At 43.0% G+C, this 116,663-nt stretch overlaps 2 protein-coding genes, 1 long non-coding RNA gene and 2 pseudogenes across 3 annotated transcripts in view; 3 read left to right on the top strand and 2 right to left on the bottom strand.

The window, feature by feature from the left end:
* Positions 1-21,354: 21,354 nt before the first annotated feature.
* Positions 21,355-26,068, bottom strand: Ppp1r3g (protein phosphatase 1 regulatory subunit 3G). Its single transcript, XM_076857880.1, has one exon. It carries the CDS (start codon positions 25,234-25,236, stop codon positions 24,220-24,222), a length of 1,017 nt encoding a protein of 338 aa, XP_076713995.1. The 5' UTR covers positions 25,237-26,068; the 3' UTR covers positions 21,355-24,219.
* A 22,799-nt stretch (positions 26,069-48,867) lies between these two features.
* Positions 48,868-65,096, top strand: LOC143401559 (uncharacterized). The gene is made up of 3 exons (XR_013091676.1): positions 48,868-48,946; positions 61,504-61,688; positions 64,984-65,096. It is a non-coding gene; the product is annotated as an uncharacterized LOC143401559 (long non-coding RNA).
* An 8,924-nt stretch (positions 65,097-74,020) lies between these two features.
* LOC143402206 (protein FAM210A pseudogene) lies at positions 74,021-98,046 on the top strand (annotated as a pseudogene).
* A 7,356-nt stretch (positions 98,047-105,402) lies between these two features.
* On the bottom strand, positions 105,403-105,977 carry LOC143402205 (killer cell lectin-like receptor 2; annotated as a pseudogene).
* A 7,703-nt stretch (positions 105,978-113,680) lies between these two features.
* Positions 113,681-116,663, top strand: part of Rpp40 (ribonuclease P/MRP subunit p40) — a 9,515-nt gene continuing 6,532 nt past the window's right edge. Inside the window, exons 1-3 of the mRNA XM_076857879.1 lie at positions 113,681-113,858; positions 115,071-115,215; positions 116,600-116,663. The exon at positions 116,600-116,663 is cut by the window's right edge and continues 5 nt beyond it. Coding sequence (XP_076713994.1) covers positions 113,736-113,858; positions 115,071-115,215; positions 116,600-116,663 — 332 coding nt within the window. The 5' untranslated portion in view covers positions 113,681-113,735. The remainder of the gene's footprint in view (positions 113,859-115,070; positions 115,216-116,599) is intronic.

The following is a 116,663-nucleotide window of genomic DNA, read 5'->3' as shown; positions in this document are numbered from 1 at the left end:
TCACACACACACACACACACACACACACTGGTGCAGAGCCCCTGCAGCCCTTAGACTCCACAGGATAGGCCACTGTCTTTCAAACCCCACCCATCATTCGCTGAAGCTCCTTGAGTTGGTTTTGTAACTTGCAGTTTGGAATACTCACTGGTGCGTGTTGTTTCAAAAATGTGAGCAAGAAATAAGCTCACATTTTTAGTAGGTAAGTTCCCCTTTGAGAATGGGACTTGATCCTGGTGTCAGTCCCCCAGAAGAGGTGGATAATCATGACTTAGATGACAGGCCCCAGTGGGACAGACAGGGAGGTTGACCTCCCGTGTGCATATTAAAAGGCTAAATGTCTTAGGGATGCACCCTCTGGGGAGACCACGGAGATGTGGAGTCCAGTGGATGGACTCTGGATGTGTAGTCGTCTCTGTGATTGTACTCGATGTGGCACTACAGGATTAGTGCCTGGGTCAGACTGATCTGGGTCAGATCCAGCCCCAGTTTCCTATTGGAGGGGCAAATTACTTAATCTCTCTGAGACTCAGCTTCTTCAGCTATAGATTTGGAGTAATACTTGCGTCATAGAGTTCCTCTTGAGTCTCCAAAGGATGGGCAATAAATATTACCCCTCTTCCTCACCCAACTTTTATACCCTTTAGGAAATAAAAATCCATGACAAAATGGAATGTCATTTTGGCAACTGGCACAGGCCACAGGGAACAATATTGCTGAGTGCGAGAGTCAAAATAGGCTGCCAGTTAAAATTGCCAACCACTCACAATACCACAGACTGGGTAGGTTATAAAAAAAGATTTATTTTGGTCATGGTTCTGGTCCAAAGTCCATGTGCTGCACCTGGTGATGGCTTTCTTACTGGCAGAGTCTCAAGGCAGAACAGGGAATGGCAGGCTGACGGAGGAAGGAACAAGAGAACTACCAAACTGGCTTTGCTAACAGACCCACTGCCAAGATAACCCATGAACTTATTAACACATTAATTGCATGAATACATTAATCCAGTCAGGATGGCAGAAGCCTTGTCACCTTTTAAATGCCTCACCTGGTTCCCACCTTTTAAAGTCTTATAAAAGGGATTAAATTTCAACTTGAGTTTCAGAGGGCAAAAGCCATACTCAAACCATATCAGCATCCACAGGAAATGAGTCCAGGAGGCAGGTACCGTGCCCAGGGTGCGACCTCCCACTGGTCCAAAACCAGAGGGAAGAAAGCCATGATGCTTAGAACCCACGACAGATGAACTCATGCCACCAATCACTGTGGACATTGCCGCCCACCCAGTCACTGGGCCGCGGGGAGGAGTGGGACAAGGACAGGTATGCCAAAACCCTCCCAGAAACCACGAATGGAGAAGACAGGTTTCCCTGACCCACCCAACGGCCAGTAGTTAGGAAGGAGTGAAGTCACCCAGGTACGGGCATCACACCCTAGGGGGTCTAACTGTTAAACCTCATTCCCTTCAGAGGGAGGGACGGGACTGACACATGGGGACACGGGGGCTTCTGCCTGCTGTGGCTCTGCTAGCTGCACATCTCGGGGCTGCAACACAGGATGCATGGATCTGCACCGCCCTCACGCTGTTCCATCTGGGGATGTTTCTCACAGTGTCAACCCTGGGGCACTAATTTATTTTATTTTTGTAGTTGTAGATGGACAGAATGCCTTTATTTTATCTGTTTATTTTTATGTGGTGCTGAGGATCAAACCCAGTGCTTCACACATGCTAGGCAAGTGCTCTGCCACTGAGCTGCAGCCCCAGCCTCTGAGTGTCAGTTTTATTGAGGAATTTGGCATTTCCTCAGTGTGTGGAGCTGAACATGGAAGCAGAAATGGAGATGCAGTTATCCACAGAATGGTCCCACTTCCCCACATGCTGGCTCCCCTCCATCTTAAATCATCCCAGTGCCCCCCTGAGCCTGCCCGTGTTGAGGACCCCTCTACACTTAGGAAAGAATGATGAGATTTCCAACAGGTGGACTGAGGCATCGGTGGCCCCTGGAAAGTCCAAAAGCATCACAGCCTTCCTCATGGAATTTGCAGCATCTTTATGAGAACAGAGAATTAGAAAAGGATTTCTGGAGGATGACATGCAGATAGGTGGAGAATCCACCCCAAAAGCAACAGAATACAGCTTGCATGGGGAGAGGGTGGACCAAGAGAGGGCAGCCACAGACACTAAAACAGGGTCACCAAGAGTGGAGGTTCAAAATGGTGTCAAAGAGCACTTACCAAACAGGAGGCCCCCAGAGTGGCTGCTTAAGAAAGGGCAGGAATAAGAAAAAAAATTTTTTGAGACAACACCTATGTTACCCAGGCTAACTTTGAACTTGTGATCCTCCTGCCTCGGCCTCCTGAGTAGCTGGGGTTTTCTGCCAGCTAAGGCAAAAAAGTCTTTGAAGGAGCCCTTTTGAAGAAACACGATGACTAGGAGGCACGTGTGTACTATATATGTATCTATATGTCATCTGTCAGAGCAACTCATGCCCAGTATGCCTCCCATCCTGTGAACAAGGAAGAGCAAACAGCCTCCTTTCTGTCTAGGTAACCAAAACGGTTTGCCTTGTTAGCACAGGGGGTCTACTGTCATTTGTTCCCCAAGTTGAAAGATTCGTTTATGCTTCCTACGTTCAGATGAAGTCAGAGAATGTTTATTCTCAGAAAGAACTCGGGGAAAAGCAACATGCAACGCCAGAGGGAAAGAGAAAGGCGCGGAGACCAACTGTGAACTTGGCACTTCACAGCCCCTTTCCCTCATGGCTCACAACAATCCAAGTCAGGCAGGAATTTCTGTCCCCATTTTGCAAGCGTGAAAACTCACGCTCACTAGGTTCAAGGGATTTGCTCAAAAGCACGCAGCCAGATGGGGCAGAACTGGCGTCGACTGCAGGCCAGGCTGCCCTGGAACCCACACATCGTCCCCACACGGGCCACCTCCCCAGCCATGTTTGTTCACCAGTATAATGACAGGCAAGGCCTTAGACACTTCTCCACTGTCTAGTGGTAGGGTGTGTTGCTTTGTTTATTTTTAAGGTTTAATTTTATTTTTGTCGTTATTATAACTGTTTTGGGTTTTTTGTTTTTGTTTTTGTTTTTTGGTACGAGGGATTGAACCCAGGGGCACTCAGCCACTGAGCCACATCCCCAGCCATTTTTTGTTTTTGATTTTTGCATGTTTACTTTTAATTTATTTTTAATCAACTTCATTTGAATCGGAAAATTATATCTAGAAAAACTCATTGAACGATATCTAGAAAAACTGACACAAACATTTACTATTATATTGACATTTTTAAATGTAACCTTTCAGCATGGATTTATGCTAGACCCCATGAGATGAGATGTTTTAAAGGAAAAGATGAGATTTAAGGTACAAATAAATAAGGAACTTCCTAACGCACATAATGCAAAGAATTAGCCTCAGGACTTATATTTCTGTAACCTTCTTCTTAGACTTTTTGATCTCATTTTCTTATACAAACAATGCACATCAACTGCAAACACAAAGAATTTTAAAATTGTGAGACCATAACACATTTTTCAGGCATGACTTCAAGTGACTTTTTTAAAAATTCTAACTTGTTACATATAATAGCAGAATGCGTTTCAATTCAGATTACACATATAGACCACAATTTTTCATGTCTCTGGTTGTACACAAAGTAGAGTCACACTATTCATGTCTTCATACATGTATTTAGGGTAATGATGCCCAACTCATTCCTCCGTCTTTCCTAACGCCATACCCTCACATCTCTTTGCCCTATCTAAAGTTCCTCTATTCCTCCCATGCACCCTCCCCCAATCCCCATTATGGATCAACATTCTCATATCAGAGATATGAAACTTTTATATGTCCTGTGCATTGCAAGATGGTTAACAGCACTCATGAGCTCTGCCCACTCTGCGTGGGTTGACTATCCCTCATCCAAAATGCTTGGAACTTCTGGATTTCAGATTTTGGAATATTTGCATATAAGTAATGAGACATCTTGGGAATGGGACTCAACTCTAATTCAATCCAAATTCACTGATGTTTCATAAACAGCTTATACAACAGAACCGAAGTCCTGCTCCAGGGTCTGGGGATTGAACCCAGGGTCTCACACATACTAGGCAAGCCCTCTGCCACTTAGTTACATCCCCAGCCCCATTTTATTTTATTTTGATAAAAAGTCTTGCTAAGTTACTTTGGCTGGGTTTGAATTTACAATTCTCCTGCCTCTGACTTCCCAGTAGCTGGGATTCACTGAACCCAGCTTTTGAAGATCATTTCATACAGTATCTTAGTGCACCTGAGTATTGACAGTGGCCCATCATCAGAAGGTCAGGGTGGAATTTCCCACTTGCAGCATCCCATCAATGCTCAAAAAGTTTCAGATGCTGGAGCATTTCAGATTTTCAGATTTTCGATGCTCAACTTGTATGTCACACCCTCTTCCCAGTCATGACCACTAAAACTATTTCTAGACGCCATTGCTTTTAACGTACCACATTGCTTTACATTCTTTGTCAAATCAGGACTTTGGTGCAACAGTTTTTAGGTCTGACACATACCAAAAAGCAGCCATAGAGTTGTGCTACAAACAGAAAGCACAAATTTTTTAAAATCTCAGAATTGAAAAGACGCTTTCAAACCACAAGGGTATTAACCACTCTGTTGAAAATCAAGGAGAAACAGGAGGGCTGGGTTTTGACGACAGCAGTTCTCAGTTTAAATAAACACTGTCAAAACTACACTCCCAGAAATCTGTTACTCATGCCTAGTGTTCTACTGGGCACATTTCTCAAGCAAATCCTAAAAGGGAGGTTCATGAGTTTTTTTCTCTCACCTTATTAGAAGGCAGTGTATGATATTTCCATGTAATGATAAAAAGAGACCACTCAAGGGCTGAGGTTGTGGCTCAGTGGCAGAGCATTTGCTGGGCATGTGTGAGGCACTGGGTTTGATTCTCAGCACCACATAAAAATAAATTAATAAAATAAAGGTCCATCAACATCTAAAAATTTATTTTTTAAAAATAAATCACTCAAAATAGCCACCACTGCTGAATAGCTGTCAAGGGAGCCCCCAGCCCCCCACCCTGAGGGCAGATGCAGACACAACAAAAGGAATGGTCACCTTTGCCCTGGTTCTGAGGCCACCCCTCATCCCTGACCCCAGGATGGGGCTTCCAACCTCACCAAGTCCTTTGACAAGTCCGAGCCCTGGCTCCACAGGCAGAATCCCCAGAAAGCTCAGGAGTTCTAGCCACACAGCTGAAGCAATGACCTGAACATGTTAGTGGTATTACAGTGGTGGTCAGCTTTAAGGACATCAGCTTAGTTTCAAGTTAACATTTCAAAATTAAAATTTGTCATCAAAATCTAAAAAGAAAATTAAATTTAAAAAAAAAAAAAAAAAAAAAGACTTCACAGTGCCCATCGAGATACTGTGACCCAAGCCAGAGCCTATGGGACAGAGAGGCCAGGCCACAGCCCAGCTGGAGCCCCAGGCAGGCCTCCCAGCCCCCTCGCGGCTCTAGATAATGGCAGACTGTGCCAGGCAAGGGCACGGGGTCCTCAGAGCTCAATGCCTTTACAATCCATCTTTAATGTCTTGTTTCCTCTGCCACAGAAACGGGCCTTTCAGGGCACATAGCACCAATATGTAAATTCATCTCCAGTGACTCTCTGTAAACAGCAAAGTGCAAATTAACTCAGTATTCTGGAAACAGAGGCAACGTCTCATTCAGATTTTGTTGTTGTGAATGAAGTGAGGGAGACTCACAGACCTCTCTGTGTGCTCTTGTTGGTTCCCCGCCCCCCCCAAAGAACATACTGTGTATTTCGTTGTTGAACATTTACCTGAAATTTAAGATCCAAATATATTCATAGATCTCCCAGGAGAACCTTCAAACGCAGTTGGACCTACACATTTACATTGCTAATAGAGAAAATACAAACTCACTAACTTTGGATTCTGCATCCAAAGTGATCTACACATCATACAGACGTCTGGATTTGCTGGCTGAGAGATGCAACAGAAAACAGAAAAATCTGAAATTGGAGTACATAAACACAACTGCTCCTTACCCAAACGAAAAGGAAGACAAATGGAATGTTCCGGACTATTTAAAGGGGTTGTTAAAGTCACTACATTTATTTTTAAATAATGTGAAACTCAGGGAAAAGTTAACTCTCATATTGTCTTTCTCTGGGAAATAATGGCCTCTTCTACCTGCTAAGGGCATGAATATATACCAACTGTACTGGGTCAGCCTCCTGATAGAAGTCACTGCTCTAATTTGGATCTGGAATGTCCCCAAAGACCCATGCATCATGGCCTCCCCCAGCATGGCACTATTGGAAAGTTCTGGAAACGTTACAAGGTGGGGCCTAGTGGGAGGTCTTTGGTCATTTTCGGTGTGTCACCAAAGAGGATTCTGGGGCACTGGCCCTCTTCTTCTCTTGCTCCACCACGTACCCCTCGCCATGATGTGTCATCTCACCATAATCCCCAAAGCAATAGGATCAAATGACCATGGACTGACACCTCCAAAACTGTGAGCCAAAAGAAACCTTTTGTCTTCATAAGTTGATTATCTTGGGTATTTGTTACAGTGATGGATAGCTGACTAACAGTCAGCAAGGAGGAGGTGAAATGACATATCCTCAGAGAGCACAGCAAGGTGGCCCTTAGAGATACTGCTTCCCATGAACACACACTCCTTATCTGGTTTTAGAGGATGCTTCTGTTACTAGTTCTGTGCGTTCTTGTGCTTTCCATCAGAACATTCAGATAAAGGCACCACTGTGACTAAATAAATGACTAAGTATTGGGACTTCTTGCTCTAGCAGAAGGAAGACACAGCACTGACCAAGAGAGTGTCCCACTAGTTCCCCAAACAAAGAAGGAAGCTAGTTTTATTCGTGTGTAAGGGCAGTAGGGGTGGATGAGAATTTAAGAATTTCAATTGGCTTTAACTGCATTTCAAAAGTGTTTTTCCTTTTCTGGGTGAGCTGGTCACCCAGCATTAGTCAGCTGGTCACCCTAGCACCAAATGTTACACGTCTTCCTGTTAAGAGACCCAGGTGGGAGTGGAAGGAAGCACATCATGCAAGGAACAAGTTAAGGGTCCCGGGAATTGGCTGTTTGGGGGACCCCTCAACAGTTTTATCCTTGATGTTGACCTTGGACAGTCACGGTGAGGGCATCCTGGCTTTCGAGGTGCACCTGGCTTCTGATAATGTCGGGTAGGTTATTTAGATGGGGAAAAGGTCGGTGAAGGACGGGCATGCGCAGGTAGGCAGATGCATTAGGAAAAGTCCAGGAGTCATAAAACCAAAGCAGCAGGGAGCCTCAGCAGGACAGGAAGCCTGTGAGCATGCGGCCAAACGCCCATCCTTCCCACACTGTAGGGAATATAGTCCCTTGGGGGAAACTTCCAGGCAAGCTTCAGGAGAGTGGGGCCTGGTCTGTCAGAACCTCCCCCAGCAATGGTGAGTTGAAACCCCAAAGGGAGACAATCTCCAAACCCTGCCACCACTCTCGCTGGGAACGAGATCACCAGGACACTCTCTCCCTCATCACTGAACGAATGTCACAGCTGTCCTCCCACTGAGAGGCGATTCATGCAGGTCCTGTGCAGGACGTCACCCTCTTTTCTCACTTTTGCTCACTGTGCTGTGTCCCACTCAAAGTCCTTCCAGTGGTGTCACAGGACCAGGGAACTGAGGTTACAAGTTCCTGAATGCCAATGCCTATTAGGGTAAAAGGACTTCTTTCTTTTCTTCTGACCCTCTCATTTTTATCTCTAGACCAGCAGAACATCATGGGGCTTCACTCAAGGTTCAAATGGGTGAGAACTCTAATTCACATCTAAGGTCAAGAGCACTCTCCATCCGTTTGGGTCGAGGCGCCCCATGTAAACTTTGTCTCATGCTCTGATTCAGCCTTCTTTGCTTCTCTCTGTTATTTTCAGTCTGGCCTAGATGGGTTCCTCTCTCCCTGTGCATGTTCCTTCCACGGTCCCTGAACTGTACTAGGGACTGTGCTCCAGAGCGGGGAGGGGAGACTGCAGGACAGGGACCTGGACAGGCCAGCTACACCAGGTCTCAGGTCTCATTATATTCTGCTCCAGAGACCACACAAGTGGAACCCCCTACCACAGGGACTCAGCTTCATAAGAGGAAGTTGTCATGACAAGGCCCAGAACATCAGGGGACACCCACGTCTCATGGATTTTCTCTTCTCTCCACAAATGGGAAACCAGAAGTTGATTCTAGCGAACGCTCCTCCTAGATGCATTTTTGGAAACCTGGGACAAATTCAATCTGAGGCTTTAAAAATGCAGAATGCTGGTTTTGCTATGTAATCGTGCCTGGCCTAATATAGGCCAAGTGATGGAGACAGTTGTCCACTAGATGGCAGTCTAAACTACAAACCTTTTTCAGTTAGACCTCGTCTACAGGAGACAAGGGAAATGGGGAGAACTTCCAAACATACAGCTTTCTTTCTCCTGAAGGACCACTCAGACCTTCATAAATGAGGCTGGGTGGAATCCTTCCATGGTTCCCAAGCTTTAAAAACCCCTCACTCAAAGGGTTAGAGGAGTTAGGAGAGGACTCTTGCTCAACTCCCCCAGAGTCAAAATTATAAAAACCCAATAGCTTCTCTGTACCCAGCCCTTCCTAACATAGAGCCTAGCCCACCACACCCTGGCCCCACACCTATGCCCCTTACAAAAGGCAGCTGGAGAATGGCATTACATGGATACATGTCCCATTTTCAATGAAGGATCTAACACAGATCAGGCAAGATCTAGGCAAATTTGCAGGAGACGCAGAACAACATATTGAAAGCTTGTGATATTTAAGCTTTTGAATTAATTTGGAAAGACCTATTGTGATGTTTGGGCAGACTTTAGCCACTACAGAAAGAGAAAATGATTTAAAAAAAAAACAGTTCAAACATTCAGAGATCAGATCCATCTTGTGTATTAGAAATATCCTGTAGGAATTATCACAGACCCTCCTGTACCCCCTGACTGGAATTAGGGAGAGGAAGAAGATGGACAAAGGCTAAATCATTACCTGATCTGCTTAAGTGGAGGACTAAGAGAGAGCTGAATGAAGCCTTTAAACTATGCCAAACTGGCAGGACAGAATAGAGAGATAAAGAGAGTCCTATTTCCTTTCTTGAGCTTACTAAGAAGCCACTCATAAAATATACTTCTACAAGTCCAGACCCTTCAGAAGGACAATTAATTTTAAAAGATAAATTTAGCATTTTGTCAGCCCCAGACATCAGGAAAAAAACTGCAGCAATTAGCTTTGGGTCCCAGGATTCCCATTGGTGAACTTGTAAAAATAGTGACCTCCACGTATTTTAACCAAGATCAGGAGAAGGAATTAGAAGCCTAGAGAAGAAGAGCCCAAGAAAGAGAGGGGCAAGCCCCCCACACACACATTATAAGGCAAATCCAGTTCTGTTGCCCTCAAAAAACCTCCCACCCCAGATGTGCCACCTCTGCCAAGGGCCCAGCCCCTGGAAACATGATCACCCTTACAAAGACGTTCCTTCAAGCCCTGCTGGGGACAGGGACACGGAAACCTGATTGTCCTGAGGGCTGAAGGGGCTTCAGGACAACTGATTCTGCCCGTACCTTTCCTGGTTACAGAACGAGGAGGTCTCCAAACCCCAGGAGCCCAGGGCCACCCCGTGGCCATTCACAGGGTGGAAGCCAGGGTAATGATGGATAGTGCGGGTAACTGCTGTCGTTCCCACTTGACACAGAAGCCCCTCGCTTTGTTCTCATTTCCTTTTATTTTTTAAAGAAGTGCTAAATATTCTTTATTTAATATAACACATAAAGCCCACTGAAATGCCTTTCCATAAGGAAAACATAGCATTCTAAATACAAGGAATTTTAATTAAATTGACCTGGTCAACAAAACTATAAATATCTCCAGCTATTGCCTTTCACAGGCTGATGAACACAAATTGAAACACCTTGCTTGGTTCTGAGACAGTGGAGGGAGTTCCCTCATATTTAAACATGTTCAGATGACCAGTTATAGAAACCTAAAAATAAAACCAGTTTTGAGATAGCATTCACCATTTTTGTGAAACATTACCAATTAGGTCTAGCCATAACTTTAAAAAGGAAAAACGGGTAGAATTTGCTGAACTGGGATTGTAATCAAAATATTAAATGTAACTACAAGTCAATTTTACTTCAATCAGAAAGGTCCAACAAAATACTCTGTCAGACATTCATGATCAGAATTCTGGTGTTATCACACCAAGTCAATGATGGTGCACCTACAAAAGCCACGAGATATTTCTGTTTGGTAATAAACAAGTCCGTGTCTATTATTCATTAGTAGCTATTTTTAAAAAAAAATACTTGTTTTTCAGGTGTAGATGGACACAACACAATGCCTTTATTTTTATGTGGTGCTGAGGATCAAACCCGGGTCCTGCCTGTATTAGGGGAGTGCTCTACCACTGAGCCACAATCCCAGCCCACATTAGTAGCTTTTTTTGAGACAAGCTATTAAGTCTGCCTTCTCTCCCTTCTTCTTCTTCTTCTTCTTTGAATTTTTTTTTTAGTTATCAATGGATCTTATATTTTATTTACTTATTTATTTACATGTGGTGCTGAGGATCGAACCCGGGGCCTCACAGGCCAGGCAAGCGCTCTACCACTGAGCCACAACCCCAGCCCCTTCTCCCTTCTCCTTAATGCCAGTGAAGACCATTTCTGTCCCAGGATGTAATTTCTGGGATTCTCTAAATACTCCATCAGTGCAAACTCTCCCCAGGGGCCACCTTGGTTCTTGCTGGTGAGAGAAGCCAGCAGCCGGACCTGCCTTCTGCCCAAACAGTCTGTGGAGATTCTGCCTTGTGCTTCTCTCCCCTTTCCACGATGTGGCACTGGGCACACTTGGGAGCAAAATCTTCTTGCCTTTCTCAACATCACCCACTTTGAATTTATTCTTTCATCCCTAGCGCGGTGAAAGTTCCTGTTCAGATGCTGATGTCCCGCTCTCCTCTGTTCTCATTTCTTTCTCTGATAAAATAAGTATCTATTGGCCCTTGGTGGGTCGCAGGAACTGATGGAAAGGCCCAGACCCGGTGCTCCACTGAACTGGTGTTGGCACATGGGGCAGCTGGACATTCCTTCGTAGTAATGCCAGACAGCCCAGCCCCTCTGTTAAGATGACATCCATTTCAGAAGAAGGGAGTCCAAATTGCTTTTGAACCACCAATTGTATTTCAGACTTTTGTACCAACTCCACAGAGGTTATCTTTGCAATGCCAATAGAAGTAAAAGCAAACCCTGAGGTATGGGACATTAGGATACCAGGGAGAGCCAAATGGGCCTCACAGGTCAAGATTAAACTTAAAGACCCTACTAATTGCCCTCACAAGAGACAACCCAAGGCTAAAACCCAAGGCTCTTGCCAGTATTCAGCCTTTGATTACTAAGATTTAAAACACAGATTCCTGGTGCCTTGTAACTCTGATTGCAACACCCCAATTCTAGCAGTTAAAGAGTAATGGGGCTGGAGATATAGCTCAATTAGTAGACTGCTTGCCTCACATGTCAAGGCCCTGGGTTCAATCCCCAGCACACACACACACACACACACACACACACACACACACACACGTGCGCGCACACGAAGACTAATGGAGATTTTGTCTAGATCAAGACCTAAGAATGATTACTGAGGCAGGAGGCAGTCATTCCCATCCCTGTATACATTTAAATAGGATGCCTCCAAATACAAATAGGTTCTCAGTACTACATTTAAAAGGTATAGCAAAACCCTTTTAGGAGCCATTAAAAAGAGAGAAAAAGACTAAATGATGAGCAGAAACTCAGACAACTACCTTTTTAAAAAATTTTTTTAAGTTGTTGATGAACCTTTATTTTATTTATATGCAGTGCTGAGAATTGAACCCAGTGCCTCACACATGCTAGGCAAGTGCTTTACCATGGAACCACAACCCCAGCCCAGACAAAAACTTTTAAACAACTCAAAAAGGCCCTCTCCTCTGCCTCTGCCCCTGCTCCAGGACTGCCCAGGGCAGACAAACCTTTTCAACTCTATGTAACTAAAAGCAGGGCAACGGCCTTACACATTCTCACCCGAAAGATAAGACCTGTTTCTCAGCCTGTGGGTTACCCATCCAAAAATCTGATCCTACCACTGAAAGATGCCCAAGCTGCCTACACACAGTTGCAACAACCTTTGTGCTAGTAGAGGAGGCTTCCAAAATAACTCTGCCACCCCCAACTGTTTACACCCAGCAAATAGCTTTCTTCCTAGAGACCAAAGAAGCTCTTTGGTTCACCGATAGCTGATTGCTCAAATATCAACTGCTATTTTTTAACAACAGGAATTTTTTACAAAGATGTAATGCTATTTCCCCAAGTACATGTATAAGACATGAATGGTGTGAAAATACTCTGTGTACAATCAGTGTCTTGAAAAATTGTGCTCTATATGTGTAATATGAAATGATGTCATTGTATATGACAATTAGAATTTAAAAATTTTTAAAAACTAAAAATAATATGTAATGCTACTAACTTAAGGACCCAAACATCCTCAGATTCATCCCCACATGATTGCAGAGGTATTGTAAATCTCTTTTATGCTAGAAGAACAGATTTAGAGGATACCCCGTCTCTCTAATGCAGATCACATCTGGTTCACAGATGGAAGTTCCTTTGTTCGGCAGGAAATCCGCAAAGAAAGCTACTACATAGTATGCTTAATGGAGGTCACGGAGACAAGAATCTCTGCCAGCAGGAATGTCAGATCAATTGACGGCTAATAGCGCTGACACAACCACTAATTCTTAGCTAAAAGACAAGCTACAAATATATATTGACTCCAAATATACATTCTTAGTTCTAAACACACATGCCACTGTTTAGAGAGAAAGGGGAAATCTAAATCCTAAAAAACAATACTGTAAAATATGGACCACTGATTTTAGAACAATTGGAAGCATCCACTTTCCCAAAGAGGTAGCTGTTTTTCATGGTAAGGGACATCAGAAGGGAGATACATAGGTTGCCCAAGGTAATAACCTAGGTGATAAAGCGGCTAAAACAGCTGCTTCAAACTCAGAGACAGTAGCTGCTCCAATTTCTACCTCACCAATAGGATCTGATGTTCCCATTTGTACCCCAGAAGAGAAAGAATTGTCGGTGAGTAACCGCTACACTCAAGACTCAGTTGGATGGCTACATATAAATAAGATAATACAACTTCCCCAAAATATTCAATGGAAAGTTCTTCAAAGATTGCATGAGTCTTGCACGTCATTTTGGCAGAGACAAGATGATGATTCTGTACAATTATTTACCAGACAGGGACCATCCAAGGCCACAGAAGAGATAATTCAGGCCTGTGAGACATGTGCCCTATGTGATCCACAGGGCAAAAGACCCCCTTTTTCAGTCTCACGAGTTCAAAGACGTGGTCACTCCCTAGGAGAAGACTGGAAATGAGATTTTATCCAAATGGTTCCCTTCCAGGGATTTAAGTATTTATTAGTCATGGTAGATAACCTAACTGGATGGGTTGAAGCTTTTCCTGCCAAGACGGAGAGGGCCGCCAAAGTAATCAAGACTCTTCTCAAGGAAATAATTCCCAGGTTTAGACTCCCCAGAGTGACAATGGCCCATCTTTGGGGTCTGAGATAATGCAAAGGGAGTCAAAAAGCTTAGGCATTAAGTATTACTTACATTCTTCTTGGACGTCACAATCTTTAGGCAAAGTAAAAAAGGACAAATCAAATGCTTACAAACCAACTCAAAAAGCTCTGACCCAGGGCACAGCACACCTTGGAAAGGTGTTGCCAATGGCGCTGCTTAGACTCAAAATTATGATAAAGGATAAACTTAAACTCAGACCACAGGAGACCCTAAAAGGCTTTTTCTTCACAATGATTTTGTCAGAGAGGAGAAACGAACTTAGTTGATAAACCTGTGACAGAGCTAGGAGGATTCCAACCTACAAGAAAGGAATTTAGGAACAAGCTCTCTCCGCTAACGTGACCTCTTAACCCTTACTCCCTCCTGGGTCCCGGGATGCAAGTTCTAATTAAGTCCTACAGAGATCACAACCCAAGTCCAAACTATGCCCCATCTGGACGGGGCCTCTCCCTGTGGTATTATCTATCCTTATAGCTGTCAAGACTCCAGCTGGACCCACCATTCTTTAGTCAAGCTACTAATTAAAAAGAATGATCCCAGAAAGACACCTGAGGAGTCCCCTACCTACTACACCTGCACCCCCCTAAAGATCTATAGTACCTCTACACTGAGTTCCACCCAGGACTCGCAAACTACCTTCTACCCCCTTCCTCAATATCTGTGGTTGAGCTGTTATAATTCCTATAATATAAACATAATTTATAAATACAATATCCTCCTTCCTCGAAATCTCCTGTTCTTGGAATTTTGCTCTTATTAGGATTTACTGTAGGCATTATCCTGCGGCTCACTGAGCTAAAACACGACTAATTTGGCCTTTTTCCTCCTTCTGTTAAGCTTTGGTTATACTAAAGGTGCTAAATGTTTTGTGAGTTGGCAGTATGCCCAAGAAATAAATAAGACTGATGGCTGGGTCTGTGGCTAATGCCTCTTTCTGGCACCTCAGGATTGCCCTGGTGGGTTTTCCCTTTACAAAATTGACTAGCCCTGCAAAGATATATCCTGGAGGGGTGCTGGGCTACAGATGGGCACTATAAATTCCGACTCAAAGGGATACATCTCAATGGCCTCAGAAGACCTTTCCTCTCCAGGCCATGGCCAGTGCCTGACTGCGGTCACCACTCTCAAACAGACACCTGGGATACTTACAGGAGCCGGAATATCTCTAGACCTGGAGTACATTCCACACATGTGTCCCACGAATCTTAGGTACACTAATGGGTATTGTCTACTACGTGGCTCACTCCTCCAACTGGGCAGTTACTTCAAAAGGCTCCCCCATGTTGGGAGCAAGGAATCATAGGTTAGATGATTGGGCAAATTCCACTCATCATAAGTCCCCTATCTTGACTGTCATCACACTGTAATTTTAAACACTGCTAATAGATATTCTCCTGAATAGACTCTTCCTGAGAGATATTCTCCATGGTCTGACCCAAAAGGAAACTATTGGATCCGTGGTCATAATAATTGTTGGTTATGGCTGTTCCCTGATTGGATAGATTATTGCACAACTGGATTCCCTTGGATACAGGGACAACGGACAACCTCTCTAATCGATTCCACTTAACATGGCAAATTTGAAACACTGGTGAACTAAAGCAGTACTTCACTGGTATGATGACCTAGGCTTTTACTTATTAATTCCATCATGAGGGGATGTAATTTGGCATGTAGAGCCCTTAATGAAATACACAAAGGGATCTCAATGACATGGCCCAAGGAATAGACCGATTAAAGTCAGAAGTCACAGTGATCTGACAGGTTGTATTTCAAAATCATATGGCTCTTGATGTTTTAAACACAGCACAAGCGTTTAAACATGTGCTCTTATTAAAACTGAATTTTGAATATACATTTCTGACAACTCTGCCAAAATTTCTGACATGGTCCGGGATATTAAAACTCAAGTATCACAGACGGAGCACTGAACCCCATCTTTGTGAAACTCGGGGAGTTTTCTCTGCTTAGCATCTTCACCCTTTGTTGGTGGAAGGGTTCCTTGTGACTCTATTTTAATCACCCTAGGTGGTATTTTCATGTATCGCCTTGCCTGTTTCCCTCCAATCCTAATTGGTAATTGGTATTCCCGAGCTCCTGCAAGACAAATGGCATTGTGATCAACAGACCACGACCCCTTCTACCATGACCCCGTGGACTGACCTCACCCACCTAGGAGAGAGAAAAGGCTTCCTTCCCTTAGCTAAACGTGGCCCCATCTCAGCAGAAGTCACCAGAAGGAGTCAGCTCCCACTTATCCTTAAATAATTTAGGAACCTGGTCTTGAGGGAGAAATGTCAGGTAGGTTATTTAGGCACGAACAGTGGGTAGGGGAAAGGTCGGTGAAGGACGGGCATGCGCAGGTAGGCAGATGCATTAGGAAAAGTCCATGAGTCATAAAACCAAAGCAGCAGGGAGCCTCAGCAGGACAGGAAGCCTGTGAGCATGCGAGCCGAATGCCCAGCCTTCCCACGCTGTATTCCTGACGCAGGCAAGCTTCAGGAGAGTGGGGCCTGGTCTGTCAGAACCTCCCCCAGCAATGGTGAGTTGAAACCCCAAAGGGAGACTATCTCCAACACACATCCCCACCACTCTCTCTGGGAACCAGGTGGCCAGGACCCTCTCTCCCTCATCATTGAAAGGGTGTCACACCTGTCCTCCCACTGAGGCGATTCAAGCGGTTCCTATGCAGGACGTCACCCTCTTTTCTCTATCTATTAAACCTTTGCTCACAGATGCTGAGAGCCACAGCCGAGTCGGAATGGCCCCTGGCATTTTGCCAATAGTACTGGTTGAGAGCCGAGCCATCAAGATGATGCTGGATTGATTCAATTGTATATTAGACCTTTACTGTCCGCCTGGGGGCGGGGGCTGCTACTTTGGAGTTCTCGTGAGGATTGCCTGGGGAGTTCGTGTTGGTTGGGGAAGTTCCTGGAGAGGGAGTTCCGGTTGGTGTGTGGTGTTCCTGGAGGAGCCGCGAGCGTGGGTGGCGTTCGGGAGAGTTCCCGAGGAGTGTGTGTGGAGTGTGCTGGTGGAGTTCAGAAATAAAGTTTGTTCCTGCTCATGATTTGTGCCCAGCCAGACTGCGGCACACTGCCATGTGTCTCACTCAAATTCCTTTCAGTGGCATCACAGGGTTGGGGAACTGAGGTCCTCCACGGCTGGCTCAGCTCTGTGGTGGGCCCTTGATCAGTAACAATGAGATGGCTTGCGAGGGAGCCAGTGAGAGGGTAGGAAAGGCACATATCACAGTTTTAAGAGCTAAAAAGCTCTGGGGTAAGGTCCCTGGAGTGCATTTGCACTTTGAGGGTTGGGGGTTGACTGCCCCGCTTTCTCAGTGTGACACTCACGTATCTGCTCATAGAAAGTCAGGAAGGTTTTGATTTGGAGATTCACTACTGCAGCCTTAGTTTCTGAAATCCTCCTGTCCTCACTGCTTATTCAATGCCAAATTTTTAGGCTGAACTTCCTGTCTCAGCATTTGTTAGGATATTGCTTCTGCTTGGGAAATGACTTTGGATAACAAGTTTCAAAGGATGGGACCAACAATATGAACAGGATGAATGACTATCTCAGGGAGATATGCCCCAATTTCCTTAAATGTCTTATAAGTTTCTCTAAAGTGGCTTTGCTTTACCAGAAATTAGATATGAATGTATGGTCTATATCTGCAGATTTTCTGGTTGAGCTGGCTCTGGGCTCATGACTTAAACAGACTTTTCCTCTATGAGATTCACTGAGCAAATCTCACTGGCACATTTTAAAAGGAAGCCCTTACCTACCAGATGGCCAGCACCACTCTGCAGGAAGGGAAATCCAGATCACAGGGATGAGCCCCAGTTGTCAGCTCCCTGCTCCCACCCCTTTTCCCTAATGATTTCAAATAGCATACCCCAGATCCTGAGAGCCCAACAGGTCCCAGAAGTTCAGGGACTACCTGTGCCAGGGCTGGACTGCAAACAGCTCAACTTTTGTCAGCGTTGTTAACTTCCCACGGAACTCTCCTCTAACCTACAATCATGGGTCCCATGGTGCAAACCAGTTACGCACATTCCATTCACCCCAAAAAATAGAACATTGCACTTCCTCCCTTGGGCTGGTCCTTTCCTCATACTCGTGACAAAGAATGTTGCAGATCAGGCCACACAGGGTCCCAAGGCACAATGTTCCAAAGAGATACACAACTTCAGGAATGAAAAATCTTAGCTAAGATATATAAGAACTATTGAGTTATTTGACAAAATTCAGCACCTATTCATGATATTAAAAAAAATAACACTGAAGAAGCTAGGGATAGAAGGAACTTACCTCAACATCATAAAGGCTACATGCAAAAAAAACCTAAAGCCAAGCTCATAGTGAATGTGGGAAAACAGAAAGCATTTCCTTTAAAGTCTGGAACAAGACAAGGATGTCCACTCTCACCATTCCTATTTAATATAGTGCTAGAAATTCTAGCCAGAGCAATTAGACTGGAGAAGGAAATAAAAGGGATAAAAATAGGAAAGAAAGAAGTCAAATTATCCCTGTTTGCTGACAATGTGATCCTATACTTAGGAATCCAAAATGCTCCACCAAAAGACTGCTAGAGCTAATTTAAAAATTCAGCAAAGTTAACAGTTACAAAATCAACATATAAAAATCAGTAACTTTCCTATATACCAATAATGAATCTTTCATTTATTTATTTATTTATTTATTATTTTTTATTTAATTGATTTTATTTTTTAAATACATGACAGCAGAATGCATTACAATTCTCATTACACATATAGAGCACAAATTTTCATTTTGAATATAAAGTATGTTATATTTTTCAATTTGAATATAAAGTATGTTCACACCAATTCATGTCTTTATACATGTACTTTGTTTTGGGTTTTTTTGCATTACAATCCTTATTACACATATATTACAATTTTTCATATCTCTGTTTGTATATAAAGTAGGTTGACACCCAATTCTTGTCTTCATACATGTACTTTGGATAATGATGTCCATCACATTCCACCATCCTTGCTAATCCCCTGCCTCCTCCCTTTCCCTCCCTCCCATCTTCCTTATCTAGAATTCATCTATTCCTCCCATGATCCCCCTCCCTACCCCACTATAAGTCAGCCTCCTTATATCAGAGAAAACATTCGGCATTTGTTTTTTTGGGATTGGCTAACTTCACTTAGTATTATTTTCACCAACGCCATCCATTTACCTGAAAATGCCATGATTTTATTCTCTTTTATTGTTGAGTAAAATTCCATTGTGTATATATGCCACATTTTTTTATCCATTCATCCACTGAAGGGCATCTAGGTTGGCTCTGCAGTTTTTAAAGGCATTCCCTCTAAAAACTGGAACAAGATAAGGATGCCCTCTTTCATCACTTCTATTCAACATAGTTCTTGAAACACAGGTCAGAGCAATTAGACAGAGGAAAGAAATCAAAGGGACATGTATAGGAAAAGAAGAACTTAAATTAGCACTATTTGCTGACAATATGATTCTATATCTAGAAGACCCAAAAAACTCTACCAGAAGACTTCTAAAACTAGTAAATGAATTCAGCAAAGTAGCAGGATATAAAATCAACACCCATAAATCAAAGACATTTCTGTATAGCAGTGACCAGCCTCTGAGAAGGAAATGAGGAAAACTACCCCATACACAATATCCTCAAAAAAAAAAAAAATAATAATAAGATACTTGGGAATCAACTTAACGAAAGAGGTGAAAGATCTATACAATGAAAACTATAGAACCCTAATGAGAAAAACCAAAGAAGACCTTAGAAGATGGAAAGATCTACCTTGCTCTTGGATAGGTAGAATTAATATTATCAAAATGACCATACTACCAAAAGCACTATACAGATTTCATGCAATTCTGATCAAAATCCTCATGGCATTCCTCATAGAAATAGAAAAAGCAATCGTGAAATTCAACTGGAAAAATAAGAGACCCAGAATAGCTAAAGCAATCGTTAGCAGGAAGAGCGAAGCAGGTGGCAATGCTATACCAGAACTTAAACTATACTACAGATGATGCCTGAATGATCCAACACTAAGGATCCAAAGATGACATGAACAAGAAGGCTCTGCTTCATTGTGACTGGGCACCTGGTAGACGGGCTCCAGAGCCACAGCATTCCAGGGAAGCTCTTGGTTGCGGGTCAGAGAAGGAGGAAGGTCAGAGCAAGTGGAGGATCCTCAAAATAGAAAGACCTTTGCTTGGTGAGTTACAATGACTACCCCCCACCCCCACCCCAGTTGCCTTGGGAAGGCTGCCAGTGTCGCAATCCTTACTCCTGTTGGACAAAGATGTCTGGTGTCTGGTGTCCCTAGAGCTCAGCGGGCTCCCAAAGTCCACTGCTGATTCCCTCAACAGAATCCCTGCCTCCCTAGTTAGGTCTGAAGACAGGCTGCCCACCTTGCTTAATAAACCTCGGGCTCTCCAGGGGGAATTTCAGTCCACACAAACTGCAAGATTTCCAGCCACGGATCCAGATATTCCTTAGATACACATTATGTTCAATATTCCCCAATCCAGTGATCCACAGGCACATTTGCCTGAAAGGAAGCAACTAGGATCTCTTTAGGGGAAGACAGGGCCATTAAGTTGCTAAGAACTCCCTTTTTCATCACCTGAGCCAGAAAGAGTTTAAAGTTGATTGCATTTTCAAGCAGAATGACCCTCACAACTCAAGTTGAGATAAATATTGCTACACAAAAGCACCAGCTGCATTGTGGAACTTGGGTTTTCTGGGTGTTTTTTCATTCTTCTCAAAAAGTACGCTCTTGAATACTAACCAGTCCTGACTGGTTAGTATTACCCTTTCGGAAGGAAGAAAGAGAGAGAGAGAGAAGAAAAAGAAAGAAAGCGGGCAGGCAGACTAAGAATAAAACCTATTTTCACTTCTTTTACAAATATTTATTACAAAACATTTGCTGTGGACTAGAATATGGCTCAGTGATTGAAAGATCATTTGTCCAGCATAGCACTGGGGGGGTGGGGGGAAGCTTGCTATTAGTCTACCAAAAAAAAAAAAAAAAAAAAAAGGTTGGCACTTTATAAAGTAAAAAAACATTTAAAAGCGTGGTCACTGCTAGAACTTTGAAAGTTACAAACTTCTGCAGAAAGATCGGGGTGTTCAAAATATTTCACAAAATTCTGAACTTTTGAAAAGCTGTTCTCCAAGATTTGGGGGAGAGCACAGCTGTATTTCTTTTCCTAACAAGCATGTTGGATGTTCATTAGGAATGAAATGCATCCTTTAAAAATTGATGGTTGGGGGCTGGGGTTTGACTCCGTGGCAGAGCGCTTGCCTAGCATGTGTGAGGCACTGGGTTTGATTCTCAGAACCACATATCAATAAATAAAATAAAGATCCATTGACAACTAAAAAAAATTTTTTTTAATTGATGGTTGCTTGGGCTGGGGTTGTGGCTCAGTGATAGAGCGCTCGCCTAGCATGACGAGGCACTGGGTTCGATCCACAGCAACACATAAATATAAAATAAAAATATTGTGTCTACCTAAAACTAAAAAATAAATATTTTTTTAAAATTGATGGTTGGAATTCAAAATCATATATTTTTAAATCAATAAGAATATAAAATGTGTTGTACATACTTATTAAAAATATATCTCTTGGGCTAGCAATTAGGCCCAGTTATAAAGTGCTTACCTAGCATATACCAGGCCCTGGATTCAATCTCTAGTACCAAAATAATAACAACAATAATAATTAATAAATTAAAATCATGACTTAAATGTATCTTACTCTAGATTTGACAGGTACTATTTTAAAGAGTCCTAGATAAGAAGACTTCTATTTTGATCATTATATTGAGCTCCTATTTTTAATTTAATTTATTTATATAGTCTGGGAATTAAGCTCAGGGCTTTGCACATACAAGGCATGCTCCCTACCACTGAGACACCCCCAATCCTCTAACTTAATTTTAAGTAATAAAACAACTTAAATAGTGTATTATGAACATATAAGTCAGCATTTTCAAACTGTTATAGGCTGTATGTGCTATCAATACTTTCCAACTAAAATATACTTACAAATGCATAAAAATATAATGTATTTAGGCATTGATATTAATATAATAATGCACTTTTAAGAAATTTTGTGTCAGACCTGAGACTATCTGGACATTGCATGAAAGATGTTGATTGCTTTTGCATTTGATAACAGAAAAATGATATCACTGTAATCACTGGGTTATTTTTATTATTATCAATATTCTACAAAGTATACATGGATTTAGCATTCACTATTTCATTAATGTGACCATTTTTAAAAGTGTACTTCAACTATAAATTATAACTCATTAACAACTCCTGGTGGCTTTCTGTCAATAAATTATTTAAAAATTCCCCCCTGATTACTTAATCTTGGGAAACACTGCCATAGTCAAAGGGAATTCTCCAATCCAAAGTTCAAACTAAATATTTTTATACCTGAAGACATTCCACTTAAAGGCAAAAAAGGCTAAGTGTGTAGCTCTGTGGTAGAGCATGTGCTTACCATGTGCCAGACTCTGGGTTTAAAGCACCAAAAATAAAATAGATAATAAAGGCAAAGAATATCTGGCAGATTTTGTAGTTTGATGCTAATGCAGATTGGTATTGTATTTCAGCGATCATTTTTTAGGTGACAGAATGCAGCAGGTAGATTTCCTCTCTTCAGTAGGTAATTGCCTTACCTTGTGTCTTAATGTTTATTTTAACCAAGATTACTGAAAGTGACAGTCTTACCTTTGCCCAAAGAAGTTTCTTTCAAGTCAGCAAAATTCAATAAAAGGTTAACTGCCTTATTAACCATAATTCTCTGCATACGGTGTTTAAAAATACGGAACAAGGATTGACAAGCTTTCTATAAAGGGCCAGGTGGTAAATATTTTACACTTTGCATATGGTCTTTGTTGCATCCACCCAACTGTGCTGTGCTACCATGAGAGCAACTATAGAGAATACATAAATAAATGTATGTGGCTGTGTTCCAATAAAACTTTATTTCTGGTTGTGCACATTTAAATTTCATATGATCCTCATGGCAAAATAGTATTCACCTCTTGAATTTTTCAACTATTTAAAAATGTAAAGAGGAAACAGACTTTGGGCCAAATTTGGCCAATGACCCTCTTCTAAATGAAAACATCCCTTCTTAAACATTACCATTCCAAAACTAATTGGCAAAGCTAGCTTTGTGCTGGAAAACCTTTTTAAAGTCTAAATTACCAAAGAAGGATTACCACGGTATGGTGGAATTAGGTCCTCACCCAGGATGCCCACCTGCTGCCTCATTCAGGACCAAATCACCCTGGCATCCACTGCCACCCAGAAGCGTATGACCCTGTGCCTGTGGTGGCAGTACAGAATGCCCATCTGGGTCTCAGCAGCATTTACGTGCTGGGCATGTTTCCTCTCAGTGGCTTGAAAGGGACACATCCCCCACCCTGTGCACTTGGAGTCCAGCCCCTAAGAGCCCAGCTTCCCTGACTGCTAATGGCCTAGTGGGAGTCTCCCGCTGCTTTGTCTGTACAAAGGAGGTTGGGACAAGTGTGACAGGTCCTTGAAGCTCACAGCTGAGGCCTACTTTAAGGCTTACTCTAGCATTTTAATTCACCAAACATCTTACTATGGCAGGGGGACAGAAGGCTACCCCCAAATCATTTCAGAAAGCATTTTTTTTTTTTTTCACAATTAAGGAATCTGGGCTCTTCTACACCAGAGAGGGAAATGTGTGAATACTGTTTAACAATTGTTAAAGTGCGCTTGCCATCCGCTGAGTAAAGTCTCCTGACTGCCAAGGCCTCCCAAAACACTCGGGAGCTAAAATATAAAATACACATTTGTGTATTTTAAAAAAACATTTGTGCACAGAGATGTAAATAATGTCAAGTCTGGGCACTCATTTTTCCAGATTCCATTTAAAAGAAAAGGACAGTCTGACCCAGCCACCACCCAGTTTTCTCTGAGAAACAGATTGGGGTATTTAGGTTCCATGCGTGCACAGTCCCGTGGTGCGCGGTCGTCGGGCGCTTTATTCTTTTCCCACTGGTCTCCATCGAAAGACGAAAATATGACATCTCTTTGTTAAAAACAAGTCATAGAGCCACAGGTACAGTCGCGACCAGGAGTTGAGAGCCCGTTTCTTGGAGTTTCTGCTTCAGGACTTGGGGATTTCTTCCCATTCTGACGCAGGCTGGTAATACTAAAGGCCATAGAGGAAGGTGGAAGCAACAAGAAAACTGAGACCAGAGAAGTTGGGGGCATTGCCCAGTTTCACAGTGCTAGCTCCTGTATCTGCCAGGGATTCCAGATTAGGGTTTAGCGATTCCCTCCTTTCGCTTCACACTCATTCCAGACCGACGACGCTCATCAAAGCATCCCAGCCAGTGCCTCGGGAGCAGCCGCCTGAGCTCGGTTGTGCTGGTCAGCCCCTTCCCTTCCCTTCCCTCGTTCCCCCAAAGCGCTTTTGGGCTCAGAGCAGATTCGTGGGGCGCGCGTAGCGCAGTGTGTAATTAGTCCCCGCGTTGTTGTCCCAATACTCGCCCTGCTCACAGCGGTAGCAGACTGCAAAGTGAACGGAAATATCCTCCCCTTCCTCGGGCTGCAGGCCGGGGGGTAGGTACAGCGAGAAGCGGAAGCGTTCTGCGCCGGGCTCCTCCTCAGCATCCCCAGAACCTGGTTCAGAGGCCCCCGACGGCGCTTCTGTTGGCTGCAGCTCTGCTGGCACGTCCAGGAACGTGCGCCACTCTGTAAAGGTGTAGCGCACTGTCACAGCCCTGGGCCCCGGGCAGCCCAGCACCCTACCAGAGCCCGTCACCTCCGCGCCCGAGGGTGCCGAGCACTGCACGCGCTCCAGGCACACGCGCTGCTGTCGCAGGCGCTCCGCTGCCACGCTGTCTCCCGGGAGCTGGAAGAGAGGCCGGAGTCGGGGAGGCGGCGCCGGGAGGGACGAGGACGCCTGTGCCAACAGGTCCCCGAGCGGTTCCAGATGCTCCACACGCACCCGGAAGCTGCGGAGGCGCGAAAACACGGCGGGAGGCACCTGTGGTTCCTCAGCCTCGCTGAAGTGCTTCACGCTGGCCAGGCTCAGCCCCAAAGAGTCGGCGAACTGCACCCGCTTCTTGCAGCAGTCGCCGGGGCTAAGCAGGACGTCCTCGACTGACTCACCGCTCTCCGCGCCCAGGGCCTGCTGCTGCTGCTGGCGCCGCTGCAGGAGCTTGGCCGCCTCCAGAATGGGGTCTGCGGGCAGGGAGAAGGAGCGCGCGCGAGGGCGGCGGCGTTCCAGGGGCTCCGGCTCCGGAAGAGGCGCCTCTTCCTTCGGTGACAAGGGCCTGTCTTCGAACTGAACTTCAGGGCTCCAGGCTTCCGAAGTGCCACTCTCCACGCAGAGGACCTCCGGGGTGGGCCGCCCCTCCGCGGGTGGGGGTTCTGCAAAGGGCACAGGTCTTGGCGCCTCGGAACTTTGCAGCTGCGTCTCGGGAGACTCCATGACACCAGCCGGACACGGGACTTGTCCCTCCGCGGACACCCGGCTCAAGAATTCTCTGGAAACATCTCCTTGTGCAATTGAAGGAGTGAGCAGCGCCGCCCGCCGGGGCTCGCTGACCGGTCGCCAGTCGGCCCGGAAGAGAAGAGAAGAGGTCCTCTCCGAAACCACCAGCTTTTAGCTGGTGCAGCTCAGGACGCAGTGGGAGGAGGACGAGGGCCTCGGGCCAGCTCCGGAGTTGAACCTGCCCGCCGCGGGGGAGGGTCCGGGGCGGGGAGGAGCTGCCACCAGAACACCTGGGAGCGTGCTTCGGATTGCACGGGTTGAAAGTGACAGAAAGATTTCTGAAGGGCGCGGGTCCGGGTTCCCCTCTTTCTCCACTCACTCCCCGCGGGACTCGGGTCTGTTCCACCTCTGGAGCGTCCGGATGGAGGACTTGCGCTCAACTTTGAGAGACCAGAGCGTGGCCCGAGTATTCTTGCCCCTGAAGTCGACCTGACAGCTCTGTCTTCTGGGGGAAGACCGTCCTCCTGGCTGTCATCGATCTAGGGAGTCCCCGTCGCAGGCAAACTTGCCTACAGGGAACTTGGAAAGCCGCAGGTCCTGCGCGGCCCAAAAGTGAGGGGTGCATCGCTGCCCCCACATTTAAAGGCGTCCCCGGATCCAATCTGCGCGCTTGCCTCTGGACCCGTAGCCCCCACCTACCTGCCCAGTGGCGGGCGGCACGGGTGGGCTCGGGTCACCTCCGAGTCGGGGATCTTGCCGGGGCGAGCGGGAAGCGGACGCAGCCGCCAGCGCAGAGCAGCGGGAGGCCATTCGCTCCAGGCCGGCGAGCACGTCCCCGCCCCTCCCCTGGTCCCGCCCGCGAGTCGGCCGTCCGGGCTGGCTGGGGAAGCAGCGGAGGGGGGCCCTGCGGGCGCTGGCACCCACGTGGCGCACACCGCCTCCCACCGCCGCCGGCAACTTAACCACCTCGCCCGCCCGAGTGGGCGCCCGACTCGGCCGCCCTGCCCATCCGAGCCGCGACAGTCCCTTGAAAGGGGCCAAAGCCAAGCCTGGGATGTGGAGGGGTGGATGAGCGCCTCATAGTACCTGGGGATTTCGAGAGTTTCCAAAGTAGTATTTTTTGTTTTGTTTTGCTTTAAGGCCAGTTTTCCCTTAAACTTGAGCGCGCATCAGCATCACGGGGCGGGCCAGTCGGAGCAGATCTCTGCGCCCCATCCTCAGAGTCCCTTTCAGTAGGTCTGGGGTGGAGCCTGGAGATGCTTATGCTGGGCCCTGGGGACTATACTGTGGGAACTGTTAGTTAACCTACATGGATGTGTGTACAGTTACTTACGTAAAAGTTGAGATTCTATGTGATTCTGCAACCTGTACACCCAGAAAAATGAGAGATCATATCCCATCTGATTCAAATGTTTGATATGTCAAGGTCATTGAACTGTCGTGTATAACTAATTAAAACGAGTAAAAAAAATGTTAAAAAGTTGAGATTCTAGAAACATTGATCCGCTAATCAACTAAGCAAGAAACATTAAAAAGCAAATATAACTTACCCAGGTTAGTTAAATAAGTTATGTGTTGGCAGATTTAAAGGGGCGGGGTTTTTAGTGTGTTGATAAGGGAGGGAACAGATAAAAGAGATGGTGAGTGGAAGATTATGATAGGATCATTTTAATGGCTAATATTTATTGAGCACCCACTGAATACCCCATCAGTGCTGAGGGCTCTTTCTGAGCTATCTGATTTGCAGAACAATCTTGTGAGGTGGAAATCATATTATCCTATTGTACATACGGGATATAAAGACCTAGAAAGATTTTTCATTGGCTCATGAGCCACGGTTTGGTTGTGGTGGGATTTGAATCCATGAATTAAAGATTTCTACCATTATTAGAGAGGCTAATCTGGGGGTGGTTTCATGAGAAAGGGACCCTGTTGGTTCCTTTGCTGGGATCTTGCTGGTCATTTTGTGCCCTATATGGAGCTCCATAATTTCATCTCAACTGTGTGGGGGGCTTAAAAGAAGTTCAAGATACATGTGGCATATCTTCCTGGAATAACTGCATGATTTGTGCAAGAAGACAATCTCTTGATGTATCTCATTGATGTATTATGAAATTTAATATAAAAGTCACAAAATAGTTTAAAAATATAGAACTTTAAAGAGATTTTGAGGTTGTGGTGACTCTCTGGTCCACCACCCTCATTGGAGACATGTCCATTCCACTCTGGGGCCAGGACTAGAAGTTGGAAGTGATGTGCTTAGAACACAGAATTTAAGTAGCCATCACTCCCAGGGCTGTGCCAGTGCCCTGGTCCTAGCTCCAGCCCACATTCCTCTCTCTGATGGAAATGTTAGAGGTCCCCAGCCTCATGGAATTCTCAATATTTTGGAGGAGACCAGCATTAACACAAACTCAGCCCTTGGGCACAGAGTGGAATCCTGGAAGTTAGAGGGGAGAAATTCAAAGGCTCTGTGCAGAGGCAGCATGGAGGGGAAGAACTGAAAGAAGGTCCTTGTGGCCTGACAGACAGCCAGGTAATCCAGGGGAAGAATACAAAGGTAGAGGGGGTTAGCTTCTTGACCTTGAAGCCACTGGAGAGTTTTGAACACTGAAGAGTTCCTCCATATTTAGTAGGTTTGAAAAAAAAAACCAGAAATAAATTTTGAAAAGGCCATTCTGGGTACAGAATGAAGAGTAGATCGCTGGGGGCAGGACAATGGGGTGAACCTGATAAGAGGCTATTGCAATCATTGTAAATTGAATTGTGATTACACCCAGATTGAGAGATGATGGTGGTATGGATAGATCTGAGAGCTATCTAGAAGTGAAAAACACATTTCGCACTGTGGATTCACACAGGGAGGGAGCAGGGGGAAGGAGGATCCTCTTAGGATTTGGACTTAAAGCAGTAGTAGTCATTGGGGTGGGAACTACTAAAGGAGGAATAGATAGAGGAAGGGCATGATCAGAATTCCATTTTGGGACACGCTGACCTTAATAAGTTCTTGGGTCCTTTCTGGCACCAAATGGTGCCTGGGTTACACCAATTTTTTGATTATCCAACAGGGTGTCCAACAATTCAATTCTAAGAAGCTCTTCCTGGAATGAATGTCAGATTCCGCAAGTCAAAGGCCCACAAGACTACCCCGACTTCAGATGCCAGGTGCAAATGAGGTGCCCAAGAGACCCATATTCTTGCCTGGCCAGCTGGTAATTCAGGAATTCCCATTGGGTTCTCTTTCAGTTTTGACAATTCAGTAGAACAATTCCAGAGTGTAAGAAAACACTTGAGTTTTTCAGGAAACAGCCAAATAGAAGGGACCCAAGGCAGGGATGGGTGTGGAGCTTCCCTGGCTTCTCCAGGCCCAGCACTATCCCAGTCCCTCCATGTGGCCTCCAACCTGAAAGATCCACAAACCTTATTGTTCATGAGTTTAGGAGCTCAATCTCCAGTCCCTTTCCTTCCTGGAGGTCAGGGCTGGGACTGGAAGTCCCAGTCTTCTAATCACTTCTTTCTGATCACCAGTTCATCCTGAGGCTCTCTAGGGTCCCCAGACTAAGTCACCTCATTAGCATAAACTCAGGTATGATCAAAAAAGGGTATCTTTATAAACAACAAAAGGTTTGGTGGTGAGCTGGGGGTGTGGCTCAGGCAGTAGCTCGCTCGCCAGGCATGCTTGCGGCCCGGGTTCGATCCTCAGCACCACATACAAACAAAGATGTTGTGTCCGCCAAAAACTAGAAAATAAATAAATAAATATTAAAAAGTTTTCTCTCTCTCTCTCTCTCTCTCTTAAAAAAAAAAAAGATTTGGTGGTAAAAAGAATAACAATAACCACATAAGAAATGACAAATCTCCTAACACTCAGAGACTCCAAAAGTTTTAGGAATGCTTTGTCAGGAACCATGACAGAGAACCAGATGTATGTTACTGAGCCCGATCCTTTGGTCCTGTCCTGCCCTGAGTCCATCACTGAAATGCTGAGTTTTGCAAAAGAGAGTTTACTCATGAAGTTAAATATGAACAGGGAATTCCAAGTCTCAATTCTGCCACTCCAAGGACAGGGGGGGTTGGAGGGTACTTATGGGGAAAAGAGGCAGAGTGATCTAAGGCATGGGGACAGTTGACTGGAGGTAAAATCATGGGTGGTCCACGCGTAAAGCACGTTCAGAGAATGCAGCGTTCGCATGATCTGAGGACAGAGTTTTCAGCCCTCTCACATCAAAAGGCCACCCACCATACACCTGCACAGGTTCAAGCCAAGAGTCAGTGGTTTCAACAACAGTGGCCTTCAAGTCCTTGAAAAGTAACCTAGGCACCCGTTATCACCATGACCCCCACGTTACAGGGATATCAACAGCAAAGGTAATGGTGAGTTGATTGTATGTTACTCAGTTCCATGGCCTCCAAAATCAGTGCTTTATAAGTCAACTCAAAACCAGTAATAAAAGCAAGTGAAACCAGATATGAATTTTCCCTCTGTTTTAAGGTTTAAAGCTCAGAAAAAGAGGAGAGGAAGCACACCTGAGCTTTGAGCCACTCTGGAGAAGGATGAGCCTGCCAAGGGAATGAAGAATGAGCAGCCTACGGGTGGGAGGGAACAGGAAAGAGTTGTCCCCCAGAAGCCAGGGGAAGGCTTCAAAAGGGAGCACTTCACTCAGGGCCAATGGGGACTTTGGGATCCTTTCCCCGTTTTTTTTTTTTTTTTTTTGGTTGATACCAGGTATTGAACCCAGAGGTGCGGAACCACTGAGCCACATTCCCAACCATTTTTATTTTTCATTTTTAGACAGGGTTTCTCTTAAGTTGTGTAGGGCTCTGCTAAGTTGCTGAGGCTGGCTTTGAACTTTCGATCTGCCTCCACCTCCTAAACCACCTCCTTTGCTTCTTAAAAGGTGTAAAAGCCATCGTGGTCTCTGGCTCCCATCCCACATATCTGCTCTGGCCCACCTGGTGAGGCACACGGCTTCTCTCCCAGGTTTCAACCCCAAGACAGAAGACAGGAGTTCTCTACTGTAAGGGTCTGGATCCCTGAAGTTAATACAGATGGTCCCTGACATAGGCTTGCTTCAACTTTGAATTTTTCAACTTCATGATGCTGCAAAAGCTTTCTCATTGGTACTAGTTACCTATTTCTACCTCACAAACCACCCCAGACACAACTGCTTGTTAAGATAACAATGGCATGAATGTGCACATTGAGAAGGACCCCTCTGGGACAGCTTGTTTCTTTTCTATTTGCATCAGGTAAAAGACTGGAACTGGGGTTGTCTGATCACCAGGTCTGAGGCCGAATCTGGGAAATTTCCAACAATGCAAGTTAAGTCATTGGACAGGAACTTTTCCCTTTGTATTAAAAACAGGAATGGCACTGGATCCTTCCTTGGTGACCTACCAAATCTGATTTCACAGGTGGCATCCTCAAACACTCCCCCACACCCAGGGAAGTCATAGCCATTCCTGCACAAACATTTGCCCATCACCAAATGTTTCAGCTGGGTCACAGGCCACCCTCATATAAGCTGGGATAATTCAATTGCTCCCCTGATAAGTCTCCTTAGCATGAAAAATTATACATGAGAAGACCAAAAGTCTGGTCAGGGGACAAATCAATGCCAAGCTAGACCATGGGCCTATTATATCAGATATTTTACAATCTATTCTGCTTTGCAAACTGACAGAGAGCATGGAGGGTATAGGAGTACAGATAGATAGATGTCAGAACAATCAACAACAAAGATCTTGAAACATCTGACCTGGAAAATTGCAGGCTTTACTCTGACCTTGTCTGTAAGTGACACTGGGCTTTTAAGGTCTGTAGGAGTTTGACCTAAGTGGTCAGGATGATGTGGACTCAGTTATAATATTACCTTCTTTATTAAAAAGGCATATAAACAGATTAGATTATATATATAAACAGATTAGGGATGTAGCTCCGTGGTAGAGAGCTCACCTGGTATTCGTGAGGCCCTGAGCTTAATTCCTAATATTAATCCACCCCCCACCAAAAGATATGTAAGCTCTCAGATCTGTTCACATCTCTGGGTTTTCATTTCTTATGTTTTAGAAAAATGTGTCCTCAAAAGCTCCTGTTAATACAGGAATATTCCGAGGTGAAATGATTAGATTATGAGAATCCATCCTAGTTTGAATGGACTGACTGGGTGGTAACTGTAGGCAGGTGGGATGAGGCTGGAGGAGGTACATCTTCCCTAAGATCCCTGGCTCCTCCCTTAGGGGTTCCCCCTGCCTGGTCTTTCCTAATACTGCCAGGAGCTGGGTCTTTCCTCCATGCTGTGCTGCCTCACTTGGGCCCAGAGCAATGGAATTGGCCATCTATGGACTGAGACCTCTAATACTATGAGCCCCAAATAAACTTTTCCTCCTCTAAGTTGGGTATTTTGGTCACAGTGACATAAAAACTGACCAAAACATTCGTAAAGGCCTCTGAGTATTTTTCACATAAAAATATTCACATTAAGTAAAATTTATATATTATACTTTTCTTCTGTTAATCTGCTTTTTATAAGTTTAAATCTCAGACCCAGACACAGAACCCAAGAGACTAGAGGAAAAATCTTTCCTTTATTATCTATGTCAAAATATTTTTAAAATATTAAAAATATTTAAGTATTTTTTAAAAGCAGAAGCATTTTAGACACATTCCTCTAACACTTCTTTAGCTTTCTGAAGCAGATTAACTTGCTTAAATTAAAGTCGCGGTGATTTTTCAGGGGCTTAAACAAAGCAATGGAAACTTTCAAGAAAAATGCCTTATAACTTGAGAGGATCAAATTCTATAGCTCCTTAGGCCCCATTTATCAGCACAACTGAAGCAGAATGAAAGAATAAACTTGCAATGAATTTGAAAAAACATGACCCTGCTTGCCTGGATCATTTTTCTCTCAGATATATGTGCTTTCTAATAGAATCGAGGAAGTTTAAGAGCTCAGAAAATAAAGGCCAGAGGAGATTTAAATGATTTGTTTAACCAAAGCCATTCAACTATCCCAGGAGAGGCGGGACTAGAATGGCAGCTAGTGTGGCTAGTGCTACTGCTCTCCAGGCACCCCTTATGACATTGCTTATCATGCTCACAGAGTCCTGAGGGACGATACCAGCCTTGGAGGCTTAGAGAGAGGAAATTAATTGCTCTCAATACCCAGTTCTATGGTTTAATTGTGCCCCCCCCCAAAGTTCATATGTTGGAAGGTGAATCCCCAAATTCACGTGTTAAATGGTTTTTGGAGGTAGACTTGGGAGAGCTAATTAGGATTACATGAGGATGAGGCTCATGAGGATGGACCACCCCCCCATGATGGCATTAGTGGAATTATTAGAAGAGGAAAGGAGACCTGAGTTTTTGTTCTGACTCACCAGGCAATGCCCTCTGCCATGTTGTGATGCAGCAAAACGGCCCTCACCAGATGCTAAGCAGATGCCTCAGCCATGCTCCTGTGCTTCCCAGCCTCCAGAACCATGAGCCTAATCAACTTCTGTTCTTTATAAATTATCCAGCCTCCGTTATATTTGCTCAGACACTCAACTAGTAAACGAATGAGCCAGGATTTGAACAGAAGCATGTCTGGCATTGTGTAGTCCACAGACTAATCATCACTGCAGCCCTCTCTTGGATCCCACTAAAGACAGGTCATTTTTAAAATTTTGTTTATATTTATTTATTTAACAGTGCTAGGGATTCAGCCCGGGTTATGGTGCACCCTAGGCAAGTGCTCTATCACTGATCTGTAAATCCAGCCCTTTCTAACATTTTTTAATTTTGAGGTAGGGTCTTGCTAAGTTGTCCAGGCTGGCCACAAAACTTCAATCCTCCTGTCTCAGCCTCCTGAATAACTGAGACTGCAGACATAGGCCCTGTGTCCAGCTGAGATTGGCCAAGTTGCTTTTGGTTTTTTGAAACAATCCACCCCGTCAGAAGGAGTGTTCCTACTTCTATATAATGAACAGTGAAGAAGAAAGATTTTAGACTTAAATTTTTTTGTTATTAATTTCTTTAGTTTCTCCTTTTCTTTGTGCTTATTTTTCTGATCAAGATTTTAAACATGATTTGCATAATCTTTTCACTGGGTAACTTATATATTTCTCAGAGCTGATTGGCCTAAGGATCAAAAAAAAAAAAAAAACCCTTTTGTCTGAAATTAACGGTTATCTAGACTTTAAATTTAAAAGGGAATACTAGAATTTGAGGTAGGATGGAATAAATAAAAGGTAGAAAGGAGACAAAAGGAAAGACAAAGAAATTAACAGTAGCCTGAGAGCCGTGTGAAAGTTCCACGTACCCTTCCCCCCAAGTTGGTTCTTCTTCTAGGCCTGTCACTCCCAAATTTCTGGAAAATCTGTAGATCTTCACTCACAATCTTAGAGTTACCACAAATTCACTCACTTATGAAAATTACCTTTGTACTGTAATATATTGATTAAGCAAAGAAAGAGAGGATATTTTAAGAAACCTACAATCTAGGCACTTCGCAATGTTGTCTACTGATCAGATAATGGAGATCATGTCATCGATAGGATCCTGAAAAATCTCCAGACTGCAATAAATCATCTTGTGATCACCACACCGATGGCATCCCCAGGTCCCTTCCCATGCCCACCCCTCGCCAAGTTCCCAAAGCATTTTTCACTCTCAAGATGGCCCACACTCTTCCTTGAATGTGTAGCTACTTTCCTAAATTAATCTCTGTGCCTCTATCTGAACATGTCCTTAAATTCATTTCTGTGACATTTGTCAAGAACCCCACTTGTCCCGAGTTGAGGTTCCTTTCTCTGGGAATTCCTCAGACTTCCTCCAATGATAACTCTAGGAACTTCCTAATCTGTTAACACTTGAAGTTTTAATACATTAAATTTCTATTCTCATATAGGTTTTATGCTGCTTTTAAGTCATTTCATATATATATATATGGTTTTATTTAATTTTATGTATGAATGCATGTATGTGTTTTATGTACTGAGGATTGAGCCCAAGGAACACAACAAGTTACATTAAACACAATAAGTTATCACTGAGTTACATCACCAGACCTTTAAATTTTTTTTTTCTTAATTTTGAGACAAGATCTAGTAGTTTGCTGAGGCTGGCCTCAAACTTGTGATCCTCCTCCTTCAACTTCTGGGGTCACTTGGGATGACAGGCATGAGCCACCATGCCTGGCTTTGTGACATGGTTTTAATTGGTGAATAGTAAGAAATTTTAGAAATCCAGACCTGTTGGTAATCTACTACTTCTGCCTGGCCACAGGAGAGCAGTTTCTGTCCCTAGCCTCCTCAGCTTCTGGGAGAAAGGGCTTTCATTTGGCTTAACCTCCTTGACTGCCAGACTGCTCATTTCTCTCTCTCTCTCTCTCTCTCTCTCTCTCTCTCTCTCTCTCTGAAACAGAACCAAAAGATTATAGAAATGGTCAAGTTTGTTATCTCTCCTTAAAGGGAGGAAGGCAGGGAACTCTAGAATCTTATATTGTCACTACACGACAGAGACTTTCTCCGCTAATCCTTAAAAGCATTGTCCACTTAAGTTTGGCCCAGACAGTTCTCCATACATGGGGAACTGCAACCTAACCTGATGTGCAAACAGACTGTCATATCTGAACCCCTGCCAACCACAGCGGCCAACCATTCAAACCTTGATCAAAATAGATAGGCCCGCTTCTGCCTCTCCCGTTTTCGGTCACTTCCTGTTCACGGGTGATAAATCTATCCTGCCATGTGAGGTGAAGTCATTCTAAACCAAGTCTGGTTCTGGAGGCTGCCAGATTCATACATTTTGCCTTGTTCAATAAAACTCTGTTGCATTTAATATGCCCAAGGTTTTCATCCCACGGAAGCCTGTGAGGTAGTGGGAGGGGGCAGGTGGCCCCCCCCTTCTTTGTCTTTGACAGGTGTCCCACCTGTCCTTTCACAACTCTTGTCCCAGGAAAAGTCCACCCTGCTCTGCTCCAGAAGAGCATCTGTAGATCTAGAAGTAACGCCCCTGCCCGTGACGGGTGCAGGACAGCAAGTGACCCGGCTAGGAGGACGGGAGGAGAGCTTTACCAGGAAGCTCCTGAGCAAAATCTTCTTCTTCCCCAGGAGGGAGCCAGAGAAGAAGTGGTTGGGCTCATTCCCCTGACTTTACTGGAGAACCCAGAATGCGGCAGCCACCTTGTTACTGCCAGGGGTGACGCAATCACTGAGCGAGGGAAACGGAAGATAAAAGCAAGGGTCACAGACTGGCATCCTAATAAGGCAAGATATACTCCATGTTAGTATATATATGTCCAAATTGACTCTACTGTCCTGCATAACTAAAGAGAAAAGAAAGAAAGAAAAGAGAGAGAAAGGAAGGAAGGAAGGAAGGAAGGAAGGAAGGAAGGAAGGAAGGAAACAAAACAGGTTTCCTTGATGTGATCATGTGATGGAGCTGCTAAATGGACAGCCTGTGGCATTTTGAGCAGAATAATTCTTTGACGCGAAGGACTGCTGTGAACATTTTAAGACCTTTAATATCCATCAGCTTTACTTTCAAAATGCTGCTGGCAGCCCCGGGAAAATCTAAAAAGCAATCGCCGGTAAATTTTATCATCACCTAAAGAAAAAATAAAAAGCCATTATAGCAGTCAGCATTATTTTAATTGGATTCATTATGATGCGCAAGTTCCTCTCTTGGGTTGCCGTTGGTCACCTGATCTTATTTTGGTGCCCATTCTTCCTTTTGGCAGAGTGTCTTTCATAGCCATCCTTTCCTTTTCTAGCTCACTGTTACCAACCTAGGGTGACCCTCCTCCAGTTCTTTGGCACAGCCCTGATGGAGGACTCTAACCCAATCCCTACTTTGATGCCAACCATACACAACTACCAAGTGCAGTCCGAGCTCCTATTCCCATATAACCTGATGCCTCCCACTTCCATGCTCCATCTGACTTAGGAAGTCAGTTTCTGCAAAGCTCCCCCAGGAGTCCCTGAGCTGATGTGATCTGAGTCATCCTGTTCCAATCTATTTGAGAAGCTGAAATTTTACCTGTTTTATGCTTTGTGATTTCTGAGATTTTGTTGGAGTGAAGATACCGCAAAGAGTATCAACAATCATTGCCATCGTCATCTTCAACGTCACCACCACCACCACCACCACCACCATCGTCATCACCACCACTATCACCACCACCAGCATAGTTATCACCACTATCACCACCACCCCGGCATCAACAGATTGGTGCCTGCTACTTGGTGGGAACCTTTCGCTGTGTTTACCTTTCTCTGCTCTTTGGTGAGGATGTTTTTATCACATTTCAAAACAGACTGGAGCCTCGACTTTGACCTCCTATGGAGTGTGAGCGACCAGACCACAGGACTGTAAGGCAAACATCTGTTTGTAAAGAAGCAGAAACTCAAAGGCTTTGAGTCAAACTATGTGAACCCAAGCCTCAAAAGATCAGAGCGTGGGCTAGCGGGGTATGTTTTCAAGGGAAAAAATAAAAGTGAAAGCCATTTCCCCATAAGCCTGTGTTTTCCCTCACATATCACCACCATCACCACCACCACCATTATCACCAATATTATCAACATTGCCTAAATTGATCTTTCCCAGAGGATGATATTGGAGGCTTAGTCTGAACTGGAAGATAGAGCCACTGACTTCGTACTTCAGTGCTGCCGTCTCTGCAAATTACAAGACCTCTTTGACCTGCAGTTTCCTCATCTGTGAAGTGGGATGATGTTAGTGTCTACTTTTCTGGGGTTGCTGTGAACATTGAAACAAGAAGACCTGTGCAAATGGCTTTTCACAGAGTCCAGCATGGGTTGCTGCACAGAAATTGTTTGCTGTCTCTGCCTGTTAGCACAGTGCCTTTAATTCATTAACTCCACACATACTTATTTCATGCCTACCAAGTGCCAGACACTGTTTTAGGTGCTGAGGACAGAGTTGTCAATAAGATAGGCACAGATCCCTTCCTTCAGGGAGCTCATATCTCAGTGTCTGAGGAATGAAAGACAAACTATAAAAATAAATGCATTAACTACATAGTTGATGTACTCGTTATGGGAAATATAAAGGTTTGCACATAGTAGATACTTATGAGATGAGTGCTCATGGCCATTTCCCACAGTGTCCCCTCCCCACCTTCTCCCTGCCTCAAGGTCCCCTTTCCAATGTGATTAAATAATGTCCACTCAATCTAAACTCTGGAGATCAGCAGTATAAATATCACTTGGATGATCTCAGATGTATGGCCAGATAGAGCGCAGGGCAGAAGAATGAAGCGCACAAGTCACAAAACATCTGAACCCGTGACGTCAGGGGACACCCACAGGTGTTTTGACGTGAGTTTTCTTCCCAAGGATCATGCTGCTGTACTCTAAAGTTTGCACTCACCCGTGATCGATAGTTGTGGCACTGTGAAGTCAGGACAGTAAACAGTGGCCCTGGCACTGTGAGAGTGCGGGAAGCCGCCCGGGCCGGGGTGAGTGTTGTTTATGATCCCAAGAGTGTCTCCTGTGCCGGATATTTCTGGCACTTGTGCTGCTGTGGGAGCCTTTCGCTGTGTTTACCTTCCTCTGCTCTTTGGTGACGGTGTTTCCATCACATTTCAAAACAGACTGGAGCTTCAACTTTGACCTCTTATGCTGAGTGACCAGACCACAGGATTGTAAGGCAAACATCTGTTTGTAAATAAGCAGAAACTGAAAAGTTCCAGAATCAAAATGTGTGAACCCAAGCCTCAAAGAGATCAGAGCGTGGGTTAGCGGGGTATGTTTTCAAAGGAAAAAAATAAAGGTTCAAGCTACTTTTCTATGCGCCTCTGTTTTCCCTTACAAGTCCAGCACTGTCCCAATGTAGGGGGTTCTTGTGAGACCACTTTAAATAAGTGAAAGTTAATTGGTTCCTGTGACCCTCCCAGATCCAAGTATGAACAGCTCAGTCCTCACTCCATTTTCCCACTGTTATGGTTAAAATTACTCAGCATGGACTGATACAAACCGGCATAGGATTTATTTTAATACTGCTTGCTTGTGTGTATTAGTAAAGTGTAAAATGATTAAGATTTGTGATTATTCCTTTATTATTTGTGATTATTCCTTTTTTCCACATATAAAGTTTTCCACAAAAGTCACAAAACAAATTCATGAACTTCCAAGACAGCCCCCCTTCATTCTTACCTCCTGGTGCTCATACCTCTCCATGACCTGTGTAACCAAGAGGAGACAGTAGAAGTGACAGTGTCTGACTTCCAAGGCTGTCATAAAAGACTGAGGATTCGGGCTGGGGCTGTAGCTCAGTGGCAGAATGCTTGCCTAGCATGCATGAGGCACTGGGTGCGATCCTCAGCACTACAAAAAAATAAAATAAAAAACAAATAAAATAAAGGCATTCTGTCCATCTACAACTACAAAAAAAAAAAAAAAAGACTGAGAATTTTCTCACCCAGCCTTCTTCTGCTTTACGGATGCTGGCAGCCATGTTGGGAGAGCACTCAAGCAACCAGCCTCAACATGCCCATCATTTGAAGTAGCAGCAGAAGTGGTACTAGGAAGTGGATTTAAGCCTTCAAATGACGGTAACTCTGGCCATCACTTTTGTTGCCAACTCACTAGAAACTGAGCCAGAACCACCCCCAAATTTCCAGCCTTCAGACTCTGTAAAACAGTATGTTTATTGTTTTTAAATTACTAAGTTTAAGATTATGCAGCAATAGTTAGTTAATGTATTCTGAACTTTCTATAAATACTTAGAAAAGGCCTAGGAAGATGCATATGGGGAATGTAGTGAAATTGGAAAGGCTGAGGAGCAACAAGGAAATTAACAAGTTTATCCAATTGCTTACTATTTCTTTCAGATGCCTATGTGTATATTTCAGTGACATAGAAATTAACTTACAGTCAGGCTCCATGGCACATGCTTATAATCCTAGTGGCTCAGGAGGCTGAGGCAGGATTTCAAAGCCAGCTTCAGCAACTTAGCGAGGCCTTAAGCAACTTGGTGAGGCCTTAAGAAACTTGGTAAGACACCATCTCTAAATATAATATAAAAAAGGGCTGGGGATGTGACTCAGTCATTGAGTGCCTCTGGGTTCAATCTGTGGTACCAAAAAAAAAAAAAAATTAACTTAGAACCTAAGCTTGGAATGAACCGAGATGCCTTCCAATAGGTAAGTGAACAAATAAGCTACATCCTGACAAAAATGGAATATTATTCAGCAATGAAAAGAAACAAACTATCAAGCCCAGAAAAAAACACAGTGGAAACTTCAAAGTATATTACTAAGCAAAAGAAGCCAATCTAAAAAGCCTGCGTACTATATCGTTTCAATTCTTCGACACTCTGGAAAATGCCAAACTAGGGCAGTAATAAAAGGTCAGTTACTAAGGGGTTGAAGAGAGGGAGGGATGAATGGGCAGAGCACAGAGGAATTTTAAGGAAGGGAAACTGTTGTGTGATAGTATAATGGTGGATTCATGTCGCATACACTTGTCCAAACCCGTAGAAGATACAACACCAGGAACGAATCCTAATGTATAACTGTGGACTTTGAATGATAGCGAGTCCTGTGTGTTCATCAATTGTAACAATCGTACCATTAACTCAAGAAGTCAATAGAGGAAGCAGTGTGAGGAGGCCGGGGTGGGGTGGGGAGTGTCCTTTCCACTGGATTCTTATGTAGACCTAAAATTCCTCTAAAAAATAAATTCTATTAATTATTTTTAAAACACACTAATTTTTAAAAGATGAATGAAGACAAATTTCCAAGCACAGATAGCACATCAAATTTTTCAGAGAAACAAAACAGAGCCAGGTGAAGTAACAATTTCTGTGAGCAAGACGAAAAGATTGATTTATTTGTCACCATTATTTCTGACCATTCTCCTCACCCCCCCGGTGAACATATGGGATAAGAGTTTAAAAATCTTGACTCCGGAAGGAGGAATATCCTAAAACCTGAGACCCTTCAGGTACGTATTATTAAAACATGTCCCCAAAGCCAACCACGGGTTGAGAATGGACTCCCAGGGTTCCAGGAGGCTCCAGGCAGAGGAGATTTCCACGGGTTGGGAAAATGCAACCATGGACCTCACCAAGAAGCTTCCGATGACCAAGGGGCAGATCCCAGTGGAGCTACTGCCCTGGCTCAGCAAATCAAATTCTTTGATTCAGAGGCAGCGGGTACAGGAGTCCCTGGGACTAGGCGCTGGCTACTTTCTGGGTCAGATTACAAACATCCTGGTGTGAGGAGAGGCTTGCTCAGGGCCTGGGGAGGGTGAGCAACCTGAGGGTGCAGCCCTGTCCTCACCAGAAGAGGACCACTCAGAGGGTCTTGGTAAGCAGCCACTTAGAGGGGCTGGGTAAAGCCAAGTGTTCTCTCTGACAAGCAGGTGCTGACTCACAGTAGTGGGGGCGGGTGAGCAGGGAGAGGGGAGGTTCACTGGATTGGACAGGGCAGAGTGGGAGGAAGGGAGGGGAGTTGGGAATGGAAAGACAGTGGAATGAATGGACATAACTTTCCTATGATCACATATGGATACACAGCTAGTGTAGCTCCACATCACGTACAACCACAAGAATGGAAAGCTGTACTCCATGCATGTATATACACCAAAATACATCCTACAGTCATGTATAACCAAAAAGAACAACAAAGACAACAACAACAAAATCAGGATAGGCAGGAATACAGTTTGAGTATCCCTTATCTTAGGACCTGAAGGGTTTCATATCTCAGATTTTTTTTTTCAGATTTTGGAATATTTTCATACACATCATGAAAGATCTTGGTGACTGGGCCCAAGTCTAAACATAAGATTCACTTAGGTTTCATATGCACATTATATATATATCACCTGAAGGTCACTCTGTACAATATTTTTAAAATATTAAAATTTGTTATGTTTGTGCATGAAACACAAAGTCTTATGTGGTGGAATTTTCCTTTGGCATCATGGTAGTGCTGAAAGAAGTTTGGGTTTTAGAGCATTTGGGATTGTTAGATTGGGATGCTCCACCTGTAAAGGGGCTTTTCTAGTCAGAGAGGTGGCTCCCCCATCTGGGTGCACAGTGGAGCTCAACATGAGAGCCATCTGTGGAGGGAACTGCGCACCATCGGGAATTGTCACTCACTCCTTAGGCGGGTATTCCTTGGGCCAGGCTTGGTGCCGGCCCTGGGGAGACTGAAGGGGACAACCCAGAGTCCAGTGACTGTGGATTTATCTTCTAGTGCTGCTCAGGTATTGTCCAAACAAACAGCCACACAAATAGCATCTGACGGTGGCAATTTCTATGAAGTCAATAAAACAAGGGGAAGGAATAGGGAGCATGAGCTGAGGGAGGTGCCGTGTTGGACAGGGTAGTTGGAGAAGGCTGTGCACTGGATGCAGAAGGGTGACTACGGTGCCTTCTAAGGCTCCAGACCCCCTAGAATGCACCTGGTTCTTCCTATGGGGCACAGTGGACCCTCACTGCCTAGCCCAGCCTATTCTGTGCACTTCACACCTTGTGGCCCAAGGCTTCAGTCGGTGAATAAGATGGGGCTCCTCATCTGGGATTGTGTCATTCTAAGTGACTATATCACCCTCAATAATTTCTCAGCTGACTGCACTCCTCACTCCACTTTAAAAACCCTGTGTATTGAAGGCAGGGGGATGGCCATAAGCAATTTCTTATTATATGTTGAGAAGGGAGGGGAGAAAGCAGACCGAGGGAGACTGGGTTGTAAACAGGCAGGTCCAGAGGCCTAGTGGTGGCCCACCCCATGCCCAGCGCCTCCTCAATCCCCTTCACCTGGGGACAGCCCAACCTGGGTCCTACCATGGACTCTCCCCAGTGGAGCCTCCTCCATATTGTCCACTCCTGGTTTGTGACAGGCTTTGGTTTGCCCTAAATCCAGCAGTTGCACGTAATTAGATGTCACTGATTCTACAACACGCAGCATCTCCCTTAGGATATGAATTCAGAATCTACTAACGGTGCTGGGAACTCATGTGCCATTTGCACTTAGGAATTGATTTTGTCCTGAGAGTTGCCGGGTCCTAGGGTTGGACAACTGTTCTTAGGAAGGATGAGCTTTCAGTAGAGAGGCCAGTTGGGCAGCTCAGGGGCAGCTTGGAGTTCACTAATCCTTTCTGCTGTGGCGCATCCAGGATGCTGTCCCATTGGCCACATTTGTCTCACGCCTTTATGACAGAGAGATGGTGCACAACTCCGCAACTCAGGAGGCTGAGGCAGGAGACTCCCAAGGTCAAGACCAGCTGCATTACTTAGTGAGACCCTGTCTCAAAATAAAAAGGGCTGCGATGTAGATCAGAGGTAGGGTGCCCCTGGGTACATGCCCCAATACCAGGTGAATTAAATAAAACAGTAGTGTAGAAGAAAAAACACAGAAAGTACACAAAATTAAGTAGAAATGATGATTATCAAGAAGTGAAAGCAGTGTTTTAAACCAGGAGAGTATAGAGGGAAGAAAAAAGCAAAGGATCAAATTAAACATCAGAGTTGATTACACAAAATTTGAGAAATACACACGATAAAAGACCTCCATTTCTAGAGAATTCCAAAGACTACATCACCCTCAATTATGGCTCAGGCTTAGTCTCCTGGTGGTCATTCCTTCCAGGGCTTTGTAATTCTTTGTGTGTGAACCCATTTTTGTAAGATTTCTCTGGGGGGAAAAATGTTGCTACAGAGCAGAACAGGGTGAGGAATGGTTCTGGCTCTGTTTTTTGTGCTTCTTTTCAGATTTTAGTTCTTGGACCTTAGACTCAGACACCAGCCCCTCACAGCCCCAGGCCCTTTAGCTTTTGTCCCTGAACACGCACGGGACTTAAGTCTTGAAAGGGAGACGTTTGGGAGACAGCGAATCTCTCTACTTTTGTCTCATTTGTGTTATAAGTAAAATTGACCCTTCTTATTGTGGAGCATTTCACTATTTTATATAAAATAGGGTGAAATGCAAGAAAGCATTCTAATAATTGTGAAATCACTGATGGATAGGCAGAGGTGGCAGTTAGTCCCAAACTAAACTGTTGACTGACAGACTGGTTTCCTCAGAGACCAGAACGCTTGTTCATAGCTGTACATGAAAGGTGGTTAATGGGTGTTAGGGGACAACACAGAAGGTACACTTTCTGTGGCGATTGGCACATGGAAATTGATGACTGCTTATAAAATCACAGTTGGAATAAAGGAGGAAGAAAGCTAAAGCCTGCGAAATAAGTTAAAATCATGAGACTAGAAGAATTGAAGGACGAAGAAAGAATTCAATATTAATGAGTTAAAAGGAAAATAAAGATACCTAATTTTGTTTTCAACAATGAAACTAAAAATTTAAGGCAAAAAGAGATACAATGATACAGTAGCTAGTAAAAGAAACATTACAATTCATAAAAGGCATAAAATATATGCTACCCCAAGATACTTACTGAGAAATATATAGACTCAAGTCCACACATCTGAGAAAAACAAAATTCTACTGAGGAACAAAAAATATATGAAAAGACCTACCTAGTTCACAGATAAAAGGAAACAATAGTCAAGAGATTTATTGTGATCTCTATAAAGCAAAAATGTTTGGGGAACTATAGGGTGAAATTCATGTAAAATATAAGAATACCAAGAAAATTCTGTGGGGAAAAAAGATGAGTAGGAGATGGATTTCAATGTACATTGTCACTTAATATAGATTGGTCCCGACACATGAATTAAGCACACAGGTCAATGGAACAGAATAGAGAATCTAGAAATAAGTACAAGGTCTGTGGGTATTATGTATATATGTGTACACACACATATACTGGTATGCTAAAATATTTTTTCTGGCTGGTGGAAGACTGCCTATGTTAGTCAGCTCTCTGTTACTACAACAAATATCTAAGATAATTAGTATATAAAGAGGAAAGGTTTATCTGGTTTCATTGCCCCACTGGTTAGCCTATTGCTTTGGGGCCTGTGATGAGACAGCACATCATGGTGGTGAGCGCTTGATGAAGCAAGGCTGCAACCAGGAAGCAAAAAGAGGAAGCGGAAGGGGCTAGGGTTCCAATATTCCCTTGAAACTAAGTCCCAATGCCTTAATTTCCTCCCATTGCCTCTTAGAGGTTCCACTACTTCCCGGTAGCTCCACGGATTAGAGACCAAACTTTTAACCCATGACCTGTGGGGAGTACTTACTTATTCAAAGCTTGGCACTGCCATTCCTGGGTCTACAGGCTCATGGATAGCAAGGGCTCATCGGGCAGCATGCCCTTGATATGAAACTAACCAGTCCAAAGCCATTCTCCTCTGTCTGGACCAGGTACCAGGAGGCCATGTCTGTCTGCCTTGATCATCCCAGGGCCAGGTGCCAGCATCAGATACCACCCTGCTGGCCGTGGTCCACCACAGATATTCCCACCAGCCAGTTCTGCGCCATTCACCTCACCCTGCCTCGTCCTTCCTGGAAACCATAGTTATACAAGTGCTAGCCCTGGGCTCTATACTCACTGATATCCCTCCTGCCTCTGACCACCCTGTGGCTCTCTGTGTGGGATACCATGCTTACCATCCTCTAGAATCACTTAAAAATACTTCTGATAGCTGGGCCTGATGGTGCACGGCTGTCATCCCAGCAGATTGGGAGGCTGAGGCAGGAGGATTGCAAGTTCAAAGCCAGCCTCAGCAATTTAGCAAGGCCCTATCTCAGAATAAAAAACAAAAAGGGCTGGGGATGATGTGGCTCAGTGGTGAAGTGTCTTTGGATTCAATCCCTGGTACCAAAATAATAAAGAATAAAAATAAAAAATTAAAAACAAAAACCCACCCACCCCAAAACGACCATATGATATAATTAGTTCTCTATTAGTAGGGCCTTCTCCCTCAATTTTAATCTCAAAATAAATTCCAAGTAGATTAAAATGTTTAATGCAAACAATGACGCCCAAAGGAACAAATAGAAAACGTAGGGAAGAAAAATAATCTTTGACTGGAGAAGGCCTGACTTAAGCAAGAAACAAAAGCCAAAAGCCATACGTGAATTTACTTGCAAAGTGTAACAGTGAATTTCGCTGAATAAAAATTTAAAATGTCCTCAGGGCAAAAATTATAATAAACAAAATCAAAAGACAACCCACACTCAGGGAACAATATTTCTAGCAACTATAAAAAAGGGGTGCCCTGTCTGGAGGGTAATATGACAATATTTAGCCCTGTTTTCTTTTTCAGAGCTGGGATGGAGCCCAGCTCCTCTCTGTACTGCTGAGCTACACCCCCAGGCAGGTCAGCATTTTGAAAGCAAATAGTTTTGACCTAACAACTCCATGTGTGCATACTATTTCACCAAAGCACTCTTTAATAGGAAAAAAGAATTAGAAACAATTCCATGTTCTATAAAAAGAGGACAGGTTCAATATGCTATGGTATGTCCTTAATTGATGTTACAGCTCAGCCCTTGCAATTATTGGAGTAGCTTTTCATGTGCTCATATGGAACAATCCCCAAGATACCGAAAAGAGAAAGGTCAGAACTGTGTGAACGACGTTTCTGTTGGTGCAATACAGGACGAGGGGTGGCTTGTTCCTGCACAGAGAAGTTCTGGAAGGAAACTTAAGAAGCCACTATCTCGGTTGCCTCTGGAGACAGAGACTAGGAGATCAGAGGTCTTGCTTGCTTTTCACGGCACATGCTTTTTATCATTCTCAATTTTCATCGTGCATCTTTCATTACTTTTTCAATTAAAAGCAGTTAATTAAAAAACAAAAATCCGGGAAAACAACTTGGAAGCAAGAGAGTGTTACCTTAAAGGAATATAAAAGAAATTGAAGCAGATAGAAAAAATGGAAAACAAGTAGCAAGCATTAAAGCAATTTGATATAATTGAATGGAATGGAGGTCGAGGCTATAAAAAGAAATAAAGCATTGATAAAAACAGGAATAAGAATAAGAAAGGCTGAATTGAAAAGATTCAGCTGAATCTGCCTGGAGGCAGATAAAGCAGAATCCTCTGCGGAGTCCATAGCTTGGACCCCTGGTACCCAGTGAGTCCCCCTGGAGGTTCCTGAGGCCGAGCCACACTGAGCCCTTCCGAGGTCAGAGATGAAAATGGACATCAGAGACAGAGGGGTCCAGGCTGGTGGGCAAGGTGAGGACTCGTCCAGGCCAACACTCTGGCGTGTGGCTGTGTCCAGAGGATGATGGCTGAGCATGGAAGTGTACGTTGGTGTGACCTTGGTGTATCCTGATCCATGCCATGAGACAGTGGGCTTGGCCAGGGTGTTGAGGGAACAGGTCTGGGCAGAGAGCTGGCCCATCCAGGGAGGTCTCCCAGTGCTGGGCCAGTGTCCACGTTGTGCTATGCAGGACCCATGATCAATAGTGACCCCAAGTGGCAAGAGAAGCAGTGGGCAGTGGTCTCATGGGACTCATGCTGTCTCTTCATTCCACAGAGAGCCCCATGTGGATGCTTCAGATGGCTGAATCCTAAAAAGGAGACCCTTGGCCTTGGGTAAACAAACAGTAAAGGAGATGCTGTTAAGCAAAAGTGAACGTATCATGGGGTGCAAGGGAAGTTTGACCTCCAAAGCTCTAGGGTCTTCCATGCTGGTCTCTTTGGGAGTAAGAGAGGGCAGGAGGATGAGAGAATGAATTAAGGCCTTGAGCGCCCCCTTCAGGTTGAATTATGCCACTTCAACATTTATTACAGGATAGGACTGCAGTTCTCATTGTGAGATCCCCTGAACCCCACAGACCCCCAAAACCCTTTGAAGAAGGAGGGGCTGCTGGTGAGGTTGGCACTATTTTCCTTACAGTAACAATTCATGATTTGCCTTTCTCATTGTTGACGTTTGTTCTGATGTGGAAAAAGCAACATGGGGGAGGCAGGTTACAAGTGTGCAAACGTTATTTAAAATTATCCTAGATAAACCAACAACAATTATTAAATCTCCACCCCTGAGGGCACGCCTTTAATATTCTGGGTGACAAAACAGGAAGCACATAGAAGGCACTTTTGCTGCTGAGTCTGATGGTTGCCTTGGGGAAAGAGGTTGGGTGACGGAGCTGCGAGTTGAGCTGGTGCTTTTTCATGAACCACTTTTTCACTTGAGAGAATGACAGCCGAGCTCTGATCCCTCCAAGTTGGGCGACTGGTTGACATTTTCTTGAAAATAATCCGAGTGAGCCTCTGACTTCACTGAAATCAACTGAGAGGATGTGTTGCCGATGTTGAGACCTGGACTTTGGAAGAAGCTTGTAATGTACCCTCCGTGGGGGCAGCTTCGCCGTATCCAGAGACTTTCCTGATGACATCAACAGTGAGGCAAGTGTGATATGTAAATCAAATAGTGAAAGGTGTCCACGTTTTGAAGATCTACATTTTTCAATGAATCATATTTTCCGAATGATCAGCACATGATGTTATGAAATCACGCATGAATAAGAGATCTCTACCAAGTACAAGGTAAACCCACTGCCATAGAACAAGTCTGAAAAGTCTGCTGCTAAGACTTCAACTCCTCTGTATAGCAACTGCATCCAGGCCTGGGGCTGTGGCTCAGTGGCAGAGGGCTTGCCTGACATGTGTGAGGCACTGGGTTCGATCCTCAGCACCACATAAAAACAAATGAAATAAAGGCATGCTGTCCATCTACAACTTACAAAAGAAACCTAAAAAGAAAAACAAAACTGCATCCAGTGGAGTTTCGCTGGCATATTCAAGAACAAGGTCTGCAGTCATCTGAAAAGGTTACCTAAAATACTCCTTCCTCTGCCAACTAATTTTCTTCATGAGGCTGGATTTTCTTCATATCATTTAAGCAGAACACACATCACAACCGGCTAAATGCAGAGGAGATATGAGAATCCAGCTGCCTTTTTAAAAGCTGGTCATTAGACAGATTTGAAAAAAAAAAAAGTGAAGCATTGCTATCCTTCTTTTTTGTTTTAGTGCAGTTTTTCATTGAAGTGATTCAGTGTAACATGGATGCCACTATTTTAACTTGAAATATATATAATGAATAGTGGTGCTGGAGATTGAACCTAGGGCTTCATGCATGTTAAGCAAGTACTATACCACTGAGCTACATTCCCAGACAAATAAATACATATTTAAAATATTTGTTTCTTTTCTTTCTTTCTTTTCTTTTTCTTCTTCTTTTTTTTTTTTGTCCTTTCTTTTTTAGAACTGGGGATTAAACCCAGGACTTTGTAAATGTGAGGCAAGTGCTTTGCCACTGAGCTACGTCCCAGCCCTCAGTTTCTGATATGATATATTTCAGTAGACGTAACCCACATAACAAAAGTTTCTTGAGGTGTTCAATAACACAATGACAAAAATAGTAAAGGACTGTTAAGACCAAAAAACACTGAGACACACTGTTAGTTGTGTCTGACAGGATGCACATGGCTTTTAGCTGTTCCAAGGCTACCTTTGACCCTGTTCATGGCTCCTAAACTGAGTCAGAGACTTCCCCCTAGAGCCAGGCATCCCCGTTTTCTAGATTCTGTTAATGGACTTGGGTGGAGGAAAGGGTTTATCTGGCTCAGTATCTAGCACAAAAAAGAACTTCCTAATTTGGGGTAGGAGCTGACCATGGGAAACCACACTGTCAGAGGCAGGTCATCATGACATTTCCTGTTTAACTTCATCTTAAAAATCCTCCCGTCCCCACCATCTGCAGAAGATCCATGGGGATGTCTGCTTAACCACTTCCTCTCCAAGGCCCTGAGTACTTCATTAGCACCAAGGTAAGAGGACCATCATGTCTGTCTTTATATTATACATAATCATGATATGACTTTCATTTTCCATGACTCCATAAGATGAAGAGGCAGCAGCTGATAATGTATTTCTTTCCTTTTTTCTTTCTTTCTTTTTGGTATCGGGAATTGAACTCAGGGGCACTTAACCACTGAGCCACATCCCCGGCCCTTTTTACATTTTTGTTTACAGACAGGATCTCACTGAGTTACTGAGGCTGGCTTTCAACTTGTGATCCCCCTGCCTCAGCCTCCCGAGCCTCTGGGATTACAAGCGTGTGCCACCACAGCCATCTAGTAGATAGTGTATGTGTTTCTATGGGGGTAAGGGGTGGGGGAGAGAGACTACTCTTTAGTAAAAGGGAGAAACCCATAGATCAAGTTCAAAAATGCATGTACTGGCTCCTTGTAAGTAAATTATGAAGGAATAAAGCACAGAAAGAGTGGGTAGGAAAAGAGGCTTCTTGGAGAGTATAGTATTTTTTTTCAAAAAAGTTATTTTTTTCCAAATTGTGGCTAAATATACATCATGTAAAATTAACTGTTCTAACCCTTGTGAGTGGCATTGAGCACATTCACACTATTGTGCAACCATCACCTCCATCTGTCTCCAGGACTTTATCTCCTAAAACTGAATATATCCTAAGTTGACCCTGTAGTTTGAATCTATATAAGCTTAACTTCAATATCAGGCAGATACCCTGCTTCTGTACAGCTCTGTCCCAAATGCCTTTCAGTTACTGGTGTCACAAAACTATATCTTTATACATTAGGTCTCCAGAAACATTGTTTCTTAACACATTGGTCTCTTAAGTCATGTAGAAAACAAAGATTGTGGGAAAAGTCTTGATAATGGTATTTTATGATTATCTATGTATTTGCCTTTGCAACAAATCTTATTTTTCATAAAGCTCTGAGTTACTGTATAATGTCTTTTCAATTACACCTAAAGGACATCCCTTCTTTTGGAGCAGGCCTAGTAGCCTGGTGGTAACAGATTTTCTTTACTTTTGTTTATCTAGGAATGTGATAATTCCTCCTTTTTTTTTTTTTTTTTTTTTTTTCAGTACTGTGAATTGAACCCAGGGCCTCACATATGCTAGGTAAGCACTCGACCACTGAGCTACATCTCTGGTCCCCTCTCTCACTTTTTTTTTTTTTTTTTTTTGGTACCAGGGATTGAATCCAAGGGTGCTTAACCACTGGCCCCACCTCCAAATACCATCACACTGGGAGTCAGGTTTCAACATGCAAGTTTTTAATTTTTTTAAATTTTTTATATTGAAACAAGGTCTTGCTAGGTTGCTTAGGGCCTCATTAAGTTGCTGAGGCTGGATTTGAACCTGTGATCCTCTTGCTTCAGCCTCCCAAGTCACTGGAATCACAGGCGTGTGCCACCATGCCCGGCTCCTCCCTCTTTTGGAAGACAATTTTTTCAGATACAGGAATCTTGTTGACAGTTTTTTCCTTCAGCATTCTGAAACTATCAGCCCACTGCCTTCTGCCCCTTATGGTTTCTGATAAGAAATCTGCTTATAATCTTATCGAGGCCTCTTGTATGTAATGGGCTGTTTCTTATTACTTTCGATATCCTCCACTGACAGCATGATTATAACATGTCTTGGTGTGGGTGTTTGAGTTTGTCTTATTGGGGGTTTATCGAGGTTCTTGGATGTTTGTGTTCATTTTTTTAAAGAAAATCAAATCTGGGAAGATGTTAACCATTATTTCTTCAAATAATTTCTTTGTCCCATTCTTTTTATGTCTCTCCCTTTCTCTCTCTTCTCTGAAATTTCCACAGTGTGTATGTTGGTTCACTTGATAATGTCCCATGAAGATCTATGACTTGGTTAACTGTTCTTCAATCTTTTTTTACTTTTTCTTTCTCACACTCAAAATTTTCAAACGTCCTACCAAATTCACTGACTCTTTCCTCTGCCTACTCAAATCTGCTTTTGACTCTCTCTAGTGAAATTTTCATTTTATGGTAATTTTTAGCTCCAGAATTTCCTTTTGATCCTTTTTTTGTATTTTCTAATTTTTTTATATTTCCATTTTTGCTAAATTTCTTCACTTTATTTACATTTTCTTTTAGATTTTTTTAAATCTCTTTAAGACGGCTGATTTTCCTCTTTCTTTCTTTTTGGTTACTGGGGATTAAAGACAGGGATACTTAACCACTGAGGCATATCCCCACCCCTTTTTATTTTTAATTTTGAGATAGGGTCTTGCTAAGTTGCTTAGGGCCTGGTTGAGTGGGCTGAGGCTGGCCTTGAACTTGCAATCCTGCCTCAGCCTCCTGGGCTGCTGGGATTATAGGCATGCATCACCATGCCCGGCAAGACAGTTATTTTAAGATCTTTATCTAGTAAATCCAACTTCTGGTCTTTCTTAGAGATGATTTGTTTTGTTTGTTCTTTTCCTTTTGAATGTTCCATACTTTCTTGTTTGTAAGCCTTGTGATTTTTTTTTGATGGAAAGCAAGATATTTAAATCTGATAGCGTATCATCTAGAACTCAGATTCTTTCCCTGCCCCCACATTTTTGTTGTTGTTGTTGGTTGTCTCTATGCCAGAAACAAGATTACATACTCTTACATGGAAACTCTGGGGGTGATGATAGAGGAGGAATTCATAAAGTAGGATGTAATTTTCCCTAAATAATATTAAAACATTGCTTTATGAGAGTAAAAGGGAGGAAGACAAGTAGACATGTGAGAAGTCTTAGTTAAAGGTCAGCCCATAGCTACGTTTCCCATATATGTGGCATGAGCCAGAAAAATAGATCTGAAATTTGAGACCTCTAACACTATATCGGTGGGGTAGTAAAATGTGTTAAAAGATATCTATCTATCTATCTCATATGTGTGCAGATGTGCCTCTGTGTGTATTTCTTGGATTTAGTTGCCAGGTATGACAGATATGCTGTTGTAGGGTATGAATTGATAAGTTAGTAAAGTACATGTAAAGATTGGTGGTATTTATGTATGAACATGGAATTGGGGCAATTGTGGTGGTCATTCGCTGGGGACACAGGGTGGGAGATTGTGGTGGAAAGTAGAAGGTTGGACTAGGAGGCACTGGGGAGTGGGTGGTCCTCTCCCTGAGGATCAAGGGGCTCATGGACTTGAGGCAGATGCCCCCTGGGGAAAGCACCAATCCCCATTAGTTTTAGAATGGCACTGGTAGCAGTGATCTCTGCCAGATGTCTCTAGGTGGGGGAGCAAGGAGTACACCGAGACCATGGGCCAAACAGACCCGATCTTGGGAAACACAAAAGAATCCCTGATCTCAAAGGAAAAAAAATAATGAACGTCCTGTGTCCACTGTGTTATGGCCTTAGAAGAGGTGTCACATGGAGGTCATCTGGGATGGGTGGACATAGCAAAGCTCGTCTCTGGAAAGATGGTATGAAATGGGCCAACTGTTGGGGAATTTGTGGGTAGTCTAGAAAAGTGTATTGTGTCCATTTGAAGATAAAAAGGCAAATTATAATTGGGAATGTGTTGAAGTAGGCACTGAAGGAAACACCAAAGATATTTATTAGGCATTGATTGAGCAAAGTCAATAATTTGAATAATAAAGTTTATGAGCCTTAATGGATAGGCCCATGGCATTAAGGTGATGGTGTTGCACCATGAGTTACCATTGGTCAGTTTTTTTAGGTTTCCAGGTTTAAAAAACGACAAAATTGGACTGTCAAATGGAGAATCGATAGGGATAATTCTTTTACGAATTAGGTTTTACATATGTTTTAATTTTTGAAAACCCTGCTTTAACTTACATAGGACCATATTAACTAATGTAATGGGGATTTGTGGAATCCCATTTTTATCAAACCAATTTGTAAGTACTAAAGATTTGATGTAATTTTAATTATTCATCAACTCAGTGTGTTTATTCCTAATATGAGATATTTTAATGCAATGGGTACTATAACTAAAAATTTAGATAAAGCTGTAGTTAAAGTGAGGCAAACCTGGTTTTCTTCAGTTTTACATTTAGTTACTTTCCTAAGGTTCTAATAGTGTACAATGTTTAAATTTTGTGAGATTCGGGATCAGAGGTGTAGCTCCGTGCTTTCCTAGCATAGGTGAAGCCCTGGGTTCCATCCCCTGTGTGTGTGTGTGTGTGTGTGTGTGTGTGTAAGAGAGAGAGAGGTGGTAGGAGGGGTCCTACCCTGGCTCCTTTAGTGGGATTACAAAGTATAATTCAAGCCATAGCATTGATGAACTCCATGAAACTTTGTCAATTGGTGCATTTCATCAGATGTTAAAGTTAATTTAGAATTTTGTGTTATAAAGGCACAAAGGCAACCAGTGGCCCTTTTATCTTCTTGTTATATGAATCTTTTGAATGTCTTTGGATTTTCAATTTGGTTCAGCTATTGATCTTTGGAGATATACATATGATTGAGATGTATATATACATATATATATATATATATATATATACAACTAATAACATATTAAATATTTTATATATATAATGTATGAACTCTTGTTTTCCTCTCCTATATCTAGGGTTTTCTTTTCCTCTTTGTGCTTCTAGCCTCTTAAAGCTGTGGTGCTGAGTTTCTGTCCCTGAATGATTGGCTAACACCTTCTGGACAGTTTCAGGGGAAGGGGGACGGACATGGTGGGCAGTCCTTCCTCTTTCCAGCATACCTCCTGTGGACTTGGGTTGGCACTGAGACCTGTGGCCGCCTCCACCCTCATTAACCCTCTTGTCTGAAGCATCACCCCTCTTTCATTGTCTTTTTGGACAAAACTTTTTGGAATGGTTTGTATTACTAGGAGGGTAAAAAAAAATAATAATTATCACCATTTTTGTTTCTGTCTGTCCCTGACCCTTTTTACCCTTTGGGTGTTTAGTGGGAAATTCCTAATGTTCCCAAGTGGCCTGTCTGTAGGTGGTGGCCTTCCTGTCTAGGGTGTCCCAAGTGTCCTCACTGGGTTCAATGTCAGCATCTAGAACCACTGTGGCCTTGTAAGAATTTCTGGGCTCTGGTCTTCAGCAGGATGTCCCTGTTGAGTTCACAGGCAGCCCTACTCAGAAGGGCCCATGCACAGCTTCCAGGAGCTGTGCCCTCCGAAATTAATTGTATAACCCCCCCCACCTTTGGGGTTTTAGAAGGGCTGAAATAAAATGTTCTTTTCCATTTTACTGCTTCATTAACCACCATGCCATGGTGTCCACGGATGTCCCCATCACAGCCATGGATGGATTAGGCAAGGGCAAAACAGTCATGTGAGGCTCCACATATGTGAGTGGCCCTAAAGCACCTCAGCCTCTGCTCGCCAGGGCAGGCTGAAACATCTAGGAAAACAGCAAATCTGTTCCCTGGCTCCTGTCAGTGCGGCTGGGTCGGCTGATCAGGCCTGGCCGATGGCATTTGAAGAAAGTCACACCTTGGTCCCTTTTGCAGGAAACTTGCAAGCTTAGAAGGTCAACATTAAAAAAGGAATGTCTCCAAGGCTGTCATCTGGAACCCAGGCAAGTAACTCAGACTGGAACTCAGGGAGAACTTGGTGCTGTGAGTTCCACCCTTTAAGGTGGGAATTCAGGGAAATGCCCAGCAAATGCAGCAAGCCACAGTAGTGGCCCCAGCTTAGATGCTCACCAGCAGGTGGCGCTGCCTTCCCAGGTTGTCTCTGTCAGTTTTTGAGAGGTGGGGCCATGCCATGGGAGGGGCTTCTCTGGGAAGCACCAGGGTCTTAGGGGAGGGGGTGGACTGTGGACCAGACGCTTCATTGTGGCTTCTGAGGGAAGGAACAGATGAGGCAGGGTGAGCAGGCTTAGGATTGGCCAATTTGGATTATTTCAGCAGGCACTGGGCTTAGGCCGTCCCTAGGTGGTACTCAAAGCCGGTGGGGGAGGGTAAGTGAATAGTGAGCCAGAGTGGGAGCCCAGTGAAGGAGGAGCGTGGCTGGTTTGTATTTGAAAAGCAAACACCAAGATGGGGGACTCCTCTGGAAGAGGAGACGGGTCAAGGAGACAGGAGGCCCAGGCTGGGTGAATGGGAATAGTACTAGGATGTCCAGACCAAGCCGTGTCCAGCATATCTTACAGTTTTAGATGTGGAAGCACCAGGTTTATAGAAGTTAGAAACGAACCAGTGCCCCAGCCCAAGGTAGTTCCCCTCTGCACCTGGGCCACCCTGGGGTGCAGACCGCAGACTCTGTCTTAGTCGAGTTGCAGTGTGATGGATGGGTGAGAAATTGGGATGGTTTCAATCCCTTAGGGATTTCTCCTTGACTTCTCACAGGCCCCAGTATGGGTCACACCAATCCAGTGGCGCCCCAGCCTGCTCAGACTGTCATGGCTTGAGTTGTCCCTGAGCTGGCTCTGGCGGCCTGGGGCTGGGGAGGGCCTTAGGCCCCGGTGAAGCAAAAAACCCAGTGAGTGCACATTCCCTCAGCTTACTGCACAGAGGTTCTGCAGGTGGGCTGGAGGGAGAAGCCCTTGGGCAGAATCTTTGCTACCAGGTTTGCAGAGAAATGTAGTTGGCCCTTGAGGAGCCAGACCAACCTGAAGGAGAAAGGGCAGAGGTGGGCATGGGGCTGATGCTAAGCCCCCTGGGGAGGTTGGGAGCTACCGTAAGCATGCTTCCCTTCCTGGCAGAAAAAAGTTCACAAAGATCAAACAAGGGAGGAACACAAAATTTTGTGTGTGTGTGTGTGTGTGTGTGTGTGTAATACATAATACACACACACACACATATCTACATACATATCTTTGAGCAGTTTTCCTTCTCCTTCTCCTGCTATCTCTCACATTTTTTTTTTTTCCTAGATCAATTCCTGGTCCTTGGAATCTACATTTATGCAGAATCCAGTGCTAGGGAAATAAAAGAAGACAACTATAGCATCCAGAAAGTTTGGATGCTGGTTAGAATAGAGACAAGGAGAGAAAGAAGGAGACGGGGCCTGGTTGACTGGGTTTCAGATGGCCAAGGGTGTCAGAGGCTGGGTCTTTGGGAGGCTGCAGTGAGGGAGAGATTAAGACACACTTTTCAAACTAGACACTTTTGGTTTTGCAGTGCTGGGGATCAAACCTAGGGCTTGTGCCTAGGCAAGCACTCTGCCACCAAGCTACAGACCTTGCCAGGTTTTACTTTATTTTGAGATGGGATCTCATAATTACTCAGGCTAGCCTCCAACGCGTGATCCTCCTGCCTCAGCCTCCTGAGTAGCTGGAGCTAGGGGTGTGTACCACCATGCCTGGCTCACTGCATCTTAAGAACAAATGCTTTTTAGATCTCCCTCAAGAGACTAAGTACAGATTTGGGCTGCTTTCAATCCTACTTTGTGTCAAGCTATGATTTCTTGAGAGGTGACGCCAAGCGGTGACTGGACTATCTTGGGGTCCCTCTTTATGTGTTACATTGTATTGAACCTCGTGCTTTTTATAAGTATGTTACTAATGCCTTTGTTGCTACCCAATTCTTATAGAAAAGCAGGGAAATTGCTCCTGGTTTCATGTTGGGTGTGGCTACTAAGGGCAGTGATGCTGTGTCCTTGTGTCCTCCACACCCAGCACAGCCAGAAGCCCAGATCAGATCTTTTGTTCTGAGCTCAAGCTCAGAGATAAATCCAGGGTGTGTGTGTGTGTGTGTGTGTGTGTGTGTTTCTGAGAAAACATCTACAGAAAGCCAAACAAATTTGGGGGCAGTAAATGACAACCAGCAATTCCATCTCTGGGCTGCAGAATGACGGAAAGTCCTGCTGGACTCTGGTTCTCTTTATTTGATGGCTTCCTTTCTACAAGATTGTTGTCTTGAGCGCGTGTGTTGGAGGTGAAGGCAGGGACAGAGTCTTTGTGAGTTTTCTCCATCCCAGAGATCCAGACCTTTGTTCTAGCCGTAGCTGGCTCCGAGGAGGAGAGCAGCGCTAATTGACTGCGGTGGGCGGAGGCTCTGCGGGCAGCTGCGGGCAGCGGTGCGGGTGGAGAGGAACCAGGGCCACCTACAAATGGTTAAGGCGGCGGGAAGCTGCTGTTGGAAAACCTCCGCGCCCAGCGACAAGCCCCTTTAGCAGCTTAAAGTCAAAAGAGGAGCCGCTTGCTACTTTTGATTTTTTCTTTCTTTCTTTCTTTCTTTTTCTCGTAAGAGACCAATTAGAGCCCTCAGATTGGGTCCCCAAAGTCCTGGTCGGTGCGTGCTGACTCAGGAGTCCGGCGACACTCCCTCGGGGGACGCTTCACTTCTCCTTAATTGGTTGGAAAAATTGCAGCTGGATCCCGGGCTGGGGCAGGAGCGGGAGGGACAAGGGACGAGGGACAGAGATGACTGGTCCTCCCGCTGGCCTTCCAGGCTTCTCCCTGGCTTTCATCCTTGGCCTTTCTCTTCCAGCCTCCTGGTTTGTTTCTGGGTCCCCTCCCCCAAACTCCCTTCAAAGCCTGGCCACAGGCCACTGTTGCCTCTTCTGAGGTCTCTGTTCTTCCTGCATCTGGGGTGACAGTTCTGGAGGCGGCCTTCCTGCCTCCTTCTCCTGGCCCTCCCCCCTCCCCCTCCCCCTCCCCCTCCCCCCCGCCTGCGCAGTGGCCCTCTGCTGTCTTCACCTGCGGTTGGAAGCTTCTTGCTCTCTCTCTCTGGCACTCTCCCCTGGGTGCCCTCTGTGCCCCTTCAGCGTGCAGAACCTCCAGTGCCTGACTCCACAGACATCTTGGAAGAAAGGGCCAGAGAAGGCCTGACTTCCTGCTTGAAGGCAGAGCTGGGCCTGCTCTAGCGTCGGCTTCCTCCTTTCCAAGTGGGTTAAAGCGCGCTGTTTTCAGAGGCTCTTCTCTGTCCTGTCCCAACAGAGCTGGATGGAAACACAGGCAACCCCAGCCCCGGGCTCCCTTCCCTCCCTCTGGTCCCAGCTCTGGGCGTGGGGCAGCCTGGGCCTCCCCAGAGTGCAACCGAATGCCATGGTTCTCTTCTTGAGCGCAAAGCAAACAAGCACAACTGGAAGATGACAGAATGAAGGAAGATTTATCACCACCGTGGAGTCATCTGCAAAGCCACGCTGGAAGAAGCAGCAAGAACAGGGATTTCATTCTGGGAGCCTGTGCATATTCCCTTTAGGGGCGAGGACATTCCTGAGTGTCCTGTTTAGGATGTGCATTTTTGAGCCTCTCTGGGCGTGCTCAGCGCAGGGTCATGGAGTACAGGGTAAAAGGTTAAGTGGCAGACCCGCGGGCTTCTGAGCTGCTCAGTTCAAGGTCACAATGATGATGGACACAAACACTTCTGGGCATGCTCAGTTCAACCCTGCCTTGAGCCAAGTTTATTCAAGGAGACTAAAAGAAAAAAGGTGGAGTATCTCTGTAATCTTGGAGCTTCTGGATGGTTCTTCTCAAGTTGCTCCAAAAATAATTTAGCTGAAAGGAAATTTTGAAGGTGTGTGGGTGTAGGCGTTTGCTCCTAAAGGTGCCTGTCTCCCTTCTGCTAATGAGCACAGGTGGAAAATCACCAGGCCAGGGCTCCTTAACTCTGACATCCTGGAATCTGTGACTTGGAGTTTTAGGAAGGATCCTAAGAGAGAAAGAATGCAGTCTGGCTGCTTTGTCCCTTCAGGTTAAAGTGGCCTGGGCAGGCAGAGGACTGGACAACAGGAGAGAAGCAAATGTCACCTCCTTCAGTGGCAGCGATCCAAGCTGCACTTTACCTAAAAGGAAATTGGGGGACACAGAGGGAGTTTTCTACCCTCCCCCCCCAGCCTACCTGGGGACACGAGGTTTAAGAGATAGGCAGGGCCTGTAGGCCACAGAAAAGTCTCTTCATTTTTCCCCTCAGTGCAATGGAAAGCTATTGAAAGGCTTTAAATGCAGGCACAGCATGATGTGATCTACGCACTGAAATGATTTACAAATTTGGAGACTAGAGATACAGCTCAGTGGTCAAGGGCTTACCTAGCATGTGAGAGGCCCTGGGCTTCATTCCCAGCATACCAAAAAAAAGAAAAAAAAAAATTACATGTTTAAATGAATTCTACTGATAAGTTGGAAAGTGGATCAAGGGTCAAGGGGATAAGCCTGGCCGGGTACAGTGGCACACATTTGTAATCCCAGTGGCTCAGGAGGTTGATGCAGAAGGATCACAAGTTCAAAACCAGCCTCAGCTAAAGCAAGGCACTAAGCAACTCACTGAGACCCTGTTTCTAAATAAAATACAAAAAAGGGCTGGGGATGTGGCTTAGTGGTCAAGTGCCCCTAAGTTCAATCCCTGGTACCAAAAAAAAGATAAGCCTGGAGTGGAGGCAGGGGACACTGAGGAGTTTACTCTCCAATCTCATTAAGAGATGATGGGGTACCCAAGAACATTGAAACTGTACCTCCATGTGAACCAGGAAATGGGCCCTCATGAGACACCAAATCTGCTGGTGGCTTGATCTCTGACTTCCAGTCTCCAGAATTATGACAAGTGAATTTGCATTGTTCACAGGGTAATTAAGACAGGAATGTTCATAATTGTGCTATTTATATTAACCCCAAAGTAGAAACAACCTTAATATCCATTAGTGGATAAATGGATAAGTAAAGTGGTGTACCCATGTGATAGAATGTTTTCATCTATAAAAAGGGAAAATTTTAAAAGAGCAGATAGGTGGTACAGCATGGAGGAAACTTGAAAAGATTATGCAAAATGACAGAGTCTCGTTTCATAGAGCACATCTAATAGGATTCCAGTTACAGAAGGAGATGGCAGGTTTCTGCTAATGGAAATAGAGTTTCCTTTGGGGATAATGGAAAGGTTCTGGAATAAGATAGTGGTGATATTTGCATGAGTTTATGAATATCCCAACAACCACTGAATCAGACACTTTCAAAATATGTGAATTGTACTTCAGCCAAAACGATGCAAAATAAGAGAGAAAGAAAGAGACGAGGGGAACCAGAAAGGAAGATGGTAATGGGGGTGGAGCAAGTTCTAGAATTATTAGAGAAAAGGGATAGGTTTGGTGGCGGGTTGGATATAGAATCTGAAAGAAAGAGCAGTCCAGGCTGGAGCTCGGGCTGCAGACGTGGAATTCTGTTTGGAGGTAAGAATAAACTTAAGAGGTTTCAGCTGGACCACACAACATCTTAGTGCTGGAAAGGTTAACAATTCTTCTAACACATCAATAAAATCTCACTGATTTTGTCAGATTGAGAGAAAGCCAGTGCGGCTGAGTAGGGATGATTTTGAGTTTTAGAATATTTGTTAAAGAAATAGAACTTTATTACTCATCAGGAATTCGGGCATTACACATTGACCTCAAGCAACTTATGTAAACTTGTTGAATCTCCATCTCTGTATCAGGATAGATGAGGGGATTAGACACACAGATCTCTTGGGTCCCTCACAGTTTGTGTTCTCTGTCAGTTTGTGCTTCCAGAGCACTAACCCCTGCCTCTCCTGACTTTTGTCCCTCCTCCTCCTCCTCCTCCTCCTCCTCCTCCTCCTCCTCCTCCTCTTCCTCCTCCTCCTTCTCCTCTCCTCTTCCTCCTCCTATTGTCTTTCTTGATTTCCTTCCTGGTGTATTAAATGTTGGCATTTCCCAAGCGTTGTCCTTGGCTCTCTGATTCTGATTCTGGAACTACCCATCTTCATTACTGTGGTAGCAACTGCCTGCCCCTGACTTCCTCGTGTTCCTACCTCAAGCTTTCTGCTCCTGGCCTCCTGGGAGCTTAGTAGTCCCACTAAAGGATATTTGCATATGGGTTTCCACAGGCATGTCCAATGTACCATGTCCAAATGGACTCTTCTCCTTCCCTCTCCCACTCCTAATACCACTTCTTTTCCTGTTTTCTTAATTTAGGTAAAAAATATCTGTTAGAGTCTGTAAACAAGTCAAGATGGCGCCTGGCAAAATGCCAGAGGGAGTGGTTTGTGAAGTAATTCCAGCGAGCCATTAAGTGTGGAGATTCCTTATTGGTTGACTGCTGTATCTATTTTATGCTAATTAGATAAGCTGTGTAAAATGTATAAATACCGCTCCTGTCCTACAATAAACGGCTCCCACTCCTGCTGTATCAATGTACACAAGTTGCTCGTCACCCCCCAGTTAGTTTGCTGCAGCCGGACTGCGGCAAATACCAACACTCATTAAATGACTCCTAGGGGCCTGTTATTCCTGTTATAAAGAGTCAACGTGTTAGTGTTATGATTCAAGTCTGAAATGCCCCCTAAAGGCTCACGTGTCAAAAAGACTTGGTCCCCAATGCAACGATGTTCAGAGTGGGGTGTTTGGGAAGTGATTGGATCATGAGGGCGCTGATATCAACAGTGGAGTAATCCATTGATGAGTTCATGTTATTGACAAGTTGATGGATCCCTGGGAGGTGATGGAGACTGAAGGAGGGGGGTCCTAGTTGAAGGGAGTGAGTCTCCCTGGGCTCTCTTTCTCCCTCTCTTGCCTTTTTCATTCTTTCTGCTCCCTGGCTGCCTCACGAGTGAGCAGCTGTACTCCACCACACCCTCCCTGCCATGGTGTTCTGCTCACCCCAGTCTCAGAATCAATGGAGCCAGCCAACCGTGGGCTGAAACCATGAGTCAAAATAAATCTTTCCTCCTCTAAATAGATTTTGCCACCGTGATGAACAGCTGACTAACACAGAGATGAAAGCGTGAAAGAGAAGGTCATGAACGTGTCCAAGGTTACACAGCTAGTCCGTGTGGATCTAGACCCACCCAAGTCTTGGACTCTCAGGAAGGGCATTTCTCCAGGGCCCTGGACACACCCATGAGAACAAGCCAGGACCTAGAGGTTTGTGGTTCTCCGTGGCTCCCTCTCATCACTCGTGACTGTCCCATTGCCAGGACCTGAAGCCTCCAGTACCTCCTCAGACCTCTGCCCCAGCTTAGCTCATTCACACTTATCCTCTTGCTGTGGCTTAGATGCGGTATCTCCCAAAAGTTTACAAGTGAGACAATGCAGGAAGGTTTGGAGGAGAAATGATTGGGTCATAGCCTCAACCTAATCAGAGAATTGACCCCTGATGGGATTAACCCGGTGGTAACTGGAAGGAGGCAGGGGGAGGGTGTGGCTGGAGGAGGTGGGGCATTGGGGTATGGCTATGTGGTATATGCTTTGTATCTGGAGAGTGGAGTCTCTCTCCTTTCTCTCTCCCTCTCTCCCTCCCTCTCTCTCTCTCTCTCTCTCTCTCTCTCTCTCTCTCCCCTTTTCTCTCTGCTTCCTGATCATCATGTGAGCTCCTTCCCTCTGCCACACTCTTCTGCCATAATGTCCTGTCTTATCTTTAGCCCCTTGGAATGGAGCTGGCCTTCTATGGACTAGGACCTCTGACATCCTGAGCCCTCAGATAAACTCTTCCTCCTCTACAGTTGTCCTGGTCAGATCCTTTAGTCACAGCAGCCCAAAAGCTCCCTAGAACACCTCTCCTGAACACAACCACTTTCTAAATGAGGTAGGAGAGGCAGAAAGGAGACTAACAAGGAAAGGAGAAGAGACTGAATCTCAGAAGCTCCGTGGACACTCTCATCTTCATTCCTCAGCTCTGTTTTTCCTCCAGGCCCGAATTTATAAAAAGCCCTTGATCATTGTGAGTCCAGATGATTAATACCTATGTACATTACCAGCTTGTACAACGTATTTTCTTTAGACTAAATAAAGCAAAAGGGAAATGTTATTAGGCACTTATGACATGAGTCTATTCCAAACTAGATATATTGGCTGGATGACATTGACCTGTAGATACTGAAAGAACCAGGCCACCATGTCCTACCCTGTGCTCCAGGATTAAGAGCATTGAGCTCACAGGGCTGATGTCACCGACCCCCATGCACTTAATTTTTCTCCCGTGCATTTTATATGTTCACTATTTGCAAAATTTTCTTTAAAAAGAAGAGCCCAAGCCCCCCAAAGTGTGGCTTCCTCTCGAGCACACACATTCCTTCCTTTGAGTGTCTAGCCTGCTCCATTGCTTGCTTTCCTGAGTACGTATCTTTTCTATCTTAAAGAAACCTTGTGCTTCTTCTAACATGTGTTGAAGTTCCTTTCTGTGGTGTAAGTTAGAACCTGCCAGGACTGAGCTGAGGTTCCCTTTGCCCTTCAGACCCTGTTCTGGTGACATAACTAGTCCCCTATCTTTCTCTCTTCAAGTCACATTTTACACCAAAAACAGGTGCTTTTCCTATAACACAAGCCATGCCACTCCCTTGCTTGGAAAATGTCTGAGCAGTGACCATCTGCTCTCAGGACAAAAACAAGCCTTTCCCCTTGGCTCTGGCCTCGCGTCACAGCCTCATTATTCACAGGTAATGTATTTGTGTGAATTGCCACTGAACTGTACCCTGGGTCAGTACTCCTAGGCCTTCGTGGTCATTCACAGGGGTGTGTGGAGCAGATGGAGGAGTTCAGAGTCCTCTGATACAGGTGTTCCCAGCTGAGGTTGAACTGGTCCACACTCCACCTTCTCGTTCAGCTCTCCTCCTCTAGAAAAGGGTCCTTTTCATGGTCTATTCAGGGCCACACTTTTTCACATCCTTTATTTTGCCGTTTGGGATGGCCCGCAGGTACAGTGCTGAAGTCCCATCTGGTGTCCCAAAGTGCAAGGGGCTGTCATGTGTCTAAGGAGGACATAGGGGTCGGACAAGTTTCCTCCAGATGTGAGAAACAGAGGTGCTGGTGAGTTTGATATTAAATAGTACATCCAGATAAAGAAAGAGGGAGTTAGCCTCTCTACACCAGGCTCCTCCAGAAAGTGCTAACGTAACATCTACAGCTACAGCGCACCCTCAAACCATGGAAAAGATGGAAAGGTGGCTGAATTTGTGAATTTGTGAGATGAAGTCCAATAATGATACTTTCTGTTTAAAAAAGGTAGTGGGCAGCACTGTGTGAGATTGAAGGTCAAAGAAATCTGTGGTCAGGAAGCCCTTCTCTGCTGATGCTGGTTGACTCGCCTGTGTCAAAAGGTGATATGACATGAAAAAACATTAAACTCCTAGGAAGACCCTGCAGATCAGGAGTTTGTGGAGGTGTTTTTAAAATGCCTGTTAGATGTTCTTCAGGAAAAAAGGTTATGTGGAAGAGTAAATTTTGACTTTGAGATTGGTGGGATTTGCAAACAAACCTATAACACAAGTGCTATTCTGGCTGCCCTAAATATGGTGACCTCTAGAGGTTCAAACGAACTTAACTGTATATTTTCCCTGGGAGAAATAGTTCTATATTTACTAGTTTAGGGCTTGAACCAAATTTATAGAACACCCCTACCTAAATTACAAGAAATAGCTGGGCTTGGTGGCACACACTTGTAATCCCAGCAGCTCAGGAGGCTGAGGCAGGAGGCTCAGGAGCTCAAAGCCAGCTTCAGCAAAAGTGAGGTGCTAAGCAACTCAGTGAGACCCTGTCTCTAAATAAAATACAAAATAGGGCTGGGGATGTGACTCAGTGGCCGAGTGCCCCTGAATTCAATCCCAGGTACCAATAAATAAATAAATAAAAATCTTAAAAATTACAAGAAATGATGGTTCTTCCCACTATACTGATTTGTAGGTTCCAGTCCCACGAAACTCTCTATAGTTTCCTGAAGACGCTTTTCCTGGAATGCTCTCTGTTTTCCATTTAGTCATCTAGATTCATCCTTTGAACCTCAGTCTGTCATGCCCAGGACACCCCTCTGGATCCCACCCCTAGGGCAACTGAGACGGCGTCTTCTGTGCTTGTTAACACAACGTGCCCACACCTGTAGCTCAGCATGAATCACATCAGTGTAGTTGTTCATATATTTGACTGCTTCCCCCACAAGTCTCTGAGCTGCTCGAGGACAGGGCTCTCCCCCACCTTCCTTCTTCTACCTCTCCTCTGTGCACAAATGAGTATATGTGTTTGTGTATGTGTATACATATAGACATAGGTATAGACATCTATACATATAGACATGTATGGGGGTGGCCACAAAAAAGCAAAAGCCAACACTCCAAGATATTTCTTCTGTTGCACTTTTATTTATGCTTTTTTTTAAGAGAGAGTGAGAGATGGAGAGAGAGAGAGAGAGAGAGAGAGAGAGAGAATTTTTTTAATTTTTATTTTTTAGTTTTCGGCGGACACAACATCTTTGTTTATATGTGGTGCTGAGGATCGAACCCGGGCCGCACGCATGCCAGGCGAGTGCACTAATATTTATTCTTAAATTAACATACATATTAGGCCTTCTTGACTGATCCTATGCAGTTATGGTCTGGTACTTAACACGGAGCCTGGGCCATAGAAAGGATCAATAAACATTTGATGAGAGAAAACAAGAAAGTTGGCTGTTGCTGATTCATTTTGCCTAATCAAACCTCTTTGGGTCATCAACTTTTAAACAAATAGGTAAAATAATTTCAAATTACCAAGGTTGACATTTTATTCCCTTAAATACTTCAAATACTTCTTCTGTCTCTTCTCTTCTTATTTATTTAGTGTTTATAAAATTTCCCCCCTCCCTTTCATTTGAACCATGGAGAACACACTTTTGCTAAGCAAAATAAGCTTCAGCTGCGTCCAAATGGGATAATTAGAAATTTGGAGGAAGTGGGATTGGGGCTGTGGCTCAGCGGTAAAGTGCTTGTCTAGCGTGTGCGAGGCCCTGGGTTCGATCCTCAGCACCACATATAAAATAAATAAAATAAAGGTATTGTGTCCAACTACAACTAAAAAATAAATGGATATTTAAAAGAAAGAAATTTGGAGGAAGTGGTCTGAATTAATCATCCTACAGTGCCCAGGATATTTATAGAATGTTAGAGCCAGAGACATCTTAATTTACACCTGTGTTAATTGAGCTCTTCCAGGTCAGCAAAGGAAAGAACAGAAAGAGCCTCAAGGCCATTCGCAGACAGCCCAGGAGCGGCTTTCTGACAGCAGCCTTGGCTTTCAACAAGCAACCTCTGAAGCAGCGTTTGCTTCCCGCAGAGCTGGGTCTCTGCTCTGGAGACCAGCTACTCCTGCCCCTGGTGAACCCGGCTTGTCTGATCCACTATTCCACAGCTGCTCTCTCTGCCTAGGACTCCTGCCCAGTCTAGCGAGTGCTGTTGGTCTCTGGAGGCCTCAGATGCACATCGCTGCAAGGAAGGGATCTTCTGTCTCCAGATTGCTACTCTTCTTCCTGCTGGGGAGCGCTCAACTGCCAGTCCTCTCCTGAGAGGGAGGCCCACTATGAACGCCAGCACCTCCTCACTGGGCCAGGATGAGGAGAAGTCTCTGTTGCCTCGGAGAGAGCCTAGGGGTGTGGATCAGGATGGAGTTGCCTCCTCTGAGACAACGTAGCAAAATCGGATGCCCAGGAAGCTAGGTGGAGCTTGCCTAAGAGGCTGCCTCTCAAAGCCCACTGTGATCTGGGCCTCAGAGGCACAGCGTCTCCCCAGGATTGAGAAGCCTTGTTTCTTTTGACCTGCTCCAAATACTGCATTAGGATCACAAAGCTGGATTAACAGGCTTGTGAAACACAAGACTTACATCAACAAACAACACACAGAAATAGCATTCTGCCTCTGGGTCCTTTTTCTTTTGGCCATGCTGGAGATCAGATCACTGGTTTTGTGGTGCTAGCAACCCACACCTGCTAGGCAAGACCACGGAGCTGCACCCCCGGCCTGCCTCTGTGTCTTCTATCACAATTATTCACCGTTAAAATGTAAGGTTGTTATCACACTGAATCTAAACAAATGAGATGGTGCTTTAAAAATAAATATGTAACACTGAAAGGGAAACTGGTATGAAGCTGAGCAGAAGTTGAGGGTACTTAGAAGCTCTGTTAGAAGCTCTTAGTATTGTTTGGTTTAAAAAGTTTAAAGTTAAAGTGTGGTTGCAGATGGATGGTCGTTGAGAACCACCTTGTGCAAGATGTCGTGTTAAACCCCGGGTGAGATAGCAGCGAAGTCCCTGTTCTCTTGGGACTTTAATAGTTTCTATGCATTCAGCCTCTTTCCCCACTTTTCAGGACAGAGTAGGGCAAGGTGGGAAAGGAGAGTTAAAAATTAAGTTTTCCAAAGTCTAGCACCAAAGTCTTCTAATTAAAGTATGAATGAGAGAACTTATGAGGTCAAATGAGCAATTTGAATATCGAAAATGGCAACTTACTTCCCACAGTAAGCCAGTTGTGACTGTTAGTTGCTGGAGGAAGTTGCTGTTGTTCTCTGTACTAGGGATTGAATCCAGGGTGCTCTACCGCTGACTTACATCCCCTGTCCTTTAAATTTTTTTTTTCAAATATTTTTTAGTGGTAGATGGACACAAAACCTTTATTATTGACTCATTTTTGATGTGGTGCTGAGGATCAAACCCAGTGCCTCTCGTGTGCTAGCAAATGCTCTACCACTGAGCAACCACATCAACCCCCCTTTTAAATTTTGAGGCAACGTCTTGATATGTTGCCGAGGCTGGCCTCAAACTTGGGATCCTCTGCCTCTGCCTCCTGAGGCGCTGGATCCTGGGCAGGCGCCACCGTGCCTGGCAGCAGGACGTCCTCATTATTAAACTGTGTTCAGAAGCTCAGTGATGTTGGTGAAACCTCAGCCCCTGATCCCTGAGCAGTCCAGGCTCCATCCCAAGTGTCCATCCCATCATTCAGGCCCAGGACAGTATGGAGGACCCTGCCTGCTCCTTCCCTCTCTTTTTCCATAGCAGATGTGTCAGTGCTCACAGAATAGTTGTTTTGAAACAGCTTTTTAAAAACCCCACAGCCCAGGCCTGTGAGTGGAAGTCCTGGCAAATACAGTTGTACATCTATGGAGGCACATCCCCTAGAACACACTGGCCTGGGGTCCTGGGAGGAGACCCTGCAGGCCAGAGCATGGAATCTCAGGTCAAGGCCAACAGATAAAAATCACATCCCCCACCAAACCAAAAAGATACTGAGCCCAGAAGTCGAACTATGGCCTGTACCTGAACAATTTTATATTAACACCACTTTATTTAAAGTGGGGTATAGGCCAGGCACAGTAGCATACAACTGTAATCCCAGCAGTGCAGGAAGCAAAGACAGGACGATTGTGAGTTCAAAGCCAGTCTCAGCAATTTCACCAGACCCTAAGCAACTCAGTGAGACCCTGTCTCTAAATACAAAATTTAAAAAAAAGGGGGGGGGGGCTGGGGATGTGGCTTAGTAGTTGAGTGCCCCTGAGTTCAATCTCTGATACCAATAAATAAAGTGGGATATAGATTTCCATCTTTGAGGTTCACCTAGTTCTGAAGAACAGTTTATAATATGCCCTTCCTCAGCCAGGTCTCTCCCCCTCTTTGACCCCCCAAGCACTCCTCTATGTAATTAGAAGACCCCCACACACTGTATCTGTACAATTATGACAGTATGATGATTTCAATGTGAGCACCTATTTGGACAGTACAATTTCACTGGGAGAAAGATGCTTCTGAGCCTCTGTCCCCTTAGAAAATGAGCCAGAAGCCAGATTCCCCTAGAAGCCCCCCCCCTTGTACACCGTGCTGTGAAGGACAGTTCCACCTTGGACATCAGCCACCTCATGGTGAAGTATGGGGGTAGCCTCCTTCCTAAGTTGGTGGAAGGTTGTTGGATTCAGTCTCAGGTAACACATTTATCGTGAAATGAAATTATGTGTCATCCTAGTAAGTTTCTAAGATTGGAATAGGGGGCTGGGGTTGTGGCTCAGCGGTAGAGCGCTCACCTAGCACATGTGAGGCCCTAGGTTCAATCCTCAGCACACGTTAAAATAAAGGTATTGTGTCCAGCTACAACTAAAAAATAAATATTAAAAAAATGATTGGGATAGACTTTTATAAAGGCATACTTACTTTTTTTGGTCTAATTTTTAAAATTTTTAGTTTTAGATGGACACACATACCTTTATTTTATGTGGTGCTGAGGATCGAACGCAGTGCCTCACACATGCAAGGTAAGCACTCCACCACTGAGCTGTACCCCGGGCCTGGCATTTTTACTTTTTATCTTCATATTTTGAAAAATAATAATGTTCATTATTATAAAAGCTTACTGATATAGAAAACACTAGGCAACAAAGCCTTTCTCTGGTTGTCATTTCACATGACCAGGTGAAGCGAGGCCTACAGGTTTCTAAGGAATCTGTGACATCTGATATGGGAACATTAAGACACATATCACTCTGTCCTTACTTTGATTTGGGGCATAGAAATTGCATGACTTGGTTATTTATTTATTTATTGGTTCTGTGGATTGAACCTAGGGGCAGCACTTAGCTATTGAGCCACATCCTCAGCCCATTTTGTTTTTTATTTTGAGACAGGGTCTTGCTACATTGCTACACTGTCTCACTAGATTGTCATCTAGCCAACATGGTGGCACATACCTGCAATCCCAGAGATTTGGGAGGCTGAGGCAGGAAGTTGCAAGGGAAAGGTCAGCCCTGGCAACTTAGTGACACCTAGGTGTCTCAAAATAGGAAATAAAAAAGACAGTGGAATGAATGTGACATAACTTTTCTCTGTGTGTGTGTGTGTGTGTGTGTGTGTGTGTGTATAAATACTCCACAGTGAATCTCACCATCGTGTACATCCAGAAGACTGGGGTCCTAATTAGAATAAGATATATTCCATGCTAGCATAATTATATCAAGATGGACTCTATTGTCATGTAAACCTAAAAAGAACCAATTAAAAAAAAAAAGGACTGGGGATGTAGCTTGGTGGTAAAGCACCCCTAGTTCAATCCCCAGTGCTAAAAATATATATATATCATTTGAAATACAACATTTAAAAATATTTTTGAGAAATCTGGGCTCATTAAGAATATGTCTACAGACCCCTGGGAGTTTTGAGAACCCTGCCACAGTTTGTTTCTGTGGAAACAATCAAGAGCTCCATCTGTTCCTCCCAGCACTTGGAGATCCCCATAAAGTACCAGATTGATCCACCAATCTTGATGGCATGGTTATACTAACAAATCTGTTGTAATTACTAGTTATAAACCTTAACTGAAGGAGCCTTCTTTTACAGGGTATGTTGAACAATATAAAATACCGTCACTGCTTTCTGATAGTTAGCAATCCTGTCACTGTTGTATAGCAAAATTTTAAAAAGAGAAATTGACACTCTGATTTTAAAATTTATATAAGATGCAAAGGGTCAAGAAAATCCAAGATACTACTAAAGGAGAATTTAAATAAGAGAAACTACTGTATAGATTCAGACTTATCACAAAGCTATAAGAATTAAGAGTGATGTTGAAGTAAGAATTTAGACTAATGGAAAGATCGGAGGCCATAAACGGACCCACACATATGGGGGATGAGTGATCTATACCAGTGGAAGGATGGAGCCCAGCAAGGTGTGCACATCTATAATCCCAGCGACTCAGGAGTCTGAGGCAGGAGGATCACAGGTTCAAGGTGAGCCTCAGCAACTTAGTGAAGCCCAAAGCAACTTAGTGAGACCCTCTTTCAACAAAAAAAAAATAAAAGTCTGGGCATGTAGTTCAGTGGTGAAATGCCCCTGGGTTCAATCCCTAGTATAGAACTAAAACTTAAAAAAAATAAATTATTGTAGATTACTGATTAAAAAAAAACACACTTAAAAGTTAATGACACTAGGTCATGTGGATACCCCTGTGGAAAAATGCCATTTTTTTTTTAATTGGCAACTTAGTCTTCATTTGAAGATATTTTTTCTTTTCTACGTTTCTATTTCATTTTCAGAGTGTTAATTGTACATATTACTGGAGTTCATTGTTATGTTTCAATATATCTTGAAACATACTGTGAACATGTACACAAAAACCAATGTAAGAAAGAAGGTAGCTTTGTTATTATCCCCCCCCCCCGCCCCCATTCTGGGGATTGAATCCAGAGCTTTCATGCTTGACAGGCAACAGCTCTACCAGGGAGCACACGTTAAAATGTTCAAAATAAATTTTTTTAAGACTGATTATATTTATGACCTCTAGTAGGGGAAGATTTCTTTTTTTTTTTTTTTTAAAGAGAGAGTGAGAGAGGGAGAGAGAGAGAGAAGTTTTAATATTCATTTTTTAGCTATTGGCGGACACAACATCTTCGCTTGTATGTGGTGCTGAGGATCGAACCCGGGCCGCACGCATGCCAGGCGAGCGCGCTACCACTTGAGCCACATCCCCAGCCCAGGGGAAGATTTCTTAAGCAGATGACAAAAAGCAGTCACTATAAAGAAAGAAACTGACAAACTGGACTACATTCAGATTGAGAATTTCTGTTTATCAAGATACCACTGAGGAAGTGGAGAGTCGGATGAGAGTGGATATATACAAAATGTGGAACAGACAAAAGGCTCTCACCTCCAGAATACGTACAGTCCTATAAATCAATATGAAAGAGACAGGAAATCTTATTTTTTTAAATCTATTTTTAGTTGTAGATGGACAAAATACCTTAATTTTATTTATAGTGGTGCTGAGGATTGAACCCAGTGCCTTACACCTACTAGACAAGCGATCTGCCACTGAGCTACAACCCCAGCCTGAGACAGGAAGGCTGACAGAAAAGTGGGTATAAGGCCTGAAGTTTGGCCGGGTGTGATAGGATACACCTGCAGCAATCCCAGTTATCCAAGAGGCTGAGGAGGAAGATCATAGGTTCAAGGTCAGCCTGGGCAACAGAGTGAGACCCTGTTTCAAAATAAAATTTAAACAAAGTGGGGCTGGGGATGTAGGTGATAATAGAGCTCTTGCCTTGCATGCACAAGGCTCTGGGTTCAACCCATCGTACTGCAACCAAAAGAAAGAAAGAAAACAAACAACCCCTCCCCACGCCCCCAGAACATTTGATCTACAGAAGAAGATAAGCAATTGGTGTCCAGGTTTGTGTGTGTGTGTGTGTGTGTGTGTGTGTGTGTGTGTGTGTGGTGTGGTATAGGGGGCTGAACCCAGAGGTGCTCTACCACTGAGCTACATCCTTGGCCCTTTTTCTTTTCTTAACTTTGAGACCGACCCTCACTAAATTGCCCAGACTGGCCTTGAACTTGCGACCTCCTGAGTGTCTGGGATCACAGGTGTTTGCCACTATGTCCAGCTTTCTTAATAATCACATATAAATTCAAATTGAAATCACAATGAGATGCCACCACACACATCCTTCAAAATAGCTAAAATTAAAAAGAAACAACTCCAATTTTTGGCGAGGATGTGGAGCCCCGAGAACTTTGTTTACTGCTGGAGGGGGATCCTGTGCTCGACATGGCACTCTAGATCTGAACAAGGTTGCAGAAACCCCAAGCGTGCGGTTTACCAATCCCAAGGAGAGAACTTGGAGGATTCAATGGAGAAGCTTTGGACATTTTATTACTTCTTCACTCCAGCCGCGGCAGGCCAGGATGCAATGGAGGGCCACGCTGTGCAGACCACAGGAGAGTGCAGACGGTAGGTTGCATGCCCTGCTTGTGGATTTCCTCAGATCATGAGCACATTCCTTTACAGCCAGTCTCTATCCTTAACAAACGCGCCTGCTCAAGGAAACTCATTCACCAGAGTCCGCCCACCCTGGATGTGGTTTATCAGAGCTTAACTCACCTAGAGGAAAGAAAATACCCAACTGCAGAGTGTGTGTGTCTGAGGGAGGCTGTCATCAGAGAAATACCCGAAGATCGCAGGGACTCACTGAAGGACCCAACTACTCCTGGGTCTGGAAAGACGGTCCTGAGTCACAAGGGCCCCACTTACAATTTTTCAGTTTTATGAAGGTCCAAAAGCGATACACAAGCCGTGCGTGGTGGCGCTCGACTGTAATCCCAGTAGCTCGGGAGGCTGAGACAGGAGGATCATGAGTGTAAAGCCAGCCTCCGCGTAAGGCGAGGCGCTAAGCAACTCAGGGATACCCTCGTCTCTAAATACAAAATTGGGCTGGGGATGTGGTTCTGTGGTTGAGTGTCTCTGAGTTCAATCCCTGGTACCCCTCTCAAAAAAAAAAAAAAAAAAAGTGCTATGCATTCAGTCGAAACTGTACTTCTAATTTTGATGCTGATTTTTTTTTCTGTGCCTGACATGTTCTTAAATTCTTTTCTGTGGCATGCCAGGAGTCTGGACGTTCTGAACTGAGGTCTCCTCTTGCCTCTAGAGAGACCTCCTTGGACTCCGACATTGTGACAAGGGCAGGGACCTTCAGAGGCATGGCACTGGGAAAGACTGCAGCACGTACATTTCAGGAGCGAGCGGGCAGCTGTTTGGGTAGTGAAAACCGTACTCCTTCCTCCTGGAAGCGGGGAGGCAGAGCGTAGTTCCAAGTTGTTGGAGGCCAACAGAGAGAGAAAGCGCTCTTCACCCACTTCAGTGGACAGCTTAGAAAATGGACCCGGAGTAGGACAATTGCAGACCCACAAAGTCCTTGCTTTCCACATGTTCCGCAGGACACGATGCTTAGGGGAAAGGCCACTTGATTCATCAGTCCCAAGGAGATACCTGCCGCGACCCATGCAGCAACCACAAAGGATCTCGAGTAAGGGCGACCTGAGATTAAGAAAAACTGGGACCCCGACATCTGTCCTCTGATGGAGGAGCAGTGACCCATGTTTATATAGGGTCTCATCGTCAGGAAGTTAAACTACAGGAGCTCTGTAAATTGTTCAAAGCTTGTGAGTGATCCAGAGGCTTCTTTGTCCACCAAAAGTCAGAAACATCTTCTGGCTGTCCTGCTGTTGCAGGGTTGGGGACATCCTTCCACTACCTTGCTGGACCCAGATTACCTATCCCACCGGAGCGTCTGACACCCATCGATGCCAGAGTCTGTCAAGGCTGTTCACATTCCCACCTTTTGGCAAGGACCGTTTCCCAGGCTTGGCTTCTGTCTACACTAGGAGATCAGCTGACCACAGCGACTCTTTTGCTCTCCACAGATATCCATTCAGAGAATGCACACGGCCACGGTGAATCTTAGGAAGAAAGTCCTCAGTTCTCCAGGTGGTTTGGGCAGCTTTTCACCTGAACTTTGTATTATGTGACCCTTGAAATTGTTTCTAAGAATGGGAAAATGAAGCTGGGCATGGTGGCACCCGCTTGTAATCCTAGAGGCTAAGCAGGAGGCCCAGGCAGGAGGATCACAAGTTTGAGGCCAGCCTGGGAAATTTAGAGAGAACCTGTCTCAAAATTAAAAACACAAGCTGAGACAGTGTGGTGAGACATGGAGCGTGGCCGGTTCTCTCTGGACCCCCTGCCCCGGGCCGGCGGGTGAGCTTGGGGGCCGGGGACAAGCCGCGGCCTTCCCTGCAGATCCCCGGAGCTCCTGCTACGACTGCCCGCTGGCTGGCCCTGGCTGGGGAGGACCGGTGAGCCTATCACCCAGGCTGGATGACCTGATGACAGCGGCCACCTGTCGGCCCGGCCCTCCTGGACTGCTGGGTCTCCTGGCCCAATCCTGTCCTTCCCAGCTGAAGCTACCGCCAAGGTCGTGGAGCCTTTGGGTGGCGGCGGGCGTGGCCAGAACGGTGGCCGCGGAAAGCCCTGGAGGGCCTGCGAGGTCCCAAGAAGGAGCATGGACACCCAAAAGCTTTGCCATGCGTGGGGCAGCGGAGCCACACAGACCAGGACCCTCGGTGACCGCTCGGTGACCGCTCGGTGACCGCTCGGTGCGGGCTCCTGGAGACCCGGCAAGGCAGAGACCGGAGCCGTCCTGAAAAGTGAGCAAAGCCCCCGAAGGCGGGACGGTGGAACGGCCAGCGGCTCGCCCGTTGGTGCTCGTTCTACCGAGGAGAAACGGTAGGTCGCATGCCCCGGCTGACCAGGTGGAAGTGCCCCCCACGCCCTGGGAAGATGTCCTGGCCATTGCAGAGGCCTGTGTGTGTCCTAGGAAAGGCTGCTCTCCGCTGCCCCCCAGCTTTCAAAACCTGTGCTGCCTCTGGACACTCCAGAGGTGAAGAGGCTGCCCACGTCCTGAAAATGCCCATCGTGACTTTGAAATGGTGTCCTTAGACCACCTCTAGGAGCCACACTGTCCCCTTTGGTTCCGTGGGTTAGAGGACATGGAGAAGGAGGCCCTGTGCCACACTGGTTTTACATAAAAGATGATTTTCCCATAATAACCATTGTTTTGTGAATGCATTTTATTCCTCATGAGTGTATATATAGTTGAAAATGCTAAGCACTTTAAAAAAAATCTAGGCTTTCTAGATGTTCTAAAGTGCCTGATATATATTAAAAGTAGAAGTGGTAAAATATATAACACATTTTGTGAATTGCTTTTTGTTAAAATTCCTATGAAATAAGAATTTTGTGTGTGCAATAGCCAAATCCCTGGAGTAGTACAGAGCTGGGTGCTGCTTCTCGAAAGCACCTGCTGTGGCTTACCATGAGCTGTTCCTTATGTCTACGGGTTTTGCTTTACTTTCCTGTGTGCATAGTGTATATAAAGGACAAATGAGTCCTGATCTACACCTAGTCTTTCTAGATGTTAAAGAGGTTGCTAGTGTATGGCAAAAGTAGAATTAGTAAACCAAATTGTGTTAAAATTCCTAGGAAGGATTGTTTTTGGAAAATTTAAGCATTACAGCCCACTGGGACGGTGAATGCTCCTATTTTGAAGACATTTTCAAATTAGAGTCATTGTTACATGTATGCAGTGTACTCAAGACTGTTATGTACAGAGTGGACAAATTGAGTCCCTACTTGAAACATCTAGTCTGTCTAGATGTTTAGAAGTGCCCAATGTATGTTAAATGTAGAGGTAGTAACATATCACTTTGTAAATATCATTTTGCTGAAATTCATATGAACTAGTCTTTGGGGAATGGAACTATTAAACCACCTCTGTGAGCAGTCTAGTACTGTCTGTACTTGCTCAGTGATATGGAGGGGTGGGAGGGAAGCGATTGCAAAAGGTAATATGTTAGTGTGTTTCATATTTGGACCTTTTCAGACATTAGTTTTCTGTATGTTTTGTGCATTTTGTTTTTCTGTGTGTATAGTGTATATAATGGACAAATGAGTCCCAATTTTGCAACATCTAGTCTCTAGATATTAAAGAGGTTGCCAATGTCTGACGAAAGTAGAGTTAGAACCTCACACATTTTGTACACTTTGTGTTAAACTTCATAAAAAGGCAGTCTTCTGAAAAGGACTTTTGGAAGTGAAATTGTAACATCATATTATGTAACACTCAGGTGTGACAGAGGAGAAAGAAGTGGAAGAAATAAAGAATTCTAGGCCAGAATGATTTTACTTAGAAGACACTTTCAGATATAATCATTGTTACATGTGCACAATTCAATACTATTGTGTACATAGTGGACAAACTTAAATCCTTATTTGAAACATCTCGTCTTTGTAGATGTTTAGAAGTACATAAAGTATGTTAAAAGTAGAGGTAGTAAAGAAAAAAAGAGATTTTGTAAAGAACTTTCTGTTAAAATTCACAAGGAAATAACTGTCTTTTGGAAATGGAATGATCAAGACACTTCTCTGAGCAGTACATGTTATATCTATGCTGGTTCAGGGAGGAAGAAGGAAAAGAAAATACAAGGGGCTTTAAACCAGTGTATTTTAAACCAAAATTAAACCAAAATTGACCATTGTCCCTTAAAAAAAAAGGAGCTGCAACTTAGTGGAAGAGCACTGGATTTGTTCCCCAGTACCCCTCCCCCACCAAGGGATATACAAAAAAATAGTCCTATTTAATAAAAATAAATGAACACTTCCCTCTGCATGGAAAAGTTGGTTATTGTACCAACCACTGAGCAGAGGTTATCCCTGGTGATGAGATTAGGAAATAGGGAGCGTGTTCTGGCTAGAGAACAGTGGTTTTGCCAGGAAGCAAATACATTTGCTTTTCCATTGTTGGAATTTGCAATTAATGCTTTGCGTGCTCTAATAACTAATGCTTTAATGTGGATCCTCTTTGCTTTTAGTGGAGGTCAGTGCGCCCTCCTTGAGCAGGACTGTGTGGTCCTGGGTAAGCCTCACACAGAGGGGCTCCTTGAGGGATGGCCTGCAGGCACCAATTCCCTTTCCATGCTGCCTAAGCGGGGCTCCTTTGGTTTGGTTTGTCTGCTTTTTTTTGAAGACAAAACTTGTGTCCAAAGGGACAGTTCTCCAGATGCTTGCAAGGATGGCGATGGGAGTCTGACCAGCAAGTGTGAGACCAAAGCTCTTGAGAAAGAGGGACTCCCCAAATAAAAGGGTTTATTGAGCTGTTACAGATGCCAGCCAGAGCAGGAACAGGTGCTGGGGCAGGTTTCCGCACAGCAGCTGGGAAAATGTCATCGAGAGCTAAGAGCATTTTTATAATGAAGATATGGGGAAGGAAGCACAAGTTGTTTTCATGAAAACTACATTGGCTAGAAATAAGTGGGGCAGAACAGAGGAAAGAAGCACAGTCAAAGAGAAGAATTTGCTGTCTGTAGATGAGGTGATGGCACCCAGGGTCAGCGCCTGCGGCTCCTGTGTCAAGACTTAACTCCTGTTCAGGAATGTGGAGCAGTTGTGTCGGTTTCTGCCTGTAGCTGTTAACTGCTCAGCCTCCCTGGTCTCTTCTGCCCTCTACCCTCTGCCCTCACTATTAAATTCAGGATGGCTCAGAATTTTTCTCGTATCTGAGTATTTCAGAGAATCTGATTAACCCTTTGTTATTGAAAACTATGTGGATTGTTCTGGATTAGTTCTCTCATTTCACACTGATTGCTCCATCTTCCATACCAAGACCGATTGCTTTGTTTGAAACCTTTTGCCCTTGGAAGCCACTGGGGTGTTATTACTTTATCTATGACATGGGGCTGAAGCGATCCTCCTGCCTCAGCCTCCTGGCTGTCTGGGACTACAGATGTGTGCATTTTTCTGGTTGGTGTTCTATTACTTTTTATCAGCTTAAAAAGTTCTGTTTTTAGGCTTTTTTAAAAAAATTTTTTAGTAGCTAGACATAGTTGAGCTGAAATTTGAAAATATTTATTCTGAAGTTAGTGATGGCATGCCAATAAGGATAGACTAGGGCATATCATTTGAGGTAAGATGTAGAAATCCTAGGAATTTTTGCTTCTTATCTGTAAAATTTACTCTCTCAAGAATGTCTCTCTGTAGCTTATCTATTTTAAAGACCCCCTGGGTCCCGTAGAGCGAGGCAGCTCTCAGGCACAGGATGCTGTAGCCTTCCACCTGCTCCGTGCCACCGTGGACTTACCTAACTGCACATCCGAGATGGCAGGGGCTGGCCTTAGGGAGATGGGGCTAGTTTTTCATCATGACGTGGGAGATGCTGAAAAGACCTCCTGCCGCTGACCTTATGCCAACGTCTCTCAAAACCACACCATTAGAGACTTGTGCTTTGAGTCTTGGAGACTTTTCATCACGAGTTTCTGTTCAGATACGACTTTCCAGGATGGAAAGCATCTGCCACCCAGAATCTCTCCAGGGTTTTCTGCAGGCCAGCTGGGGACAGAGCAGAGGGACCTGGGCCTGAGGGAAGAGGGGCAGGGAGATGGCTTGCCAAGGGCTTTGCACAGCTGTTGCTGGTTCTGCCCTGACAGCGCCTCCTGCCCAGGGCTGCAGGGTGTCGCAGGAGAGCAGGACACCTGCCTGAACCTGCTGGGCAGTGCACTTCTGGGCTTTATCAATTAATTTATAGCCTACTCCACCCTTCTTCTCTCTTCCCTGCTTATCACTGTTCTTTTTTTAAGGATAATTTCAGAGAAGAGTGATTTCTACCTGTATTTGTGGCTACAGATCCCTTCTCTTGTGTAAGAATGTGAGATTATAATAAGTAAAAGAGTGCTTGAAATTCATGCTGTTCTTTGTGGTTACGTTAAAATGCTGACCTCGATAGATCTTAACATAATAAAATGTATCCTTTTAGTTTCCTGTTGTTAAACCAGATATCCATTTGGAGTAGAGTCCAGTGTAGGCCAGCATTGATACCTGGCCAGCTTTGTCTCTTAAATTGCAAGAAAAATTCATTAGAAAGATTCTACATATTAACTTTCTAAAAGAGGATGTAGGAAAATAGTTTAATTGCAGCAGAGACAGCTTCGCCTCCCTCCCTCTCACCCATTCCCATGTGTGTGTGTGTGTGCGCGTGTAATTTATATGTATAATTTTTCATACAATTTTTCTTTGATTTTAATTGTTTTCTCTTTACTGTGTGTTATTTAGCCTTGTTTTGGCTTTGGAGGGGTAACACTTTATGTAGGTTTGTGTTTTGGTTTGATTTTATTTGTTCTTACTTTTTAAAAATTATTCCTTCTTCATTTTCTTCACCCCCCCCCATAATCAAATTCTCTTATTCCTCTATTTATTTATTTTATTACATTTTTTTTTTTACTTTTTACTCCCCTTCCTTGTAGTCATCACCTGCTACCTCTCTCCTGCTTTTCCTCTGTTCCCTTTTTAAACATTTCAAACTTTCTCTTGCCTTTCTACCTCTTGTTTTCTTCTCTTAAGGAACTATAATTTTATTGTATGTTAGAACTATTTAGTTTGTATGATTCCTAATTCATGTTGTTGTGGTCATTAATATGGTGGACCACATAGTTGATGCTGTTTAATGTCAGGTCTAGTTTATAGCTGTTTATTTGTTTGTTTGTTTTTAAAAGTTTTGTAGTTGTAGATGGACAGCATGCCTTTATTTATTTATTTATTTATTTATTTATTTATTTTATGTGGTGTATTATTGCTGTATTCTTTGCTTCCCCCCTTTTTAAGAGGAACTGGGTAGAAATTAATTCACAGGGTAGAGATTCTGGTGCTGAGCTGTATTCACAATTCAGTCAAGTGACAGAAAGCATCACTAGCCCCACTTGAGCTCCAAAATATTTCAACATGTAGCAGAGTAGGGAAGACAAAACCCATAAATCAATAACTAGGACCCAAGCAGGAACAGCTAGAGAGGGACCTCAGGTCCACTCCTGGATATCTACCAGTAAAGCAAAACCAGAAAAGAATCACTAGAACAAAGAAAAACGTATCTATACACAAAATGACACACACATAAAAGAGGAAGAAGAATACATCTCAAAAAATGTTCAAGTCCAAGACCTCTGAAAATACAAGGAAACAGGCAAACAAATCTCCCCCTAAAATTTACAAAGGAAACCACAGATATAGATGTGATTCCAGAGAAAGATTATTAAAACTGATTATTACATTGTTCAATGAGCTAAAAGATCTAAGGAACAAATAATAAGGGGGGAAAAGCAAATATAGGAAGTGAAAGACCATTTCAATAAAGAAATGAAGATACTGAAAAGAAACCCATCAGAACTCCTGGAAATGAAAAACCCAGTGAATCAAATAAAATTTCAGTTGAAGGTATTAGCATCAGATTATATTACAGAGAAAACAGAACTTTAGGCTTTGAAGATAGGGTATCTGAACTTGCATACTCAGTATGCAATAAAGGAAAAAAATAGAGGCCCTGATAAAAATATGCAACAACTCTGGGACAGCATCAAGAGACCAAATTTGAGAGTTGGGATAGAAGACAGCATGGAGATATGAACTCATGGCATTAAAATCTTTTCATTGAAATAATAGTCAAAAACATTCCTAACCTTAGAAATGAGGTGAACATTCACATACAAGAGGCTTATATAACCCTAAATAGACAAGATCAAAAAAATAACTCCTCCAAGAAAAATCATGATCTACATGCCTAACACAGAAAATAAGGAAAGAATATTTAAAAGCTGCAAGAGAAAAACGTCAGGTCACATTTAGAAATAAGCCAATAAGGCTCACTTCTTACTTCTCAACTTAGATCCTATAATCAAGGAGGGATTGGAATTAGATATTCCAAGCTCTTAAAGAAAACAATTGCCAACCAAGATTTCTATGTTCATCAAAGCTATCTTTCATAACTGAAATAGAAATAAAAAACTTTCAATAATGAGGAAAAAGAATTTATGACCATTTTAAGCCAGCACTACAAAAAATACATAAAGGTACTCAGCTAAGTTCTACCAGATTTTTAAAGAGGAACTAACACCATTCTTACTCAAATTACTTCATAAAATAGAAAAGGAGGGAACACTCCCAAACTTATTCTATGAAACCAGTATAACCCTGACCAGATAAAGACACATCAAGAAAAGAAAACTACAGACCAATATCCTTGATGAACAATTGCCTATGCATAAAAAAATTCTTAATAAAATATTAACAAACTGCAGTCAAGTTTTCTTGAATGTCATTAAGAAGATAGTACACAATGATCATGTGGGTTTCATCCCAGGACTGTAAGGTTGGTTTGTCATATGCAAATTAATAAATAATTCACCATATAAATCAAACTAAGGAAAAGAATCATATGATCACCTTAATAGATGCAGAAAAGGCCTTTGACAAAAATCCAGCACCCACTTATGTTAAAAATGCTGAAGAAGCTAGCACTACTAGTAAGTAGTAGGGAACTTACTTCAACATAAAAAGGCTGTATATGATAAACTCAAAGCCAAAATCATATAGAATGGAGAAAAACTGAAAAACATTTCCTTTAAAATCAGGAACAAGACAATACTACTCAATAGAGTTCTTGAAACTCTAGCCAGACCATAAGACAAAAGAAGGAAATTAAAGGGCTACAAATAGGAAAAGAAGAGACCAAATTATCTGTTTGCTGATGACATGATCCTATAACTAGTAGACCCACAAAACTGCACCAGAAGACATGTAGGGCTGATGAGTCAATTCAGTAAAGTAGCAATATACAAAATCAACATTCATAAGTCATAGCTTTTCTAATACTCCAATAATAATTTTTCTGAGAACAAAATCAGGAAAACTATCCCATTCATAAAAATTACACACACACACACACACACACACACACACACCAAACCTAAGAATAACTCTAACCAAGGAAGTGAGAGACATCTACAATGAAAACAATAGAACACTGAAGAAAGAAATTGAAGAGGACCTCAGAAGATAGAAAGCGCTCCCATGTTCTTGAGTAGGCAATGAACAGTCAAAATGGCCGTATTACCAAAAGTAGTATACAGATTCAATGCAATCCCTATCAAAATTCCAGTGACACCCTTCACAGAACTAGAAAATCAATCCTGAACTTGGAAAAATAAAAGATGCAAAATAGCCAATGCAATTCTGAGGAAGAAAAGCAATGCTAGAGGCTTCATAAAACCTCATTTCAAAATAATCTACAGAAGTATAGCAACACAAACAGTATGGTATTGGCATCAAAACAGTCGAGGATCAATGAAGTCGAATATAACACAGAGACGACCCACATAGTTACAGTCAAAGTGGATCAAAATTTAGGAATTAGTTTAGAAACTTTGCAACTGCTAGAAGATAACATAGGGTGGACACCCCAACATATCAGCACAGGCACTGACTTCCTTACAAGATTCCTAAAGCTCAAGAAATAAAACCAAGAATCAATAAGTGGGATGGTATCAAACTTAACAAAAGCAATTAATAATTAATTAAGAGCATGAAGATAGAGCCTACAGTACGGGAGAAAGTCTGTGCCGGCCACTCCCGTGACAGGGGAATAATATCCAGAATATCCAAAGAACTAAAAAACAACACAAACACCCCCCAAAAAAACAAATAATCCAATCAATAAATGGCCAAAAGAATGGTCATTTCTCACAAGGAGAAATACAAGTGGCCAACAAATATGTGAAAAAAGTCCAATGTCTCCAGCAATCAGGAAAATGAAAATCAGAACTACATCAAGGGCCTGGGGTTGTGGCTCAGTGGTAGAGCGCTTGCCTAGCTCATATGGGGCCCTGGGTTCGAACCTCAGCACCACATAAAAATAAATAAATGAAGGTATTGTGTCCGACTACACCTAAAAAATAAATATTAAAAAAACTTCATTGAGATTTCATTTCACTTCAGTCAGAGTGGCAATTTTCAAGAATACAAACTCTAATAAATGCTGGTAAGGGTGTGGGGGAAAAGGCACACACATACATTGTTGGCAAGACGGTAAATTAGCACCACCACTCTGGAATGCAACATGGGGCTTCCATGGGAGACTAGAAAGAGAACCACCATAATATGGCCCAGTTATCTCATTCTTTGGTATTTATCCAAAAGAACTAAAATCACATACGATAGTGATACAGGCACATCAATGTTTACAGCAGCACAATTCACAATAGCCGAGTTAGGGAACCAGCCCAGCTGCCTGTCGACAAATGAATGGATAAAGAAAATGTGGTCCATATACAATGGAGTTTTACTCAGACATAAAAAAGAATGAAATTTTGTTATTTGCTGGTAAATGAATAAAATTGGAAAACATCATGGTAAGAAAAAAATGACAGATTCAGAAATCCAAGGTTTGACTGTTTTCTCTCACATGTGGAAGCCAGAGCAAAATATGGGAAAGAGAGGGAGGGAGAGATCCCAAGAAAATAGAAGGGAGATCAGTGGATAGAGGGAGCCGATTGAGGGGGGAGGAGGAGGGATGGGAAAAGGGAGGAAATGCAGAATGGAACTGACAAAAGTATGCTACACATGCATATGAACACACCATGGTGAATTCTACCTTTCTGTATATCTATAAAGCACTAGTTTAAAAAAACACAGTAAAATAAATAGAAGGAAGACCAGGAAAATAGAAGAAAGGGAAGAAGGGTGGGGGGAAGAAGCGCTGGGGACTGAATAGAGCCAATTCCAGTCTATTCATGTATGATTAGGTCAAAGTGACCCCTGCACAATGCATTGTGCACAACTATAATAAAAATATTTTTTTTAAATTTTAAAAAATATACAGGGCAAGAACTAATGGAATTACATTAAGGAATACGTGACTTCACTATGAAAGTTTCAGAGTTTAACAATACTGGATCTGTAATTGACAAATCCAACAGACAGAAGGTCAGTAAGGACGTGGCTGAACTGGACAGCCCAGTCACTGACCTGCCGTTATCCAACATCAGCAGCAGGCAGGTTCTTCTCGAGCTCACTCTGAGCATTCACCAAGACAGACCACACTGTGGGCCCTGAAACACACCTTAGCAAACTTAGACAACAGAGGTCATAAATGTAAGATGTCAGAACACGATCAAATTAAACTAGAAATAAACAACGAAAAGGTAGCTGAAAAAATCCCTGAAGTAGATCTAGAGTAACCAACACTCTTCTAAGAAATTACACATAACAAGTCTCAAGGAAATTTAAAGAAATAAGAAAGTGAAAATACAAATTATCAAAATTCTGGTTTGCTGTGGAAGCAGTGTGCAGAAGGGAATTCACAGCATGTGCGTTCAATGAAAATAAGAAAAATCATAATCTGAACCTCCACTTTAGAAATCTAGAAAAAGAAGAGCACTCAAATCTTTATTTGGGGGGTAAAAAAGATTAAAAAGTAGAAGTCAATGAAATTGAAATAGGAAATCAATAGAGAAAAATCAATGAAACCAAATGCTAGTTCTTTAAAAATACCAATAAGATTGTTAAACATTCATCTTGGCTAAATAAAAAGAAAGAGAAGACCCAACACTAACATCAGAATTGGGAAGAGAGCCATCATTACTGATCCTATGGAGATTAAAAGGACAATAAAGGAATATTATGAACAACTCCACATCTACATATTTGATGGCCCAGATGAAATGGAAGAATCTTTTGAAAGACACTCTTAGAGCTATTGAAGAAATTGAATCAATAATCAATAATCTTCCAAAATAGAAAAACACCAGGCCCAAGAAAGTTCACTGGCAATTCTAACAAACAATTAAGGAGTAAATTATGCTAATTCTCCACAGTCTCTTCCAGAAAATGGAAGCAGAGCAAATATTTCTTAAATTATTATATGAAGCCAGCATTACCCAAAATGCAGATAAAAATATTAAAAGAAAATTTCAGACTAATGTTGCTCATGAACATAGATGTAAAACTTCATAACGAAACATTAGTAAGGCAAGTCCAAAAATTTGGAAAGCAAAATTATATAAAATGACCCATGCATGTGAGCTGCTGGCTCAGTATTCGAAAATTGATCATGCTACAACATGAATGAACTCGGAAGACAGTGTTAAGTGAAATAAGCCAGTCACAAGGGAACACATATTGTATGATCCCACATATTTGATTTAATCGCATAATCAAATTATAGAGACAGAAAGCAGAATGGTAATTTCCAGGAGCTGGGGACAAATAATAAACTTATTTATTTATTTATTATTTATAAAATAAGTACCCATTTATTGCTTAATGGGTATGGAGTTGCAGATTTACAAGATTCAAAAAGTTCTAGAGGCCTGGGGTTGTGATTCAGTGGTAGAGCGCTCACCTAGCATGTGTGAGGCCCTGGGCTCGATCCTCAGCACCACATAAAAATAATAAATAAAGATTTTAAAAAGTTCTAGAAATGGATAGAGATGATTGCTGCAAAACAAAGTGAATATTAATGCCACTGAATTATATAGTTAGAAATGGTTAAAATGGTGAGGCTTATGTTATGCATATTTTACCAAAAATTTTAAAAAACATTTATTTTAGATAGTGTCTTGCTGTCTTGCCCCTGCGGGTCTTGAACTCTCGATCCCCTATCTCAGCTTCCCAAGTAGCTGAGGTCATGCACATGCTATTGCACCCAGTTTTAAAAAGACATTTCAATGAACAAGCTATTGCTACATGCACTGGCAAGAATAAATATCACGAACATAATGTTGCATAAAAGAAGTCAAATGCAAAAATATGCATACTACATGCTTCCTTTCATATAAATGTTTTAAAAATACAGAGATTCTGGCTTCCCATAATGATGCAGTAGCTGGCCGAACTAACCCTAAATAAAAATTATAAAACCTGGACAAAATATTATACATATTTATTTAAAACATGTATCTAAATGTTACACACACACACCAAAAAGCAAGTGGAACTTGTAGTCCACCTTGAATGATGGGAACTGAAACAGGAGGTATTTACAAGCTTGAGTCTTTCTAATCTTCAAGTGCTTCATAATTTGTACATGTTCCAGGTAGGCAGAAAACCAGTTTTACTTGTGGGATCAGAGAGCATATTTTGGGGCTAGCTAAGTAACTGGAAAATTAGGAGGGATATTTCAGAGGAAAAAAAAAAATATATATATATATATATAATACACACACACACACACACACACACACATAAATCTATCAGAATAAAAACAGCAGTTGGAAGATGAAGGAATGGAGAGAGGATTTCAGTTGTGTCCACTGTAGGGGAGAGAGAGGGACTTGAGTTTTGAGTCTAGTCAAGAAAACTCTGATAGAAAAATGTCAGCACTCTTAAAGAGCACAACAGAATCCAGTGTTTCTATAGAGGTCATGTATAATATCTAGTACACAGTAAAAAAAATTATCTGACATGTAAAGAAATAGGAAAACATAATTTATATGTGAAGCAAAAACAACAACAAAAAAAATCAGACAGTAGAAACCAACCCCAAATTGTAAGTCTGCGATTAGAAGAATCTGAAAGCAGCAATCACATGCATTTGTGGACGTCGTGAAAAATATTCTCATAATGAATTCATAATGAATAAGCAGTTGTGGAAATTAAGCAGAGACTAGAAATCATTTTAAAAGAACAATAAAAAGTAATTTAAAAATTACGTTTGAGTCATCAGCTAACTAGAAACAGTAGAAGAAACCTGAAGACAGAATGATAGAAATGCTCCAATTTGAGGAAAAGAATGAAAAATGTTTGAAGAAAATGAATGAAGCCTTGGAGATTTGTGGGTTGTTTGAGTACCAGAAAAAGAACGGAGAGACAGAAAAATTACACAAGACAGGAAAGTAAGTACATTTAGAATAGCTAAAAATTCCAAAATCTGGTAGACAACCTAAAATTTTATCTTTAAAGTTATAAAACCTTAAGAAGAAAATGCAAATGAAACTGTGCCTTAAGCACAGGATAATCAAAAGATTTCTAACAACCCTGAAATCAGTCAGTAAAAGCAACATATTATGTGCAGGGGAAATGATGTGAATGATGGGTGACGGGTCAAAAACAACAGAAAAGCAACAACGGAAACCTTTAAATGGCAGAAAGGAAGAAAGAATGTCAACACAGCATTCTGCATCCCTGGAGAGGGGTCTCAGCAGAACAGTTCCTCTGCAAATGAAACAGGCTCCACAAGGTGGAACCACTCACCTATTAGAATGGCTAACTTCAGAAATGAACTTGCAAACTGAGCCCAGTGGTCACACCTGTAATCCCAGGAACTCCGGAGGCTGAGGGAGGGGGATCAAAGTTCAAACAGCAATTTAGAAAGACCTTCAGCAACTTAGTGAGACTCTGTCTCAAAGTAAAAAATCAAAGGGACCAGAGTTGTAGCTCAGTGGTAGAGCGCCCCAGAGTGCCCCTGGGTTCGAGCCCCAGTATCAAAAATGAAAGGAAATAAAACAAAAGAGCAAGTACCAGTGAAACCCTCTCCAAATAATGAGGATTTACAGAAACTAAAACCGAGAGTGCAACATGATACATTGACTTTGGAAACAGTTTAGCATTTTCTTATTGCCACAGTCTGGCTGGGCACAAAATCAAGAGCCACTCAAGCAGGAACAAACTTTATTTCCAAACTCCCGGGAATGCCACCAAGGCAGCCTTCTCCTGGGACACACCACACCAACCGGAAATCCCTCCTCCGGAAATCCCTCCTCCGGAAATTCCTCCCAACAATAGGAAAATGGATGAACAAATCGTAGCACATTCACACAGCGGAATGCTGCAGAGCACCATCAAGGAACAAACTACTGAGCCACAAATCATGGATGACTCTCAGACACTCTGCTGAGTAGGACAGGCTGACATAAAATCATACCTATTGTCCCATGTCAGGCACTGTGACTCTAGAGTAGAAAAATCAGGCCAGCGCTCATCTCTGAAGAAGGAAAAAAATATCGGGAATGTGAGAGAATTTCCTGGGGTTAATGGAAATACCCTACTCTTAAAGGTGGTGAAGTTTATATGCATATTTTTTTAATATTTATTTTTTTTAGTTGTAGTTGGACATAATACCTTTATTTTATTTATTTATTTTTATGTGGTGCTGAGGATCCAACCCAGGGCCTCACGCGTATTAGGCGAGTGCTCTACTGCTGAGCCACAACCCCAGCCCCTGTATGTATGTTTTTATCTGTCAAACCAAACATCTGTTCCTTTCAATGTTCTTTTTTTAAAGATATATATATATATATATATATATATATATATATATATATATATTATTTATTTATTTATATATATATATTTTTTTTGCCAGGTACAGTGGCACAAAACATGTAATCTCACTTGGGAGGCTGAGGCAGGAGGATTGCAAATTCAAGACCAGCCTCAGCAATTTAGAGAGGCCCTAAGTAACTGTGTTTCAAAAGTAAAAAATTAAAAGGGGGCTGGACGTTGTGGCTCAGTGGTAGAGCGCTCGCCTAGCAGGCACTGGGTTTGATCCTCAGCACCACATAAAAATAAAATAGAGATATTGTGTCTACCTAAACTAAAAAAAATAAATATTAAAAAAGAAATTTAAAAGGATTGCAGGTGGAGCTCAGTGATAGAGTATCCCTGGGTTCAATCTTTGCTATCAAACAAAATGTAAATTTTTAGACAGGGTCTTACTAAGTTTTTGAGGGTGGACTTGCCCTTGCAATCCTCCTGTCTCAGCCTCCCAAATTGCTGGGATTACAGGCGGGTGCCATTACACCTGGTGAAGAGCTGTGCCTTTCAATGTGTGTACATTTTGCTTTGTGGGGGGAAAAAAAACTTAAAAAAAAAAAAACTTAAGTAAGTCAAAAGCTTGACCTCCAGGGTGGTGCTAGTGGGGAAGCAATGGAAGCTTTACAAGGTGGGGCCTAGTGGGAGACTTTCAGGTCGATGGGAGGGTGTCTCTGAGGGGATTACTGGATTCTGGCCCACTCTGCCCTCCTTACCCCTCTTGTGCTGGGGATTGAACCCAGGACTTTGTTCATAAGTTCTGCCACTGAGCAACACCTCCGTCCCTCCTCTTTCTCTTTCTTCCTGGGGATGAGGTGAGTGGTTTTGTTCCACCATGCGCCTCTGCCATGATGTGCTTCCTCACCACAGGTCCAAAGCAACAGGGCCAGCCCACCATGGACTGGAATCTCCAAATCTGAGAGCCAACATAAACCTTTTTGCTTTATAAATGGATTCTCTCATGTATTTTTGTTACAGTGATAACTAATACAGTGGGGGGTAGAGAAAGGAGGAAACAAAAATGGCAGACAATAACTAGCTGTTCAAATTCAGGTTAAGGGCTAGGGCTGTGGCTCGGTGGTGGAGCACTTGTCCAGCACGTGTGAGGCACTGGGTTCGATCCTCAGCACCACATAAAAATAAATAAAATAAAGGAGTCATGTCCACATACAACTAAAAATATTTTTTAAGAAAGTTGGGTGGGTGTTCTATAATATTTTGTTCATTTTGCATAAGTTTAAATTTTTCTGTAATAAAAATTGTTTATAAAAGGACAATGTTAGAGAGACTCAGCTCTATGCTGTGGCCAAGCACATTGGTGGATGCTGGGAGCCATCAGCCAAGTAGGTATGACAATTTCCTTGCCAGCGTACTCCCATGCTGTCTAATGGAAGGACTCCTGAAAGGTGACCTTGCTCAAGGACCAGGGCGGATCCGTGTTTAGGGTGTTCCCGGTTTAGCATAATAGGAGATTAGGGTGTTCCCCCTTTAGAATAGGGCATATCCTGCTGCCTGAGTTCCTCTTGAGTTCTTAGGGTCAGATAGTATATTTTGGGAGACAGAAGCCCAGTGGATTTGGGCAGAGAACGTGGATTTCCCCAGAGCGTGTTTGTAGACGGCCGGTGTGAGTTCGGGAATAAAGAATTGCTGTTTGAATCTACAAGCTGTGTGGTGGCTCGTGATTTGTGCCCAGCCAGAGACTGCGGCATCTGGTGGCTCGTACGCGGAACGCCTGAAGCTTGGGGGTAAGTGAAATTGCTCGCCCCTGAGGGAAGGCGAGAGAATGGGTGACCATTTCAAAAAACAATGTGTTCTTCTTTTGATTTATTTTGTTTTTCTTTCAAGCTGCCTATCCCTAGAAATTTCTCAGGCAAACTGGAAAAAATGGTTGACTGAAGATTTGAAGTTTGTCGGCCCTGAGGAAGAGAAAATTGATACAACGATTTTTTATTCCGTTTTTGTTTCATTCAGTTTCGGTTTTGTTCTGTGTTATCTTATTGGGTTGCGTTATCTTTATAGTAGATTAAAACAAACTGAAAAGAGGTTAAGTAAATTGTTAGAGGTTCAGAACATGGAGAAAGACATTTTAGATCAAGCAAAAGAGAAGGTCTCTCGAGCTAGTCAGACAGAGGAAGAAAATTTAAAGGAAAAGGGGTTGTTAGGAAAAAGGCCACAACAGGAGGCTGTTACTAACTCCGTTTTATCACAAGAGGGTGTAATTCAACCAACAGCCCCACCGATAGAGACAGCTGAGTGACCCTCAAACCCTGTAGTTGATAATTGGGATCCTGAGACAGAACCTCAAAGATTAGCATGTCCTGTACTTGAACAGGTAGGAGGGCAGCGAATTCACCGTGCTTTAGATTTTAAAACAGTGAAGCAGTTAAAGGAGGCTGTAACAACTTATGGTCCCCAAGCTCCCTTCACGGTAAGCATGGTCGAGTCCATTACTAACTTGGACATGACGCCAGCAGACTGGGCTAGCATGTGTAAATCTGTGCTAAATGGAGGACAATATTTGTTATGGAAGGTTGCCAATGAGGAATTTTGCAGGGAGACAGCTAGGTGAAATGCAGCAGCCGGTTACCCTCAAAGAAATCTAGAAATGTTGCTAGGGAAAGGACCTTATGAGGGTCAGCGGCAACAAATTGAATATGATCCTGCTATATATGCACAAATTGCTGCAGACGCAGTTAGGGCATGGAAGACTTTACAAGGACATGGAGATTTACAAGGTCAGCTATCTAAGGTAATACAGAGAGCTAATGAACCTTACGCTGACTTTGTAGATAGGCTAATTCAAACGGCTGCCAAAATTTTGGGGGATACGGAACAAGCAATGCCATTAATAAAACAACTGTCTTATGACCAAGCAAATCGTTGCTGCAGAGAGGTTATTAGACCATGGAGACATGAAGATTTAAACACATATATTAAATTATGTAGAGATATTAATGAACAAGGGCAAGTCTTGGCAGCTGCAGTACAACAGGCTTTAGATGCCAGGCCAAAAACATGCTATGATTGTGAACAAACAGGACATTTTAAAAGGAGTTGCCCCATAGGAGGAGGGTATAACAAAACTAGGTATCAAAGAAATAGAATACCGGGTATTTGCCCACGATGCCGTAGAGGGAGACATTGGGCTAATGAATGCCGTTCTCAAACTACCATAGAGGGTACTCCCTTATCAAAAAACGGACAAGGACCAGGTATTTACCCACGATATCGTGGAGAAAGGCATCAGGCTCCATTGCCAAAAAACGGACAGTGGGGCCCAATGCTCCGGGGCCCACAACCACAAATATACGGGGCAGTGGAGGAACCCAGCAACACCATCAGAGTAGTGCCCAGGACACATTGTCCATTAAATCCCTCATCAGACAAACCCGAGGTAGCACAGGGTTGGACATCTGCGCCTCTGCCAGAGCAGTACTAACTCCAGAGATGGGAGTTCAAATCATTCCCACAGGAATAAAAGGACCTCTTCCCCAAGGGACAGTAGGCTTATTATTGGGACGTAGTTCATCTACATTAAAAGGACTTATGATAAGTCCTGGGGTAATTGATCCCGATTATGTAGGTGAAATAAAAATTATAGCTAGTTCTCCAAGAGGTATATCAGTAATTTCACCTGGAGATAGAATAGCACAGTTGTTAATAATACCCAGCCTACATAATAAATTTCCTAGTCATAGTGTAAAAAGAGGTTCCAGGGGATTAGGCTCCACAGGTGTAGATTGGGCTATGCCATCTTTAAATTTAGATTCTCGCCCAATGTTAAAACTAAATATTCAAGGACACGACTTTAATGGGCTACTGGACACAGGTGCTGACCTTAGCATCATATCTAGTCAGGAATGGCCAAAACATTGGCCATTACAACAAGCCACTCAAACGCTTCGAGGCCTAGGAGTGGCTACTAATCCCCATAGAAGTGCAATGGTATTAGATTGGAAGGATCCTGAAGGATGTGAGGGAACTATACAGCCATATGTATTGGATCATCTTCCTATAAATTTATGGGGACGAGATGTCCTAGATCAATTAGGTTTGACGTTAACAAATAACATCAATCCTAATGCGCCCACTACTAGGGCTAGACAAGGTTTTAAGAAAGAAAAAAGATTAGGAAAACAAGGACAAGGTATAACAGCACCAATTCAAATAGATCAAGGAACAGACAGACATGGGTTGGATTTTCAGAAAGGGCCACTGAAACAATCAAAATTACTTGGAAATCAGAAAGACCAGTGTGGGTTCCTCAGTGGCCCCTGACTAAAGAAAAGATACAAGTAGCCCATGATCTGGTCAAACAACAATTAGCGGAAGGATATATACAACCTTCCATATCTCCCCATAATACTCCCATTTTTGTCATCAAAAAGAAATCTGGTAAATGGAGATTATTGCAAGATTTAAGAGCCATTAATAATGAGATGGTTATTATGGGACCTGCTCAATCAGGGATTCCTCAATTGTCTGCTTTGCCAAAAACCTGGCATGTTTTAGCCATAGATATTAAAGATTATTTTTTTTCAATTCCAATTCATCCCGAGGATAGTCCACGTTTTGCATTTACTATCCCTGCATTAAATCATGAAGGTCCTGATCAGAGATATGAATGGAAAGTACTCCCTCAAGGGATGGCTAACAGTCCAACTATGCATCAAATATATGTTAACAAAGCAATCCAGCCACTTAGAAATCAAAATCCTGAACTACAAATATTTCATTATATGGATGATGTATTATTGGCACATAAAGATAAAAACATATTGCTGGAATGTTATGCCATACTTACAAACTTATTAAAAAATTATAATCTAGAGATAGCAATAGATAAAGTACAATTAAATTTTCCAATTAATTATTTAGGAGTTCTATTATCCTCAACCATGGTCCGTCCACCAAAAATTCAAATACGAGTAGATCAACTCAAGTCACTTAACAACTTTCAAAAGTTATTGGGAGACATAAATTGGATAAGGCCTTATCTAGGCATACCAACAGGAGAGTTGGGACCTTTATTTGATATTCTAAAAGGTCCATCAGATCCAAACTCACCCCGAATGTTAACGCCTGAAGCAAGAAAGGCATTAAAAATCATTGAAACATATATGGAAAATATGCATTTGGATAGAATTGATATAAGTTTGCCTTTATTATTTATTGTACTACCAACAAAAAATATTCCTACAGGAGTATTTTGGCAAGAAGGTCCATTATTGTGTATACATTTATCTTATTCTCCTAACACTATTCTTACTAGGTATCCTGAGGCTGTAGGACAATTAATCCTCAAAGGAATAAAAGCAGCGAAGGGAGTGTTTGGAATTTCTCCCAATAAAATTATTACTCCATATACTATGGATCAAATTGATGAGTTAGATAATGAGTTAAATACTTGGGCAATAATCATGTGTAAATCTAATGTTTCATTTGATAATCACTTACCATCTAATCCTTTGTTGTCTTTTTGATCTAAGCATCCTGTAGTTTTTCCAAAAATGACAAGAAAAACCCCTATCATGAATGCTCCAAATATATTCACTGATGGGTCAAATAATGGTACAGCAGCAGTAGTTACCCCTGATCAAACTTTTACATTTTTAGTACCCAAACAATCAGCTCAAAAGGTAGAGCTTAATGCAGTTTTACAAGCCTTTTTGATGTTTAAAGATTCTGTATTTAATTTATTTTCTGATAGTCAGTATGTAGTTAATGCTATAGTATCTCTTGAAGATGCTGGTAGAATTTCCCCTTCGTCTACTGTTTTCTCTTTGTTTTCCACTATACAAAGTCTAATCTGGGACAGAAAAGATCCATTCTTTATAGGACATATTAGGGCACATACAGGATTGCCTGGAGCCCTTAGTTTGGGCAATGAATTAGCAGACAAAACTACACATGACATACACTACACATGACATACACTATTTTCTCTACACTAGAAGAAGCTATGAATTTTCATAAAAGATTCCATGTTAATGCTAATACTTTACAAAAGCGTTTTAAAATAACTAAGGAACAAGCCAGACATATAATAAAACAATGTCAAAATTGTGTGACCTTTTTACCACAAGTTAATCTTGGAGTCAATCCTAGAGGACTGATACCTAACCATATTTGGCAGATGGACGTCACACACTTGCCAGAATTTGGAAAATTAAAATATTTACATGTTACAGTTGATACCTCTTCTGGATTTTTGATGGGCTCCCTTCATGCCGGAGAAAAAACTAAAAATGTTATAGCTCATTGCTTACAAAATTTTGCCACTGTGGGCGTTCCTAAACAGTTAAAACCCGATAACGGTCATGGCTATACCTCTACCTCTTTTAAACAATTTTGTTCATCATTTGGTATTACTCATATAACAGGAATCCCATACAATCCACAGGGACAAGGCATAGTTGAAAGAGCTCATCAAACTATTAAAACGTACTTATTAAAGCAAAAAGAGGGAATTGGAAAGGGGTATATATCCCCCAAAGATAAACTTAAAATAATGCTTTTTACTCTAAACTTTTTAAATTTGGATTCATCAGGACTTAGTGCTACGGAAAGGCATATGTATCCAAAAAATGTACATAAGCCTAAAGTACTTTGGAAAGATATTCTAACAGGACAATGGAAAGGCCCTGACCCAGTAATTGTCTGGAGTCGGGGCTCTGTTTGTGTTTTTCCACAGGGAGTACAGCAACCGATTTGGATTCCAGAGAGACTAACTAAAGCAATTTCTACAGACCAAAAAGAAGATGATTTGACTCAAATCCATTACAGCTGATATCCAGAACTCCAGCTTGGCCATTCTTACATCTGTGACAGTGATTAACCAGGATGCTTTTTTCAATATCTATTTTATTATTGCATTTTTCCACATCATAAGGTTCTATTTTTATTTTTTGAGCTCATACAAACCTAGGTTAATGTTTTTCTGATCAGTTTTATTTTTTGACTGTGGAGTTTTTAAACATTGCAATGGAGATTTCACCTAGGTAAAGCTACAAGGCCTTTATTATTGTCTTATGTGTTGTACTTTTGTGTTTTGTGTTGTATGTCTGTGTGTGCATATATCCATATATCATATATGAGGAGCGCTCATGAAAAAAATGGATCCAAATTATTATTTTTTTTTCACATGATTTAAACGGCTTAATTTAAATTAGGTAAACAGCTGTTAAGGATTGTTTTTAAAGGTGGTTAACAGATCTGCTTGTTTACTAATTTAAATCAGGTAAACAGCTGTTAAGGATTGTTTTTTAAGGAGGTTAACAGATCTGTTTGTTTACTTTCACCTTTCCTTTTCATTATATTTAATAATTCTTTTCAGGATAATGTCTCTTTAGCATCATTGCCAGAATTCCTATCCTCATCCCAATGAATATAACTCAACAATATGCTCAATCAAGGAGTCAACTTACTTTGGGAGGAAACGGACTTTGGGAGGAGACAGACATATTGATAGATTCCTCCACTTTGAACCGCTTGCAGAACTTGCCTGGACTATGTAACTATGTTTAGTGCAGCAAATTGTGGTAATGCTAGCATATCTTTGCTGATGGTGTCACCAGTGATGCAATTTTTATTTCCTTGCCAGCGCACCACATGTTAATTGTGGTAGTGCTGGCATATCTTTGCTGATGGTGTCACCAGTGATGCAATTTTTCCAAAGGAGCTGTCAATTGGCTTGGTGTCGTGGCATTTCTGTATCCTCCTCCCTTCTGCTAGTGATGGTCTAAAATTTGGGGGCCAATGCTATATGCTGGACCGGTAGTCAGTGACGGGTATGATCCAATTGCAGTGGTATCAACCTAAGACAGGAGGCTGACGCCTAAAGGTCAGTTTTCCAATGACGGGTAAGAACCATATGTTGAATTGGACAACCTACCAGGCACGGTCCTTAAGCCACATTAACCTCACTCCCCCACTGGCACCAAGGCCAAATTTGGGGGCCAACAGAGGTGAGGCAAAGAACCTCACCCCCCCACTGGTGCATAGACCTATCCACAAGTATGGCTGTATGCTGGACCGGTAGTCAGTGACGGGTATGATCCAGTTGCAGTGGTATCAACCTAAGACAGGAGGCTGACGCCTAAAGGTCAGTTTTCCAATGACGGGTAAGAACCATATGTTGAACTGGACAACCTACCAGGCACGGTCCTTAAGCCACATTACTTGTTGTTTAATTAATCAGAAGGGGGGAGATGCTGGGAGCCATCAGCCAAGTAGGTATGACAATTTCCTTGCCAGCGTACTCCCATGCTGTCTAGTGGAAGGACTCCTGAAAGGTGACCTTGCTCAAGGACCAGGGTGGATCCGTGTTTAGGGTGTTCCTGGTTTAGCATAATAGGAGATTAGGGTGTTCCCCGTTTAGAATAGGGCGTATCCTGCTGCCTGAGTTCCTCTTGAGTTCTTAGGGTCAGATAGTATATTTGGGAGATAGAAGCCCAGTGGAGTGGTGGATTTGGGCAGAGAATGTGGATTTCCCCAGAACGTGTTTGTAGACGGCCCGTGTGAGTTCGGGAATAAAGAATTGCTGTTTGAATCCACAAGCTGTGTGGAGGCTCGTGATTTGTGCCCAGACAGAGACTGCGGCAGGTGGAGAAGCTGAGGTCCAGCTGTGCGGTGAGAACAGCGGCCCCGGTCCTGAGTCTAGCCTCTGTGAGAAGCTGAAATCCCTCACCATCATTCAAAATGCAATGGAATGCACCACGGACTGAGTCTCGGCTGGCACACAGGACATGCTTGGAACCACAGAAGACCGGTCTCTGTGGACCCCGTCAGAACACAGGTGGCCGTTGCTTTAGAATAGTACTGAATCTAAAGAAGTTTGGGTTCAAGATCTTTAGAAGCAGTGCCTGCCCTTACCTGCTGCCGCGTCTTGCAAAGGAGAGACAGTCATCAGGTGCTCAGGTTCCCAGACAGCAGGTCCTTTGTGGTCCCGTGTCACAGAAAAAGTGACTTTTTCAGGAAAAAAGAAGACCTTGATTCTTTACAAGACAAATCTATTAGTCTTTATCAGCAATTTAAGAAGACATTTAGGCAATATGGGAAAGTTTTGATTCCTGTGCCTCTAATGACTTCTGGTGTCTGGTTTGGAGCATTTGATTATGCAGCCACAAGAGGACTGAACGCCATTCCTGTCCTGGAGCTCCTTGGGTTACCCGACAGCATGGTGAACACCCTGAAAAAATTCCCAGACTGGAAATGCCCGGACAGCAAAGCCATGTTTCAGATCGCAACACCTGCGCTGCACAGTGACCTTGGGAGGACTGTCCTTTACGGAGAAGTCATTGCACAGTTGTGGCTACATGTTGACACCACCTCCTGTCAAGGAGTATCTGCAAAGCAGGATGGAAGAGACCAAGCACAGACTCACGGAAAAACTACAGAAACCAAAGAAAAAGTTTCCTTTAAGAAAAAAAAAAATGGAATAGGTTGCCTTATGTAACAAATTACAGAAAGTTCCTGCAGTTGAACCCTCTGGAGACTTTGGGCAAAGATACATGCTTCTGATTATTTTTTTGTTAGTTGCCTAGATAGATGAGTTCTCTGAGGGTTAAAGAACTAAGCCTACAAAAATCAGTGGGGTTTTTTTAGAGGAAGAAATGAGCCCAGTATAGGAATTGTACATCCGTAGCAGCAGGAAGCTGTGGCTACTGTCTGAGAATTCAGGGTTCTTTTCCTAGGTCTTCAGGATCTCTTGGCTTATGTTCTCCAGTGTATTCCGATTAGGCTCTTGACCTCTTAGATAACTGTGGTCCAGAGGCGGGATGCTAATACTGGGTCTTAGTCTTCATGTTGAATAACCGGAAGGTTATGAAGGTTTTAACTGTATGCAGTTCTCTGTGGAGGCAGACCTGCACCTTTGAACAGGGTATTAGTCTTTCTACGAAAAATTTATAAAGTTGCCTATTAGTTAAAATATAGATCTTATGTGGAGAAAGTGGAATAAAAATTGAGTCCTATACGTAAAAACAAACAAACAAACACAATGTTAGCTCTTCAGATCTTGGTAGCCTTTGGGAGTTGGGAGAAAGTAATTTGGGGGAGGCATAAGTGGTTCTATTCACTTTGGAATAATTCATCAAGTTATAGGAATACTTTGTGCTTTTATTTCTATATGCAAGTTATATATCAATAAAATGTTTAAAGATCTTGAGTTTTTATGATGCGATTTTCCCCAGCAAAGTCAGTGACGTGCACCAAAGGCAGGAAACCTGGCACACTGCTCTATGCGTAGAATGACATCAGTGCCCATGGAGCTGGGGGGCTCAGGAACAACAGCTGTAGCAGAGGTTGACTTGTGCAAAGATAGCAGGCATCGCAGGTAAGACAGGAAGGCTCTCACTCAACAGCCAGTGTCTTATACTTATTTGAGAAATCATTTGCAACTTGTTCACCAAGAAATGCTGGTTTAAAGCAGTGGGTTTTGGCCTTGACTGAGCACTATAATCACCTGGAGAACTTCAAAACCACTGATGCCCAGGTCCTACTCCAGAGATTCTGATTTAACTGTTGTCTTGCAATTTAGGGTGCAGGGAATTTTAAAGGCTCCCAGGTGATCCTAATAGGCACCCAGGGATGAAAGCCTCTGAGTCAGAGTTAGGATGCATTAGCTCTAAGTGATTTCATTGTGTGATGGGGACTGACCCCACTGCCACACCTTCAGTTTGGGAGCTCAGGAAATAGCTTTGCCCTTTTAAAATCAAGGGACTTTTTCAAGTCATACTCAGCTGTTCAACTAAATTGCAGCAGGGAGAAATGTCTTCTCAGCACTTCTATTTTTATGTCACTTGCTTTCAGAGTAACATTGTTTTGGGGACAGTTTGACTTAGCTTGTGTTGAAAATCATAAATAGCCTGCAAATACCAAAAAGGTATGAAAAGAATTTTTAAACATGTGGAGTACATTATACAGGTTTTCAAATTTCTCCTACGATTTAGAAATGAAAAATATGTTGCTAGGGCCTTCTTGATGCCTAAGCTCAGACCTCAGTCATTTCCCTGTGTCATTCCAAGTCCTTCCAAGACATTCAGCATTCTCTCGATTATTCCCAATGGTGGAGTTCTAGATGCACACGAATCTCAAAGGAACCCTCTATTCCTGAAGAAGTGTCATTTTCCAAAACCTTAGAAGACTTTCTGCAGCAAAAGGCATAATGATACTGACTGCAAAAATAACAGCAATTCTTCATTCTTCCCTGTACCTGTGCTCTTTGAAATGTGATTTTACTGCTGTTCTCATTGATGAGTCCAATCTATTTCTCCCAGATTAGATCTGGGCTGGTCTTATTTGCTCTGGCCAATAGAACGCAGTGGATATGACAGTGTGTCTAAAGGTCCTGAATGCTTCTTGTTTTGTTTTGTTTTGTTTTGTTTTTTTCCTTCCAGAACGCTGCCCTCTCCAGGAGAATAATGAGCCCATACTAGCCTGTTGGAGAATGAGATGCCCTGGGGAAGAGAATCAGGGTGCCCCAGTTGACAGCCAGCTTACCTCCAGGAGCGCACCACCTAGCCAACCAGCAGTTAGCCACACCAACCACACATGCAGACTCACGTACATACGCATACTTACATGAAGGATCCCATCTGAGACCAGAGCAAAAGATGGGCCAGCCTAAATGGCTGACCAGCCCATTATAAGCTAAATAACTCTCAGGGTGATCTGTTATAAAGCAACAGCTAATACATACACTTTTGTATCTATTTTTGACAGGATCTCAGGGTTTGATAACCTTGTTGATTACAAGTTATCTGAAAGACAGTATAATACCATTCAGGTACTGATTTCCTTTTCTTCTTAAAATTGGATCTCTTGAGTAATACAGAAATGCACATAGATGCGTTATGCATGGGATTGTTGCTTCAACTCACATAGTACCCCACCCCACAGAAGGAAACAGACCACCACACTCTGACCACATGGGCCCTGTGGCCCCCAAAACTTGAGGTCAAGGCTGCGGACAGACTTGAAGGCATGGGGTCCCCTCTTGCTTGGTCCACACCAAACAGCAGGTGGAAAGTAGTGGTCCATTTCTGGAAACTTCCTCCTTTCTGCATTCTCCTCAGTTTCTTGGGGAGACTCTTACTTCCTCCTAGGGCCTGAGGAGAGATGTTGGTGGGAAGGGGCGTTCCCCTGCCTCTGGTAGAAACATTGAGGGGGTCATGCCCTTCATCTCCTTGAGGTTGGGGGAGTCAGAGCCCCGAGAACTGTATTTCCATGCAGAGCCACTTGCCAGGTGTGGCTACTGGGCACCTGAGTGTGGCTACTCTGAGTTGAGGCATGTTGGAAACATAAAATACAGAGTGAATTTCAAAGATTTAGTTACAAAAAAAATAAACGAAGGATATTAAACAGTTCATTTATAATTGATCACAAGCCAGGCATGATCACATACATCTGGAATCCCATCAGCTCAGGAGGCCAAGGCAGGAGGATTCCAAGTTTGAGAGGCCAGCCTTGGTAACTTAGTAAGACCCCGTCTCAAAATAAAATACAAAGGGCTGCTGATGGCACTTCGAATGGTGCCGCTGAGCTGCACTCTCAGAACCAAAAAACAAGTGATCACACAATTATATTGTTCACATATTAAATAATATTTTGGATATACTGGATTAAATAATTATATGTTTACAATTTTACCTGTTTCTTTTTATAACTATGTTGACTTCATGTTATTATTACAAATTCCTGAGAAGCTAAAAGAGGAAAGGTTTATTTTGGTTCATGGCTTCAGTTCATGGCAGGTTGGTCCCTCTCTTTTTGGGTCTGCGGTGAGGAGAAACATGGTGAGAAGAATGTGGAGGAAGGAAGCTGCTCTTCTCAGGGTGGCCAGAAAGCAGGGAGAGAGGAAAGGCCACAGTCCCCAGAGCCCCTTCAAGGGCGGCTCCCATTGACCTAGGTCCATCCTTCCCCCAGGGCCCACATCCTAAAGCTTCCACCACCTCCAGGGGCACCACAGACTGGCCACCAAACCTTCAGCAAATGGCCCCCTGGTGGGGGCTTTAACAGCCAAACCATAACAGTAATCTTAAATTTCAGGTTTAATATCAAATCAATGCATGCATTTCCACACTGCAGTTACCAAATCAAAGAGAAGTCACCGTCTTTGTCCTTGAGACCTTTCTAATGTTTTAAAGATGCTCAGGCCATAATTTAATATGCAAAATTCTATCTGTGAACTGAAATAGAATATCATTTTTAAATATTGTGAAAGTAACATTACTTTTACTTGGGAAGTCATGAGCAGACAAGAGAGCCTCATGTCTGTTCTAAAACTGTCTTATAAACACCTAAGAATATCCAGTGACCATCAAGGCAAATGCAACCAAGGACCTTCATAATTAAGTAAGCATATCAAGGACTGGCTTCAGGTCTAATTCCATTATTCATAGATTCTCTTCCCTGAAATCAGGGAAAAAGTCAAAATTAAGTTTGAAGCTCCCAGAAACCACAGGATTTTCTTTTCCTTGGTGTATCAGTTTAACATCAGAAATACCAATTGCGGGGCACAGCTGAGAAAAGATAACGATGAACTGAGCCTGGAGTCACATTATACCTTCTATTCACAGGCAGCTGCATTACAAAAAAGGGGCATGACTTTCAACAATTCACTAAATCCCCAGCACGCTTAGTCCACACCGGATCTTAGACTGGTTGGTGCCCCTGGGTTACTGGGGTTCAAAAGGAACTGTGCTGCATTCAGAGAAGATAGGGGCTGAGATGTCAGGAAGGGAACAAAACTTGAAGAACACACTAAATAAATAGAACTCTTCAGTGAGAGCCAGCATGATGGCCAAGGTCAGCTGACTCAAGGCCACTTCCTGCTTTTAATATTCTTAATAAAGAATATTTTCAGGGTGAGAGGCCCAGCTTGGAGATAGGAATGCTTTAATAACTGCCCTGGAATATCCACATTGGGACAAATGTTATCACTGAAAAAATTTCAGAACTATAAATCCATGTATGTATTAATCATCACAATGGTTTAAAGTGCAAGGAAATTTTAAAGTATCACTTTTTTTTTTTCACTACTGGGGATTGAACCCACTAGTACTCTAACACTGAGCTATATCCCCGGCCCCTTTTATTCTTTATTTTGAGGAAGAGTCTCCCTGAGTTGCAGAGGCTGGCCTTGACCTTGCGATCTTCCTATCCCAACCTGTCAGAGTAGCTGGGTTACAGGCCCATGCCACTGGACCTGGCCTGTACTTCATTTCTTTTTTTTTTTTAACACTTATTTTATTTATTTATTTTGATATGGTGCTGAGGATCGAACCCAAGGCCTCACACATGCTAGGCAAGCGCTCTCCTGCTGAGCCACAACCCCAGCCCCTGTACTTCATTTCTTATGCCCTCCCTTTATGTAAACATCTGAAGTTCCTAAGCATGTAGTTACTTTTTATGGGAAAAAGAAACACAAAACAAACAACCTCCCACTGACATCAAGGTAAACATTAATATTGGAAAATTAGCTTTTTCATTTTCTATTTTGTTTGTATTGTTAACTTTAAAAAATGTTGAAAAATTGAGTTCTACTTCTTCCATATTGCATTATTATTTTTTTTTATTTTCCATTGTGGTAAAATGCACATGACATAAAATTTACTACCTTAACCATTTTTAAATGTTCAGTTGAACAGTTAAGGATATTCACATTGTTGTGCAACCAGCCTCCAGAACTTTTTTCATCTTACAAAATAAACTCTATGTTCATTCAGATGCTCCACTTCTGTAAATAATAATAATTATCTAAATGTAAAAAGTTATACTTTCTTCAATTGTTTTCATTAAAAAAATGCAATTTGCCTATTCTATGCTGAATATACTTCCAAGAAAGGTGGGGAGATAGAAAAGAAGCAACAAATGTTCCCATGAGGTGGTAAGTCCCCAAAAGGCAGGGACAGGGTCATATTGTATCTCTGGTTCTTTGCATAGTCTGTCACATAGCAGGCACTTCATGGAGAGGTTGATGATTAAATGAATGAATATTCACAATGGGCCTGAAATACAAATGCAGGGTTCTAAAGCTGTGCCCCGGTGCTGTGGACTTCCAGGCACAAGTTGCTGTTGCTGGTGCATTAACCTTTGACCCATGCCCCAGCCCCAGCTCCTGCCTGTCATAACCTCTGGGGTCTAACACCTGCTGCCCTTCCCCTTTATCCCTCCCTTCCCCTCAGAGCCTGCACCCCAGCTGAACTCACCATCTTTACCCTGAATTTCCTGACTCACAGTCTGTTCCTCTGCTTCAGGAAGCTCCCCTCCTTCCCTCCATCCTGCTGCTAGATCTCTCTCATTGATTGGTGTCCCCTTTTCTCAGTAAAATTACTTTTCTTCCACTCCCTGCCTCATTCACATTCATTGAGAACCAGAGTTCCGTTCTGGTGTAGCATCTCTAGTTTCAGGAAAAGTTGGTCACATTCTGAAATAATGTACCACCCCCTCCAGAGGTCTTGGAAGTAGATGAAGGTCCTTTAGGATCTCCAGGGAAAGCTCTGTCTTTCTTGTTTCCTTCTAATTTTTCCTTGAGCACCAGCATTCAAGATAAGAATTTAAAGAAATCATTGTGACAATCACAAAAGGAGGGAAGTACTGACACACACAAGAAGTCAGATACAAAGAGTACATGATACATGAAATTCTGGAATATGCAAAACTAACTCGTAGTGAAAAAGAAAATACTTAGAGGAGCCCTAAAGACATTATGCTAAGTGAGAGAAGCCAGGCACACAAGCCCAGGTGGCTCCCTTACCCAAAAGTCCAAGAAAGGTAAACCTACAGAGAAAGAAAGTAGCTTACTTAGGGCTGCAAAGGGGGACAGAGGAGATAGGTAAAGGTATGGGCTTCTTTTTGAGGGTGCAGAAAATGTGCTAAAATTGACTGTGGTGTCAGTTATACATGTCTGTACATGTACCAAAAAAATCACAGTTATATGCTTTAAAAGAGCAAAAAGGACAGGTCCATTGCTATCTCTATATAGCTGTTGCAAAATTTTAAAATTACCAATTTATACATATAAAATTATATATGTATATAAAATATACATGATGTAAATAAATACCCTGTACCTATTATCTGAAAGTGAAACTTCACCCCTACCTTGGAAGCCTTCTGCATGGCCCTTCCCAAACATAACTCCTCCGTCTTCCCACCTGGGAGAACCCATCATTCAAAGTTTAAAAAGCATTCCTTTGACTTACTTTCTTATTTCTTACATGAAAAATGTGGATTAATTTTAAAAACATGCTGAGCAAAAAGAAGTCAGATACAAAGAGTACATGATACATGAAATTCTGGAATATGAAAAACTAACTCGTAGTGAAAAAGAAAATACCATTATTTACATGGGACCAGGTGGGTGGTGAGGGGCAGAAATGAACTTGTAGGGGTGATGGAAATGTCCTATGTCTCAACTGATTAGTTTATAAGAAGTCTGTATATAGATTTGTTGAAACATATTGCTCAGGATTTAATGTGGGTGCATTTTATGACACACACCAATTAATTTAAAAATGTTGACTTTTAAAATGCCAAGATCAAGAAAAAAAAGACTTATTATAAAGTATAATTTCAAACATAATGAATAGTTGTACTGCAGGATCCTGAACATGGAAGGAAAATACCTAAAAATGACATTATGGGAACAACTGACAAAATATGACCATGGATTATAGGTTAGATCATAGTACAGTATCAATACTAAATTTCCTGGTTTTGATCATTGTAGTATGGTTATATAAGACAAAAATCTTTGGAAAATATTTAAGCAAAAGAACAAGATGTCCTCAATTTACTATCAAATAATCAGTAAAGATGTGGGGAGCATATCTTAAAATTGAGCAAAATATGAACAACTACAACTGAAAATTTAGATTAAGTTTATATGGAAATTCTTTGTCCTAACTATTCAGTATGTTTGAAATTATATTTTATTGCAAAATAAAAAGTTTTTAATGATGATATAAACTTACAGATGTGAACAAAACACTGCTGTATTCCAGTTTTTGTTGTGTTATCAAAACCAGAAGACACTGAAATGATTATCTGTTTATCAGGTTCTCTAATTGGTTCTATGGATGCTTCTGAAAAGAGAAAGAATAATTGCTGAGGGCCATTAGAGAAAAGGCAAGAGCTTTCCAGACCCAATTCTCCTTCCTCTTCCCCACAAAGGAACATGGCAGCTGATCTAAGTCATGATGGAAAACAACATTTTCTTCCTCTTGCAGCTTCTCTCTCCCTGGTTCCATAATGGACCAAGTCCTTTTCTTCTTTTCTCACATTAAAGCAGATTAAATACAGTCAATTCTCTTTTCAAAGATATAATTGCAGGTAAAGCAATCGATAATTTCTTTGTTGCAGCTAAAAATATACATGTTCTTCTCCCAGAAGACAAATTCATTATTGAAAGATGAATTCCAGAAGATGTGCCACTGTCGATCTATGGCCATTTACTTTCCTCTTCATCACATAATAATGCAATCCACTAATAATTTTGACAAACCTGGAATTTTCATCATTTATCTTTAAAAGGGATCATTCCTTATCTTGGCAAGTGTGCTTCCAGTTCCTCCAGTCTTTTATGCCCATGGTGAAGGGTAACATTTTACTCTCTTACAGGATCAATGGCCTTCACAGAACATCCTGTGTTTTGCAAAAATTTTGAAAAGAGTTCATTTTTTTTCATGACATCTGTTTTTGAGATATAATTTCTGTTCCTTTTCATGCTGAGAGGTTTTTTTGAGACTGTCATATTCTAAATACTCATTTATCAAAAGTTGTTCCTTTAAGTAGTTACCATTTTGCATAATGTGGAACTTTTGAGTGAGGTTTCCTAGAATATCCTGTTATTGATGTTTTTCTTGAATATACTGAAAAATCTCTATCATCAACACTGTAACTGTCATCAACAGAAGTAAACAGAAGATCCCAAGAGTCACTGTAATGAGATGCCAGGGCTCTGAAAACTCTGCCATTCCAGGCCTTTGGGTAGCAGCATGCCTTAATCCATTCTGCAATTCTGAAGGAAACTTAAGAAATTCCAGGGCTGAAATAAGTCACCTCCAGATGGCTCATCTGTATCTGTACCATGCACTGATGTAGATAGAAGGAACTGATCCCAAAATGACAAGCTGGCTTCTCCAGTCCTGGCCCCCTTAGGTTTCAGAGGTTCAGTCTGCGGTCAGCTGACCCTTTGACTCTGGGCCAAGATGAGGCAGAACATCAAGGCAAGAGGGCGTGACAAAGAAGAGCTGTTGGACTCACGGCCTTGTTAGAGGGCAGATAGACAAGGGCAGTGGGAACATGAGGTTAAGAGAATAATCCTATAAAATGGCCCACTGTGCTGACCCCCACATGCTTTCTTTGCCAAGAAACAATCTGCCTGCAGCCCTCCCTGGCCCTAATGGATAGGATATGTCACATTCCTCAGCCAACTACCTGTTATCGTCAAGGAAATGTAGACAGGAAGTAACGTTGAGAAGAGAAACCCAGGTAGCTTTGAAAGGACAGACTTTTCACAGACCAGATTCTGGAAGATAAAAGTAGTCCCTCCTATTTTACGTAAAAATATGTAAGAATCTATTAGAATCCAGTTAGAACCTGAAAGACCCTCTGAGTCCCTGTCCAAGGAAGAACGCACGAGACACTGGCTGCAAAAAACATGAGGCAATTTATTGATACACAGACGCCTGCGGGTGCTCAGCAAAACCTCAGCCGGAGCTTTGGTGAACTGGCACACCGGGCTTTGGGGTACAGGTCTTTTATAGGATAAAGGGGCAGGTTTCGCGCGCGCGGTAAGCAACAGGTTTCTTATTGGTTATTTTGAACCCAGCATATAGATTACCTAAAGGGCAAAGTTGTTCTTCACTTTATGTTATCAGTTCCTATTTGCCTAAGAATGCCCTGGGACCTGGTTTTTTTTTGTTCTTTTCCAACCATCCTGTCCTTTCACAATAGACTACCCTTAACTGATTAACAGATAGACCTCTCCGGTGTTTAGTGGGTTAGCAACATGCCCTGATGGTTTCACAATGGGGCCTGGGGTTTCTGGGCTGGGGTCTTTCACCTGGACTGTGATTTACCTGGACTGTGAGTTAATCTACTGAGACACTGCTTTACCTGGACTGAGACAACAAACTGTAATCTACAACAAATTGTAACTCGGTATCTTTGCTAACGGTGTCATTGCTGATATAATTTTTCCAAGGGCTTCTTGCATGGAGCCATCAATTGGCTTGGTATTGTGGCATTTTGTATCCTCCCCTTCTGCTTGTAGCAGATTATTTATGGTGTTTGTGTAAAAACCACTATGGTAGTTATTTAAATTAAACAAAAGGGGGAAATGTTAGAGTCTGTAAACAAGTCTGGATGGTACCTGGCAAAATGCCAGAGGGAGTGGTTTGTGAAGTAACGCTAGCGAGCCATTAAGTGTGGAGACTCCTTATTGGTTGACTGCTGTATCTAGTTTATGCTAATTAAGATAAGCTGTGTGGAATGTATATATACCGCTCCTGTCCTACAATAAACAGCTCCCACTCCTGCTGTATCAATGTACACAAGTTGTTGGTCACACACCCCCCCCCCCCGTTAGTTTGCTGCAGCCAGACTGTGGCAATAGACTTCTATTACTTCCATTTTTCATTTAACATTGTATTCTTGAGAGACTTCTGTATTTTAGTTATTCAGTTCTACTGCTAAATTACCTCTAAAGCAACTATCATACAACTTACCTTGGAAAAGATTCTTGTGAAATAATAAATACAAAGTGCTTATGATGCCGATGGTTATCGGTGACGAGTTCTGCTCCCTCACATGTTGAAGTATAACATTAGAGAAGCCGATGCAAGCTTTATAAAGCAGGGTTTATCTAAAAAGGGCTAATATAGACTTCTCCCTGGAGAAAGAAGGGGGCCACAGCTGGTATCCTGGGATCCCAAGAAGTGAGGCGGTCTGCCTTTTTATATGTCTTAGGCTTCCTTTGTTCTCCATGACTAGGCCCAGGAGATGCTCAGTGGGTGGCCAAAAGGTAAGAAGCAGATGGGATGGAGGGGCCAGGCAGGAAGGGGACCCAGGGTGCATTAACAACTTTTATAACTCCTTGTAGGGAAGGGCAATCCCTGGGGCAGGTGACCTTAGCAACAGGTTGGAGCAGGGGCAGGTTTTCTTGATAAGGGTAGAGAAAAGGCTCTGAAGGCATTAGCATTGCAATCCCTCTCCAACTTTCCAGATGCAAATTGACCTCCTTGATCTGATTTGACTGGATTTACCTATCTATACTGACTGCCTTATAGCAGATTCATTACACACACACACACACACACACACACACACACACACTAAAGATTGGCTCCAAATGTAAGGTCAGGCAGCTGTGGCCAAAAGGAGGCAGTTTTTAAAAGGCCTCTGAACGAGGCTTTATTGAGATTTCGCTCCCTGGTGGGACCCTCAGACCAACAGAGTGGATATAAGAAGAAGCAGAAGTGTGTGGGGGGAGGGGGGGCTCAACCAGTCTGGAATTTTTATTGGGCTTAGGGTAGGAAGGGAGGGCTTGGGACAGGAAAGAGGGTTTTTTAGAGTCCCTTGTCCTACTGGGGTTGGTCAGTGGAGCTGGCTAAGATCCAGGATTGGCGAGGAGACCCCACTGATTGACAGGAGTTCCCTCAGTGCCTGATTGGTGTTTCTTTTCCACGTGCTTTGTTCCCCAGCCACTTCCATTGACCTGATGCTGAAATGCCCCAAAGGCCCATGTGTTAAAGGCTTGATTTCCAGCTTTGGAGGTAGTAGACACTTTAGGAGGTGTGGAGCCTGGTGGGAAGGAATTCAGTTATTGGGGATGTGCCCTCAAAGAGGGCTATAAGACCCTGGTATCTCTGGTTTTGCTTCCTGGCCACCATGAGGTGGGCAGCTTGTTCCCCCACATTCTCTCCACCTAGAAGTACCAGTTGTCCTAGGCTCAAAAGGAACAGGGCTATCATCTCCAATTCTATAGGCCAAATAACCTTTCCCCCTTTTAAGCTGTTTATCTCAGATGTTTTGTTATAGTAATAGAAAGCTGACTAACACATTATTTATTATATGTCATATAATTACTAATAATTATATAAATTCTAATTACTCTTTATTTCACCAATTGCATGATGCATAAATAATTATTCAAGCTAGTAAAATATGAGTGACAGAAACCTTTGGGAAATGCCTCACTATAGATGTTTGAAGTTTCTGGATAGCTGAGAATATTAAAAATTTTTATGGACCAATGGATTTCTAAATGTATGTTTTTAAATGTAAACAAACTAAAAGTTTAAAAATTTTCCAGCCATTTCTACGTTCTCTTACAAATTTGTCACTCGCGACAGAATTTTAATAAGACTGTACAAACTATTTTGTGTTCCACTTTTAAAATATGACTTCATGTGTACACTTCCACATATTAACATGGCCTATGTCTGTCAAATGTTTGTGCATCTCCAATTTTGATACTAGTTGGAGGGAAGGCAGCCCAGGAGAAAGGAAATGAAGATGTCCATCTCTGAGCCTTCACCAGAAAGACTTTGGGGATCCCATATTTTTGCATGGGGCGGATCATACATTCTTCTTGGGGGCTTAGTTCATTTAAGCTGCTTATAAACAATATAAATTTATTGTTCACAGTTCTGGAGGTTGGGAAGTCCAAGATCAAGTGCTGGTAGATGGAGAGTCTGGTGAGAGTTCACAAACAGTGCCTTCCTGCTGTGTCCTCACAGGTGGAAGGGATAAGGCAGCTCTCTGGGGCCTCTTTTCTAAAGATCCTATTCATCACTTAGGAAAGGTCCTTCTTCCACAGACTTCACTTTGGTGATCAGTTCAACATGAGAATGGGGAGGGGGCAAAACATCCAGGCCATGGCAGGGGTCATGCATTGTTCCTAATGCAGCTGTCAGCACCCCTCCCACTCTGTTGCCTGAGGGCAGTTTGGGTCTTGTAAACCAAGATTGATTTGTAGCAGCTGCCTGGGATCCAGTGCTGAAAAGGACTGAGGTCAAGTTCAGGCTCAGCAGGAAGGAGTCCTCTGACTTCCTCAAGGTCTGCTATAGATTCATTTCCACCCACTGCTGCTCCTAATTGTACTAAGAGGATGTTAACAACTCCAGGTCAGGCCAGAGTTTCAATTGACATAACCTGGTGACTCTAGGTGATTCTGAGTCTGAGAAATTCCACCTTTCAGAGACACTGCACATCTCAGTCTATATTTGGAAGCATACATATATTTATAGGCACTGTGCTTTGGATTTGCACTTTAACACAGACATTAATATATCTAAAGCAATATTTTCACATCTTTAAGGAAGTGACTGTTTAAATTCTGTTTCTGTTATTTCTAATTGTATTATGGCCCAGAATTGTGTCAAATTTTTTGTCATTTTATATTTACAAAGTATACATTTTTGTTTTCAGAATATGAGGAAAGGCATATCTATTTTTGTGCAAGTCTGTTGACTCAGTTTTTAGAAAAAAAATCATTTTTTACTACTTTCTTTTGAGCATATACATACAGTTGAATCATATATGTATGTGCGTGCGCGCGCGCGCACACACACACACACATATTGGTATAGTTCTTGTCATTATTACTTGGTATTAAACTCAGGAGTGCTTTACTATTGAGCTATATCCCCAGCCTTATTTTTTTTCATTTTTAAAACAGAGTCTCCCTAAGTTGCTGAGGCTGGCCTTGAACCTGTGACCCTCCTGCCTCAACCTCCTGAGTCACTGGGATTACAGGAGTGTGCCATCATGCCTGGCTTGTTTATATTGTTTTGTAAGATTTTTTAAAATTTATATATATATATATATATATATATATATATATATATGGTACAGTATTATAATTAAACACATGTATGTGATGTGAAATGATCAAATCAGGGTAATCAGTATTACCATCTCCTCAAATATATTTTTATGAATTAGAAACCTTCAAAATCTTCCCCCTAGTTATTTTGAACTATCCAATTTTTATACTATAGTTGCCCTACTGTGCTACAGAACATTAGAACTACTTTATCCACCCTCTATCTTCTCCTAGCCTTTAGTGGCCTCCATTCTACTCTATACACCCATATGATCAACTTATTTTGGCTTCCTCAACTGAGCGAGAACATGGCTGTTTGTCTTTCTGGGCTTGGCTTATTTCACTTAACATAATGACTTCCAGTTCTTGCTTTTTTGGGGAGTGGGGGAGTGCTGGGGATTGCCTCATGCACAGCAGGCAAGTGCTCTACCACAAAGCTACGTCTCTAGCCCTCTGCCTATTTTTTTTAATGGTCCTTCTTTCTCAGTCTTTTCCTTCCATGCTCAACGTACAACAGTCTATGATCTAACATGTGTTCGACAGTTCAGATAGCTTTCAGCTCTGGGTAATAGAAAAACCTCAAACTCAACGGCAAAGGCAAGAGATGAGGCTGAAGAGAAAACTAGGGGCTAACTTGTCAAAACTTTTATTCTACTGCAATGAGAAGCCAGTCAAGGGGCCTAAGTCGGGGAAGGGGTCAAACAGCATGTTTTTCCTGTTTTCATGAACTCACTCTGGAGGCTGAGTGCAGAATGGACTGTGTGAGGACAGGAGAGGAAATATGGAGGAGTTTAGCATGCTGTCTTTGGCAGCAGACCAGGAAGAGAGGAAAGTAGCTGAAACTGATTGTAAAATGAAGACAGTGAGAGGGGACAGGGGTGTGGCTCAGTGCAGAGCGCTTGCCTAGCATGTGTGAGGCACTGGGTTTGATCCTCAGCACCACACTTTATACATAAAATAAAGGTCCATCAACAACTAAAACATACACACACACACACACACACACACTCATACACACACACACATGTGTGTGTATATATATAAATGAAGACAGTAAGAAGAGGCCATTATAAAGCAAAAATGATATATAAAATGTGAGGGAACCAAAGAAGCAATGTTTAAGCATTTTATATCTTAACATGATATTGATACCTTACGATCTAGGTGCCATACTATGATTTAGGAAATTGGTAGTTTTTTGGTTGACTTGCTATGCCATGTAACTTTGTTATTTAAAATAATGGGAAATATATTCCTTCTCTCTCTTCTCTCTCTCCCTCCCTGTCTCTCTTATATGGTACTGGACAATGAACTCAGGGGTGCTTCATTACTGAGCTACAGCCCTTCTTTTTATTTTTTATTTTATGATGGGATCTTACTAAGTTGCTCAGGCTGGCCTTGAACTTTTAATCTTCCTGCCTCCACCTCCCAAGTGATGGGGTTACAGGTGTACACCCAGCAGGAAATAGGTTCTCATTGGAGTTTTTTCTTGGAGAAAATCTGATATTTCAGGCACATGTTACTAAAAGTTATTAATGACATAAGACTTTCCAGCCTTGTCTTGGTTTTAAATTTTTAATTACCTTGTAAATTACTAAATAAACCCTATTCTAAATTCTGTAGTAAAATTAATGTTCCAGGATGAAGTATCACCAGTGTTCTGTTTTGCATTCTTCCGGTGCAGAACTGGAGCTATGGAGTCTTCAATTTAAAAAGCACAGAATCAAGGGCTGGGGCTGTGGCTCAGTGGTAGAGCGCTCACCTAGTATGTGTGAAGCACTGGGTTCGATCCTCAGCACCATAAATAAAATAAAGATATTGTGTCCACCTAAAACTAAAAAAATAAAGATATTGTGTCCACCTAAAACTAAAAAAATATTAAAAAAAGCACATAGTCAAAACGAACCCAACTACCACGTGTAACTATAATGCTCTAGTAAAAAAGAAGCACACAGAATGTAGTATTTAAAAGTTAATCAGAAAAACTAAATGGAAAAATGACTTTAGAGGTTTATCCCTGTTAGGCCAGGTGTGGTGGCGCACACCCGTAATCCCAGCAGCTCCGGAGGCTGAAACAGGAAGATGGCAACTTCCAGGCCAGCCTCCACAACATAGCCAGAGCCTGTCTCAAAATAAAAAAAAATAAAAAAGGGTGGAGATGGCTTAGTGGTTAAGTGACTCTTGAGTTCAATCCTCAGTAACAAAGTAAAAACTAAAAATAAAAAGATTTTTCCCTGTAATGCCACAAAGCAACACATTTTCGAAAATGGTTCCAAGGGGATATTTAAAAAGGACTTTTAGAAGTGGCTCCAAAGGAGTCCTGTTATAGGGCAGAAAGTGTGTATCACTTTCTTACATTTTGAGAAGGACCGGTGGAAACGTTACGTCCTGTTGGCCAAGAAGTCCACAATAGGACAACAAAATCCTACCGCCTAGACTTTGTGAGGACTCGGGAAAGTAGTGTGGGTGCTGCCCCCCGCAAGCGGCTTGGAGGCTCCCCCAACTGTAAGCGGAATCTCCGACGTCGGGCCTTCCCTCCTCCTCCTTCCACGGGCTGGGAACGGTCACTCCTCAGAGTCTGGGGCTCCTGAGGGAGGATTCAGGGCAGCGCGGAGTGATGGAATGGGTGAAGGGAACGTGGCTTTGGAAAGGTGAGTGCCCGGCTCCTAGGAACCGACTATTTCCATTTGAGAGCAAATTTACAGTTTCCAGCACCTATCGAGAGTTTAAGCGCCAGCTTCTCGCAACTTCAGAAACTGCAGACAACCGCGCTACTCCGGTGGCAGGGACCAGTCACTGCGCGTGCCCGGGGGGGCGTGGCGAAAGGAGGGGCGTGGTGAAGGGGAGGGGCGTGGCGTCCCAAGCTCTTCAGAGACGCCGAGCACCCGGAATCGCGGAGAGCATGGCCACGCTGCGCAGACTGCGAGAGGCTCCCCGGCACTTACTGGTCTGCGAGAAATCCAACTTCAGCCACGACAAGTCGCGTCACCGGCACCTCGTGGAGACGCACTATCATAATTACAGGGTGAGTTAGGTTCCTGCGGGCACTCAGTTTTGGAAAGAGAGGCTCTTAGCTTCGCACTCGCAGGGGCGGGGAGAGGGCGTGTCCCTCGGTGGGCATGCTGGGAGTCGTAGTCTTTTCGCCTCGGCCCGGTTGATTGCAGGGCTACAGGACTTCAACTCCCAGCATGCGTCGGGTGCAGGGCGGTGCGCAGCCCTAGTGGGACGGACCTGGAGGTGTACGCCTCCCCAGAGCGCTGGGGCAGCTCTCCCCAAATCTGCTCCGCCCCACGAGGAGTGTTAGGAGAGCTTGTGAAGAGCCAGGCGGGAACGAGGGAGGGAGGAGAGAACGAGGGCCGCCGCGAGCTTGTCTCCCTCCCCTAAATCGTAGCTTGATTTTCTCTTGCGCCTGTGTGCCTCGGCCTCCTTGCAGAGCTTCGTGCTCAGTTTTTCTAAACTGCTTGAAGGAGCTGGTTTGATACTCGAAAAACTCCAAATAAACCCTGGAGATACTAAGGGTTTAAATAAGCATCTTACATTTTAAATTAATCGGCCTGATTGATTTCTCGGTGACATTAAGTGACCTAATCCCTCGGAAGAGGCTGGCGTTTGAGCTCTGAGGGAGGGATTTTCAAGATGTGAGCACTTTGGCAATATTTCAAACCTCTCGGTTTTAATATCCCTGCTTTGGTTGAAATGCTCATCACAGACAGTAGTCAGGGATATATACCTTAATTCGTCGGTGACGGTTGTATTTCTCTGTCTAGAAAATGGAAACATCCAGGAGCACTTCTGCTTCTGGGTAGCCTCTTAATAATTGAATGTCCCTAAATTTCTTAGTCACCCAGGAACAGTTAGATCCTTTGATTTCAGGATGATACTAGGTTAAACAAATCTAGGGAGATTCAATTATATTTCTTTAAAAATAGTGAGAAGAAAAAGATATAAAATACATTGCTCATCTGCAAAAGATAAAAATGGGAATAAAATCTTTTCATTAAAATGTTTTTGTTCAGTCTCTTTCCTGTACTCCATGTTTGAGTGCAGAAATACAAAACTTGAATTGTCACATTTTTCTTTGCCTAAGACTGGTAGGTTAACTTAAGAGGCTTGGTTCGTATGTTTATCTAATAACTTTCAGTGAACTTGTAGTGAGCAATTTTCATATTTTTTTCTTAAAAACCTTATGTTAATCTTCATGAAAATAAGACCTTGTTTATATTGCACATTCCAATAGGTTTCATTTCTCATTCCTGAATGTGGAATGCTATCAAAAGAACTGAAAAACCTGGTCACGGACACTGGAACCTATTACTTTGTGAAGAATTTACCTCTTCATGAGTTAATTACACATGAATTTATCCACACTTTTATAAAGAAAGGTAAGAAAAACCATGTAATGTCTGTGACCAGGGCAAGATGAGGAACTTAGGGGAACAGTACTAGGTTCTCTTGTTTTAAACAGATCCATGGGGATATTTCCTGGGGTCACATGCATGCATCACTTTCCATCCCTCAGCATTCTCATCCTACTCTTTCCTGTGTCCTCTTTGGGTGGTGGTTACTGATTACATTTGTCCCCAGGTCCTGGATGGGAATGTTATAACATAAGGGTGTCTATCAGTTTACAACAAAGATTCATGGAGAGAAGAGCCTTGTGATCTGTGTTCAGATGCGCTGTGTTTGGATGGTTGGCTGCAAAGTACTAACACTTCCAGCTGTCCCCATAGAAGGTCTGTTTCCTGATACAGCCATAGTTGCTGCTCACAGGGCCAGATGCTTCTTGTGGTTCAGTGTTGTCTTTTAGATTTTTGTGTCGATGAATCTTCTCTGTTTACCCCATTCCCAGCTGAATCTGCTGGAATGGCTGGTTTGTTCTGGTAGTTTCCTGGAGCCATTGGTTTGAATTGTGTTTTAGAATGTCTTTTGGGATTTTGCTCTCACCTAGTAAATCACTGCACCTGGCTATGGACTTATCTTGTTGTAGCCCCCCACAATTGTCCTCTCCACTAGAATGGGCAAAAATTCTCCCTGTGAAGAATTCTACACTCTCATCTGACTCTGCTGGAGCTACTTATGACACTGAACATCTTATCTTTGTTTTGAAGCCTCATACTATTTCATGGTGGGAACACTTACTGTAGCAATAAGTGTTTTATTATATCTTACCAAATTAAATAACAGTTAACACTTTTAACACTTTTAAATATCTTACCTATTAACGAAATAATACTATTTCATTAATGGTGAGAACACTTATTGTAGCAATAAGTGTTTTATTATATCTTACCAATTTAAATTTTAGATTTTAATTTATCTTACCAAATTAAACAACAGTTAACACTTTTAACACTTTTAAATATCTTACCAAATTTAACAACAGCTTGCAATAACTCTATAAAGCAGGCCTATGGTCCCCTTTTAACAGATGGGGAAAGGCTTGGTAGCCTTTGAATATTGACCTAAAATTCTAGTCTTTGTGACTTTCTGATGGTAACCCCAAGGATACATGTTCCATTCTGAATCCATTTTCTGCCTTATGATAGTGAACTTGCATAAATAGGCCCTTAACAGTGGGGGATGGGGCTGTGGGTGAAATAGCTGGAACTTTGGCCTTCTTTGTGTTCCAAATTACCTGTGGCACCTGTTGGGTTTGTGGAGTGGTAGATACTAATTGTTACTTACCTGAAGGTTTTGTTGTCATGTGAGAAATACAACATTTTACAGATATAATTTCTTCTTTTGTCTTAATTTCTCCTCTTCTAGGTTCGTGCTATGCACTATCATACAATACAAATATTGATGAAGATAATACTGTTGCCCTGCTTCC

This window comes from Callospermophilus lateralis, chromosome 6 (assembly GCF_048772815.1).
Source record: "Callospermophilus lateralis isolate mCalLat2 chromosome 6, mCalLat2.hap1, whole genome shotgun sequence".
Classification (NCBI taxonomy): domain Eukaryota; kingdom Metazoa; phylum Chordata; class Mammalia; order Rodentia; family Sciuridae; genus Callospermophilus; species Callospermophilus lateralis.
This window is presented reverse-complemented; position numbering and strand designations above follow the sequence as displayed.

Coding starts and splice junctions, on each gene's coding strand:
- Ppp1r3g (XM_076857880.1), bottom strand. CDS start 25,236: ATGGAGTCTCCCGAGACGCAGCTGCAAAGTTCCGAGGCGCCAAGACCT.